Raw genomic sequence first — 107,201 nt, forward strand, 5'->3', positions numbered from 1 at the left:
AAATTTGAAATTATCGAATTTTCTACTACAAAATTTAGAATATTGGGATTTTCCCTAGTATTTATCAATTTATTGAAACAGCTGGATACAATTTTTTTTAAGCAGTTGATATGTTCAGTGTGTTGGCGAAGGCTTTCATGGCCAGAATCACTGGGTTGTTGTGAGTTTTCCGGGCTGTATGGTCATGTTCCAGAAGCATTATCTCCTGACGTTTCACCCACATCTATGGTAGGAGTCCTCAGAGGTTGTGATGTCTGTTGGAAACTAGGCAGGTGGGGTTCTTTCTCCTGGACATTCCACAGATATATAAACCCCAGTTGCCTAGTTTCCAACAGACTCCTCAACCTCTGAGAATGCCTGCCATAGATGTGGGCAAAACATCAGGAGTTAATGCTTCTGGAACATGGTAATAAAGCCCGGACAACTCACATTAACCCAGTTGATATGTTCTTATTACTAGTGAGTATAATAAATACTAGGATGTGAGATCACTAACATTAAATGTTAGTAAAAATAGCAATGTGAGGTTTATTATGAACCCATGAATGCTGGGCTCATTAATGAACTTCAATTAATAATTTCAGGCAAATATTATGGATAGAATACAGTAAAAGTGAGAGGATAATAACTTGATACCAAGACCCTCACTGCTATATAAAATAATGCAATTTACTGCAGTGAAGTGCATTATATGGCAGTGTAAATGGGGCCCAAGATAAAGTTAAGCACAGCTATGGTATTACAACTGACTTATGTCCCATAGATGTTCATATTTGTCAATTATATCTGATTTTTCTCCCTAATTGAGATTAATTGATACCAAATTAATGGACGACCCATTTGAAGTCAGTGAGACTTTTAAAAATGATAATGTTGATTGAATAAGTCCCATTCATTCCAATGGCTTTACCGCAGTTGGGACAGAAGTTGTTTTCCATTTTAAATGTTTGGTCTTTACTTGAGATGTTACTAAAAATTTAAGAAAACACGTTCATAATGTTAATGCCATAACATTCTTGAAACATAATGGGAGTGTTTATTTTTGACTCAGGAAAAAAGTATTGATCTTGAATGATGCTTTATAGATGCCTGCTTGGGCTTTCTGTTTCAGATCCTCCGGTTTTACGACCCATAATAAAATATTTACAGTTTGAACACAGTTGTTTCTTTTGAGCATGTTTATTTTAAAGATCGATGGCTGTTTCATCATTGGGTAATTTTCGGGGCGCTCCCCAGTCTTTCTGTAATGGAATAATTCAAAATATTACTAGGAGCGAAAGGAGCGGCCCATTTGTTGCCATGAAAGCCAGATCTGGTCATTGAAAATTATGCAATGATAATTTCCCTGCGAATGTCCCAGAAATGAAAACCTGGATATGTGTAGCCAAGTAATATCAGAATGTTAGGTCAAGATGTTAGAAGTTATGAGAGTTTGCAGCAGTTTGCTTTTGTCCAAGTTGACTGGGAAGGGCAAGATTCATGCCCTTTCTATACTACCATATAATCCAGATTACCAAAGCAAATAATCCATATTATCTGCTTTGTACTGGATTATATGTGTCTTCACTGCCATATAATCTGGTTCAAACAGATCACCTGGATTTTATATAGCAGTGTAGAAAGGGCCTACTACACTGCCATATACAATCCAGATGATCTACTTTGAACTGGATTATAGGGCAGTGTAGACTCATATAACCCAGTTCAGAGCTGATAAATAGGTCCTATGGGAGTGTATATCCAACCTGAGTAAGGGACCTTCCACATAGCCATATAACTCAGAATATCAAATCAGAAAATCCTACAATATCAGCTTTGAACTGGGTTATCTGAGTCCACACTGCCATATATTTCAGTTCAAAGCAGGAAATGTGGGATTTTATTCATCTGTGTGGAAGGAGCCTTAATTGTAAACTATTTTGTTGCACTTTGGTCTCGGTTTGCAGCAATTAGAGCAAACTAAGGACAAAGGGGGAAAGCGGAAGGAGAGAGAAACCGGGGTATTTGAAAAGCTGGCGAGAAAATGGGAAAACAAGGGGTTGATTAGGACTTTTTCTACCATTTGGGGACAGCTGGATGGTATGCGATCATGGCCTCATCAACCCTGCCATATAGTGCAGTTCAAATCTGCATTATATTATTATTAAGGTAGGTAAAGGTTTCCCCTGACGTTAAGTTCAGTCGTGTCCAACTCTGGGGGCTGGTGCTCATCTCCACTTCCAAGCCAAAGAGCCGGCATTGTCCATAGACAATGGACAAGGTCATGTGGCCGGCATGACTGCATGGAGTGCCATTACCTTCCTGCCAGAGCGGTACCTATTGATCTACTCACATTTACATGTTTTCGAACTGCTAGGTTGGCAGAAGCTGGGGCTAACAGCAGGAGCTCACTCCGCTCCACAGATTCAAACCACCGACTGTTTGGTAAGCAAGTTCTGCAGCTCTGTGGTTTAAGCTACTGCACCACTGGACGCTCCTCTATTCTTATTACTACTACTACTACTACTACTACTACTATTACTGTATATTCAATGTGTTGTCAAAGGCTTTCATGGCCGGAATCATTGGGTTGCTGTGAATTTTCCGGGCTGTCTGGCCATGCTCCTGACGTTTCACTCACATCTCTGGCAGGCATCGTTTGTTGGAAACTAGGTCTGTGGAAACTAGGCAAGTGGGGTTTATATCCCTGTGGAATGATGTCCATGGTAGGAGAAAACTCTTCTCTATTGGAAGTGTGAATGTTGCACTTGGCCACCTTGACTAGAATAGAGTAGCCTTGCAGCATCAAAGCCTATTACAGTAGAGTCTCACTTATCCAAGCTTCACTTATCCAAGGTTCTGTATTATCCAAGGCAGTCGGCCTTTTAGGTCATTATTTTTGTAGTAAATGTTGCAATGTTTTGGTGCTAAATTCGTAAATACAGGAGAGTCTCACTTATCCAAGACTCACTTATCCAAGGTTCTGGATCATCCAAGACATTTTTGTAGTCAATATTTTCAATATATCGTGATATTTTGGTGCTAAATTTGTAAATACAGTAATTACAACATAACATTCCTGCATATTGAACTTATTTTTCTGTCAAATTTGTTGTATAACATGATGTTTTGATGCTTAATTTGTAAAATCATAACCTAATTTGATTAAGGTTTTTCCTTAATCCCTCCTTATTATCCAAGATATTCGCTTATCCAAGGTTCTTCTGGCCCGTTTATCTTGGATAAGTGAGATTCTACTATACAGTAATTACTACATAACATGACTATGTATTGAACTGCTTTTTCTGTCAATTTCTTGTAAAACACAATGTTTTGGTGCTTAATTTGTAAAATCATATTGTAATTTTATGTTTAATAGGCTTTTTTCTTAATCCCTCCTTATTATCCAACATATTCGCTTATCCAACGTTCTGCCAGCCCGTTTATCTTGGATAAGTGAGACTCTACTGTATTTCAGAACACAGAAATGCTGGACCATTCTCACAACTACACAAAGAAGCCATTGAAATCCACAAGCACAATTTCAACAGAAAGGAGGAAACCATGAAATGAACACAACCTAGCTGCCGGTATTAAAAAAAAAACTCCAAAATCAGGGGAGTAAATAAAGAAAAACATTCACAAAACAGTGGAATTCCGGACAAAAAACAATCTGGGCCAGCTAGAAGCCATTGAAATCCACAAGCACAATTTCAAAAGAAAGAAGGAAACCATGAAAATGAACACAACCTGGCTGCAGGTACAGTAGAGTCTCACTTATCCAACACTTGCTTTTCCAATGTTCTGGATTATCCAACGCGTTTTTGTAGTCAATGTTTTCAATACATCGTAATATTTGGTGCTAAATTCATAAATACAGTAATTACTACATAGCAATACTGCGTACTGAGCTACTTTTTCTGTCAAATTTGTTGTATAACATGATGTTTTTGTTTTTATTGTTATTTTAAAGCTAATTGTATTGTTTTAATCTATTTCTGTAAACCGTTCCGAGCCAAACTGGGAGTAGCGGTATACAAGTCTAATAAATAAATAAATTCGTAAATACAGTAATTACTACATAGCATTACTGTGTACTGAACTACTTTTTCTGTCAAATTTGTTGTATAACATGATGTTTTGCTGCTTAATTTGTAAAATCATAACTTAATTTGATGTTTAATAGGCTTTCCTTAATCCCTCCTTATTATCCAACATATTCGCTTATATTCGTAAATACAGTAATTACTACATAGCATTAATGTGTAATGAACTACTTTTTCTGCCAAATATCCCTCCTTAATCCCTCCTTATTATCCAACATATTCGCTTATATTCGTAAATACAGTAATTACTACATAGCATTACTGTGTATTGAACTACTTTTTCTGTCAAATTTGTTGTATAACATGATGTTTTGCTGCTTAATTTGTAAAATCATAACTTAATTTGATGTTTAATAGGCTTTCCTTAATCCCTCCTTATTATCCAACATATTCGCTTATATTCGTAAATACAGTAATTACTACATAGCATTAATGTGTAATGAACTACTTTTTCTGCCAAATATCCCTCCTTAATCCCTCCTTATTATCCAACATATTCGCTTATCTAACGTTCTGCCGGCCCGTTTATGTTGGATAAGCGAGACTCTACTGTATTTATATACTGTAGAGTCTCACTTATCCAACACTCGCTTATCCAACGTTCTGGATTATCCAACGCATTTTTGTAGTCAATGTTTTCAATATATCGTGATATTTTGGTGCTAAATTCATAAATACAGTAATTACTACATAGCATTACTGCGTATTGAACTACTTTTTCTGCCAAATTTGTTGTCTAACATGATGTTTTGGTGCTTAATTTGTGAAATCATAACCTAATTTGATGTTTAATAGGCTTTTCATTAATGCCTCCTTATTATCCAACATATTTGCTTATCCAACATTCTGCCGGCCCGTTTATGTTGGATAAGTGAGACTCTACTGTATTTAAAAAAACTCCTAAATCAGGACAGTAAATAAAGAACAACATTCACAAAACAGTGGAATTCCAGACAAAAAACAGTCTGGGCCAGCTAACAAAGGATTCTCTCAGGCAGGAGGCAGCCGGGCTTTGAAGCTGCAAGGCTTGTCGCTGCTAATCAAGGTGATTAATTGCGTCATTCACAGTTGCCAGCTAAAATCACCTCAGAGGCTTCACAGGCCTCGACGTGTTCTTTTTCCCGGCCAAACAAAATGGAGGCGTGGCAGTCTTTTTAGTCACAAAAGAAGGGGCACAAAATGGCCTTCCCCCCCTTGGCCTGGCTGCCGGCCTTTGGGGTCCCACCGCCTCCCTCGTGCAAAGGGCCGAAACACGAGGACGGTGAGTCGAGTGGCCGACGAGTGTGTTGTTTCTTCCCTCAGGCTTCAACAATCGCCAGCCATTTTGAACCCACACTGGGAGCCCTTCGCGAGATGGACACGAGCTTGTCTTGTTCGTTTCCCTCCATTTTTTCACTCCCTTTCTTGTTCCCAAACCTGAAGAGGACACGACGGACATGAAGTGTTTATTCAGAGCTTGGGTGCTGGTTAGGAATTATTTGGTCAACACCATCTTGGCTGAGGGAGACTTATTCCAGTCAGAATCTCTTCACAAAATGGCTCCCGGCGGGAACGTCTCACTTGAGGGTCTCCAATGATGTAGAAATCCTACATTTTGGGGGTATTTAGAGAATCTATTTAAGGCAGGAATAGGCAAAGTTGGGCCTGGAAGGTGTTTTGGACTGCAACTCCCACCATTCCTCACAGCCTCAGGCCTTTTCCTTTTCCCCCTCAGCCGCTTAAGCGGCTGAGGGGGAAAAGGAAAAGGCCTGAGGCTGTGAGGAATGGTGGGAGTTGCAGTCCAAAACACCTTCCAGGCCCAACTTTGCTCGTGCCTGCTTTATTATAATAATAATTAATTAATTTAGTGGGTTGCTGTGAGTTTTCTAGGCCGTCTGGCCATGTTCCGGAAGCATTCTCTCCTGACGTTTCGCCCACATCTATGGCGGCAATCCTCAGAGGTTGTGAGGTCTGTTGGAAACGAGGCAAGTGGGGTTTATATATCTCGGGGGAAATGTCCAGGGTGGGAGACAAGTGTGAATGTTGCCATTGGCAAGTACAGTAGAGTCTCACTTATCCAACGTTCTGGATTATCCGACGCGTTTTTGTAGTCAATGTTTTCAATACATCGTGATATTTTGGTGCTACATTCACAAATACAGTACAGTTGAGTCTCACTTATCCAACGTTCTGGATTATCCGACGCGTTTTTGTAGTCAATGTTTTCAATACATCGTGATATTTTGGTCCTAAATTCACAAATGCAGTACAGTTGAGTCTCACTTATCCAACGTTCTGGATTATCCAACGCGTTTTTGTAGTCAATGTTTTCAATACATGGTGATATTTTGGTCCTAAATTCACAAATACAGTACAGTTGAGTCTCACTTATCCAACGTTCTGGATTATCCGACGCGTTTTTGTAGTCAATGTTTTCAATACATCGTGATATTTTGGTGCTACATTCACAAATACAGTACAGTTGAGTATCACTTATCCAACGTTCTGGATTATCCAACGCGTTTTTGTAGTCAATGTTTTCAATACATCGTGATATTTTGGTGCTACATTCACAAATACAGTTCAGTAGAGTCTCACTTATCCAACGTTCTGGATTATCCGACGCGTTTTTGTAGTCAATGTTTTCAATACATGGTGATATTTTGGTGCTACATTCACAAATACAGTACAGTTGAGTCTCACTTATCCAACGTTCTGGATTATCCAACGCGTTTTTGTAGTCAATGTTTTCAATACATCGTGATATTTTGGTGCTAAATTCACAAATACAGTACAGTAGAGTCTCACTTATCCAACGTTCTGGATTATCCGACGCGTTTTTGTAGTCAATGTTTTCAATACATCGTGATATTTTGGTGCTACATTCACAAATACAGTACAGTTGAGTCTCACTTATCCAACGTTCTGGATTATCCGACGCATTTTTGTAGTCAATGTTTTCAATACATCGTGATATTTTGGTGCCACATTCACAAATGCAGTACAGTTGAGTCTCACTTATCCAACGTTCTGGATTATCCAACGCGTTTTTGTAGTCAATGTTTTCAATACATGGTGATATTTTGGTCCTAAATTCACAAATACAGTACAGTTGAGTCTCACTTATCCAACGTTCTGGATTATCCAACGCGTTTTTGTAGTCAGTGTTTACAATACATCGTGATATTTTGGTGCTACATTCACAAATGCAGTACAGTTGAGTCTCACTTATCCAACGTTCTGGATTATCCGACGCGTTTTTGTAGTCAATGTTTACAATACATCGTGATATTTTGGTACTAAATTCATAAATACAGTACAGTTGAGTCTCACTTATCCAACGTTCTGGATTATCCAACGCGTTTTTGTAATCAATGTTTTCAATACATCGTGATATTTTGGTGCTAAATTCATAAATACAGTACAGTAGAGTCTCACTTATCCAACATAAATGGGCCGGCAGAACCTTGGATAAGCGAAAATCTTGGATAATAAGGAGGGATTAAGAAAAAAGCCTATTAAACATAATAATAATAATAATAATAATAATAATAATAATAATAATAATAATAATAATAACTTTATTCTTATACCCCGCGCCATCTCCCCGAAGGGACTCAGAGCGGCTCACATAGGGCTATGCCCGGACACAACAGCACAAAATCAAAACAAAAACAATAAACAAATCAACCAACAATAAAACATCAACATGGTTAAAAACATAAAATTACAATATGATTTTACAAATTAATCACCAAAACATGTTTTACAAGAAATTGACAGAAAAAGCAGTTCAATAATGTTATGTAGTAATTACTGTAGAGTCTCACTTATCCAAGATAAACGGGCCAGAAGAACCTTGAATAAGCGAATATTTTGGATAATAAGGAGGGATTAAGGAAAAGCCTATTAAACATCAAATTAGGTTGTGATTTTACAAATTAAGCACCAAAACTTCATGTTATACAACAAATTTGACAGAAAAAGTAGTTCAATACGCAGTAATGTTATGTTGTAATTACTGTATTTACGAATTTAGCACCAAAATATCACGATATATTGAAAACATTGACTACAAAAATGGCTTGGATAATCCAGAAGCTTGGATAAGCGAGGCTTGGATAAGTGAGACTCTACTGTATATATATACCGTATATACTCGAGTATAACCCGACCCGAATATAAGCCGAGGCACCTAATTTTACCACAAAAAAACTGGGAAAACATTGACTCCAGTATAAGCCGAAGGTGGTAAATTTCAGAAATAAATATAGGTACCAATAAAATTACATTAATTGAGGCATCACTAAGTTAAATGTTTTTGAATATTTACATAAAGCTCAAATTTAAGATAAGACTGTCCAACTCTGATCAAATCATTATTCTCATCTTCTTCAATGTCAATGTGCTTATGTGTCTTTTTCATAATAACAGAGTAACATAATACATGTAATAATAGTAATAATAATAAATACAGGGAAATGATACATGTAATAATAAATAGAGGAACATAATAAATGCAATAATAATGATAAGATCAGAGTGAAACAATAAATGTATTAATAGTAATAATAAAAATAGAGTAAAATAAATGTAATACAGTAGAGTCTCACTTATCCAACACTCACTTATCCAACATTCTGGATTATCCAATGTGTTTTTGTAGGCAATGTTTTCAATATATTGTGATATTTTGGTGCTAAATTCATAAATACAGTAATTACTACATAGCATTACTGCGTATTGAACTACTTTTTCTGTCAAATTTGTGGTATAACATGATGTTTTGTTGCTTAATTTGTAAAATCATAACCTAATTTGATGTTTAATAGGCTTTTCCTTAATCCCTCCTTATTATCCAAGATATTCGCTTATCCAAGCTTCTGCCGGCCCGTTTATGTTGGATAAGTGAGACTCTACTGTATATATATCTATATATATAAAATGATAAAGTTGTTTGCGCAGTGACTATAACAACAAAACTAAACATCCCAGAAATACGAAATTTGGCAACACAATGCAAAAGGCTTGCCTCCAGGTTACAACAACACAACCACACCACAAAACCACAATCCAGACCCACAACACTCACAACAACGCATCATGCGATAACAACACAATTAAACGCCCCAGAAATACAAAACTTGGCAACACAATGCAAAAGCCTTGCCTCCCAGTTGTAACAACACAACCACACCACAAAACCACACAGGACCCACAAAACTCACAACAACGCACCGTGACTATAACAACACAACTAAACGCCCCAGAAATACGAAACTTGGCAACACAACGCAAAAGCCTTCCCTCCCGGTTGTAACAACACAACCACACCACAAAACCACAATCCGGACCCACAAAACTCACAACAATGCATCGTGAGTATAACAACACAATTAAACGTCCCAGAAATACAAAACCTGGCACACAACTAAACGCCCCAGAAATATAAAACTTGACAACACAACGCAAAAACCTTGCCTCCCGGTTGTAACAACACAACCACACCACAAAACCACAATCCGGACCCACAAAACTCACACCAATGCATCGTGACTATAACAACACAACTAAACGCCCCAGAAATACAAAACTTGGCACACAATTAAACGCCTCAGAAATACAAAACTTGACAACACAACACAAAAGCCTTTTCTCCCGGTTCTAACAACACAACTACACCACAAAACCACAATCCGGACCCACAAAACTCACAACAACGCATCGTGACTATAACACAACTAAACGCCCCAAAAATACAAAATTTGACAACACAATGCAAAAGCATTCCCTCCCAATTGTAACAACACAACCACACCACAAAACCACAATCCAGACCCACAAAACTCACACCAATGCATCATGACTATAACAACACAACTAAACGCCCCAGAAATACAAAACTTGGCACACAACTAAACGCCCCAGAAATACAAAACTTGGCAACACAACACAATGCCTTGCCCTCAGTTGTAACAACACAACCACACCAGAAAAACAATCCGGACCCACAAAACTCACAACAACGCATTGTGACTATAACAAATACAAAAATTGACAACACAACTCATCCACCTCCCCAATCCCTACATTCACACTTGGCCTCCAAAAAAACAGTTACAATAATAACAATGACAACAACAACAATAAGAATCAACACAATCACAGGCAAGAAACAGCCAGGCACTGAGGCTGAGAGGCCAGTCAGTGCTACACTGGACCTCCAAAAAACAATACAGTAGCATCTAACTTATCCAACCTTCATGACCACTACAACAACAATAATAATAAACAGCTACACAGGCAAAACAAAAAAAGACTATTGTACCACAATAAAAATATAAACCGCACTCAGCAGAATCAGACATTACAATTAACAACAAACCAAAGACAACAGGGATCTCAAGCAATTATTAATCAACACAAAAATTGAAAAAGGTAACAGACTTCAAATACAACTACTAATGTGAGTATAAAGAAGGGTAGAGGTCACAGCATAAATACAACCTAATGTAGACTGACCAACACCACCAGACTAAGTCACAGCAACGCGTGGCCGGGCACAGCTAGTGTATATATGTATACAGCAGAGTCTCACTTATCCAAGACTCGCTTATCCAACGTTCTGGATTATCCAACGCATTTTTGTAGTCAATGTTTTCAATATACAGTAGAGTCTCACTTATCCAACATAAACGGGCTGGCAGAATGTTGGATAAGCGAATATCTTGGATAATAATGAGGCATTAAGGAAAAGCCTATTAAACATCAAATATAATTAAGCACCAAAACATCATGTTTTACAAGAAATTGACTGAAAAAGCAGTTCAGTACAGAGTAATGTTATGTAGTAATTACTGTATTTACGAATTTAGCACCAAAACATTGCAACATTTACTACAAAAACAATGACTACTAAAAGGCATACTGCCTTGGATAATTCAGATAATACAGAACCTTGAATAAGTGAAGCTTGGATAATTAATTTTCCAAAAGACCTCACAACCTCCGAAGATGCCTGCCATAAATGCAGGCAAAACGTCAGGAGAGAATGCTTCTGGAACATGGCCAGACAGCCTAGAAAACCCACATCAACCCAGTGATTCCAAACATGAAAGCCTTCGACAATATATTATTTACAGTTTATATTTTATTTAATTTATAGTTAATTTTATGTTATTTTTAATTGTAAGATATTTATAACATTTTATTTCATTTACAGTTTATTTTTTTTGTTTTATTTTTATTTCTTATTTATTTGATGTAGTTTAATATTTTATTCCATTTATAGTTTGTATTATTGATAGCATATGTTTTCTTTCATTTACAGTTTTATTTTATATTATATATTTGATTTATATTATTTCAATTGAAATTTGTTATTCATGTTTAATATTATATTTCATTTATTTTCATTTATTTATGTTTTATATTATCTTTATGTATAATATTTGTTATATTTATTATAATATATATACATATTATATAATATTTGTTTTATATATAATAAATAAATTTATATAAATGACTGATATATACTGTATATATATAATATATACAGTAGAATCTCACTTATCCAACATAAACGGGCCGGCAGAACGTTAGATAAGCAAATATGTTGGATAATAAGGAGGGATTAAAGTAAAGCCTATTAAACATCAAATTAGGTTATGATTTTACAAATTAAGCACCAAAACATCATGATATATTGAAAACATTGGCTACAAAAATGCGTTGGATAATCCAGAACGTTGGATAAGTGAGACTCTACTGTATATAACAATTTATTATATATAATATTTATTATATTATTATATATAATATAATAATATATATTATATTATATAATATTTATTATTTATATTTCTTATTTTATATTTATTATTATTTATTTATTTTATATTTATTATGATAAATAATATAATATTATTTATTTATAATGTAAATTATAGTTTAAAATTTATTTCATTTATAATTTATTTTATATTATTTTATTACAATTTATTTCATTTATATTTAAGATTGTATTTCATATTACTTATTCCATTTATAGTTTATCGTTTATGTTTATTTATAGTTTACATAGTATATTATTTGCATTTTATATTTTATTTAATGTTATATTATTTAATCCCTCCTTCGACCACCCATTTGTTCCCCAGTCAAGGAAAGGAAACCATTCTCTCGCTCTCCATTGGTCTCCTGGGCTGTCAATCTGACAAGCTCCTCCCCTCCTTTGTAATTGAATTAATTTCTCTCCCCTTTGCAAGGTTGCCTGTTTCAACACAAAGGGGAGGTGAGAGAGGGACAAAAGCCCGCCTCCCTAAGGAGATGATTGGTCCTCTCCCTCAAAGCGGCTCTTCTCATTGGCCTTTTGTGTTCCAAACCAGGGTAGGTTTCCCAGAGACACCAGGAAGCTGATGTGTTAGCAGTGTATTTTCATTTTTTCCCCTCCTCCTTTTTTTTTTTTTGGTAGATGAACCAGGAAGTAAAGTTTCTTCTGGTTTGGTCTCTCCAGCTTCCCTGGTAAGAGAAAAGCAAAGGAGGGATTTGAGCAGCAGAGGGAATTACAGGTGAGTCTGCAAAGGGGATTTTGGTAGCTATGATTATGGCCTGGGTGTAGAAAGAATCTTTAATTTAAAAGATAGGGCATCTTGCTCTTGTTGTTCTTCTCCCTGCTTAGTTTCCTGGCCCAGGAATGCAAAACAATCCGGATTATAACGGTAGGAGGATCAAAAGGGTCAGAAAATGAGTTTTGTGTTTCACACCAAGCTGTTGGTTTAGTTGGCCAGAGTGAGTTTGTTTTGTAAATAAATAAATAAATAATAATAATATAATTATAACAACAACAGTATAAATATTGTGTGTGTGTGTGTGTGTGTGTATGAAAGAGGTTACATCTGCCTTGCCTGTCAGGTCTTAAATTTAGGTTTACCTAAGGAAGTATTGTAATCCAGGAAGGCGTTTGGCAAGGTTCCCCATGACCTTCTGGCAAGGAAACTAGTCCAGTGTGGCTAGGCGAAACTGCGGTTATTGTTTAAGCGAATGAACCCAAAAGGTGCTCACCAAAGCTTCCTCTTCATCCTGGAAAGGATGGAGTGCCATAAGCAGGGTTCCATCCTGGGCCCAGTTCTATTCAACATCTTTATTAATGACTTAGATCAGTGGTTCTCAACCTGTGGGTCCCCCCGATGTTTTGGCCTTCAACTCCCAGAAATCCAAAGGCTGGGATTTCAGGGAGTTATTATTATTATTATTAACTGCATTTCTATACTGCTTTTCTCACCCCTGGGGGGACTCAAAGCGGTTTACAACATAACAAATGGCAAAAATCAATGCCTTACAATTACAGTAGTGTCTCACTAATCCAAGCCTCGCTTATCCAAGCCTCTGGATAATCCAAGACATTTTTGTAGTCAATGTTTCCAATATATCGTGATATTTTGGTGCTAAATTCATAAATACAGTAATTACAACATAACATTACTGCGTATTGAACTACTTTTTCTGTCAAATTTGTTGTATAACATGAAGTTTTGGTGCTTAATTTGTAAAATCATAACCTAATTTGATGTTTAATAGGCTTTTCCTTGATCAGTCCTTATAATCCAACATATTCGCTTATCCAAGCTTCTGCCGGCCCGTTTAGCTTGGATTAGTGAGACTCTACTGTATATAAAAATATATCACATATCTAAATAAAATACATTAAAACCATTAAAACTATAAAAACATCAAACAAAGACATATGCATAAAACATGCTATTACAGCAATTGACACAGATCCCTTCTTTTCCCCCACCACCATCCCCCACCACCATCCATAGTTTCACCCTTTCTTTATATACCACCCCTGCTCCCCCAGAGTTGTAGATCAAAACACCTAGGGACCCACAGGTTAAGAGCCACTGACTTAGATGAAGGGTTAGAAGGTTTTTGGATGGGGCCAAATTAGGATCATCAGGTTTTTGGATGGGACCAAATTAGGAGGGAGAGCTAATACTCCAGAAGACAGGAGCAGAATTCAAAATGATCTTAACAGATTGGAGAGATGATTGGCCAGAATTAACAAAGTGAAGTTCAACAGGGACAAATGGAAATGGAAAAAAGGAAATGCGAAGATACAGAATGAAGGATGCCTGGCTCGACAGCAGTGCTTGTGAAAAAGATCTTGGAGTCCTCATGGGGAGGAAGGTGAACATGAGCCAACAATGTGATGTGGCTGCTAAAAAAGCCAAAGGGATTTTGGCCTGCATCAATAGGTGTCTAGTGTCTAGATCCAGGGAAGTCATGCAAACTCCCTTTTCTGCCTTGGCCAGACCGCTTTACCTGGAATCACACTGTGTCCAATTCTAGGCACCGTAATCGAAGGGAGATGTTGACACGCTGGAATGTGTCCAGAGGAGGGTGACTCAAAGAATCGAGGGACTGAACATGCCCTATGAGGAGCTGCTTAAAGAGCTGGGCATTTTTAGCCTGCAGAAGGGAAGGCTGAGAGGAGACATGATGAGGGCCATGGATCAAGATGTGAGGGGAAGTCATAGGGAGGAGGGAGCAAGCTTGTTTTCTGCTGCCCTGGAGACTAGGACACAATGGGACAATGGCTTCAAACTACAGGAAAGGAGATTCCACCTGGACATTAGGAAGAACTTCCTGACCATGAGAACTGTTCAGCAGTGGAACTCTCTGCCCCGGAGTATGGTGTATGGGAAGACGTTATATCTGCCTTGTCTGTCAGGTCTTAAGTTTAGGTTAAACTTAATACCTGACCTGTCAGGTATTAAGTTTAGGTTAAACTTAATACCTGAGGAAGTATTGTAATCCATTCTTATATATTGTAATGGTTTTTACTGGAAGCTATTTATTTTAAATACTCATATGCTTCATTCTATGTTAATGTTTATATGTTTTTGGTTTTCAGTTGTGTCTTTTTATTTTTAACATTGTTACTCCGAGTCTATTTGACTAGACAAAAAGCAGGATAATAATAATAATAAGTCCTATTTCTTACCCTCCTTTCCCCAAGGCTGGCTGCAACATAGTTAAAACACAATAGATTAAAGCATAAGACCTTTTAAAATACTGAAACATACATCAAAATAAAAAGGCATTTTGAAGAGCCACAAAAAGGTCTATAAAATGCAAGCACATTTATTATTATTTTGGGTTTTTTTGTTTTTGTTTTTTTAAAAAAAGAGGAATCTGTGCAAACGGACCAAGAAAACGTTGGCCACGTTTGCAAGGTCTTGCCCCCTTCCCTCTCTTTCTGACACCTGTTTCTCTTTAACTGTGACTGGCTATTAAAATTCTCTCTGCTCCGCAAGTCACCAGTGTTAGATGTACAACCGAGGGCTTGTGATGCTGGAACAAAATCACTTTAAAAACAACAACAGACAAACTGTGAATGTCAGTGAGAGAAGGCAAGGCTTCTCTTTTTCTCACAGGAAGTGGTTCAGCGATCCGCCCAGTTCCTGCCACGCTGAATTTGCCGGCTCCCTTTTTTATTTTATAGTGGAAAAATAAACAAACCCTGACATGTGAAGGCCTGGCTTTATCCCTGTCTCCTTAGGACTAGGCCCCTACCAAGTTAGTCCCTTGAGAGAAGTAGAGACAGGTTCCCTAAGTTTGCTTTTAAGTTGATTTCTATGCAAGTTAGAACAGGTTTTTAAAGTTGTACCTCTAGTCAAAAATATATATAATTGTAGCTTTGGGTCATAGAGCTTTGGTTAACACCTTCCCTTTGCTATCTGTGCCCCGTTCAGAAAATTTCACTTCACATTCTGTCCCTGTGATAATTGGATTTTAAAAATGTTGGCTTGTTGTGGAAACAAGGGTTGGAGACATGGCTTCAGTGGAGACTCCTTTTCCCCATAATAATAACTCTTCCAGGAGATTTCTCTCACTTCCTGTTGTCTCATCCCCGTTCTTAACTATGACTTGTTTGCAAGTTGGATGTCTGAAACTTAGCGACTATCTGTGTTGGAGTTCAGTATTTTCACTGAATGGTGCCCTGTAGTTTTTACTTGCTTGATTCCCCCTTTACCTTTCTCATTCTAGCATTGTGGTTTCTGTTTTAGAGTCATTTTGGGATGTTGTCTTGATTTTATTTAAAGCAGGAATGGAAACTATGTGGCCACGAAGGTTTTTCCTGTAGAATCACAGGGATTGTAGTATCCTATGGTCGTTTGCTCTCTCTGCCCAAGAGAGTGGGTACCTCCCCCAAACTACAACTCCCAGGATCCCATTACCTGGAGCCATGGCAGTTCCAAGTGGGGTCAAACTGCATTTATTCCACAGTGTAGATGCCCCCTGAATCAAAGTTTCTTCTTTTCAAGTGACAAGTTGAAAAGAGTAGAAATATTGGGTTGCTGTGAGTTTTCTGGGCTGTATGGCCATGTTCCAGGAGCATTTTCTCCTGATCTTTCGCCCACATCTATGGCAAGCATCCTCAGAAGTTGTGAGGCCCGTTGGAAACTAAGTGGGTTTTATATATCTGTGGAATGTCCAGGGTGGGAGAAAGTCTGTTTGAGGCAAGTGTGAATATTGCAATTGGCTACCTTGATCAGCATTGAATGCCTTGCAGCTTCAAAGCCTCAGATTAAGAATTACATAGTTACTGTATCAAATCTGTTTTGTTTTTGAAATAAGGATATTATTATTTATTTAAAGCACTGTAATGCTGCTACTGTGTCAAAAAGTGTTCTTAGAGCAGAAAACCATTAATTTGAGTTTACAAATAAAGCTATATGGAAAAAAGATACAAAATTAAAATGTGGGAGAGGGAAAAGTAACACTTCCTTGCTTGTAATTGTACATTTTTTGTTTATTTGTCATAAAGAAAGCCATTATTTGTGTGTAGCGTTACATTCTATTGTTACCTTTTCTTCGTTTCAGGCCTATCATTTTGACTTCTTTTCTAGTCAAGATTCCAGTTGCAAACGGGATCCTGGGAATTGTAATTTCAGTCAGAGAAGGCAAAGGACTGTGCCAAGATGCAATCCCCAGACTTCCATATCATTGAGCTATGGCAGTCAAAGTGTTTCAGACTGCATTAATTCTGCAGTTTAGATGCACCCTCTAGAAATCTTGACCAGCAGCTATAGATTATTGGGTTCTGCGGACAGTGTTGTAGCCAATCAGGCTAGGAATTAGGCAGGTTTGTCGAAAAACAAGGAGGCCGTAATGAAAATGTGGCATTTGTACCTTGTTTTTCCTTCCCAGGTGCGGCAGGGAGACCATGACCACGTTAATTCACCGGGGACGGCGGGCGGACGTTGGCAGGAATGCTGACAAGCGAGTGGAGGGTGAGGAAGACTCTGTGCTTGACAAGAGCAATGGGGAGGAAGACCCCGGCGACTGCAAAGACATCCGCCTCACCCTCATGGAAGAGGTGCTGCTCCTGGGACTGAAAGACAAGGAGGTATGAAAAGAGTCCTGTGCTTCTTTCTGTCCCATTTTGGGACAAGTTTCAGTCTGTTTCCTCCCCAGAGGTTCTTTACTTTCCTTGGGATGGTAGGTGGTGCTTCTCAAATCCTATGTAAGATAATTTCACAGCTGCGGAATGTTTCTTGGTATTGAGAAGAGGAAAAAGTAAGCGGCTTTGTGTTCCTCCAATATTTTTTTGGACAGTGGCTCCCACCAGTCTCCCACATTTTCTGCTTTGAACTGGAATATATGGAAGTGTGGACTCAGATATCCCAGTTCAAAGCAGATATTGTGGGATTTTTTCCCTTGATATTTTGAGTTATATGGCTGTGTGGATGGGCCCTTCGTTGGGAGGACTGTGACTGGTGAAGACAGAATGCCATAAAGTCACCGTGAGGCCTAAATCAGGCCTCTTCAACTTGCAGCCCTCCAGGTGTTTTGGACTTCAGCACCCAGAATTCCTGACCATTGAACATGCTGGTTAGGGCTTCTGGGATTTGGAGGTCCAAACACCTGGACAACCGTCTTGAAGAAAGTAATTCGCTTATACCCCCAAAATGCTGCAGGGCCCATGCCATTTATATGCTCAGCCTGCACAAAACATTCTGAGCCATGCCTTGAAACACCTTGACAGATTTTGTTGATAAAATCACCAGAATCACCAGAATAAGAGACAAGGAACAGGTATGACGTGCGTGGTTTGAAAATAGTGCTTGCTCCTTATTGCTGAGGTTGTTTGCACAAGTCATAACCTTTTGTGGCTCATTTGCCACTACTGCATGTTCTTGTAAGAGATCCATATAAAGTGTCTTTCATTGTTTGTTTAAAACCCTGTTTACCAATTTGGAATTTGCTCTGTGCTCTGTGCTTAAACTGCCTGAGTTCAATGTACTGTCCGATAGTATTTGGACAGTAGTGTTTTGGGTTGTTGTGTGTTTCTGGGCTGTATGTCCATGTTCCAGAAATATTAATCTCCTGATGTTTCACTCACATCTATGGCAGGCATCCTCTGAGGTTGTTACTTCACAACCTCCGAGGATGCCTGCCATAGATGTGGGTGAAATGTCAGGAGCCAATACTTCTGGAACATGACCATACAGCCCGGAAAACATGAAACAACCCTGTGATTCTGGCCATGAAAGCCTTTGACAACAGTAGGGTTTGGGTTTTTTAAAAATCCCTTTTGTTGGACAAAATAAACTTCAGGGCTAAGTGGAATAATTTGACAGAAAAAATCAGTTTCAGGGATATGACTTCATTAGAAGAACCATTCATATGTGTGATAGATAGATAGATAGATAGATAGATAGATAGATAGATAGATAAATAGATAGATAGACAGACAGACAGACAGATCTTTGCTCCTACTCCTTTCACAAAACTGCTTGAAATATATTCATTTCTCAAAGAAAGGAAGGAACGCTTTTTGGGCACCTTTCCGCACTTGCTGATTTAATGTGGCATTCTTCTTTTGAGGACAAATTAATCTTTCCACTAGGCATATTAGATGTAAGCATAGAGAAAAAGAAAAAGTAGCCAGTGAGGTCAGAAGCCAGCTGAAATACACAAAGTCCACCTGATGATGTTTCTTTTTGAAGCTTAAAGGTATACAGGATAATGAATGGTAATAGTATAGCTCCTTTTAAAACAGTCCAAGAAAGAGAAACAGTCCAAGACAACAAACAATATTTGCAAAAAGCAAAGTAGCCAAATTGAAAGAATAGAATGGGTCACAGCAGGAGGACAGCATAAGAAGTAAAATGTGGGAATTCAGAACAGAAATCGCAAAACGAAAATGTCGGCTCACAAGAGCCCTGCCCAACTTGCCACCACCTTGGCCTTGTCAGATTAAATTAACATTTTTAGGGAGGGAACCTTGCTTTGCATCGAGTCCTTGAGTGACGGAATAAAACCTAATGACAAATGTTAGTTCTGAAATAGATGACTTGGTTGGCCTTTCATCTGTAGATTAATGAAAGAGTGTAGGGTGGGTGAGGTCTGTTTTAAACTGAGCTGATCCAGTTGGTGTTTTTGGCATAGTTTTTCATTTATCCTCCTCTTTTTGCAATAACTTTCATATCCAGCTGCAGGTCAGAAACAGGGAAATGCCTTGTTATTAATTTGGCTTAGCCCTTCGTTGCTAGTCTAATTTGTATGATATTTTCAGAGAACTTGTCCAAGCTTTGGTCCCAGAGTTAGTCACATGCTTCAGAAATTTGTTTATTTATCTTGTCAGAAGCAAATTGAGAATACAGCTATAATGTATAAAAAATTACAAACTTAAAAAATTGGTATTATACTACATTTCTTTTGACAGAAGCTAGCCACTTGGGGTGCCTCTGGTGGTGCTGTAAAGAGGTCCTCAGTTGTGGATGTGGCAGGGCTCAGACTGCATTGTAGTAAGTGGCCTGTGGTTTGCTCTTCTCCACACTTGCATGTTGAAGACTCCACTTTGTAGCCCCATTTCTTAAGATTGGCTCTTCATCTCGTGGTGCCGGAGCACAGTCTGTTCAGCGCCTTCCAAGTTACCCAGTTTTTTGTATGCCCAGGAGAGAGTTTCTTATCTGGTCTCAGCCACTGATTGAGGTTCCGGGTTTTAGCCTGTCACTTTTGGACTCTCACTTGCTGAGGTGTGCCTGCGAGTATCTCTGTAGATCTTAGGAAGCTGTTTTTTTATTTAAGGGATTGTCATGCTGATATAGGCACAAATATTGGACACTACTGGATTACTGAAGTTACAAAAAACACCTATCATAGCATAATAGACTCAAATGGTTAATTGAAACCTATACTGAGAGAGATTATCAGAAGAGTTTGTTAAGGTAAGGTCTATTCCCCTCAATATTCAATGCTCTACTCCAAAGCTTCTCCCTCCTTCCAGAAATATAACTGAACTTTTGTATAAAGAAAAATATGCGTAACATGTAATTACAGTAGAGTCTCACTTATCCAACATAAATGGGCCGGCAGAATGTTGGATAAGCGAATATGTTGGATAATAAGGAGGCATTAAGGAAAAACCTATTAAACATCAAATTAGGTTATGATTTTATAAATGACTAGCTGTGCCTGGCCACGCGTTGCTGTGGCAAAGTGGTGGTGGTATTGGTTAAAAATTGTTGTGTAATTTTTATTTGACTTTATTTGCATTTTTTATTAATTTTATTGTAAGTTATATTTTATTTATTATATTTTATTATTTTCTTGTATTATTTTTAGTTATTTTCTGTTATTATAGTATTTTATTGTATTAATTTTTAAGTGTTTTTTTATTATTTTTTATTGAGTTGCTAGGAGACCAAGTTGGAGGAGCTTAGCCTTCTAACTGGCAGCAATTGGATAAAAGCAATTATTCCTCTCTCTTTCTAATTAGGACTTGATTTTTCTTTTCTTTTTGTTGTATCAACCTAGAGACGTGGATGATGGGTTGTGTTGTCAAATTTCGAGGTTGGAGGGCCTGTAGTTTTGTTGTTTTGTGGGTCACCATGATGCCATCACTCTTTTATATATATAGAAGCTCCAAAACATCATGTTAGACAACAAATTTGGCAGAAAAAGTAGTTCAAAACGCAGTAATGCTATGTAGTAATTACTGTATTTATGAATTTAGCACCAAAATATCACGATATATTGAAATCATTGACTACAAAAATGCGTTGGATAATCCAGAACATTGGATAAGCGAGTGTTGGATAAGTGAGACTCTACTGTATATCCTAATGTGCTTTCCAAGTTATTTTTGATATAATCATTGAGAAAATATGTTATGTCTTGTTTATTTGTGTTGCTTTATAATTTATGGAGTCACTTTTATTTGTCCATTGATTTGTTTATATATTACTGCTGGCATTGAATGTTTGCCATTGTGTATTTTGTTGTAAGCTGCCCTGAGTCCCTCCAGGGAGATAGGGCAGGCTTTAATAAAATTTCATTCATTCATTCATTCACCTGATCCCCAGAGTGTAGCCATCCAATCCAACACCCTTCTACCATCCAGGAAAGCACAATCAAAGTGGTGGGAGGGAAATAAGATTTTGGAAGCAAAGAAAGCCAGATGGGGGGTGTCTGGGCTGTGAGAAAAAGAGTCTGTGCCCTGCGAGGACGCTGCTGCTGCGGTTTCTGGCAACTCAAATCTTTAATTTCCCTGCATTTCTCAGGAGGAGGAAAGAGAAGATGGAAAGCAGCATGGTGCTGCGGAACCCCTCATTATCAATTATGGAGCCCCAAGGGCTCCCTGAAGCACAGTTTGAGAACCTATAGATACCAGAGTTTGCTCTAGATATCAGAGTTTGACTCCCCATTGGGCTACTCTCAGTCTGTGTGAAAGGCAATGGGCAAACTTCTGACTTATGTAATCTTCAGAGTCAGTATGGTAGAATCATGGAGTTGGAAGAGACTACGTGGGCCATCTAGTCCAACCCCCTGCCACACAGGAAAAGCACATTCAAAACACCCCAAAAGATGGCCATCCAGCCTCTGTTTAAAAGCCTCCAAGAAAGTAGCTTCCACCGGACTCGGAGACAGTGAGTTCCACTGTTGAAAACCTCTCAGGGTCAGGAAGTTTTTTCTAATGTTCAGGTGGAATCTCCTTTCCTGTAATTTGAACCTATTAATATAGTGGTTTCAGTGTTTGTCTGGTAGGCCTTTCAAACAGGCCTTATATTCCAGGATTAGATCCCAGGTTTTCTGCTTTAAACTGGATTATATGAGTTGTGGAAGGCTTTCATGGCCAGAATTGTTGGGTTGCTATGAGTTTTCCAGGCTTCCAGAAAGGAGGAAACCATGAAAATGAACAAAATCTGGCTATCAGTATTAAAAAAAACTCTAAAATCAGGACAGTAAATAAAGAACAGCACTCAAAAAACAGGAATTCCAGACAAGAAACAATCAGAGCCAGTTAACACCTCTCAACAAAGGATTCCCCGAGGCAGGAAACAGCTAGGTTTTGAAGCTTCCAGGCAATTCAGTGCTAATCAAGCTGGCCAGTTGCAACATTCGCACCTACCTCAGGCAGATAAGAGTTCTTTCTCCCTCCCTGAATGTTCCACAGATGTATAAACTCCACTTGCTTAATTTTCAACAGATCTCACAACCTCTGAGGATGCCTGCTATAGATGGGGCGAAACGTCAGGAGATAATGCTTCTGGAACATGGCCATACAATCCGGAAAACTCACAGCAACCCACTGGATTGATTATATGAGTCTGCATTGCCAGATAATCTGGGAAAAACAGAAAATCTGAGATCAGATCCTGGGATATAGGGCCTTTGGAACTTTGGAAGGATCCTACTCTCTTATCCTCAAGGGAAAGCAGTGGCAGAATGTCTTTAGATTGTGATAAGACAGAATCGACTCGAAGAAACATATTTTCCATGTTTTCTTCATTTTCAGCCTTGTGGTAGAGGTAGAATATATTGGATTTAGTTTTAGAGATCCCCATCTGAAAACTCTCAGGGAGCAAACTGTAGTTGAGGAAACTGTTCGAGGTTCAGGAGCGTCTTTGCTTTTGAAAGCTCTTTTCCTATGCAGGCGGAGAGTGCTGCTTTAGATAGAGTGTTAGCCTGGTATATTACGTAAGTAACTCTGTGTCCTTTGGGGAAACCTTTTAAATTAAGTTGTGGCAGCGTAACGCCGGCTGCACCTGCTCCCTGACTCTCTCTCCTCCCTCGGGGGCATTCATTTCCGACTTGGCGGTAACTGGAGCCGCTGCTTTGTGCAATCGCACCAAACAAGCCTGTCCTGTGGATAGGCTGCTGACTTTTCTCGGGGGAAACAAGTGCTGGAGGCAAATTCTTTTGGGGTGGATTGCCGTCCAGGGGATGATTTTTCCTTCCCTCAGAGGTTATCCTTCACACTGTAAATCTACAGAGATCTAGTCTAAAGAAGGGAACTCACTTGATGCACAAGAGAGATGGAATTTGAGAAGAAACCGAGCCCCAACGGTCTCTTTGAGGAATTGTAGCTGGTGATTTTTGACCCCCAAATCATACAGGAACCATCATCTTAGTTTGTTTTTCCTGTTCAGCTGTTTGTCTCAAGACAGGTTTGTCAACTGGGCTTTCTTTGTCGGTGTGACGGATTCGTCGTTTGCTTATTAACTTTACAGGGAAAGAAGCAATAGTCAAAGAAGTTGCAATACTTGTTGGACTTCTTCTAAAAGAAAAATCCAGCAAATTTATCCCTGATCTTTTTTACTTTTTATTAAACAATTTGTGTCTTTATGTAACTTGAGCCAGCATGAGCCCTGAGCATTGAACTGCAGTCCTGGAGATCATGGTTTGGACATAGATGCTCGCTGGATGGCCTTGGACAAGTCACACTCTCTCAGCCTCATAGGCAAGCATCTTCTGAGCAAATTCCCCAGAAAGTTTTCCTTTGTTATGAAACAAATATACCATAAATTCTCTAGTTCTATTTACCCTCAGAAGTTTCTTGGAGATCCATAAGATTCAGGCTAAGTCAAAAGAAACCAAGGAGTTCTTTAGTTACAGTAAATACCTATTCATTATCTTTCAGGAAGAAAGGAGGGTTCACTGTTGCTGCAAGTTTTCCGGGCTGTCTGACCATGTTCCAGAAGCATTCTTTCCTGACATTTCACCCACATCTGTGGCAGGCATTTTCGTAGGTTGTGAGGTCTGTTGGAAACTCGGCAAGTTGGGTTTATGTATCTGTGGAAAGTCCAGGTTGGGAGAAAGAACTCATGTCTGTTTGAGGCAAGTGTGAATGTTTCAATTGGCCAGCTTGACTGGCATTTAATGCTCTCGTAGATTCAAAGTCTGACTGCTTCTTGCCTGAGGGAATTCTTTGTGGAGGGGTGTTAGCTGGTCCTGCTGAACCAACCTGGACACAGCATATAATTTGAGAACACAGAAATGCTGGAGCACTAACAACCACCATGTCATACTACACCGAGAAACCATTGAAACCCACAAGCATATGGACAATTTCAACAGAAAGTAGGAAACCATGAAAATGAAAAAAAATCTGGCTACTAGTATTAAAAAAAACTAGAATCAGAACAGTAAATAAAGAGCAACATTCAGAGAACAGTAATTCCAGACACAAAACAATCAGGGCCAGCTAACACCTCCCAACAAAGGATTCCTCCAGGCAGGAATCTGCAAGGCCATTCAATTCTAATTTAGCTCGCCAATTGCAACATTCACACTTGCCTCAGGCAGACAAGTTCTTTCTACGAACCAGGATAGAGCTCACAACTTCTGAGGATGCCCGCCATAGATGTGAGTGAAACGTCAGGAGAGAATGCTTCTGGAACATAGCTAGACAGCCTGGAAAACTCACAGCAACCCAGTGATGTCAACCATGAAAGCCTTTATCAACACATTAAAGGAGAGTCGGTTTGTTTTCTGTTTTTAAAAATAAAATCTTTTCCTTTTAGATTTTTCCAAAAAGGGAAGCTTTCCTTGACAGTCCACCTTTCCTTGACAATAGTGTTTCATGAGGAAGTGAAAGTGTGTTTGTTTTTTAAGGTAAAAAAAAGATAAATGCTAGTTGTGAAATATTTGCCAAGGCTCAACCATATCAAGACAAACAGGCATCTAGCCCTTTCCTGTCCTTGGGTGAAACAAGGGATGGCATATGCCAAGAAAGCATATAAAATGTGGGCTTGGTGTTTGACCAGGAAATACAGTTTGCCTATAGCAGGCTCAAGTTCCTGTTGACTCCCCCTCCTTTGTTTGTGAAGGAATCTGGATTGTTCGCCAACTTGGAGCAGCTTTATCAGAAGTTAATCCCTAACAGGGAAGAATTCGAAAAGCAGCACTGTGGTTTTCCTCCCTGTTGCATCCACTGGCAAATGTAGTTTGGATTACACACCTTCCCGTCTTAAGCAGCCTTGCTAGAACCAGTACTCAATTGGATCATGAAAGGAGCCTTGCTAGATTGGCAAAAGGCTTGCTTGTCCCAAATTTAATTTCTCACAGTGGCCAACTGATTGTCACAAGTACTGTAGTTGTCTTTTGTTCCCCTATACTTCTGATTCTGGAAGCCATATATAGGCAGTTCCCTGGTTACAAACATCCGTCTTACAAACAACTAGTTAAGAATGGGGCTGAGACAACAGGAAGGGAGATAATCTACCCCTTGGAAGGGAAATCCTCTCCTGAAAGAGTTGTTATTATGCAGAAAAGTGGGTCTCCACTAAAGCTCTGTCACCAATCCTTATTTCCATAACAAATTAATTTTTTCAGAATCCAAGTTTCTCAGAGACAGAAAATGAGATGAAATCTTCTGAACAGGGAGCACAGACAGCAAAACAAGCTCTACAGAGGTGCTAACCCTACTGTATGAGATCTAAATTCGACTGTCTCAATAGATAGAGGGAGAGATTGGATGGATGGATGGACAGATAGATGATAATGATGACAGTATGATGATGATAACAAAAAGACAGATAGTAGCTGTCTGGCTCAATAGATAGGTGGATGATATGGATGGATGGATGGATGGATGTTGGACAGACAGACAGATAGTAGCTGACCGGTTCAATAGATAGAGGGATGATAGCGATAGATAGGTGGATGGATGGATGGATGGATGGATGGATAGATAAGTTGGATGGATGTATAGACAGACAGATTATGGACAGAGAGAAACACATACAGATAGTAGCTGACTGGAGCTTCCGGTGGCCTAGGGGATAAAAGCCTTGTGACTTGAAGGTTGGGCTGCTGACCTGAAGGCTGCCAGGTTCGAATCCCACCCGAGGAGAGTGCGGATGAGCTCCCTCTATCAGCTCCAGCTCCATGCGGGGACATGAGAGAAGCCTCCCACAAGGATGGTAAAACATCAAAACATCTGGGCGTCCCCTGGGCAACGTCCTTGTAGACGGCCAATTCTCTCACTCCAGAAGCAACTCCAGTTGCTCCTGACACAGAAAAAAAGGAGCTGACTGGCTGAATAGATAGGTGGATTATAGAGATAGATACATCAGTGGTTCCCAACCTTTGGGCCTCCAAGTGTCTTGGATTTCAACTCCTAGAAATCCCAGCCAGCTTACCAGCTGTTAGGAACTGTGGGAGCTAAAGTCAAAAACACCTGGAAGCCTAAATGTTGGGAACCACTGATATGGATACATACATACATACATAATTTACAACACCATAAAACTGCCAGCAAAACATGAGGAAAGGAATGAGTAAGTACAGTCACTACTGGACGATGAAGCAACAGCTCCCCCTGTGGCCGGAATCGTGAAGCTGGAAAAATGTTAAAAATGCCTCTGAGTCTGTCTAATGTATGTTGTTTGTCTGTTGGCATTGAATGTTTGCCATATATGTGTTCATTGTAATCCGCCCTGAGTCCCCTTCGGGGTGAGAAGGGCGGAATATAAATACTGCAAATAAATAAATAAATAAATATGTCTACAGAACCTATCTTGTTCGTAACTTGGGGACTGCCTGTATAGGCTTCATGGTTTTGAATAATTTGTTTCATTATCTGAGCCCATTGCCAAATCTTGTGGCAAACAGTTCCACAGGTTAGTACCCTCTCCTTAAGGTAAAGGTTTTCCCCTGACGTTAAGCCCAGTCGTGACCGACTCTGGGGGTTGGTGCTCATCTCCATCTGGCATTGTCATCTGGCATTGTCCATAGACATCTCCAGGTCATGTGGCCGGCATGACTGCATAGAGCGCCATTACCTTCCCGCCGGAGCAGTACCTATTGATCTACTCACATTTGCATGTTTTCGAACTGCTGGGTTGGCAGGAGCTGGGGCTAACAGCGGGCGCTCATTCCGCTCCTGGGATTTGAACCTGGGACCTTTTGGTCCACAAGTTCAGCAGCTCAGTGCTTTAACATCTTCTATAACCTGCTTCTCCTTTCTCCACCATTCCTGAATTATAAGATGAAGATGCCATATCATGTCTGGAGTAAAGTTGGCTTCAGGGAAAACCAGTTGCTGTAGGCTACATTTTATCTGAAGTGCCCTGTGAAGTTCATGGAGTTGCCATAACGTGATAAGCAACATGGTGCCATAGGAGAACACACCCAAACAGGAAATGGTGTCTTTATTATAATTTTGTGCACTTTTGATGTGTGAGTTAAACAAAGCCAGGAAAATTATGGATGTTTCAGACAGTCAGAACTCTCCGTCTCCTCTTTTTGAGGTCAGTAGGAACAGGATAAGAAAAGGGAGACATCATGGAATATAAGTATTGTAGTTGTCTAATACTGATACCTGTCTCTTCTCTTCTCAGGGATACACATCTTTCTGGAATGACTGCATCTCCTCAGGCCTGCGTGGTGGCATTCTCATTGAGCTGGCCATGCGAGGGAGAATACAGCTGGAGCCTCAGACCATGAGGAAAAAACGGCTGCTGGATCGAAAGGTGAGGTTCTCTGCCTCCTGGTCTCTTTACAACATCTCTGCTTGGGACTGGTGAAAGGGAGCATCTTTGGCATCTTTTCTTCTTTCTTTGCCTTCCAGGTGCTTCTAAAGTCAGATGCTCCAACTGGAGATGTGCTTCTGGATGAGACGCTCCGCCACCTCAAAGCCACGGAGCCTGCGGAGACGGTGCAGACGTGGATTGAGCTGCTCACAGGTGAGGCAGGAAACACCTGCCATTATTCTCCTGGCTCCATAATGAGATTCCTGTAACTGGGACATTACAGAACTGTCCTTAAAAAAGTGATTGGAAGTTTATACCAGGGCCAAAATTCCATAGAATTTACAGAAGTGGGTGTTTAAGATCAAGCCAGTGCATGTTGTGGTTTTAGTTATGAGTAGGTTTTTAATAGCTTTTAACTGTTTATTTTAATACCGTTAATATTTAATTCTATTTTAATGTTTGAATGTCACACACACACACACATGTTATTGGCATACAACAACAAAATCACAACAAGAGGAAGTCACAGATAAAAAGGAAAGCACAATTAAGAGTTACTAATCTCAAGCGTACAATGTTTGAACTTTTTGGGGGTTTTTAATTGTGTTGTATCACTCCAGGGAGCGGAGTGAGCGCCCGCTGTTAGCTCCAGCTTCTGCCAACCTAGCAGTTCGAAAACATGCAAATGTGAGTCGATCAATAGGTACAGCTCTGGTGGGAAGGTAACGGTGCTCCATGCAGTCATGCCAGTGGCCACATGACCTTGGAGGTGTCTACGGACAACGCTGGCTCTTCGGCTTAGAAATGGAGATGAGTACCAACCCCCAGAGTCGGACATGACTGGACTTAACATCAGGGGAAACCTTTACCGCCCTGAGTCCCCTGTTGGGTGAGAAGGGCGGGATATAAATGTTGTAATAAATAAATAAATTTACCTTTATCTTTTATCCATTTTACTGTAAGCTGCTTTGAGGTTTTTTTATGGAGAGAAAAAGCAGGGTATAAATAAATATAATAAATAATAACAGGGCTTTTGTGGAGAGTCTCATTTCTGGACCCACTTGTGGTTGCCATGCAGTGATAAGGCATCAGCTGATAATTTCTGTATCATGTATAATTGGTTTGGCGTTTCCCCTGTGCAAGTACACCTCAGTTAATACATTTAGTGAATTCCAGGCATGACAGACTAGCCAGGGAGCTTATTTTCTTCCTGAGTCGGGGATTAATCTTTTGACCACCGTTTTCTCCCACAGGCGAGACCTGGAACCCCTTCAAGCTTCAGTACCAGCTCCGCAATGTCCGTGAGAGGATCGCCAAGAACTTAGTGGAGAAGGGCATCCTGACCACTGAGAAGCAGAACTTCCTCCTCTTCGACATGACCACCCACCCAGTCACCAACACCACGGAGAAGCAGCGCCTGGTGAAGAAGCTGCAGGAGAGCGTACTGGACCGGTGGGTCAATGACCCCCATCGCATGGACAGGAGGACCTTAGCACTGCTGGTGCTGGCCCATGCCTCCGACGTCCTGGAGAATATCTTTGCCAGCCTGGTTGATGAGCAGTACGACGTGGCGATCAACCGGTCCAAGGACCTGCTGGAGAGGGACCCTGAGGTAGAAGCGGCCAAGGCGGGCTGCGCCGAGATGGTCTGGGCCGTCCTGGCAGCTTTCAACAAGTCTTAAATCTTCCTCTCTAGCGGAGAGAGTTTGTTCCGAGTGGGTTTTGCCCCTTCCTCTCTAGGACTGAACCTTTCACTCTGTGGATTCTTCCTGCGCCCTTTGACAGCAGGCCTTGGTGACTTCCTGGTGTCACACCCACCCGGAGTGAAGGGACACAGCGGGTAGCATTCTGTTATAGGAAAACTTATACATTCACCACCTCCTCCTCCTCTTCCTCCTCCTCTCCGTTGGATTTGGGGATTTGATAGGTTGCAAGAATGAGTAAAGAAGTTCTGTGCGTCTCCTTTTCCTTTCTGTGATACCCTTCTTTTTTGTTACACCCCCCGAGTTAAAATGAAGGTTTGCATCTGTTAGAAAATGAACGTTATCTCTCCCTTTTTAAATTTCAAACTCTCTTTCTTGTTTTTTTTTTCTTTTTGTATGTTTTGGGAAGGAATGAATTGCAGTGTGTATTCTGTTGGTTTATTATTATTTTTTATCTGAACTCTGACCTCAGTTTGTGCTCTGTCTTGTTTCTCGATCCAGATTCCTCTGGATGGTTTTTCTTCTTCTGTGCTGTTCTCCTTGTGTTTGTTTGAAAATACCATTACAGCACAAATCTCTATGCAATCTCCCGTGTATTTTTCCTTTCAGAAGGTTCCCCTCTCTACCTGATTTACAGATAATTTGTGGTGAATAGAGAATATGCTATTATAGTACTATATACTAAAATATAAAGCATGGGTCATATACTGAAAAAAGGGGAATTAATTCCAGATTTATCTGGGTTTAATTTCCTTTGATTGTGGTGAGGTTTAGATGTTTACATTCTCTTTGATGGAATCTAAGTCCAGTTGGCAAATTTCCGACGCCAAACCCAGCTGACTGCACTGATAGTAGCTACATACTGAGAACTTCATGAATTGCTTGGAGTTGTGTTATTTCCAGGTTTATATAAGTGTTTTCTGGTTTTGCTTTTCATGGAAGGTTCATCTAGTTCGTTTTTGGCTTCTGGAGGCATTGTCCAAAACCCTTTACCATCAAGATCTCAGCTGCAAAGTATAGAAATGTTGTGTATTGGGAGAAGACTGCAGTTATATGGAAGTTGAGATTCTATTGATGGATTCCCCATTTGTGAACAATCACAAAACAATGTAGGTTGTGTTGCTTATAATGTTCTGCCCTTCTCTTTAGGCAAAGCATTGTTGTTGTTATTTACTTGCAACTATGACTTTATTCATTCATTCAAGACAGCTAGAAACAATACAGATTGAAATCTGTATAGAAACTTTGATAAGGAAACACATATCTTTATAAATGACAAAAGCATTAAAATTAATGTCAACACTATACAAACTGTAAAACGGCACATCAGTAAACCATGGCGAAACTCAGGTTCGGAGATGAAAAGTGCCCCCCGAAGTTCCCATTCTGGTCCTCTTAAGACTCTCCAGATTGCTATTGTCCTTTCCCCCAAGTTGCTATGGCTTCCCCACTTTTGCAGAGTTATTTTCCACCATTAAGAGGCTATTAATTTATCATGTCAGAAGCAAATTGAAAATACAGCTATAATGTATAAAAAAACCCACAAAGAGTTAAAAACTTGGCATTATGCTAAATTTCCTTTGACCAGAAGCTGGCCACTCGGGGTGCCTCTGGTGTCGCTGTAAGGAGATCCTCCATTGTGCATGTGACAGGGCTCAGGCCACATTGTAGTAAGTGGTCAGTGGTTTACTCTTCTCCACAGTAGCATGTCATTGGCTGCACTTTATAGCCCATTTCTTAAAATTGGCTCTGCATCTCATGGTGCCAGAGCACAGTCTGTTCAGCACTTTACAAGTCGCCAAATCTTCTGTGTGCCCAGGAGGGAGTTTCTCAACCGTTATCAGCCAGGGAGCAGTGGTGCTGCAATGAATTAAAGCCTTGTGCCAGCTGAACTGCTGACTTGACTGTTGGGTTGCTGACCTGAAGGTTGCTGGTTCGAATCCGCAAGACTGGATGAGCTCTCATCTGTCAGCTCTAGCTTATGGGGATATGAAAGAAGCCTCCCAGTAACACATCTGGGCATCCGCTGTGCAAATTTTCTGTAGACAGCCAATTTTGTCATACCCGAGGTGACTTGCAGTATGTTCTCAAGTCGCTTCTGACCCAATTTTTAAGAAGCCACTGATTGAGGTTCTGGGTTTTAACCTGCCACTTTCGGATTCTCGTTTTCTGAGGTGTTCCTGCAAGTATCTCTGTAGATCTTATGAAGCTATTTCTTGATTTAAGGCATTGGCATGCTGGCTGATATCTGAACAGAGGACGGTCCGGAGATGTCAATGCCTTGGTCCTTTCATTACAGGCTGCTACTTCCCAGCAGATATCAGGTGGTGCAATACCAGCTAAACAGTATAATTTCTCCAGTGGTGTGGGGCATAGACATCCTGTGATAATGCGTCATGTCTCATTAAGAGCCACATCCACTGTTTTAACGTAGTGAGGTGTATTCTATACTGGACATGACTATTCAGAATTAGAATAGCAAAGCAGAAGGGCAGATGTCTCCACTGTGTCTGGTTGTGCCAGTCAGCTTTCATATGATATTAATTCTAGCACCCACTTTTTACTTGATATCCAAGCAGTTCTTCTTGTAAATCAGAGCACAGTCCAGAGTGACTCCCAGGTATTTTGGTATACTGCAATGCTCCAGTGGAATTTCTTTCCAGGTAATCCTCAGAGCTCAAGATGTTCTTGTGATGAAAAGCACACATTTGTGTTTTAGATGGATTAGGAATATGCTGGTTTTCCCTGTAAATAGGCAGTAAGAGCACCTAAGGCTTCTCAGAGCTTTTGTTCAACCATTATGAGAGGCAGATATGCCCTTTTTGGAATCATATAGTTAATCAAAAGTACCAGCCTTTTGTCATACCAGAGTATGCAACTGAGCACTCCTGAAAGATGCCCATCCAGTTTCTATTTAAAGGCCTCTGAAGGAGGAGACTTCACCAACCTTTGAGGTGATCCATTGCACTATTCAACATTTTGTCCTAATATTTAAGTGGAATCTTTTCTTGTTCAGTTGGTCCTCAGCATTCGCAAGGATTCGAGCTCAAGGTCTCCATAAAAATAGAAAAAAAATGCAAACCAGCTTTTTCTTTTACCTTAGAGAACACCTCTCAAGTTCCACAGTGCACTTCTGTGGCCAACGTCTGCCAGAAGCTGACCATAGAAGACCATAGAATCATACTGGAAAACCTAAACATGCTTAGAGATAACACTTTTTTCCAGTTGTGCATAGGGCAGCAGCTGCAGCAAATACAGTAATCTGCTAATAACACGGGAATGCTTTAACCAGCAAATGTGGAGGGATGGCTGTGACATGAATCCAACCCACTGTTCAGCAGTTTACTCTTTTTAAATTCAGAAGCCAGTAAAAGGTAAGCGAAAACATTTACAATTGGAGCATGTTATGATTTCCAAATGATTTTTGACAAATCCAAAAAAAGAGTGGCAATGGGACAGCTAAGGCTGGAACAGGTGACACATCTTGATTCTTACGCACCTTGATTCTTAAACCGGTTGTCTGCTTTTCTTTAGGGATATGACATCCTTCAAAGACCAATCTGATGTTTTACCAAGTGTTCCTTTTTACCAACCAAAGTGGCACCCCAACCCAAGCAATCCCTCCCCATCAAATAGAAAGAACTCTGTTGCGTTTCGATTAAGGACGTTTACTTTTTTGTGAATAACATTTCACCACAAACAGGTACAGGATGAGGTATCCGAGAAGGAAAAAGGGGGGAAAAACCCTTTGGTATAAAATGTACAGCTTTTTTTTTTTCATTTTCTTTACAGGCAAAAAAAAAAGGACTTTGGTTTTCTTTTTTTTAAGTTATAGCACAATTGACAAACAAAGAAGAAACATTCAATTTATTAATATATAGTAATGCACTGCTTTGATTAAAAACATGACCACACTACTCAGCTTACACCGGTCAGAAGGGAAGAGAAAAAGGACAGAGGGAAGAAGGAACGATGGGAGAGGCAGTTGTGGTTAAAGTTTGATTTTTGTGCCTCTTAAGGGCCAACCTGATGCTGAGATTTCTTTAGGTAAAGCTTTATTTTGCCTGGAAAGAGTTGCCTTTTTCTTTCTGCCCTTCAAACTATTCTGCCCTTCAAGTCCCTTTGGTGAGATGGTGGTGGGATAGAAATAAAGCATTATTATTATTATTATTATTATTATTATTATTATTATTATTATTGTTGAAAGCCAAAGGAGCAATTTTCCATTTTAAAAGAGACACATCGTGCTTATATTAAAGCAACAATTTTCCCCATTTGAACGGAGGCAATTGTTGGAGTTTTTTGGAAGATGCTACTCTTATGATTTTTTATATGGGAGACTGCAATGTTAGCTTTGAAACCCTCAGATCCTCAGCTTTGAGAAAGGCATTTCCAAAGGCCTGTATTTAAGATATTGATTGATGAAGAGAGAGTTTGGCAAAGAAAACGCAAAAAAGAAATGCGTCTGTAGAATAAATGGGTTAGGAGGGAATAGACTGACTTATTCCCAGAAATATCAGAGCAGCCACTACTTGCTCTACATGGTTTCACCCAATAAGCATAGAATAAGTGGCAGTCAAACATCAGTTGGGTTGCTGTGAGTTTTCCGGGCTGTATGGCCATGTTCCAGGGATCCCCAATGGCGCAGTGGGTTAAACTGCTGAGCTGCTGAACTTGCTGTCCGAAAGGTCGGAGGTTCAAATCCAGTGAGCGGGGTGAGCACCCGCTGTTAGCCCCAGTTTCTGCCAACCTAGTAGTTAGAAAACATGTAAATGTGAGTAGATCAATAGGTACTGCTCTGGCAGGAAGGTAACGGCGCTTCATGCAGTCATGCCAGCCACATGACCTTGGAGGTGTCTACGGACAACGCCGGCTCTTTGGCTTAGAAATGGAGATGAGCACCAACCCCCAGAGTCGGACACAACTAGACTTAATGTCAGGGGAAAACTTTTATCTTTACTATGGCCTTGTTCCAGAAGCATTCTCTCCTGATATTTTACCGACATGAATGGGAAGTGTTAGCTGGACCTTTTATTGGGAATCCAACTAAGGATTTCCCCAGGCAGGAAGCAGCCAGGCTTTGAAGCTGCAAGACTATTCAATGCCAATCAAGCTGGCCAATGGCAACATTCACACTTGCCTCCAACAGACAAGAGATCTTTCTTTCTCCCACCCTGGACATCATTCCACATATATTAAACCCCACTTGCCTAGTTTCCAACAGACCTCCCAACCTTTGAGAATGCCTGCCGTAGATGTGGGCGAAACGTCAGGAGAGAATGCTTCTGGAACATGGCCATACAGCCCGGAAAACTCACAGCAACCCAGTGATTCCATCCAACAAGTCAAACATCAATTCTTGGAACACACCAGCCGGAACCCTATTGTTAATCTGCAACTAACAATAAATTGATTTATATAGGGCATTTTTACACAGTTCAGTTGTTGGTTCCATGGATCTACTTTTAATTGTAAGCCGCTTTGAGTTTCCTTCAGGAGAGATGAAGCGTGGTACTGAGTATAAATAATAATAATAATAATAATAATAATAATAATAATAATAATAATTCTACTGAAATTGGACTGGGTACAAACTAAAGCTTTTGGAGCTGCCTTGAGTCCCTATATTGGGGGAAAGGCAGGACAAAAAATAAAATTAACAATAAGTCATGGTAAATGTTTTGCACAGATCCTTTCCCATGTTTTCTGTACAAAGCTACAAATCCCTGGATTCTATGGCAGAGGTATATGGCAGGGATTGTAGTGCTATAACTGTGCAATGTATCAGAACTGATACTGGCATCTTGTTCCACTGAAGCTAACTGTTCTCTGTCTCTCTTTGCCGCACCTTAAATGCAGTTTGTATGGCCTGTCGTGCCAGAATATGGGCCTTGTCTATCGAATCCCATAAGAAACGCCAGGAAGGAGGAGGTTGTCTGGTGAGGAAAGGTCCTGGCCAGACATTTGCACAACGGTGAGATAACAGGGATCCCCTATTGATCGGAAAGGATCACCAGCATCATAAGATCAACTTTAAAAAGTCGTTTTGAAGGACTTGGAGTTACGAAAAGCACGTGAGCTTTGCCCTTATAAAATTGGGCTTTCTCAACACATCTATGACTAGAAATCTAAGTTGAGATCCCAGGTAGCACATTTCAGGCAATTGCCAATTTTGGGTTCAACTCAATTGTTCATCAGGAGGGAAGGAGAAGATTTTTTATATCTGGCAGCACAAAACCATGTTTTAGCATATAATGAGGGGCTGAAACATCAGTTCAGCCACTGGAGGCTGTGTTCATTTTAAAAATAGCAAACATCCTCATAAGCAAGGAGTAAGTTGATTGGGTTGCTGTGAGTTTTCCGGGATGTCTGCCCATGTTCCAGAAGCACTGTCTCCTGATGTTTTGCCCACATCTATGGCAGGAATCCTCAAAGGTTGGGAGGTGTTGGAATCTAGACAAGTGGGGTTATTATATCTGTGGAATGTCCAGGGTGGGAGAAAGTACTCTTGACCTTTTTTGTACTTGGCTCATTTCACTGTAATTTGACTCTCTCATTTTATGCTTTTAATGAGTTTTTATGATCTATGTAATGTATTGTTTTTATAATGCTGATTTTACCGTGTTTTATTTATTGTAATATGTCTTAAATTGTTGTACAGTAGAGTCTCACTTATCCAAGCCTCTGGATAATCCAAGCCATTTTTGTAGTCAATGTTTTCAATAGTGATATTTTGGTGCTAAATTCATAAATACAGTAATCACAACATAACATTACTGCGTATTGAACTACCTTTTCTCTCAAATTTGTTGTATAACATGAGGTTTTGGTGTTTAATTTATAAAATCATAACCTAATTTGATGTTTAATAGGCTTTTTCTTAATCCCTCCTTATTATCCAAGATATTCGCTTATCCAAGCTTCTGCCGGCCCATTTAGCTTGGATAAGTGAGACTCTACTGTATTTGTTTTCTTTTCGGGGTTTTGTCCTGTGTTAACCACCCCGAGTCCCTGTCAGGAGATGGTGGCAGGGTAGAAAAATAAAGTTACTTAGTTACGACTTCCTTGTCTGATGGAGGCAAGTGTGAATGTTGATTAGCATTGAATTAGCATTGCAGCTTCAAAGTCTTGTTGGGAGTAAAAAAAACAAAAAACTGGAATTCCATACAGGAAACAATCATGGCGAGCTAACACCTCCCAACAAAGGATTCCCCTGTGCAGGAAGCAGTCAGGCCTTGAAGCTGCAAGGCCATTCAATGCTAATCAAGCTGGCTGATTGCAACATTCACACTTGCCTCAAACAGACAAGAGTTATTTCTCCCACCCTGGACCTTCCACACTTGCCTGGATTCCAACAGATTTCACAACCTCTGAGGATGCCTGCCACAGACATGGCCGAAACATCTGGAGAGAATGCTTCTGGAACATGGCCAGACAGCCTGGAAAACTCACAGCAATCCAAGAAGAAAGCTGCCAAATTGATTTGATGCTTCTGTTGAGAAGAAAAACAGTGAGGAATTGTATTCTTGCTTCTAACCCTGTGCCATAATCACTAAAGTGCATATTATTAGGAACCTGATGGTAGGAAAGACCAAGGAGAAAAGGGTCAGGAGTGGTTTTTGTTGTGGCAAATTAGACGTGGGGCCTTCCGCCAGAGCGAGGCAGCCCTGTCTCTCTCTTTCTCTCTGCCCAGAGCAAGCTGAGGGTTCGGACACAAAACAGAGTACTTTTTGAGAAGCCATGCAAAAAATATATAGAAATATAGATATATTACGACGGGACACATCCACCCACCCACGCATCCTGGCCCACATGCCCACCCACACGGACGCACAAAAAGACTTCCTGGGCGAAACGGAACGAAAGAATCATCTTTGGTATCTTTTTTTTTCTTTTTCTTTTGGTGCAAGAGACAAAGTGAGGTAGAAGTTTCTTTTTTTCTTTTTTTTTTCCGGCGATTGCAACAAATTTGGTTTAGCAGGAACACCCAACGGGGACAGAGGGGAAAGAGGAGGCAGCGGTTACGGCAGGAGAGGGAAGCGGGTTCAAATCGGGCTGCTTTGGTGCCCTCGGCAAGCCATGGCAAAGAAGCAGTTTTTTTTTTCAAAATACCCAACCATTGTCATTTTTTCAAGCCTTCGGAGGGTTGAAAGAACTCCTCGTCCTATCCTGTACTATTGAATTAACAATGCAAATTATTTTTATCATTTTGAACCCCGTTTACAGCAATGGAAGGAAGCTGAGGACAAAGATGGAGGAACAAAGAGAAACTGGGATATTCCAAAAAGCTTGAAAATGTGGGAAAGGAGGGCATGAAAGAACCAATTTTAAAGGCAATATCTTTGGTCTCCGTTTGACATCCTGGTTTGTCATTTTTTATAGTCTAACCCTTGACCTTAAAGAGGCAGCTAAGAAAGGGCCTAAAGCACAAAAAAGAAAAGTATAAATAACAACAGAACAGAACCAGATATTCTGGTTTGGAGGCAGAGGGATTGAAGCTACATTTTGAACCGTGGACAACAACAACTTGGCCGTGAAACGAATTAGGTGACCTTGCGCAAGGCACACTCTCTCAGCCTCAAGGGCTGAATAAATTTAGCCATAAAATCTCCAAAGGTTCTCTCTCTAGACATGGTTTGAAGTTAAGATCTTCACAGCCTTTAGATAGCCCTTATCTCCTTGTTAGAAGGAGATAAAGAATCCAGTAGAGCAGTGGTTCCCAACCTTTTTTTGACCAGGACCACTCTCCAACATTAGTTAGGAACCACTACAGTAGGGAAAAATAAAATCCTACTACAAATGTTGTGGACTTCAGTCCCTGCCACCAGGTAAAGTCCAGGAAAACTTAAATTAGGAATATCTATTTCTCATTTACTTTCAAAGTTGCTACTGGAGTCCTTTATCTTAAAAGCCTCGCTTCTTTCTGCTCATCAAGCCGTCACATTTTTCAGGGATAAAAGCTCTTATATAACCCCTTTTTCCTGGCCAAGGGATGGTCTTAAACACAAGAAACAATTGAATTCCTACAACTTTGAATTTTTGTAAGAGCAAGGCCAGGAAAAAAGAGATCACAGACAGAGATAACAAAAGGCAAAGTTGGCTATTGCTAGTCCACTCTGTGGTTGGGAAAGATTCACCCTTTGGATTTCTACCTGTTCCACAATACAGGAGAGTCTCACTTATCCAACATTCTGGATTATCCAACGCATTTTTGTAGTCAATGTTTTCAATATATCATGATATTTTGGTGCTAAATTCGTAAATACAGTAATTACTACATAGCATTAATGTGTAATGAACTACTTTTTCTGTCAAATTTGTTGTATAACATGATGTTTTGGAGCTTCATTTGTAAAATCATAACCTATTTTGAAGTGTAATAGGCTTTTCCTTAATCTCTCCTTATTATCCAACATATTCGCTTATCCAACGTTCTGCCGGCCCGTTTATGTTGGATAAGTGAGACTCTACTGTATTGTATTACTCTTTCATTGTTGTTGTTGGGGTTTTCTTGCACTATAAATACAGTAGAGTCTCACTTATCCAAGCCTCGCTTATCCAAGCCTCTGGATAATCCAAGCCATTTTTGTAGTCAATGTTTTCAATATATCATGATATTTTGGTGCTAAATTCGTAAATACAGTAATTACAACATAATATTACTGCGTATTGAACTACATTTTCTGTCAAATTTGTTGTATAACATGATGTTTTGGTGCTTAATTTATAAAATCATAACCTAATTTGATGTTTAATAGGCTTTTCCTTAATCCCTCCTTATTATCCAACATATTCTCTTATCCAACGTTGTGCCGGCCCGTTTAGCTTGGATAAGTGAGACTCTACTGTATATAGATAACCTAATTTGATGTGTAATAGGCTTTTCCTTAATCCCTCCTTATTATCCAACATATTCGCTTATCCAACGTTCTGCCGGCCCGTTTAGCTTGGATAAGTGAGACTCTACTGTATATAGATAACCTAATTTGATGTTTAATAGGCTTTTCCTTAATCCCTCCTTATTATCCAACATATTCTCTTATCCAACGTTCTGCCGGCCCGTTTAGCTTGGATAAGTGAGACTCTACTGTATATAGATAACCTAATTTGATGTGTAATAAGCTTTTCCTTAATCTCTCCTTATTATCCAACATATTCGTTTATCCAACGTTCTGCCGGCCCGTTTATGTTGGATAAGTGAGACTCTACTGTATTGTATTGTTCCTTCATTGTTGTTGTTGGCGTTTTCTTGCACTAAAAATAAGTCTTGTGCAGTGTGCATAGGAATTGGTTTGTAGTCTTTTTTCAAATGAGTATTCGGCCCCTCAACAGTCTGAAGGATTGTGGTTAAAAAGTTTGACCCTTGGTGCAAAGCCTGGCCTATTTCACAGCACTGGAAAATAATGGAAAGCAGGTGGGATATAAATGTAATAATGAGGGAGGTTTTGATCATTCCGGTACCACGGAGAAGGAATGCATTTCAACCCATCTTCTTGGCCTTGTTATTTTTTGGCATGTAGCTCTTTGGATACAGAATCTTGATTGTCCTTTCCAGGGCGGAAAGGAAGACACTTCACTCCTTTCCCCCCTTTTCCTCGACCCCATAAGCAGAAGGAAAGCATCCCTTCTGACCCTTTGCTCGGTTTCTTTCCCGCTCCCTGTGCCTGCCTGGAACCGCTAGATGGCATTGCCTCCCCGAAAGGAACAAAACACAGAAGGGGTGGCAAAGGGGAACAAAGAAGCAAACCAAGTTCTTGACTCTGGACAGCCATTCCTCTTCTTCCAAGAGGAGAGGTGACCCCTTTCCTCCCCTCTTTCCCCTCCATTCTTTCAGCGTAGCCCTCCTCAAAGTCTTGGCAGTGGGTTTGGGGTTCAATCCAAAGGGAAACAAAACCTCCCTCACCCTTGGACCAAGGTTTTGGTTTTGGCCACGTTTGGTCTATGGCTGTTTGGCCAAGTGATGTGTCCCGTCCTCGTCCTTATGGCTACTCAGCCAAAGCTCCTTGGCCTTTTGTTTAGAGCCATTTCACCATCTTGGTTGCTTGGCCAAGCAACGCAGTTGGCCGTCTCTGGCCAAGTTGGCCAAGCGGCCTCGTGATGGAACGTCCCGCCATCTTTGGTATCGAAGGAGAGCCAGAGGGAAAGGGTTGCGGCACCGCCGGTTATGCTTTGGGACAGGAGACGGCCGAGGAGGCGTTGGCGCCGTGCCCCGTTGATGGAGAGCGCCCTTCCTCCATCCATTTGTCCAGGCTCCGTCGCCGAGCGTTCATGAAGAAGTTGCTCACGGTGGAGAGCTCCAAGCCCAGCTGCTGGGCGATGGTGATTTGAAGGTCTTTGGAAGGCCGCTGGTTTTCGTGGAAGATGGCATGGAGGGTGCGGCGCTGGATGTCGGTGAAGACCAGCCGGTGGCGCTTAGGGACGTGGTTTCTGTCGGCCTTGCTTTGATCTTGCTCTTTCCTTTTGCAGGCTGGCGAGGGGCGAGAAGAAGAGGGGGGAAAAGACACAAGTCAGCCAGGCACATCACACAGAATCATAGAATCACAGAGTTGGAAGAGACCTCACGGGCCATTCAGTCCAACCCCATTCTGCCAAGAAGCAGGAAATCGCATTCAAAGCACCCCTGACAGATGGCCATCCAGCCTCTGCTTCAAAGCCTCTAAAGAAGGAGCCTCCACCACAGTCCAGGGCAGAGAGTTCCACTGCTGAACAGCTCTCACAACGAGGAAGTTCTTCCTAACGTTCAGGTGAAATCTCCTTTCCTGTAGTTTAAAGCCATCGTTCCGTGTCCTAGTCTCCAAGGCAGCAGAAAACAAGCTTGTTCCCTCCTCCCTATGACTTCACCTCATATTTATACATCATGTCTGCTCTAAGCCTTCTCTTCTACAGGCTAAACATGCCCAGCTCTTTAAGCCGCTCCTCATAGAACTTGTTCTCCAGGCCCTTGATCATTTTAGTCGCTCTCCTCTGGACATTTTCCATCTTGTCAACATTTATTTATTTATTTATTTACAGCATTTATATTCCGCCCTTCTCACCCCGAAGGGGACTCAGGGCGGATCACATTACACATATAGGCAAACATTCAATGCCTTTTAACATAGAACAAAGACAAACAAACATAGGCTCTGAGCGGGGCTCAAACTCATGACCTCCTGGTCAGAGTGATTCATTGCAGTTAATTGCACTGGCTTGCTCTCCCGCCTGTGCCACAGCCCGGGCCTCCCTTAAGTTGCAGTGCCCAGAATTGGACACTGCGATTCCAGGTGAGGCCTGACCAAGGCGGAATAGAGGGGCAGCATGATTTCCCTGGATCTAGACACTAGACTCCTATTGATTCAGGCCAAAATTCCATTGGCTTTTTTAGCAGCCGCATCACATTGTTGGCTCATGTTTAACTTGTTGTCCGTGAGGACTCCAAGATCCTTTTCACACGTACTACTGTCGAGCCAGGCATCGTCCCCCATTCTGTATCTTTGCATTCCATTTTTCTGCGTAAGTGGCAGAAAAAAATGAAATGTCCCATACATACCCCAAAGGAAAGGAAACCATAAAAAAAAACCTAAAACGGTTGGTAAACTCTCATCTTGGTCAAAAATCTGGGCACCAAGGAGAAATAAAATCCATACTGTGGATCAGGGATGCCTTCAAAGGGCTGTTGAATCCATGGAGATAAAAGACCAACTATTTTTTTAAGAGGGTTGTTGTGTGTTTCCCGGCCTGTCTGTCCATGTTTCAGAAGTATTCTCTCCTGGCGTTTCACCCACATCTATGGCAGGCATCTTCAGAGGTTGTGAGGTATATGTAGGAGAAACATCAGGAGATAATACTCCTGGAACATGGCCATACAGCCCGGGAAACACACAACAACCCTGTGATCCCGGCCATGAAAGCCTTCGACAGCATATTTTTTTAACTTAGGGGTCGGTACTCTTTAGTTTTTACCCAGTTTGGGTCCCCAAATGTTATTGAATGACAATTCCCCACCTTTTTGATTAGTTGCCATGTGGACTGGGGATAATGGGATCTGTAACCCAATGGCACTTGTGTCTCTGAGGTTGAGGAAAGGGGAAAGGACATTTTTAAGTCAGGCATCATATCCACAAGCCTTGGATCTAAATTCAAACCCCACTCTCCTGACTAAACCGAACAAACTTCAGGCTTGCAGATTATGCTGTATCACAACTCCCATCAACTCTAGTCATGATGCCTAATGTGAGCTGCAGTGGCGCAATGGGTTAATAATAATAATAATAATAATAATAATAATAATAATAATAATAATACATGACACAGTCCTAGACACTTGGGAAGTGTTCAACTTGTGATTTTGTGATACGAAATCCAGCATGTCTATCTTGTTTGCTGTGTCATATAATAAATAATAATAATAATAATAATAATAATAATAATAATAATTTTATTTTGTACCCCGCCTCCATCTCCCCAAAGGGACTCAGGGTGGCTCACATGGGGCCAAGCCCAGTTAATTACAACAAACTGAAATAAAATACATACGTAATACACATCATCAGCAGATAAAATAGGTCAAGGTAAAAACACAATTATACACAGTAATATAATAAAATACTAAAATAGTAGCAAAACATAGTAAAACATAATTTAAAACCAAACATGAATTAGCAAACTCTTGTGCTGGCTGAAATGCTAACCTAAAGGTTGGTGGTTCGAATCCGCGAAATGGGGTGAGCTCCTGTCTGGTCTACGCTGCCATATTATCCAGTTCAAAGTAGATAATCTGGATTTTATATGGCAGTGTAGATGGGGCCTATATCTCCTGGGTTTCCATACGATTGAGCTGGGTTATATTATATTAATTGAACTGTCTTATATTAGTCTACACTGCTATATAATCCAGTTCAAAGCAGATATTCTGGATTTTATATGGCAGTGTAGATGGGGCCTATATCTCCTGGGTTTCCATGGAATTGAGCTGGATTATATTAGTCTACACTGCCATATTATCCAGTTCAAAGCAGATAATCTGGATTTTATATGGCAGTGTAGATGGGGCCTATATCCCCTGGGTTTCCATATGATTGAGCTGGATTATATTATATTAATTGAACTGTTTTATATTAGTCTACACTGCCATATTATCCAGTTCAAAACAGATAATTTGGATTTTACATGACAGTGTTGATGGGGCTTTAGATGTAGTAATTGGAGCAAAAGTCAACAACAAGGTGTCCAGCGACTCTGTGAGTGGGATTACACTGGATTTGTTTCAATCTGGACTTTATATGGCAGTGTAGACGAGGCCATCGTTTTACAAGGAACACTGGTGCATCACCAAATGACAACACTGTGTCAAAATTGCATTAATTCTACGGTGTAAACGCATAACGTGCTCGGTTTCTATTTGTTTTAATTTGCCTTCTCTGGTTTAACTTTTATTGCTTTTGATTGTTTTTGCTCATTTGGAACTTGTCCATGTGTGTTGTTGTAAACTGGAAATAAGGAAAGAAAGAAAGAAAGAGAGCGAGAGCAGGGGGGGAAGAAAGGAGAGAAGGAAAGAGGTTTGCTATTTTAGCCTGGGGATGACTTTAGAGCCCAGGTCTGCCTGGCACTTTTGCTTTTATGCATTTAACTTCACGGCCAGGAGAGTGAAGGGGAGAGTTTGTGGGGCTGGAAGAAAGGAAATTTAATGCCAAATCAATAGCTCTGGTGACTGAGATCTTCTGTCTCCTTCCTTGCCTTCCAGACGTTGCCCTCGCCTGTCCCGTATTCTACCTTTCCCCAGCAAAGAAACCCTCTTCTGTGTCCCGAGTGAGCCATACACAGCTTCCTGGTTGCTTCTCCGCACACTTACTGGCATCCTCCAAGAACCACTGGCACCGGGGATTTGCCCTTCACTCGCCCTGGCGTCCAAAGGAAAGAAAAGGTGCCTGTACTTGGGATATTTATCTATATATATAAAAGGGTAATGAAATTTCGACCTAGTACAAAACAACAAAACTACACATCCCAGAAACACTAAACTTGGTAGCACAACCCCTCATCCATGCCTCTACGTTCATTCAACAAAAAGAAAAGAAAAATTAAGTCCTAATTAGAGGGAGAGGAATAATTGTTTTTATCCAATTGCTGCCAGTTAGAAGGCTAAGCTCCGCCCACTGGGTCTCCTAGCAACCCACTCAGCCCAGGGGACAGGCAGAGTTAGGCCTCACTTAGGCCTCTTCTACACTGCCTATAAGATACAGATTATCTGATTTTAACTGGATTATATGGCAGTGTAGACTCAAGGCCCTTCCACACAGCTATATAACCCATTTATAATGGACTTAATATAAGGGGAAAACCTTGACCCTTTACCTTAACTACCACCAGTTCCTCAATACTTTATTTCCCATACCACCAGACTTCGCCACAGCAACGCGTGGTCGGGCACAGCTAGTATTCTTCCATTTCTAAAAAAGGTATCACATTGGGAGCCTATTGCCAACTTCTCCACTTGGCAAGGTGTTCCTTGCAGCCTTTTAAGAAGCCATTTGGGAGAGACTCATGGGGACGGGACCAGGGTTCAAATCCTCACTCCACTATAGGTAAAGGTTAAGGCAGTGATGGCGAACCTATGACACGCGTGTCAGCACTGACACGTCTAGCCAATTTTGTTGAAACGCGGTGGTCACCTCTTGGGTTGTTAAGTGTTTTGTAGCCAAACTTGGTGTCATTTCATCCAGTTGCTTTTTTGTTTACTCCGTCCTACAAATAAACAGTACATTTATATCTATATAGATTATTATTATATCCTATTATTATATTATCCTATTAATATATTTTATATCATTACAGTAGAGTCTCACTTATCCAACATAAACGGGCCGGCAGAACGTTAGATAAGTGAATATGTTGGATAATAAGGAGAGATTAAGGAAAAGCCTATTAAACATCAAATTAGGTTATGATTTTACAAATTAAGCACCAAAACATCATGTTGTACAACAAATTTGACAGAAAAAGTAATTCAATACGCAGTAATGCTATGTAGTAATTACTGTATTTACAAATTTAACACCAAAATATCACGATATATTGAAAACATTGATGACAAAAATGGCTTGGATTATCCAGAGGCTTGGATAAGCGAGGCTTGGATAAGTGAGATTCTACTGTACTGGTAGCCAGATTTTGTTCATTTTCATGAATAGCCTTGCGGCTTCAAAGCTTGGCTGCTTCCTACCTGAGAGGAATCCTCTGTTATGAGATATTAGCTGGCACTAATTGTTTCCTGTCTGGAATTCCCCTGTTTTCTGAGTGTTGTTCTTTATTTACTATCCTGATTTTAGAGTTTTTTAAATACTGGTAGCCAGATTTTGTTCATTTTCATGAATAGCCTTGCAGCTTCAAAGCCTGGCTGCTTCCTGCCTGTGTGAATCCTTAGAGTTTAACTCTAAAACCTTTAGATTTTAACTCTAAAATCAGGACAGTAAATAAAGAACAACACTCAGAAGACAGGGGAATTCCAGACAGGAAACCATCGGGGCCAGTGAATATCTTCCCACAAGCAGGAAGCAGCCAGGCTTTGAAGCTGCGAGGCTATTCAATGCCAATCAAGGTTGTCAACTGCAACATTGACACTTGCCTCCAACAGACAAGAGTTCTTTCTCCCACCCTGGACATTATTCCAGAAATATATAAACTCTACTTGCCTAGTTTCCAACCGACCTCACAACCTCTGAGGATGCCTGCCATAGATGTAGGGGAAACATCAGGAGAGAATGCTTCTAGAACATGGCCAGACAGCCTAGAAAAGTCTCATCCACCCATTGATTCTGGCCATAAAAGCCTTCGACAACACATCAGTCAGGATTGTCCCTAACAAAGATTTCCTTTGTTGTAATATTTGTGTGAATATGGTTGCCAAATTTTTCAGTCTCTCCATCTCCTTTGCATTTATCTCAGTTGTACATACCAGCAAATGATAATGTTCTCCAGGGTTTAAATGTGGGAGGAAATGGAACTATAACCCAATTTGCAACCCCAGCCATTCCACTGACTTATTCCTTCTAATTTAAGTCAAATCCAGGTCATATAAAACATTCCCAAACTGTCAGATGCGTAGCATTAAACTGAGGTCCACCATAACCTGAATCTGCTCCTCTCTATTTAAAAACAGATGAGCATACAGATTGGTGTTTCTTTTCAATCAGTTGGCAACCTTTTCTGTACATTTCCCCAGCTCTTCGTCTTGGCAGCTGCAATGAGCGGGCACGAAACCAGATTTGATGTCAGGAAAGGGAAAAAGCCAAGGTAAGAAGGAAAACAACAGCCGCGGCCACTGAGGTCCAATTCATAATATTAGAACAAGATGTAATTTTGCAACGCTCAGATGTTATTAAGCAACCTGGCGGCAGGTCTCCATTAACATTTAATGGGCTCAGATTTTATTGGCCCATGTTAAAACCATGCACGCGCTCGTCTTCCTAAACGACTTTTATTTTAATTAGCAGTTTGGTGGCGGAAACTTTTGGAGGCGGCTCAGAGAAAGGGGGGAAATATCCAGGAAAGTTTGGGCCCTTCCACATGGCACAGCTATGATGTTCTCATATCATTTCAACCAGAATACTCCCATGTTACACAGTGCCCGGATTTACAGTTTAGACAAAGAGATCCAGGACTGCTGTGAGTTTTCCGGCCTGTATGGCCATGTTCCAGAAGCATTCTCTCCTGACATTTTGCCCACATCTATGGCAGCCATCCTCGGAGATTGTGAAGTCTGTTGGAAACTCAAAAACCATACATTTAAACCCCACTTTCTTAGTTTCCAACAGACATCACAACCTCTGAGGATGTCTGCCATAGGTGTGGGCAAAATGTCAGGAGATAATGCTTCTGAAACATGGCCATACAACCCAGAAAACTCACAGGAACTCAGTGATTCTGGGGTTTATATATCTGTGGAATAATGTTCAGGGTGAGAGAAAGAACTCTTGTCTGAGACAAGTGTGAATGTTGCAGCTTGATTATTTATTTATTTTATTTATTTATTTATTAGACTTGTATACCGCTACTCCCAGTTTGGCTCAGAGCGGTTTACAGAAATAGATTAAAACAATACATTGAATAGCCTTGCAGCTTCAAGGCCTGGCTGCTTCCTGCCTGGGGGAATCCTTTGTTGGCTCTGATTGTTTCCTGTCTAGAATTCCCCTGTTTTCAGAGTGTTGCTCTTTGTTTACTATCCTGAATTTAGAGGGTTTTTTTAAAATACTGGTAGCCAGATTTTGTTCATTTGCATGCTTTCCTCCTTTCTGCTTGCCCACACACTTCTTGTGGATTTCAGTGGCTTCTCTGTGTTGTCTGACATGGTGGTTGTGAGAGTGGTCCACCATTTCTGTGTTCTCAAATAATATGCTGTGTCCAGGTTGCTTCTTCAAGTGCTCTGCTATGGCTGACTTCAATGGAAAATAAACAAAATCTGGCTACAGTAAATAAAAAAACAACAGTAAAAAAAACAGGGGAATTCCAGAAAGGAAACAATCAGGGCCAGCTCACACCTCCTAACAAAGGATTCCCCCAGGCAGGAAGCAGCCAGGCTTTGAAGTTGCAAGGCTATTCAATGCTAATCAAGGTAGCCAATTGCAACATTCACACTCTCCTCAAACAGACAAGAGTTCTTTCTCTCACCCTGGACCTTCCACAGATATATCGACCCCACTTGCCTAGTTTCCAACAAACCTCACAACCGCTGAGGATGCCTGCCACAGATGTGGGCGAAACGTCAGGAAAGAATTCTACTGGAACGTGGCAATACAGCCCGGAAAACTCACGCTAACCCATTAATTCCGGCCATGAAAGCTTTCAACAACACATTGCCCTATTATTATTATTATTATTATTATTATTATTATTATTATTATTATTATGACACAGCAAACAAGATAGATATGCTGGATTTCGTATCACAAAATCACAAGTCGGACACTTTCCAAGTGTCTAGGACTGTGTGATGTATTTTCGGATGATGCGCGCAGATCCCAGCAGGGTGGCCTTTTGCAGTTGGCAGATCGTAATTTTGTCAATGTCTATTGTTTCCAAATGCCGGCTGAGATCTTTTGGCACGGCACCCAATGTGCCCATCACCACCGCGACCACCTGCACTGGTTGTTGTTGTTGTTGTTGTTATTATTAATATTATTATTATTATTATTTATACCTTGATTTTTTTCTCCACAAGGAGGCTCAAAGTGGGTTTTAAAATCAAGAATAAGTGTTTGGTCTGGTTGTTGTGGACGGGGAGACAGTTTGGCGACTCTGTATTTTGTCTAGCGTTTTATATATTGGGTTACTTGCAGGGTTGTTGGTCTGTTTTTTGTTCTGTAATCATAATTTTTAAAAAGGAGAGAATGTCCATCCTGCCTTTTCCAGTCAACTCTGGCAAAAGCAAACTGATGCAGCCTTTCCTTTCTTGAGCATTCTTCCCTTTTACTAGCACCAACTTTTACTAGCACACAGTTGCACACAACTCCAATGTTGTGTCAAGATCAACATTCCCACTCCGAATGCAGCTTATTTCTCTTAAAACCAGCCTGGAAAACAACATCTATGGGCACCACAAGGGTACATATCTCTCCCTCCTTATGCAGGAAGAATCCTAGAGTTGGAAGGGACCACAAAGGCCATCCAATGCAACCTCTTTTGCCACCCAGAAAGACACAAAACAAAGGTTGCCTTTCGTTTCAGGCTTTTGTTGGACGGAAAAGACTTTTAAAAACTTCTGCTGGCTTTTAATGAGTGACCTGCTGGGTGTGGATTGTTAGCATCGGTTTCTGTGGTTGCAGCCTTTTGAGATGCAAACAGTTGGTGGTAGCGATTGTTTTTCTAGAGCTTGGGGAAGATTTATTCATTTCCAGACTTGGCTGGAGTATATGCATGTGTGTGTTTCCCAGGAGGCTTGGTTTTCACCTAAATTTTTTAAGAACCATTTTTATTGTTACTCGTACATGTTACATTTTCTATTTTAACCCTCTTCAGTGATTTTATTTGATGTGCAAGTATCACAGCGCATCCCTTATCCGGAAATATACATCTAAAATGCTCCAAAATTGCTCACATGGATGGCTGAGAGAGTGACACCTTTCCCTTCCGATGGTTCAGTTTACGCTAGGGTTGTGCATTCATGGTAAACCTTGACCTGTTTCGTGTCCCGGCTTTCGGTGAGGCCCCCAATTTGTTTTTTGGGAGCCTCTCGATATTGGGAGGGCAGATATCTGTTTTCAGTTTGGGGCCCTGAAAGATCCGTTTGTTATCAGACCATTATGGGGGTGGCTACCCGCCCAGGATCCTTTTCCCGGCATGCGCTTTAATCTGCTTCTTATCTGCTGTTTCTACTCTAGAGGAGGCACTCGGCTGCAGGCACTGGCAGGTTCATGTGCTTTCCATGCCTGCCTGCATGCCACACTACACACGCACTCTTCTTGGAAAGAGAATGTGTGTGTGACGTGGTATGCAGGCCCAGAAAGTGTGCGTGTCTGCCAGTGCCTGCAGCCGAATGCCTCTTACTCCAGAGTAAGAGGCACTTGGTTGCAGGCACGAACGCTTTTCAGGCCTGCACACCATGTCACACACAAACTCTCCTTGGAAGGAAAGTGCGTGTGTGGCATGGAGGCCCGGAAAGAACATGCGCCTGCCAGTGCCTGCAGCCGAACACCACTTACTCTAAAGTAAGAGGCGTTCAGCTGCAGGCACTGGCACTCGGCTGTGTGTGAACATTTTCCAGGCCTGCAGACCACATCACATACAAACTCTCCTTGGAAGGAAAGTGCGTGTGTGGCATGCAGGCCCAGAAAGGACATGCGCCTGCCAGTGCCTGCAGCCGAGCACCTCTTACTCTAAAGTAAGAGGCGCTCGACTGCAGGCACTGGCACTCGGCTGTGTGTGAACACTTTCCAGGCCTGCAGACCACATCACACACAAACTCTCCTTGGAAGGAAAGTGCGTGTGTGGCATGGAGGCCCGGAAAGGACATGCGCCTGCCAGTGCCTGCAACCGAGCGCCTCTTTCTCTAGAGTAAGAGGTGCTCAGCTGCACGTACTGGCAGGTTCACATGCTTTCTGGGCCTGCACGCCACGCATGCACTTTCTTTCCAAGGCAAGGAGGCAAGTTCTGGGAGGCGCTCAGCTGCAGACGAAAGCAGGCTCCAGCTTGCTTTTGTGTCGATCTGATTTTCATGCGGGGAAGGGACTTCCCGTTTCGTACTCCCGAAGAAATGAAAGAAACGGTAGAAACTAATTCCGCACACAACTCTAGTGTATGCACAAAATTATTTTAAAATACTGTATGAAATCACCATCAGGTTATATATACAGTATAAGGTACATATTGAATAGCAATGAATTTTGCCTTTCGACTTGGGTCCAATTTCCAAGGTATATGATTATGTACATATATGCAAAATGTATATATATCCCAAAATGTGAATGAATCCAAATCCAAAACACTTCTGGTCCAAAGTCTTTTGGATAAAGGATACTGAACACATTGAAAAAAATTAGACGCAATGCTGTCATAATGGATTTTTTTATCATGTCAGAAGCAACTTGAGAACATACTGCAAGTCGCTTCTGGTGTGAGGGAATTGGCCGTCTACAGAGATATTGCCCAAGGGACGCCCGGATATGTTACCATCCTGCTGGGAGGTTTCTCTCATGACCCCGCAAGCTAGAGCTGACAGATGGGAGCTCACCTTTCTTAACAACATACTGCAAGTTGCTTCAGGTGTGAGGGAATTGGCCGTCTACAGAGACATTGCCGAAGGGACACCCTGATGTGTTACCATCTTACTGGGAGGCTTCTCTTATGTCCCTGCAAGCTAGAGCTGACAGATGGGAGCTCACCCTTCTTGAGAACATACTGCAAGTCGCTTCTGGTGTGAGGGAATTGGCCGTCTACAGAGATATTGCCCAAGGGACGCCCGGATATGTTACCATCCTGCTGGGAGGTTTCTCTCATGTCCCCGCAAGCTAGAGCTGACAGATGGGAGCTCACCTTTCTTAACAACATACTGCAAGTTGCTTCAGGTGTGAGGGAATTGGCCGTCTACAGAGACATTGCCCAAGGGACGCCCTGATGTGTTACCATCCTACTGGGAGGCTTCTCTCATGTCCCCGCAAGCTAGAGCTGACAGATGGGAGCTCACCCTTCTTGAGAACATACTGCAAGTTGCTTCTGGTGTGAGGGAATTGGCCGTCTACAGAGACATTGCCCAAGGGACGCCCTGATGTGTTACCATCCTACTGGGAGGCTTCTCTCATGTCCCTGCAAGCTAGAGCTGACAGATGGGAGCTCACCCTGTCTCATGGATTTGAACCAGCAACCTTCAGGTTGGCAACCCAAACTTCAGGTCTGGTTTAACCCACGGCTCCTTGTCATAATGAATTGTATACAAAAACACACAACCCCATTCTCCATTGGTCGACAATATTGATTGCAGAAAAAAATGATAATGGCACTTGCTTAGAAAACCAGTGAGAAAATTTTTAAAATCCATATTTCGTAGGAGAGAAATTAAAAAAGGTTGGGTTAAATAATACTATTGATAAGAATACTACAGTAGAGTCTCACTTGTCCAACGTTCTGGATTATCCAATGCATTTTTGTAGTCAATGTTTTCAATACATCATGATATTTTGGTGCTAAATTCGTAATTACTACATAGCATTACTGTGTATTGAACTACAGTAGAGTCTCACTTATCCAAGCTAAACGGGCCGGCAGAAGCTTGGATAAGCGAATATCTTGGATAATAAGGAGAGATTAAGGAAAAGCCTATTAAGCATCAAATTAGGTTATGATTTTACTAATTAAGCACCAAAACATCATTTTATACAACAAATTTGACAGAAAAAATAGTTCAATACGCAGTAATGTTATGTTGTAATTACTGTATTTACGAATTTAGCACCAAAATATCACGATGTATTGAAAACATTGACTACAAAAATGGCTTGGATCATCCAGAGGCTTGGATAAGCGAGGCTTGGATAAGTGTGACTCTACTCTTTTTTCCCCCCCCCTTCTTCTGTGATTCATATGTTATTTGAGTGATTATACTGCTTCTGTTTATGTGATTGTCTTAGTCAATTGTTATGGCTTTTTTTTTTTTGGTATTTTTATAGCGTTTAATAGTGTTCTCGGTGTTTTTTTGTACCATGTTTTATGCTGATTTTATATTGGAAACCGCCCTGTGTCCCTTTTGGGAGAGAGGGCGGTATACAAATAAACTTTTACTTACTTACTTACTGTACTGATAAGAATACTACAGTAGAGTCTCACTTATCCAACATAAATGGGCCGGCAGAACGTTGGATAAGCGAATATGTTGGATAATAAGGAGAGATTAAGGAAAAGCCTATTAAACACCAAATTAAGTTATGATTTTACAAATTAAGCACCAAAACATCATGTTATACAACAAATTTGACAGAAAAAGTAGTTCATTACACATTAATGCTATGTAGTAATTACTGCATTTGCGAATTTAGCACCAAAATATCACGATGTATTGAAAACATTGACTACAAAAATGCGTTGGCTAATCCAGAACGTTGGATAAGCGAGTGTTGGATAAGTGAGACTCTACTGTACTTACTTACTGTACTGATAAGAATACTACAGTAGAGTCTCACTTATCCAAGCCTCGCTTATCCAAGCCTCTGGATAATCCAAGCCATTTTTGTTGTCAAGGTTTTCAATATATCGTGATATTTTGGTGCTAAATTCGTAAATACAGTAATTACAACATAACATTACTGCGTATTGAACTACTTTTTCTGTCAAATTTGTTGTATAACATGAAGTTTGGGTGCTTAATTTGTAAAATCATAACCTAATTTGATGTTTAATAGGCTTTTTCTTAATCCCTCCTTATTATCCAAGATATTCGCTTATCCAGGCTTCTGCCGGCCCGTTTAGCTTGGATAAGTGAGACTCTACTGTATTTGTAATAATAACTGAAGGAAATGCAAAACAGTCATGCCGTTGGTATCTGCTGAGATTTGCTTCCCGGACCCTAAACCCACGGATGCTCAGGTCCCATTATATACAACGGCGTTCCTTATATAAAAGGAAAAGCAAACAATTGAGGTTTGCTTTTTTGCAATTTTACAAATATCTCCAAGCCGTGGATGGGGGATTTGTGGACATGGCATCTGTGGCTATAGAGGGCTGGTTGAACATCTACTCATAATGATGGTGAATATGATAGTAAGGGTTATTTTTCCCCCCTTTTTGGAAAGGCTTTGGTCTTGTGGCCCAGGAACGTGACAGGCGGCCTTTCTGCTCCCATCTGCCTCCTTCCCTCCCCAGCTCTTCCCCGACCGACCGAGTTGATCATGTCCCCCCCTCTTTCCCTGCCTTTGCTCCCTCCAGTTTGGCCGCACGCTGATAGAAAATATTGATCAGATCCAAGCTACGCTCTCTGCAAAGAACAGCCAGTTTCGTGTTAACCCTTGCCGGCCGGGATCCGGGCCGAGGAGATGGAACAAAAAGGGGAGTCCCGTTTCTGGATACGGGGAAACCCGGTTCTATTTAGGGCAGGGGTGCCTTATTATTTACATTCATCCTTCGCTGAACAGTTTCACTTTAAAACCCAGTTTCAAAGACTGCAAGGTTGGAGGTCATTCATATGTGAGCCTCAAGATAGAAGAATAAACCCTACATAATTTTGTGATGCATGCTATCTATTGACCTTTTGGCAGCATCTTGTCAAATATATGCACACATGTTGCCCATCACCGTCTGCTTTTCTTAATCAAGGAAGACTCAGAGGTGCACGGAAATTCAGATTAGTACTGTATATACTTGAGTATAAGTCTAGTTTTTCAGCCCTTTTTTTAAGACTGAAAAAGCCCCCTTCGGCTTATACTCGGGTGAGGGTCCTGGTTGGCTTATATTTGGGTCAGCTTATACTCGAGAATATATGGTACATTTAATATTTTTCTCTATTATTATTGGTATTATTACATTTATTATTTTTTCTATTATTCTTGCTACTATTACATTTATTTTACTCTATTTTTATTATTATTAATAATACATTTATTCTTTCACTCTGATCTTATTATTACAGTAGAGTCTCGCTTATCCAACGTAAACGGGCCGACAGAACGTTGGATAAGCGAATATGTTGGATAGCAAGGAGAGATTGGGGAGAAGCCTATTAAACACCAAATTAGGTTATGATTTTACAAATTAAGCACCAAAACATCATGGTATACAACAAATTTGACAGAAAAAGTAGTTCAATACGCAGCAATGCCATGTAGTAATTACTGTATTTACGAATTTAGCACCAAAATATCACAATGTTTTGAAAACATTGACTATAAAAATGCGTTGGATAATCCAGAACGTTGGATAAGCAAGTGTTGGATAAGTGAGACTCTACTGTACATGGAAATATTGGTAGTAATAAGAAATTCTGGATAGGATTCACAGTTTGTCTGGTTATGCTGGTTTATGATGACAACTACTGTGCAGTATATAATAAATCTTCGGGTTTTTTTGGTCAACAATAAATGTGAATTCTTCTTCATGGAAAAATAAGACATCCCCTGAAAATAAGACCTAGCACATCTTTGGGAGCAAAAATTAATACAGTATTTACGAATTTAGCACCAAAATATCATGATATATTGAAAATATTGACTACAAAAATGTGTTGGATAATCCAGAACGTTGGATAAGCGAGTGCCGGATAAGTGAGACTCTACTGTACATGGAAATATTGGTGGTAAGAAGAAATTATTGATAGGATTCAGTTTGTCTGGTTATGCTAGTTTATGATGACAACTACTGTACAGTATATAATAAATATTGTTGTGAGTGTTCCAGGCTGTATGACCATGTTCCAGAAGCATGTTCTCCTGATATTTTGCCCTCATTTATGGCAAGCATTCTCAGAGGTTGTGAAGTCTGTTGGAAACTAGAAAAACAGATATATAAACCCAATTTTCATAGTTTCCAACAGACCTGACCACCTTTGAGAATGCCTGCCATAGATGTGGGTGAAACGTCAGGAGAGAATGCTTCTGGAACATGGCCAGACGGCATGAAAAATTCACAGCAAAAAAGATTCTTCTGGTTTTTAATTACCGTGGAACAGGTAGAAATCCAAAGGGTGAAGCTTTCCCAACCATAGAGTGGACTAGCAATAGCCAACTTTGCCTTTTGTTATCTCTGTCTGTGATCTCCTTTTTCCTGGCCTTGCTCTTACAAAAATGCAAAGTTGTAGGAATTCAATTGTTTCTTGTGTTTAAGACCATCCCTTGGCCAGGAAAAAAGGGTTATATAAGAGCTTTTATCCCTGAAAAATGTGACGGCTTGATGAGCAGAAAGAAGCGAGGGTGAAATGTCAGGAGAGAATGCTTCTTGAATGTGGCCATACAGCCCGGAAAACTCAGAGCAACCCAGTGATTCTGGCCATGAAAGCCTTTGATATCACACTGTATTTCATCCTTTTTGGGCACTAAATTTTGCAGCAATCAGAAACTGATAATGCATAGCTCCCAGATGTTTCTGGGCCAAGATTAGGGATTTGTTGGTCTTGTTTTTCTAAATGTGGCTTGGCTTGCTTACTCTGGGTTTCTCCAGAAGAAGAGGATCCCCATTGTCTGAACGAAGGAACTGTGCACTTGTGGGAATACTGGAAAGGTTTGCACAAAGAATTGGGTCACCCCATCCAGAAATGCGCAACCCGCCCCCCATCCTCGCCCATTTTCTCTCTGTCGCTCCCTCCGCCCCACATCATGGAAAAAGACATGCACCGGGAGGGGGGTTAAGAGAGAGAAAGGGGCAATTTTGGGCCAATCAAAACAGGGGGGAGGGGGGGAAAATCAATTTTTTGCTTTGCAGAACAAAACACCCTGGGGACCGGAGCGGAGGGAATTCTGGGGGACTGTACCGCCAGCTCGCTTGCAACCGCCTCTGCCTCAGAAAATAAAAATCAATGGCTTCTCTCATATGAAGTCCCTCAGTAGGTCGAGGGCTGGGGGGGTTACAATACAGCACAATACGGTTTTCCACCCACCCCGCTCCCAGCGATGCCACATCGCTGCCAGACTAGGGCAGGGTTGGGCTGAGCGAAGAAGGGAAATGCCCTGCGCCTTCAATATGGAAATATGCATCCCCGATCGATGCTCGTGCTCCATTATAACAAGCATCCATTTGGGTTTGGCCGAAATGTCTCGAAACAAGCCGAGATTTTTTTTTTTTGACCATCACAAATGCTGGTCCTAGTGTCTGAAATTCTGCAAAATAACTAGTCCGATCCAAGCTCATTTAAATCCCCCTCCGACCCATATGTCTTATCATGAAATGATCAAACCTGTTGTTACTGGATTGGTTGTGTTGTTATCCCTGGGGCCAGCAATTATTTGGATTCTATCTAATAATAATAATAATAATAATAATAATAATAATAACAACAACAACTTTATTTTTATACCCCGCCCCATCTCCCCAAAGGGACTCGGGGCGACTTACATGGGGCCTTGCCCGACACAACAATATAATAACAGCAACAAGACAATAAAACAAATATCCCAACAATAAAACATCAGCATCAATAAAACAGTCATGAAAATCAACATACAGCATAAAATGTTAAAAAACAGGAGACTAATACACGGATCTGGGCCAAAGTGCAGAAAATTTCAAAATGGGGAGAGGTAGTTTCACAGCTAAAATAGTCAATAAAGTGCAATGTAATAATGGCAAAGCATCAACAATGATCAACAATGATTATCTACCATGTTTCCCCGAAAATAAGACAGTGTCTTATATTAATTTTTGCTCCCAAAGATGCGCTAGGTCTTATTTTCAGGGGATGTCTTATTTTTCCATGAAGAAGAATTCACATTTATTGTTGAACAAAAAAACAAACATTTATTATATACTGTACAGTAGTTGTCATCATAAACCAGCATAACCAGACAAACTGTGAATCCTATCAAGAATTTCTTGTTACTACCAATATTTCCATGTACAGTAGAGTCTCACTTATCCAGCACTCGCTTATCCAACGTTTTGGATTAATCAACGCATTTTTGTAGTCAATGTTTTCAATATATCATGATATGTTGGTGCTAAATTCGTAAATACAGTAGAATCTCACTTATCCAACACTCGCTTATCCAACGTTCTGGATTATCCAACACATTTTTGTAGTCAATGTTTTCAATACATCGTGATATTTTGGTGCTAAATTCGTAAATACAGTAATTACTACATAGCATTAATGTGTAATGAACTACTTTTTCTGTCAAATTTGTTGTATAACATGATGTTTTGGTGCTTCATTTGTAAAATTATAACCTAATTTGATGTTTAATAGGCTTTTCCTTAATGTCTCCTTATTATCCAACATATTTGCTTATCCAACATTCTGCCGGCCCGTTTACATTGGATAAGCAAGACTCTACTGTACAACACTCTATGGTATGTACATTTACCAATCCTGCATTCTCTGGTGTTCTGTTTGGCGGGCATGCTTCCAAACAAAAACTTTGCTAGGTCTTACTTTCGGGGGAGGCCTTACATTTAGCAATTCAGCAAAACCTCTACTAGGTCTTATTTTCTGGGGATGTCTTATTTCAGGGGAAACATTGAGAGTGAAGCTGCACTATGGAATGAATGCGGTTTGGCTTCACTTTAAGGAGGTGGTTCCCAACCTGTAGTCTGTGGACCACCAATGGTCTGCAAGAACCAAAATATGGTCTGTGGCCTCACCATTACTACACCGTTGCCTTGAAAACACATGGCAATGAGAGTGACTGTTCTCACGAACCCCAAGACAACGGGGATGTCAGAAAGAGAGGGGTTAACTACCCACAAAAGATTACTACTACCACATCATCTCTAGATTATTAAATACAGTAGAGTCTCACTTATCCAAGCTGAACGGGCCAGCAGAAGCTTGGATAAGCGAATATGTTGGATAAGAAGGAGGGATTAAGGAAAAGCCTATTAAACATCAAATTAGGTTATGATTTTACAAATTAAGCACCAAAACATCATGTTATACAACAAATTTGACAGAATAAGTAGTTCAATACGTAGTAATGCTATGTAGTAATTATTGTGTTTAGCACCAAAATATCATGATGTTTTGAAAACATTGACTACAAAAATGCGTTGGATAATCCAGAATGTTGGATAAGTGAGTGTTGGATAAGTAAGAGTCTACTGTAACAACTATAGAGTAAAATAATAAATGTATTAATAATAATAGAGTAAAATAATAAATGTAACAATATCAATAATAATAGAGAAAAATAATACATATACCATATATACTTGAGTATAAGCCGACCTGAATATAAGCCCATCAGGACCCTCACCTGAGTATAAGACGAGGAGGTTTTTTTTCAGTCCTAAAAAAGGGCTGAAAAACTAGGCTTATACTCGAGTATATACAGTAACTCTTCCTAACATTGACTACAAAAATGTGTTGGATAATCCAGAATATTGAATAAGCGAATGTTGGATAAGTGAGACTCTACTGTATTATTTTTCTCTATTATTATTGCTATTTTTACATTTATTATTTTACTCTATTTATTATTATTATTACATTTACAGTTGCGTTGGATAATCCAGAACGTTGGTTAAGTGAGTGTACTCCTGTACTCCTAAAATTGTGTAGCTGAGAAAGTGACACTTTTGCTTACTGGTGGTTTAAAGTACACCAACATTGTTCCGTTGCGCCACTTTGCGCCTATATATGGATAACTGTTACTGTTCCCCCACTGATTAAACCATCCATGGCTTGAAAATATTCCAACAGACCTCCCAACCTCTGAGGATGCCTGCCATAGATGTGGGTGAAACGTCAGGAGCGAATGCTTCTGGAACATGACCATACAACCCAGAAAACTCACAGCAACCCAATTCCAAAAACACTCTCTGAAAAGCAACACGGTTCTTGCCTGTCCAATATCGGAAGGTATGGAATTCTGTTAAATTTGACTGCGAGAGAGAGCTTGGTGTGACTGGGGACGATGGGAGCTGAAGTCCAGTTTTGCTTTGAGCAAAACAAAACGGCGAAACAAAGCAGGTCAAAATGGCATTTGATGAATTTTTGATTATAGATCCCCAGTGTCGGTCCAGCCCGTCAGAGACTCCTGACACTTGGCAAAGAGGAGAGAGGCAAAACGCAGTGCTGATGCCTCCCCCGGCTTGCCTTTGTGACCATGTTAATGATTGCTCTCTTGCCGCCAAAGACACACACATGCACACGCACACACACGGGGACAACTTCATTAGCGACTAATAAGCCAGCGGTCACTCCCGGCACAAGTGGCGCGGCCCCATGCGATGCAGGAACAAGACTAGCGATGGGGTTGAAGAAAACCAACGTGATGCTGGGGATTTTAAACATCCCCAAAGACTTGGGTTCGGATTCCTGCTTGGCTATGGAAACTCTGGATGAGCTTGAGCCAGTCACAGGGTGCATCTATACCAGTGATGGGCAACCTTTTGCGCTTGGTGTGTCAAAATTCATCAAAAAACCTAGCATAACTTGGGTGGTGTGTCACTTTGAGAAAAAAACCATAATTTCACAATATGTATAGTTTAAATAACCAAAATGTATAATCTATATATATAAAAGGAGAATGGCATCCATCCACCGAGCAAAACAACAAAACTAAAGGCCCCCCAAACTAGAAAATTGACAACACAACCCCTCATCCATGTCTCTACGTTCTTACAAACAAACTACACATCCCTAACCTCCATGGGGCCAAAAAACCCCCCAAAACCGGAATGCACCCCTTTGTGACCCACCTTGATTGACACTAAACAGCCTTGCAGCTTCAAAGCTAGGCTGCCTCCTCGGCCACAGCAAAAAAACAAACAAAAAAAAAACACCACTTCGGTGTGAATTTTAAACCATTGTGTAGAAGGGGCCTCGTATAATCCTGTTGCAGGCAAATCATATAACATTATCAATATAATGTAGTAATAATTACTGTGCTCTAATAACAATACACAACAATATAATCTCTAAAATCAGGACACTAAATAAACAACAACACTCAGAACACAGGGGAATTCCACACAGGAAACAACCAGGCCCAGCTAACACCTCCCAACAAAGGATTCCCTCACGCAGGAAGCAGCCAGGCTTGGAAGCTACAAGACCATTCAATGCTAAACAACTTAAATAATCACACCCAGCTAACACGTCCCAGTAAAGGATTCTTCCAAGTACTAACCAGGCAGACCTTGAAGCTGCAGGCCTATTCAATGCTAATCAAGGAGATCCATGGCAACACCTGCCTCAACCAGACAACAGTTCTTTCTACCACACTGCACGTTATTCCACACATATATCAACCCCTTTGTGGCCCACCTTGATTAACACTGAACAGCCTTGCAGCTTCAAAGCCAGGCTTTGGAAACCACGAGGCTACTCCATCTCATTCAACCTGGCCTAGCATGGATACCCTATGTAGAAAACGGCCAGGCTTTCAAGCAGCAAGGCTATTCACTGCAATTCCAATTGGCCACAGCAACGCGTGGCAGGGCACAGCTAGTTGTAATATATAACTGTATTTAATAAATCAAAAACTATTTACTACCATTATTTCCATGTACAACAATCTATGGTACCTCTTGCAGTTTCCACGCTGATTTCTCTCTATTCTAGTTTCAATGTAGTCATGAATAATGAATAATATAATAATATAATAGTAGTAATATACTGCAATAATAATAGAATGATATAATAATAATAATCTATATCTATATCTATATATATATAGTGTTCATAATTCCCATGGAGTAAACAACAAAACTACTGGACCAAATCACACCAAATTTGGCCACAAAAGACATTAGTCATCCAATCAATCTGCACTCAGCCGTGTGTCAGCAAAAATGGCTAGGCGTGTCAGTGCTGACACGCGTGTCATAGGTTGGCCATCACTGATCTATACTGTGGAATTCATGCAGTTTGATAACACTTTAGTTAGAGTCAGTGTTATGGGATCTGGGAGTTGTATTTTGATAGCACTCTTCAGAAGAAAAAGCTCAAGGCTTCTGGAACATGGCCATACAGCCCAGAAAACTCAAAGCAACCCAGTGATTCTGGCCATGAAAGCCTTCGACAACACAAAGGCTCAGGATCTTGGAAGACTACAATTCCCATGACCCCATGGCATTGAGCTGTGATGTCAAACTGCATTTATTCTACAGTGCAGATGCACCTACACTCTCTCAACCACCAAAGAGGACAAAGTAAACTCTATGATAGAGTTGCCATGAGTTGGGAAAGGAGCACAATACAACAATATAAGAAGCTACTAGCTGTGCCCGCCCACGCGTTGCTGTGGCAAAGTATGGAGGTATAATTACAACATAGCATTACTGCGCATTGAACTACCTTTTCTGTCAAATTTGTTGTATCACATGATGTTTTAGTGCTTAATTTGTAAAATCACCTAATTTGATGCTTAATAGGCTTTTCCTGAATCCCTTCTTATTATCCAACATATTCACTTATCCAACGTTCTGCCGGCCCGTTTATGTTGGATAAGTGAGACTGTACTGTATATTGATAATCTATATTATCTGCTTAGAACTGGATTATATGAGGCCTCTTCTACACAGCTGTATAAAATGCACACTGAAGTGGATTATATGGCAGTGCGGACTCAAGATAATCCAGTTCAAAGCAGATAATATGAGATTATAAATGGGTTATATAGCTGTGTGGAAGGGCCTTGAGTCTACACTGCCATATAATCCAGTGCAAATTAGATAATCTGTGGAAGAGGCCGAGGCCTAAGTCTGCCTGTCCCCTGGGCTGAGTGGGTTGCTAGGAGACCAAGTGGGCAGAGATTAGTCCTCTAACTGGCAGCAATTGGATAAAAACAATTATTCCTTTCCCTCTAATTAGGACTTTTTCTTTTCTTTTTGTTGTATCAACCTAGAGGCGTGGATGATAGGATGTGTTGTCAAATTTTGAGGTTGGGGGGCCTGTAGTTTTGTTGTTCGCCGTGATGCCATCACTCATTTATATATATAGATTTCTTTTTGTTGTATCAACCTAGAGGCATGGATGATGGGTTGTGTTGTCAAATTTTGAGGTTGGGGGGCCTGTAGTTTTGTTGTTCTCCGTGATGCCATCACTCATTTATATATATAGATTTCTTTTTGTTGTATCAACCTAGAGGCATGGATGATGGGTTGTGTTGTCAAATTTTGAGGTTGGGGGGCCTGTAGTTTTGTTGTTCGCCGTGATGCCATCACTCATTTATATATATAGATTTCTTTTTGTTGTATCAACCTAGAGGCATGGATGATGGGTTGTGTTGTCAAATTTTGAGGTTGGGGGGCCTGTAGTTTTGTTGTTTTGTTGGTCGCCGTGATGCCATCACTCATTTATATATATAGAAGATTGTGGAGATGTGACTCAAATATTGAGTCTCTTCTATCCAAAATGCTTGGGACCAGACATATCCCCCCACCCCCAGATTTTAGCACCCCTGCATATGTACATATGTACATCACGAGATATCTTGGAGATGGGACGTAAATCTGAGCACGGAGAAAATATTATGATCCCTTAAAGACAACCTGGCTTATTTTAGCGAGTGTGTTCATGGATTTGCCTCCACTTCTCCCAATACTGTCTTTGAGTGAATTGGTTAAAAGTGACTGAGCGAAATAGAGAGAGAGAGAGCATGCTCTAAGTGATCTTTCTTTTTAAAGAAAATCTTTTAATTTCCCATCAAGGCAGGCTCGGCCATTACCCATCATTTGCGACGGTCAGCAGAGTAAAGCTCGTGTTTATGGCCGTCGTCTGACAGGGCTCGCCACCACGCTGGAAATATTATTAGAAGAAGGACGGCTCAGCATATCTAAGTATAGAGGCATCGATTCCTCGGGGTATGTTCTTTCCCTGCCTCCTTCCTTTCTTGGCGTGGGTTTCTCCGGCGTATTCGGTGGGCAGAGCAGTCGGGCGATGATGGGTTGGCAGAGATGCCTTAAGGTTTGGGGAGGTTGCAATAATCTAGAGCGTGCCCACATCATAATGGGGGCATTAAACCGTGGTTTAAGCTAACCTGGTTTCCATCATGATGGACACATTAAACCATGATGATTTATATCATGATGAGCACATTAAAACATAATTTCAACCACTGGAGTTCATACCAGCCAGTCCTAGTTTCCATCATGGTGGGTCCATTAAACCCTGATTTCCATCATGGTGGGTCCATTAAACCCTGGTTTCCATCATGGTGGGTCAATTAAACCCTGGTTTCCATCATGGTGGGTCCATTAAACCCTGGTTTCCATCATAGTGGGCCTATTAAACCTTGGTTTCCATCATGGTGGATCCATTAAACCCTGGTTTTCATCATGGTGGATCCATTAAACCCTGGTTTTCATCATGGTGGGTCCATTAAACCCTGGTTTCCATCATGGTGGGTCCCTTAAACCCTGATTTCCATCATGGTGGGTCCATTAAACCTGGTTTCCATCATGGTGGGCTCATTGAACCCTGGTTTCCATCATGGTCGGCCTATTAAAGCCTGGTTTCCATCATGGTGGGTCCATTAAACCCTGGTTTCCATCATGGTGGGTCCATTAAACCCTGGTTTCCATCATGGTGGGTCCATTAAACCCTGGTTTCCATCATGGTGGGTTTATTAAACCCTAATTTCAATCATGGTGGGCCTATTAAACCCTGGTTTCCATCATGGTCGGCCTATTAAACCCTTGTTTCCATCATGGTGGGCCTATTAAACCCTGGTTTCCATCATGGAGGGTCCATTAAACCCTGGTTTCCATCATGGAGAGCCTATTAAATCATAGTTTAAACAAACCCTTTTTCAAACCTACCAACCCTGGTTTATATTATGGTGGGCACATTGAACCATGATTTACATCATGATGGGCACATTGAACTATGGTTTACATCATAGTGGACATGTTGAACCATGGTTTACATCATGGTAGGCACATTGAACCATTGTTTCATCATGCTGGACACATTAAACCATGGTTTACATCATAGTGGGCATATTGAACCATGGTTTACATCATGGTGTGCACATTAAACAGTGGTTTAAACCAAACTGGTTAAAGCATCCAGCCCTGGTTTCCATCATGGTGGTCATATTACATTGTGGTTGAATCCAGCCAACTTTGGTTTACATCATGGTTGACACATTAAACCACAATTTAAAACAATGTGTTTTAAGACAGCCAACTCGGGTTTATATCATGGTTGGCAAATTAAGCCATGATTTCAACGAAGCTAGTTTAAACCAGCCAACGCTGTTTTTATCACGGTAGCCAAATTAAAATCCTGCTTTCAACCAACCTTTTTTCACCCCAGACAATCTTGGTTAACATAACATTGGAGCAAGATTTGAACCTTGCTTTCCAAAGTTGCCTTTGTCTCCTCTACGGCGGGGAAAACACATCACATTCATTACATTCAGTGAAGCTTTTTCCGGTCATTGGATGAAACACAGGCTAAATCGAAGCATTTAAGTCTCTGTCTATTTGCGGCCATCACGCTTTTGTTTCGATTTCCAAATGCACCATCCTGATGGTAGGATCTGAATTCGGAGCAGGGGAATATTCATTCCTCATTTGGAGGAATATAAACAAGGATGTGAAGCAAAAGGGAGGGAACCTGTGCCTTCGAGGATGCCGAAGGGCTTTTGGAAAAACATGTGAGAAAGGGGGGGAAAAAGACAATTTGAAGGAGGTTTGGAACAATACAAGGAAAGATGGAGCAGACCGATCTATAAATAATCCGTCAAAAGATTGCCTTGTCTTTTTGCCCGCGCTCCCGCCTCTCCTATATAGATATTGGACCCTTCTCTATTGCAAAAAGCCTAATCAATAGCGATTCATATTACCGGGGAATAATGGATCCAAGAGGGTGATTATTCATTCAGCGTCCCAATATTCAAGACTTAACAGTTTGCAAGGAGTCGCCACAATGGTGACCTCTCGCCTCTCTCGGGCTCTTTCCTCTCTCCTTTTAAAACAACGAAATAGAATTAACCCGGCCAGGCTGGAGGTTTTTTCCCCCTTTGCAGGCGTCTCCATCACTCTGTGGTTGCGTGTGCGAAAGACGGCGGGGCCCAATTTCAGTGGGAAGAGACCCCCAGAGAGCGGTGGGGTTGAGTGCTCCAGCCCAGCAAAGACATTTCTCTCTTTCTCCGTCCGTATTGCACGTCTGTTGCAGCCTCCTTGGAATCACTGGGCAACCAGTTTGCCTCCCAGTTTCATCCAGGGGTCCTTTCCCATAACTCCCATCAGCTCCACTCCTGACATAGCCAGTGACTGGGGATGATGGGAGTTGTTGTTATTGAGCAACACCTGGGACCACAATGGCTCGTCATGCCTGCTAGGATGGCTGGCCGCTTCGGAGTCAATGTGGCTGAGCATGACTGCTCTGGGTTTTAGTCCAAACTTCAAAGGACTGAACAATTTTTGCAGAGGGTTTTTGTTCCCAATTCCAACTACAGTAGAGTCTCACTTATCCAACATTCACTTATCCAACATGTTCTGGATGATCAGGGCCGGTCCAACAATGAGGCGAATTAAGCGGTCGCTTCGGGCGCAAAACATACGCAGACTGCTTTTTCCGTTGATTTCTTGTAAAACATGATGTTTTGGTGCTTAATTTATCAAATCTTATTTATTTATTTATTTACAGCATTTATATTCCGCCCTTCTTTCTCACCCCGAAGGGGACTCAGGGCGGATCACATTACACATATAGGCAAACATTCAATGCCTTTTAACATAGAACAAAGACAAGACAAAAACAGGCTCAGAGCGGGCCTCGAACTCATGACCTCCTGGTCAGAGTGAGTCATTGCAGTTAATTGCAGCTGGCTTGCTCTCCCGCCTGCGGGCCCAATCTTAATGTAATTTGATGTTTAATAGGCTTTTCCTTAATCCCTCCTTATTATCCAACCTTTTCGCTTATCTAACGCTTTTATTTTTCAGTGATTGGTTTGGGGGGGGTGTGTGCTAAAATTCTTTTTCGCCTACACTTGAAAAATACCTAGGGCCGGCTCTGACTATCCAATGCATTTTTGTAGTCAATGTTTTCAATATACAGTAGAGTCTCACTTATCCAACATTCGCTTATCCAGTGTTCTGGATTAATAATCCAGGGCCGGTCCAACAATGAGGCGAATTAAGCGGTCGCTTCGGGTGCAAAACATACGCAGACTGCTTTTTCCGTTGATTTCTTGTAAAACATGATGTTTTGGTGCTTAATTTATAAAATCTTAATGCAATTTGATGTTTAATAGGCTTTTCCTTAATCCCTCCTTACTATCCAAGATATTCGCTTATCCAAGCTTCTGCCAGATAAGCTTGGATAAGTGAGACTCTACTGTAGTAATAATAATAATAATAATAATAATAATAATAATAATAATAATAATAATACAATATAATTCATAATAATATATATTATAATATATTATATATGCATATAATATTTCAGTGATTGGCTTGGGGGGGGGGGGCGCCAAAATTCTGTTCGCCTACACTTGAAAATTACCTAGGGCCGGCTCTGTTGATTATCCAATGCATTTTTGTAGTCAATGTTTTCAATATATCGTGATTTTTGGGTGCTAAATTCATAAATACAGTCATTCTTACGTAGCATCATTTATTTATTTACAGCAGGGGTCCTCAAACTTTTAAAGCAGAGTGCCGGTCCACAATCCTTCAGACTGTTGAGGGGCCGAATTATCATTTGGAAAAAAAAAAGCCGAACAAATTCCTATGCACACTGCACATATCTTATTTGTAGTGCAAAACAACAACAATAACAATGAAAGACCAATACAATATTTAAAAATGAAAACAATTTTAACCAACATAAACCTATCAGGATTTCAATAGGCAGTGTGGGCCATGAAATAGTCAGGTTAATTAGGATTGTTGTTGTTGTGTGCCTTCAAGTCATTTCAGACTTTGGGTGAGCCTAAGTCCAAAATTATTTATTTATTCATTTACTACATTTATTTATTACATTTATATCCCACCCTTCTCACCCCGAAGGGAATTCAGAGCAGCATACAATATATTATATTATTAGCATAGCACAACATTAGCATTATATATTACTATACTGAACTATACCACTATACTACAATATTATATGTAATATATAACATATAATTAATATTATTATATGGTATTATTATTAGTATTCTATTGTATAAAATGATAATATTATTATCAGTATCATATGTATATACAATATATTATATTATTAAAACGGATATAAAAATATTATATTATAAATGAGGGCGGGGGCCAGGTAAATGACCTTGGAGGGCTGCATCCGGCCCCCGGGTCTTAGTTTGGGGACCCCTGAGTTACAGCATTTATATTCCGCCCTTCTCACCCCGAAGGGGACTCAGGGTGGATCACATTGCACACATAAAGGCAAACATTCAATGCCATAAGATAGAACAGAGACAGAGACAAGACGCAGGCATGGGCTGGCCTCGAACTCATCACCTCTTGGTCAGAGTGATTTGTTGCAGCTGGCTTGCTATCCAGCCTGCGCCACAGCCCGGCTCTTTAAAATAGAATGCACATCAAACTACAGGAAAGGAGATTCCACCTGAACATCAGGAAGAACTTCCTCACTGTGAGAAGGGCTGTTCGACAGTGGAACTCTCTCCCCGGGGCCGTGGTGGAGGCTCCTTCTTTGGAGGCTTTTAAGCAGAGGCTGGATGGCCATCTGTCGGGGGTGCTTTGAATGCGATTTCCTGCTTCTTAGCAGGGGGTTGGACTGGATGGCCCATGTGGTCTCTTCCAACTCTACTATTCTATGATTCTATGATTCTATGAAATTACTTTTTCTGTCAAATTTGTTGTATAACATGATGTTTTGGTGCTTAATTTGTAAAATCATAACCTAATTTGATGTTTAATAGGCTTTTCCTTAATGCCTCCTTATTATCCAAGATATTCACTTATCCAAGGTTCTTCTGGCCCATTTATCTTGAATAAGTGAGATTCTACTGTACAGTAATTAATACATAACATGACTATGTATTGAACTGCTTTTTCTGACAATTTCTTGTAAAACATGGTGTTTTGGTGCTTAATTTGTAAAATCATATTGTAATTTTATGTTTAATAGGCTTTTTTCTGCCGGCCCGTTTATGTTGGATAAGCGAGACTCTACTATACATTCCAAATTGGGTTGCGTAATCAGGAGAAATTGCCTCTGGAATGTGGCCATACAAACCGGAAAACATACAACAACCCTGAGAGGATTTTTCTGAATGTTCAGAGGACGATGGGTTTCAAAGTGAAGTGTCTGTAAGTGATCGAAGGGAATTGCAGGCAGATGAGGCTGATGTATTGCCCGTTCCCAGGCAACAAAGGAAAATGAAATTACCAGTTGCCTGGAGGAATCGTCTTGGGCCGATGGGGAGGTTTCAAGGGAACTTAGATTAGACCTGAGAAGTCAAGGTGTTGAAAGTCAGCCAATGAAATTTTCTCAGAGGCACAGAGATAAGGCTAAGAGGAGATCCAGGTGTGTGGGGCATGATGTCACGGGTAGTTTGGAGGGCTTAAATTAGTGGGTTGTTTTTAGGCCTTTCAGAGGAGACAACCTTGCTATAGGAGATTGTTCTCCTGTGTCCGCTCTCGAGTTCTTGGTTCAAGTATCCTGTTCTTATCTATGCCTTTGTTTTCTTGAAGACTTTACCTTGGAAAAAAATCCTGTTTTCATGGTCATGGATTTATGTTTGGAGTATAGTGGATTTTGGTTTCTTTGGCTTTATGTTCCTTGTCATTTTTGGATTGCTTCTATTTTGTATTTTCTGTTCTGCTGACCCTAATGCCCTTTCCCCTTTTCTATATACCGTATATACTCGAGTATAAGACGACCCGAATATAAGCCAAGTCGTAATGAACCATATTTTAGTTCTTGCAGACCACTGGTGGTCCACGGACCACAAGTTGGGAACCACTCATCTAAGAAAAACCAGACACCAGCTTTGTAGCCCGAAAAACTAAAATATTTTGGATCAGGTGCCATTAATAGTTAGTATCATTTTGAAGGATGGAAATTCACCCCAAGACACTATTGATTGTCTATTGATTGGGTTGTTTTATGTTTTCTGGGCTGTTTGGCCATGTTCCACAAGTATTCTCTCCTGACGTTTCGCCCACATCTATGGCAGGCATCCTCAGAGGTTGTGAGGTATGTCCAGAGCAGGTCCAACAATGAGGCAAATTAAGCGGTCGCTTGGGGCGCAAAACATACAGGGGCGCAGTTGAGACTGCTATTTCTGTTGATTTCTTGTAAAACATGATGTTTTGGTGCTTAATTTGTAAAATCTTAATGTAATTTGATGTTTAATAGGCTTTTCCAAATTGGGTTGCGTAAACACTTTTATTTTTCAGTGATTGGTTTTGGGGGGGGGGGGCAGTATTACAAAACTCTAAAATCAAAACAGTAGATGGGAACCAACACTCTGAGGGCAGAGGACAGCTAATGACTGAACAGGATGCCCCCAGGCAAGAGACAAAAACCTTTCCAATGCTAATTAGGGTGATTAACTGAAACATTAATGCTGGCTTCCCAGTGACAAAGGACTCTTGCCACACCCTGGACTCTACACAGATATATATTCTTTCCTTTCCTTAGTTTCTCCATACCTCACAACCTCTGAGGATGCCTGCGAAACGTCAGGAGAGAATACTTCTGGAACATGACCACACAGCCCGAAAGACATACAACAACCAAAATTCTGTTCGCCTACACTTGAAAGATACCTAGGGTCGGCTCTGGGTATGTCTATTGATTGAGCGAAGATAACAAGCAGGCCTGTAGTGAGGGTTTTTTTTTAGGGGTTCAACCCCCCCCCCCCCCGAAATTTTTCAGGTTAAAAAAAAACCTGGTTTACTCATGAATTTTAACTGGTTAACCAAATCCCCATTCTAAGTCTATGAGACGTAAAACATTAAGAGTCCCTCCAGGCACTATCTCAAGCAGATATTGACAGGTCTGAACCCGGATGGCGGGTGGGTCAGGGGTTCAACCCCCCCCCCCCAATTTTCAAAACCCCTCCCGAAATTTTTTTCTGGCTACGGCCCTGATAACAAAGGCAATCAAGTCGAAACAATCAGGGGAGACATAACGGGTATCCACCATTGATGAAAAGCATGGGCGGTGTGTTGTTTGGTTTGGAAATCGGCCCACATCGCCTGACTCTTGACCCAAGCAGGAACAGAATCACATAATGATAGAGCTGGATGATACCACATGGACCGTCTAGTCTTGGACCCGGAGGCCCGATTCCTTGTATTGTTCCAGCCGCCCTCCCCAATTCCTGGCCGTGTCTAAAAATTATCTTACCTTCTAACCTTAAAGCTGCCATCCGCTGGAACTCGGGCTCCTGCAGCCAGCGCCACATCCTCTTGAAGGTCTCCCGCCCGGACTTGAGCTTGCTCCAGGGCTTGGGGTTCCTCAGCAGGTCCGAGAGGGTCCCCTGCGAGCGGCAGAGCACCCTCTCGGCGAAGATGGCTTGCGGGATGCTGTAGCGCTTCAGCTCCGCGATGATGCGCTGGGCCACCTCCTTGGTGTTGATCTCCTCCAGCTGGCTGGAGAGCACCGTGGTCTGGCTGGCGATGGGCTGGCTGGGCCGGGCGCCCATCTCGGAGCGTGGGTGGCCGTAGGGGGTCTGGCTCATGGCGTTGGGAGAGGCCATGGTGGAGCTCTGGGAGGGGGACATCTCCCGGGGGAAGTGCTGCTCCATCCGGCCGAACATGGCAGTCGAGTGGGCCTCGAAGCCGTTGCCCAGCATCATCTTCTCGTTCCCCAAGGTCCCGGCGGCCGAGTGTCCGGTGTAGTTGTGCATCGGCGCCAGCTGTGGGCTGGGCAGCGAGGAGAGGCTCTGTCCCATGCCAATCTCCTTGTGGTAGGGGCTGTAAAAGTTCCCTCCGCCGCCCAGGCTCCGGTCCTCCCGCATGAGGGTGAAGCTCCCAATGACGTTGCCCATGGGCAAGCACTGGTGGTGGTGGTGATGGTGGTGGTGGTGGAACTTCTCGTGCAAGGGCTGGAGCGGGGTCAGGGTGGTGTAGCTGTTGCCGGCCCCCGAGGTGGGAGAGTCGCCCCCGAAGCCCAGCCCCGGGTGCAAGGAGGTGGCCAAGGCATGCTCGGCCCGGTGGTAGTCGCTCCCGTCCAGGACGGAGGCCACCAAGGAGGGCCGCTGCAGGGCCGAGTGCAGGGCCCGGCTGTCGCTGTGCATCAGCTCCTGCTCCTGCGCCGACATCTCCCCGTTCCCACCGTTCTCCAAACCCAGCTGGACGTTCATGGCGCTGACCCACTAGGCCACCATCTTGGCCTCCCGAACCTCGGTCACTCGAGCCGTTTGGGATGGTCACCTCTGGACGATGGTTTGGATCTAGGCTGGGCTCCTAGGACGGAAATAGAGGAGGAAAAGGAAGAAAAATATCCCTGTGTGGGATTCAAGGCAGTTTGGAAAACAGCAAAACACACTAAACAAAGACCTATCAATACTGAAGTTAGAAACTGTTCTACCCACTTAAACACACTTAAAACACAGTGAAATTAGATGGCAAAACCCACTTATGACATGCCGTATATAGACTAAAAGTGAATCCCGCAAAAACTGAGATACTCTAGCCTGGCCAGCCACCAGAGTTAATCCAGTCACTGCCTGACTTTGATGGGGAAGTTCTGGTTCCGTCTGCGACTGTTAAAAGCCTTGGGGTTGTGTTGGACTCATTGCTGACAATGGAGGCCCAGATCACTGCCATGAGTAAGCAGGCCTTTTTTCATAGAAATTGGCATCCTACCTCTCGACAGAAGCATTGGCAACGGTAATCCATGCAACAGTCACCACTAGGCTGGATTATTGTAACGCCTTATATGCCGGCCTTCCGAAGACAAAAACCCAGAAGATCCGAATGGTCTAAAATGCGGCGGCCAGGCTGCTAGCGGGATCATCTATAAGATCCCATATTACACCGATTCTGAAACAACTGCATTGGCTATCAATAGAACATCGGATCTCTTACAAGATACTGGTCCTGACATTTAGAGCTCGAAATGGCCAAGGACCATTATATCTCAGGGACTGCCTCATTCTTTTTTCCATCAGTGGAAAATCTCCTACACGTACCGGGCCCTAGGGAGGTACAAGGCGTAGAGCCTTTTCGGTCTATGCTCCAAATCTGTGGAACTCATTGCTTCCATATCTTAGAGCAATGTCGGAATTGCGACCTTTTGGAAAAGCGCTCAAGACTTGGCTGTTTGGTTGTGCATTTAAGTAAATCAGATCTAATTTGCCAAATAGTCACTGTTGAATGTTTTTATGTCAAATGTTTTTATATTGTGGAATGATATTTTAAATTGTAAGTCGCTCGGAGCACTCTGGTGGAGAGCGACTAATCAAGAAATAAAGTGAAGTGAAGTATATACTCGGGTATAAGCCAACCCGAATACAAGCCGAGGCACCTAATTTTGCCACAAAAAAACTGGGAAAACTTATTGACTCAAGTACAAGCCAAAGATGGGAAATGCAGCATCTACTAGTAAAAATAGATTTAGAACAAAATTACATTAATTGAGGCATCAGTAGGTTAAAGGTTTTTGAATATTTACATGAAACTGTAATTTAAGATAAGACGGTCCAACTCTAATGAAATCATTATTCTCGACTTCTTCAATGTAAATTTGCTTACGTTTCCTTCCAGTAATAATAGAGTAAAATAATAATAGTGTAAAATATTAAATGTAATAATAATAGAGAATAATAATAAATGTAATAATAGAGAAAAATAATAAATGTAATCATAACAGAGTAAACTAATAATGTGATAATAATAATAGAATAAACTCCAAAATGTAATAATAATATCAAAGTAAACTAATAAATGTAATAATACTATCAGAGTAAAGTAATAAGTATAATAATAATAGAAAAAAATAATAAATGTAATAATAATAAATAAACTAATAAATGTAATAATAATACAGTAGAGTCTCACTTATCCAAGAATCGCTTTCCCAAGGTTCTGGATTATCTAAGGCATTTTTGTAGTCAATGTTTTCAATATATCATGGTATTTTGGTGCTAAATTCGTAAATACAGTAATTACAACATAACATTACTGTGTATTGAACTACTTTTGCTGTCAAATTTGTTGTATAACATGATGTTTTGGTGCTTGATTTGTAAAATCATAACCTAGTTTGGTGTTTAATAGGCTTCTCCTTAATCTCTCCTTGTTATCCAATGTATTCGCTTATCCAGCATTCTGCCGGCCCGTTTATATTGGATAAGTGTGACTCTATTGTAAATGTAATAATAATAATAAATAGAGTAAAATAATAAATGTAATAATAGCAATTTTTTTTCGTGTCAGGAGCAACCGGAGTTGCTTCTTGGAGTGAGAGAATTGGCCATCTGCAAGGACGTTGTCCAGGGGACGCCCAGATGTTTTTGATGTTTTACCATCCTTGTGGGAGGCTTCTCTCATGACCCCGCATGGAGCTGGAGCTGACAGAGGGAGCTCATTCGCGCTCTCCCCGGGTGGGATTCGAACCTGGCAGCCTTCAGGTCAGCAACCCAACCTTCAAGTCAGATCTAATTAGCCAAATAGTCACTGCTGAATTTTTTTATGTTAAATGTTTTTATGTTGAATGTATTTATATTGTGGAATGATATTTTAAATTGTAAGTTGCTTGGAGCACTCTGGTGGAGAGTGACTAATTAAGAAATAAAGTGAAGTGAAGTGAAGAAGTGAAGTCACAAGGCTTTTATCCCCTAGGCCACCGGAGGCTCCAATAATAGCAATAATAATAGAGAAAAATAATAAATGTACGTAATAGAATAGGAGCACAACACTATCTCCATCTGCTGCAACATGGCTTTTGTGGGGTTTCTTGGCACGATCGGTTCAGAAATGTTTGCTGTTGCCTCCGTCTGAGGCTGAGAGACGGTGACCTGCCAAAGTTCGCCTACTGTGGCTAACCAAGGATTCCAACCCTGGTCTCCAGAGTCATAATTTGACTCTGAAAGCCATGATAATTTTATTTATTATTTTATTTTATTTACTTCATTTCTACCCCGCCTTTCTCAACCTCGAAGGGGACTCAAGGCGGCTTACAAATCCAGCAAAAATTCAACGCCGCACAGGTAAACAATAAAATACATCTGATCAAAATATAAACAATCTAAACATATCAGCAATAAAATACATAAGAGGTAAGGTACATTACCCAATGAATAAGTGTACCCAGGATTTGAGGGTTGAATTTGAAATTGCGTATAATTGTGTTTACTCTTTGGCATGTCTAAAAGCAAATGTGTATCCAAAAGGCAAAGCAAAGAAGGGACCAAGAGGGAAGGGAGTTCCACAGATTGGGAGCTCACATTGAAAAGGCCCCACGATGGCGATGGGACTGAATAATAATAATAATAATAATAATAATAATAATAATAATAATAATAATAATAATAATTTAATTTTTATACCCCACCCCATCTCCCCGAAGGGACTCGGGGCGGCTTACATGGGGCCTGGCCCAATAAAACAAACAAATAACAGTAACAAAGCAATAAAACAATTATCCCAGTAAAAAAGGAAGCTTTCCCCTGTAGCTCTTAAAGCTCAGGCAGAGGGATGTGGTCTTTCAGTCCTATATGATGGACAGAAAATGTACCAAAATGCCATCTCGCCTTTCGCACCCTCAAAACAAACCGCTCCGAGATGGAGACGGCTACAAGGTTGTTCCAAACTGACCCGGCGGAGGATGCATATTTGAAGTGAAATCCCTTGAATGCAAGGCATTTGGGAGGCAGCGGATTTCTTCCTCTGAGTGCAAACCTCTCCCTCCCAGCCCTCTGAGCATGCACAAATAAAATGGGACTTACCTAGCATCGGATGGTGTATTTCCCGGGCATTTTGGAGCCGTGTCGGACTGCAGGAATGGAGAGAGAGAGAGAGGAGGAGACAACAATTCAGACCTTTGCATCAAACAGATCTTTCAGTCCTAGCATCCAACAATTGGTTAGACCTCCGCATCACAATTTTGTCATCCTAGCCTCAACTAGCCTCGGCATCCAATAACTATTTGGCATCACTTTCTTAGACTTTAATATCATTTGAGTATCGGAAGCATCACACTTCTGCCCAAAATGAGCCCTTTGCTTCGTTCTTGAGGAGCGTACAAACCTTTTTGCGGAAGACAGACTCCGATTCAAACTCCGACGGATAGACATTTAGATAGATAAACCATCTAGATATGATTCTATAATATCCATCAAAGCCACAAAACAAAGTCTCTCTGCCTTGGGAATCTTCCAACTGGATGGAATGAGTAGCCGTCCAGACAAATGCATCAATATGCGATTGCTCTCTTTCTTTCGCTCTCTAGCTTTTCAAGGCAGCAATTTAATTTAGTCTTGTCTAAGGAGGCTCAGCTTTGACTAACCTTCTCTTTGTGTGTGTGTCTCTTTCTCTCCTCTGGCTTTCTGATGCCTTCCTTCTTCCCCCCACTCTCTCTCTCTCTCTCTCTTTCTCTCTCTCTCTAGAGAGCTTTCCCCAGCTTGCTTCTTTTCAGCCCAAAGCCACTGGTATCGATTCCACAGCCCAAACCCTTTCGCGCCGACTGCCTTTCCCACGTCACCAGCCGAAAAAACCTGACAGATCGCAATCAGGAGCCAACCTGATTTAACCCAGTCGGCCCTGGATCAGCGGAAAAGGCTGGCAAGGAAGAAAGAGGGAAGAATATATAGGAAAATCTTTGCGGGTGTGCCTTGGTGGACAAGTGCGGTCCGCTTGGTACACTCTTGGATTGGAAAATCCAATGCGCAACATCCAAACATTGGCACCATTTCAATGCACCCTGACTGTGACCTTGTTCCACTTGGGATGAACTTTGGGGAAATAGGTATTGACACTCCTGTCTCCAAAGTTGGGTACCTGGGATACACCTTCTTCTTCCAAAAGGACTATCTGGCATCTTACAGTCCAACAAACAGGAATACGGATACCATAGACATCTTTGTGGATGCTTTCCCCAAGTCTTTGCCTTTTCTAAGATAGACTACTACTCAACATGGAGGCTCCATTGGGCAATGACCAACCCTTCATGCATTTGTTTCCTCTCTGAAACTATCTGAGTATGCAAACTCTACATTTAGGCCTTTCTCCTTCTCCATCCTCAATTTGTTGGAAAGGGAAAGGGTCACAGATGAGACATATCTGCAAACAATCCCTTAGCGACCTGGGTTGCTGTGAGTTTAGTGGGCTGTCTGGTAATAATAATAATAATAATAATAATAATAATAATTGATTGAATAATTAATTGAAATAATATTTGATTGAAGTAAAAAATCAGAAACTCCTCAAAGCACAGCAGACAAAGAATCAGTACAAGAAAACCGCACTACAAACTAGAGCTGACAGCTGGCACAACAAAACATTGCTTGGAAAGATATGGGTTCCATCTCCAAGATATCTCTATTTTTGGTCATTAATATTGTGAGCTGCTTTGCATCCCACTCAAGAGATGATGATGATGATGATGATTATTATTATGATTATTATGGACAATTTGGACAGAAAAACAAGAAAACTCATGCCCATCCATCATTCACTGCACCCTCGCAGTGATGTTGACCCGCTATATCTTCCTAGAAGATCAGGGGGCAGAGGACTCTTACAAGTAAAACAAACAGTCAAAGAAGAAGAACATGCCCTGGCAGAATATGTAAAGCAAAGTGAAGAACCTGCTTTGATTGAAGTCAAAAATCAGAAACTCCTCAAAACACAGCAGATAAAAAACCAGTACAAGAAAACCGCACTACAAACTAGAGCTGACAGCTGGCACAACAAAACATTGCATGGAAAGTTCCTTGACAAAATTGAAGGAAAAGCTGATAAGGAGAAGACCTGTCTCTGGCTCACAAATGGGACCCTGAAGAAGGAGACAGAAGGCCTGATCCTTGCAGCCCAGGAGCAAGACATCAGGACAAAGGCAATTCAGGCCAAGATCGAAAAATCAGCTGATGACCCTAAATGCAGACTGTGCAAGGAAACCGACGAAACCATGGATCATATCCTCAGCTGCTGTAAGAAAATCGCACAGACAGACTACAAACAGAGACACAACTATGTGGCCCAAATGATTCATTGGAACTTATGCCTCAAATGCTACCTGCCAGCAGTAAAGAACTGGTGGGATCACAAATCTGCAAAGGTTGTGGAAGATGAACACGCAAAGATACTGTGGGACTTCCGAATCCAGACTGACAAAGTTCTGGAACACAACACACCAGACATCACAGTTGTGGAAAAGAAAAATGTTTGGATCATTGATGTCGCCATCCTAGGTGACAGTCGCATTGACAGAAAACAACAGGAAAAACTCAGCCGCTCTCAGGACCTCAAGATGGAACTTCAAAGACTCTGGCAGAAACCAGTGCAGGTGGTCCCGGTGGTGATGGGCACACTGGGTGCTGTGCCAAAAGATCTCAGCCGGCATTTGGAAACAATAGACGTTGACAAAATCACGATCTGTCAAGTACAAAAGGCCACCCGACTGGGATCTGCGCGCATCATCCGAAAATACATCACACAGTCCTAAATGCTTGGGAAGTGTTCGACTTGTGATTTTGTGATACGAAATCCAGCATATCTATCTTGTTTGCTGTGTCATAATAATCATAATAATAAATCTTTATTTATATCCTGCTTTTCTCAGTTACTGGACCCAGAGCAGCTTACAATATATTAAAATCACAAAACATAAGAGTACATCAATAATAGAAGTATATTAGGATAAACAGATTAAGAAAAACAATTATTATATGCATTCAAGTTCATGAGGCTTCATAGACACATATATGTTACAGAAACATTCTCTCCTGATGTTTCGTCCACATCTATGGCAGGCATCCTCAGAGGTTGTGAGGTCTGTTGGAAAATAGTCAAGTGGGGTTTATATTTCTGTGGAATAATGTCCAGGGTGGGAGAAAGAATCCTTGTTTGTTTGAGGTAAGTGTGAATGTTGCAATTGGTCAGTTTGATTAGCAGGCTATTCAATAGCCAGGCTTTGAAGCTGCAAGGCTATTCAGGGTTAATCAAGCTGGCCAATGGCAACATGCCTCAAAGAGACGAGTTATTTCTCCCACCCTAGACATTATTCCACAGATATATAAACCCCTCTTGCCTAGTTTCCAACAGACCTCACAACCTCTGAGGATGCCTGCCATAGATGCGGGTGAAACGTCAGGAGAGAATGCTTCTGGAACATGGCCAGACATCCTGGAAATCTCACAGCAACTCAGTGATTCTGGCCATGAAAGTCACCGACAACAGATCCTTTCTTTTTGTAAAACTATGGATTTTCCTCTTTTGATAGTCTAGCCTCGGAGCCATCTTCTTATATAGGCCGGTTATAAATCAAAATTGGTCGTCTTGCTGCTCCTTTTTGGAGTGTTATAAAAATATTTTCAGGGTCTACAGCTATATATAATATATACTCCCAACAACCTTTTGTTTCTGTGGATATTGTTCTTACAACAACCAGGAACAGCATTTCCAAATGGAATGGATACGTTAGCTCTCTGTATCCGAGTCACAGAAACAAAATGCATCAAGGTTTTGGTTGCATTTGAAGACATTTTGCATATATAATTTATTTTATTTTTTGGAGGAGGTTAGATTTTTAAATTAAATCGCCTAACAGATGGATATTTAAATGATTTATGTCGACCCGATGAAATCAATGAGACGGCGGAGCAAAATTGCAGGGGTTTTGAATCCAAACCAGAAAGAACAAAACATATACTCCTAAGATATTTACGAGTATATTTAAAGCTTGCAAATATTCAGAAATGTATTGTGCTCCAAGGCAACACAGCAATGTCACAGATCCAAATCCCAGGGAATGGCAGCAAAATGAAGAAATCCCAAAACAAACAAATAATAATAAGATAATATGACACAGCTATGGAAAATGCCAGACACGGATAAGATCTTGTGTCCGTTCAAAGCTCTGACAGAGGCACAATTTATTGAGCATTTTATAGAGAAACTAGCTATGCCCAGCCACGTGTTGCTGTGGCAAAGTATGGTGGTATGGGAAATATAGTATTGAGGAATTGGTGGTAGTTGAATCCCTTCTTATTATCCAACATATTCACTTATCCAACCTTCTGCCAGCCTGTTTATGTTGGCTAAATGAGACTCTACTGTATATTTATAATCTTATATTTTCTGCTTAGAACTGGATTATATGAGGCCCCTTCTACACAGCTGTATAAAATGCACACTGAAGTGGATTATATGGCAGTGTGGAGTCAAGATAATCCAGTTCAAAGCAAATAATATAAGATTATAAATGGGTAATATAGCTGTGTGGAAGAGCCTTGAGTCTAGACTGCCATATAATCCAGTTAAAATCGGATAATCTGTATTTGATAGGCAGTGTGGAAGAGGCCTAAGTGAGGCCTAACTCTGCCTGTCCCCTAGGCTGAGTGGGTTGCTAGGAGACGAATTGGGCGGAGCTTAGCCTCCTAACTGGCAGCAATTGGATAAAAACAATTATTCTTCTCCCTCTAATTAGGACTTTATTTTTCTTTTCTTTTTGTTGTATGAACGTAGAGGCATGGATGAGGGGTTGTGCTGCCAAGTTTAGTGTTTCTGGGATGTGTAGTTTTGTTGTTTTGTCCTAGGCCGAAATTTCATTACCCTTTTATATATATAGATATAACAAGCACGGTAATCCACAGCTGGGATTTTGGGGTGTCATTCTCAATCGCCTTGAGTTCCAGATCATAGAGTCATAGAGTTAGAAGAGACCTCATGGGCCATCCAGTCCAACCCCATTCTGCCAAGAAGCAGGAAATCACATTCAAAGCACCCCCGACAGATGGCCATCCAGCCTCTGCTCAAAAGCTTCCAAAGAAGGAGCCTCCACCACACTCTGTGGCAGAGAGTTCCACCGCTGAACAGCTCTCTCTCAGTCAGGAAATTCTTCCTGATGTTCAGGTGGAGTCTCCTTTCCTGTAGTTTGAAGCCATTGTTCCACATCCAGGCAGGAAGCAGCCAGGCTTTGAAGCTGCAAGGCCATTCAGTGCTAATCAAGCTGGCCAAGTGCAACATTTCCACTTGCCTCCAACAGGCAAGAGTTCTTTCTCCCACCCTGAACATCATTCCACAAATCTATAAACCCCACTTGCCTCATTTCCAACAGACCTTACAACCTCTGAGGATGCCTGCCATAGGTATGGGCAAAACATCAGTAGAGAATGCTTCTGGAACATGGCCAGTCAGTCTGGAAAACTCACAGCAACCCAGATAGATAGGCAGATAAATAGATTGATAATTATAGATTTGATAGATATATAGATAATAAATGGATAGATGATAGATAGATGATAGACACATAGATAGATGGATGGATAGATGATAAATAGATAGATAGATAGATAGATAGATAGATAGATAGATAGATAGATAGATACAGATAGATCGATGATAGATAGAAGATAGATACATAGATAGACAGATGATAGATAGATGATAGATAGATACAGATAGATCAATGATAGATAGAAGATGATAGATTGGTAATAGCTGATAGAAAATAGAGATATATGATAGAAAAATAGATACATGGATGATAGATTGATAAATAGACAGATGACAGATTTGATAGATAGATAGATGGATAGATGATTGATAGGAGATAGATTGATAGATAATAGATAGATGAGAGATAGATGGCTAGATAGCTAACAAATAGATTGATAAATGATAGATAGATAGATAGATAGATAGATAGATAGATAGATAGATAGATCGATGATAGATAGAAGATTATTGATGGGTGATAGATAGCTGACAGAAAATAGAGATAGATAGAAAGATAACTAGATAAACAAAGGAGATCAATAAATAATATATATATATATATATTTATCTATCTGGAGCCCTTGGTGGCACAGTGTGTTAAAGCACTGAGCTGCTGAACTTGTGGACCGAAAGGTCGCAGGTTCGAATCTGGGGAGCAGAGTGAGTGCCCACCGTTAGCTCCAGCTTCTGCCAACCTAGCACTGTGAAAACATGCAAATGTGAGTAGATCAATAGGTACCGCTCCGGCGAGAAGGTAACAGCGCTCCTTGCAGTCATGCCAGTGGCCACATGACCTTGGAGGTGTCTGCGGACAACGCCGGCTCTTCGGCTTAGAAATGGAGACACGACTGGACTTAATGTCAGGGGAAAACCTTTACCTTTACTATCTATCTATCTATTTGTATATATAGAGAGAGATCCTGGAACTGGAGTAAATTAAGAGCAGAAGGCAGATTCCTAAATCCTGAGGACACTTCAGTCCTTAAAATGATTATACATAAACAAAGGAAGAGAACCCCTTCAAATGTTCCCATAGAAAAGGGAAGAACAAGCTCCTTTCCCTTTAAATTCAGGAGGAGCTGTCCATCTTCTTGGGTCCTGAAAGAAGGGGAGTTTGGGAGCCTTGTTGCAAACCTTTTCCTCAAACCGACTGCTTTGGGAGCCAGGAGGTCGATTATCTATTATTATTATTATTATTATTATTATTATTATTATTATTATTATTTTATTGTATGACACAGCAAACAAGATAGATATGCTGGATTTTGTTTCACAAAATCATAAGTCGAACACTTCCCAAGTGTCTAGGACTGTGTGGTGTATTTTCGGAAGATGCGCGCAGATCCCAGTAGGGTGGCCTTTTGCAGTTGGCAGATTGTAATTTGGTCAATGCCTATTGTTTTCAAATGCCGGCTGAGATCTTTATTATTATTATTATTATTGTTATTATTATTTCAAAATCACAGTGACACTGTCAAGATATGAAACCCAGTTAGACCCTGAATTTCTTGTGCATTATACAAGTTCATGTATCTATATGCATATGTTTGTGTGTGTGTCTACATCTACATCTCCATATATATGTGTGTGTGTTTGTGCATATAGTTAGACAAGGATCCATGGGATGGATAGATAAGTAAATAGATAGATAAATAGATAGATAGATAGATAGATAGATAGATAGATAGATAGATAGATAGATGGATAGACAGGCAGACAGACAGACAGACAGACAGATATCCATAGATAGATATACTGTACAGGTGTGTGTGTGTGTGTGTTTGTGCATATAGTTAGACAAGTATCCATAGGATGGATGGATGGATGGATAGATAGATAGATAGATAGATAGATAGATAGATAGATAGACAGACAGACAGACAGATATCCATAGATAGATAGGTATATGTGTGTGCGCATATATCTCTGTGTGTGTGTGTATGTTTGTGCATACAGTTAGACAAGTATCCAAAGGGTGGATAGATAAATAGATAGATAGATAGATAGATAGACAGATAGACAGACAGACAAACAAATATCCATAGATAGATATACTGTACAGGTGTGTGTGTGTGTGTGTGTGTGTGTTTGTGCATATAGTTAGAGAAGTATCCATAGGATGGATGGATGGACAGATAAATAGATAGATAGATAGATAGATAGACAGACAGACAGACAGACAAATATCCATAGATAGATAGGTATATGTGTATGTGTGTGTGCATATATGTGTGTGTGTGTGTGTGTATGTTTGTGCATACAGTTAGACAAGTATCCATAGGGTGGATAGATAGATAGACAGATAGATATCTATACAGGTATATGTGTGTAGTCGAGGCCTTGGATCAGAATTATTTTCTTTTTTCCGATTGAACCCAATTTGGAAACACTAGGCAATGAGAGGCGGCTCCTTCATGACTCTTTGTATGCACTTGTCACATCAATTGGGAATATATATATGTGTGTGTGTGTGTGTGTAATGTGCATAATTCCCATGGAGTAAACAACAAAACCACTGGACCAAATCACACCAAATTTGGCCACAAAAGACATAGTCATCCAATCGATGTCTTTCCATAAAAAACCCCTATAAAATTAGGTCTAAATTACAGAAAAACCCCAAAATCAAACATTACAAACCACGCATGCACAGAGGCCCCCTGGGAAATTTGGTGACATTAGCCAGGTGGGTGGGGCTTCAACGCGTGTCTGAGCACAGCTAGACATATTCCAGACAGGAAACAACCAGAGCCAGCTAACAACTCCCAACAAAGGAGTCTTGTTGTTGTTGTTGTTGGGTTCCTGAGACCCATCAAAATGAATAAAATCTGATAGCCAGCATTAAAAAAACTCTACAATCTGGACAGTAAATAAAGAGCAACACTCTGAAAATAAGGGTATTCCAAACAGGAAACAACCAGAGCCAGGTAACACCTCCCAACAAAGGATTCCCCCAGAAAGGAAACAACCATGCTTTGAAGCTACAAGCTCATTCAATGCTAATCAAGGTGACTAATTACAACATTCATACTTGCCTCCACAAACAAAACCCACTTAGGACGACGCCACAGCAACACGTGGCCGGGCACAGCTAGTGTGTGTGTGTGTGTGTGTGTGTGTATATATATACACACACACACACACACACACACACACACACACACTAGCTGTGCCCGGCCACGCATTGCTGTGGCTAGGACTTAATTTTTTTTTTCTTTTTGTTATATGAACGTAGAGGCGTGGATGAGAGGTTGTGCTGTCAATTTTCAAGGTTGTGGGGTGTTTAGTTTAGTTGTTTTGTCCGGTGCCGTGATCCCATTACCCTTTTATATATATAGATATACTAGCTGTGCCTGGCCACACGTTGCTGTAGCGAAGTATGGTGGTATGGGAAATAAAGTATTGAGGAATTGGTGGTAGTTAAGGTAAAAGGTAAAGGTTTTCCCCTGACATTAAGTCCATTATAAATGGGTTATATAGCTGTGTGGAAGGGCCTTGAGTCTACACTGCCATATAATCCAGTGCAAATTAGATAATCTGTGGAAGAGGCCTAAGTGAGGCCTAACTCGGCCTGTCCCCTGGGCTGAGTGGGTTGCTAGGAGACCAAGTGGGCAGAGACTAGTCCTCTAACTGGCAGCAACTGGATAAAAACAATTATTCCTTTCCCTCTAATTAGGACTTTACTTTTCTTTTCTTTTTGTTGTATCAACCTAGAGGCGTGGATGATGGGTTGTGTTGTCAAATTTCGAGGTTGGGGGGCCTGTAGTTTTGTTGTTTTGTTGGTTGCCGTGATGCCATCACTCATTTATATATATAGACTAGCTGTGCCCGGCCACGCGTTGCTGTGGCGAAGTATGGTGGTATGGGAAATCAGATAATCTGTATTTTATAGGTAGTGTGGAAGAGGCCTAAGTGAGGCCTAACTCTGCCTGTCCCCTGGGGTGAGTGGGTTGCTAAGAGACCAAGTGGGCGGAGCTTAGCCTTCTAACTGGCAGCAATTGGATGAAAGCAATTCTTCCTCTCCCTCTAATTAGGACTTCATTTTTCTTTTCTTTTTGTTGTATGAGGCATGGATGAGGGGTTGTGCTGCCAAGTTTAGTATTTCTGGGATGTGTAGTTTTGTTGTTTTGTCCTAGGCTGAAATTTCATTATCCTTTTATATATATAGATATAGATTGGATGACTATGTCTTTTGTGGCCAAATTTGATGTGATTTGGTCCAGTGGTTTTGTTGTTTACTCCGTGGGAATTACACACATTACATTTATATATATACACATACACACACATACACATACACACACACACATATTTCTGTCCTTAACCTCCCTTGGATAGAGTTTAAAACACCATTGGGTTGATTAATTGTCGTGTATTGATCAATCTCCGATTTGGCACAGGCGCTGGGCCTACCAGCTGCATACATTTCCCAACCATTAAGAGACACACAAGGCTCTTGGGAGGGAAAAATAATAATAAATGCATACATATGAAATAGAGGAAGTTTCCTGTTTTTTACCCCCGGCCTCGTCCTTTATGCTTTCTGTCTGTGGACAGGAACAAAAACTGGGCAAGAAAGATGGCCAGCCCCCATCGTTCACCCCGCGAGGAAATGAACACGCCTTTAATGCAATCAAAGGCCCTTTTAACAGCATGGAAATTGCATTATGGACATTTAATCTTTTTCTTGGGGAAGAAGGAGGGGAAAGGCAAGGACCAGGAAAAAAGAGGAGGGGAAAAAATATAACATAGTCGCCAGCTGAGGATAATGAAATGCCAGCCAAACAAATGGGCCAAAGAGAAGCAAACAAACTTGCTCCCCGTTTCTTTATGATACAGTCAAAAATGACCATCTATTATTTATTACTTTGATTATAATTTATTCTGGAGGATCAAAGGCTACCTGCTTGCTTCCTTTTTCCCAGGAATAAAAAGGAAAGATAGAGATATAGATAGATAGATAGAGAGAGAGAGAGTTGATAGAGAGATAGATAGATAGAGAGAGATAAAGAGATAGAGAGCCACAGAGAGATATAGATAGATAGAGAGAGAGAGACAGACAGACAGACAGACAGACAGACAGACAGACAGATATGCTGTAGATAGATAGATAGATAGATAAGAGAGATAAAGAGAGTTATATAGAGAGATATAGAGAGAGATGGAGGGATGGAGAGACTGAGCGATAGAGTGATAGAGAGCCAGAGAGAGATATAGATAGATAGATAGATAGATAGATAGATAGATAGATAGATAGATAGAGAGATAAAGAGAGATATAGAGAGAGATATGGATAGATAGATAGATATTGTAGATAGATAGATAGATAGAGAGATAGAGAGATAGAGAGAGAGAGATATTGTAGATAGATAGATAGATAGATAGATAGATAGATAGATAGATAGAGAGAGAGATAAAGAGAGATATAGAGAGAGATATAGATAGAGAGATGGAGAGAGGGAGCGAAAGAGAGATAGATAGAGAGCCAGAGAGATATAGATAGATAGATAGATAGATAGATAGATAGATAGATAGATAGATAGATAGAGATACAGAGAGATAAATAGATAAAGATAGATAAAGAGAGATAAATAGAGCGATAGACAGAGAGAGATATAGATAGATAGATAGATAGATAGATAGATAGATAGATAGACAGAAATATACTGTAGATAGATAGATAGATAGATAGAGAGAGAGAGAGAGAATTGTAGATAGATAGATAGAGAGAGAGATAAAGATATAGAGAGAGATATAGATAGAGAGATGGAGAGAGAGCCAGAGAGATATAGATAGATAGATAGATAGATAGATAGATAGATATTGTAGATAGATAGATAGATATTATAGATAGATAGATAGATAGATAGATAGATAGATAGATAAAGAGAGATATAGAGAGATAAATAGAGTGATAGACAGAGAGATATAGATAGATAGATAGATAGATAGATAGATAGATAGATAGATAGATAGATAGATAGACAGACAGACAGATAGAGGGATATAGATAGAGAGACAGAGAAATAGAGAGATAAATAGAGCGATAGAGACACACAGAGAGATAGATAGATAGATAGAGAGAGAGAGAGAGAGAGAGAGAATTGTAGATAGAGAGAGAGAGAGAGATAGAGAGATAGAGAGATAAAGAGAGATATAGAGATATAGATAGAGAGATGGAGAGAGAGCCAGAGAGATATAAATAGATAGATAGATGTTGTAGATAGATAGATAGATAGATAGATAGATAGATAGATAGATAGATAGATAGATAAAGAGAGATATAGAGAGATAAATGGAGCGATAGAGATATAGATAGGTAGATAGACACAGACAGACAGACAGACAGATAGATAGATAGATAGACAGATAGATATAGATAGAGAGATAGAGAAATAGAGAGATAAATAGAGCGATAGAGACACACAGAGAGAGATAGATAGAGAGACAGAAAGACAGAGAGACAGAAATATACTGGAGAGAGAGAGAGAGATAAATAGAGCGATAGAGAGCCAGAGAGAGTTATACTGTAGATAGATAGATAGATAGATAGATAGATAGATAGATAGATAGATATAGAGATAAATAGAGCGATAGAGAGACAGAGAGATAGATAGATAGAGAGACAGAGAGACAGACAGAAATATACTGTAGATAGATAGATAGAGAGAGAGAGAGAGAGAGATAAATAGAGCGATAGAGAGACACACAGAGAGATAGATAGATAGATAAAGAGAGAGAGAGATAAATAGAGCGATAGAGAGCCAGAGAGATATATACTGTAGATAGATAGATAGATAGATAGATAGATTTGGCGTACACTTCAAGGCTGCTTTGTCAAGGCTGGTTTCTCTCTCCTCTCTAATAATTCCATATCCTTCTATTTTTCTCTTCATATTTTGTGTGGTTCTGCACTCATCCAAACTATTTATTTTGTATTAATATAATTTTTGTTTGCATATATTAACAGCCTAGAGTGTAAACAGAACACAAAACAATGCACATTTTGCAAACATATAACCCCACCATCCAGGCCTGAACAGGGATCATTTCCTTTGCCATGATGAATATATGATTCAACCAGTATTTTATTTGCATATATTAACAGCTTACAGTGTAAACAGAACACAAAACAATGCACATTTGGCAAACAAATAACCTCACCACCAGGCCTGAACAAGGATCATATTTCCTTTGCCATAAATGTATGAGTAAACAAAAGTCATATCCGAACATTCCTGACCAACAAGGCTGTATTGTTTTCCCTTTTCACTCTCTAAAACATATTTAATAAAAACCAACCAATATGAATCAAAATCTGGACCCCACTTGCCTAGTTTCCAACAGACCTCACAACCTCTGAGGATGCCTGCCATAGATGCAGGCGAAACATCAGGAGAGAATGCTTCTGGAACCTGGCCATACAACCCAGATAGAGATAGATAGATAGATAGATAGATAGATAGATAGATAGATAGATAGATAGATAGATAGATAGATAGATAGATAGATAGATAGATGTGGGTTAAACTTCAGGGATGCTTTGTCAAAGCTGGTTTCTCTCTAATAATTCCATATTCTTACATTTTTCTCTTTATAATAGAATATATAATAATAAAACTTTATTTATATAGTGCTCTATCTCCTTCAACATGTGTACAAAACAGTCAATTGTCAGAGACATCATACAACAATTTGAACACAGCAAACAGTATATAATATATATTACTATTTGTTATCTGCACACACACATATATACCCAAAAAGTAACACACATATATATTATCTGTTGTCTGCATATATATATACCCAAAAATTAACACATATATTATCTGTTTTATATATATGTGTGTGTGTTACTTTTTGGGTATATATATGTGTGTGTGCAGAAAACAAATAGTATTTATATGTTACTTTTTGGGTATATATATATATGCAAACAACAGATAATATATATGTGTGTGTTACTTGTTGGGTATATATATATATGCAGACAACAGATAATATATATATGTTACTTTTTGGGTATATATATGTGTGTGTGTGTGCAGATAACAAATAGTATTATACACACACGCACACACACACACATATAAACTTTTGGGTATATATGTGTGTGTGCAAACAACAAATAATATATATATGTTACTTTTTGGGTATATATTATTATTATTATTATTATTATTATTATGGGTATATATATGTTGTCTGAACACACATACATACATATATATATATATATACCCAAAAAGTAACATATATATGTTTTCTGTTGTCTGCATATATATATGTGTGTGTGTGTCAGTGTGTATATATATGTCCAAAAAGTAACATATATATATTATCTGTTGTCTGCACACACACACCCATATATATACCCAAAAAATAACATATATATATTATCTGTTTAATCTGTGTGTGTGTATATATATACCTAAATATATACATTATATTTCCTTATCACCCCTACAATTTACCCCCATCAGCCCCACTTATATGGTTCTCAATAGTATTGTTTTGCTTAAATACAGAGCTCTTTTATATGTGACTTTTTGGTCTTGGCCACACATCAAATCTGTTGTTCTGATGTGAGATTCTCAATACATTGTCCATTTGATATATGGACCAAGGCACAAGTCTCTCACCTTCGGGTACAATTTACAATCAAATCATTTGTGTGCTATATATATATATATCCACAATTTCAGGATACAAATCCGTTCATTATAAGGGATGCTGTTAAATCTCCCATAGCTGACCATTGTCTCCAGCTGATCAAATCTAGCTCCAGTGAATACATCCCTTAAATGTTTGGCCATTTGCATTTTAGATAGTTGGCAATTTGAAAAGCATATTTATCATATCTATTTACTGTATTATTATAAGTGTTTTATTTTAACTTACTGCATAGGGTGTAATCAAGTGTTATCAAGCTTTGTTGTTTGGTTTGGTATTGTGATATGGCCTAAGGGCTAATCAATAAAATGTATAATATAAATATAAATGTATAATATATATGTGTGTGTGTATATCTATAATATTTTAAAATAATACGTTATTTTTAAAAATAAGCCTGGCACCTCAAAGAGAAAGAGTTTAGCACATCCATTTCCTAGCTCTGTTTCTAAGCACAATTTCATCCAAATGCCATTTCTCAAAAAAAAAAAAATCTGCCCCAAACTAAAGATTATTATGCAAAGGTCATTGGAAAGCAAGAATATAATTTTTCTCTCTTTGTAGATGTAAAAGGAGTATTCCTTCGCCAAACCGATGGCGAAGCGATTTGCTTTTCTCCTTCAAGAACAAAAAAAAAATTGCAGGCAATTGCAAACAAGATTATTTTCCCTTCCTTGGCTTCACTCGGTGTTTTTTATTTTCTTTTTTAAAATTCTATTTTCGGAGCTTAAATATAAAGGGAAATGTGGTCTCTTGGAGACTCCCCTCCTCCGTTCAAAGATAAGGGAGAAGAGCACTGCTTTGAGGTTTAAAAGGGCCCCAAAATAGGCGCCTTTGGGGGAATTTACTCTAGAGGAGACTCGATCTAAACCCTGAATATAAAGAGGAAGGTTAGGAAAGGAGTTTGGAACCAATCCGACCTCGCTTTGGCCTCGTTTCCAAGGCGCAAAGTCTTTTGGAAAGAAGCCTTTCTTTTGCTCGTGTGCGTAAAAGTCCTTTAGAAAGCTTTGTTTTGCTCGTGCGTAAAAACTGGCTTAGAATGCGGCTCCTTATGGATCCCATTTCTTACGACAAGGAAAAGGGTGAGAAAGAGAAACAGAGGCCTGTCCCCATCTAGAAGGTTGGGGAACGGGTTTGAAACCGATCCGACCCCCTTGTGCCAAATTTCCAGAGCGTTTAGTCCTTTGGAAAGCCTTGCAAAGTCATCTTGAAAAGCCACGCAAAGTCCCCTGGAAAGCCTCCTTTTGCTCGTGCGTAAAAACTGGCTCCTTTTGGATCCCATTTCTTACGACAAGGAAAAGGGGGAGAAAGAGAAACAAAGGCCTGTCTCCATCTAGAAGGTTGAGGAAAGGGTTTGAAACCGATCCGACCCCGACCCCCTTTTGTCCCATTTTCAGAGCGTTTAGTCCCTTGGAAAGCTTTGCAAAGTCTCATGGAAAGCCTTGCAGAATCCCCTGGAAGCCCCTGTTTTGCTCGTGCGTAAAAGCTAGTTTAGGTTCCGGCTCCTTTTGGATCCCATTTCTTACGACAAGGAAAAGGAGGAGAAAGCGAAATAAAGGCCTGTCTCCATCTAGAAGGTTGAGGAAAGGGTTTGAAATCGATCCGACCCCCTTTTGTCCCATTTTCAGAGCGTCAAGTCCCTTGGAAAGCCTTGCTAAGTCTCTTGGAAAGCCTTGCAGAATCTTTTGCTCGTGCGTAAAAGCTATCTTAGGATGCGGCTCCTTTTGGATCCCATTTCTTACGATAAAGAAAAGGGTGAGAAATTAAAACAAAAGCCTGTCTCCATGTAAAAGGTTGGGGAAAGGGTTTCAAACCGATCCGATCCCCTTTTGTCCTATTTCTATGGTTAAAAAACAACCCTTAGAAATCCACCCTTTCCTCGTGCGTAAAAGCTGACTCGGGAACCGCGCGCTGGATGCGGTCCCCTCTGGATCCCATTTCTTACGACAAGGAAAAGGGGGAGAAATTAAAATAAATATCTGTCTCTCTCTAGAAGGTTGGGGGAAAAAGTTTGAAACCGATCCGACCCCGTTTTTGCCTCATTTCCAAGGCACAAAGTCCCTTGGAAAGCCTTGCAAATCCCCTGGGAAAGCTTTGTTTTGCTCGTGCGTAAAAGCTGTCTCAGGGTGCGGCTCCCTTTGGATCCCATTTCTTACGACAAGGAAAAGGGGGAGAACGGGAAACAAAAGCCAGTCCCCATCCAGACGGTTGAAGAAAGGGTTTGAAACCGATCCGACCCCCTTTTGCCCCATCTCCAGAGCGTTTAGCCCCTTGGAAAGCCTTGCAAAGTCCCCTAGAAAACCTCCTTTTGCTCGTGCGTAAAAGCTGTCTCAGGGTGCGGCTCCTTTTGGATCCCATTTCTTACGACAAGGAAAAAGGGGAGAAACTAAAACAAAGGCCTGTCTCCACCTAGAAGGTCGGGGAAAGGGTTTGAAACCGATCTGACCCCGCTTTGGCCTCGTTTCCAAGGCGCAAAGTCTCCTGGAAAGAAACCTTTCTTTTGCTCGTGTGCGTAAAAACTCCTCTTAGAAGGCGGCTCTTGGATTGCATCCTTTTTGGGGCCGAGAAGCAAACGGAGAGAGAGAAATAAAGGTCTGTCCCCCACCGATTTTTTTTTATTAATTCATTCACAAACAACCTTTTAAAAATATTATTTAAAAATATTATTTTTAAAATCACCATAATCGATAAATCTCGATTTTTTTTCCACTCCGGCCTCCACAGAAAACCTCGCGTGGAGATGGCGCATGAAGGGAGAGATGGGTAGATATTATAGCCTAGATATAGTAACAACAACAACAACAACAATAGTATTTTATAGGCTGTACACTATTATCTCCCTATTTATCTAAGCCTTAAAAACGACCATTAAATCTGATTTAATTGCATAAAAGAAAGCCACAGCTTGCTCTCTGAAAATTGTAATTTCCTCTGGCTTTTCTTTGAGGCAAAACTCTCTCTCTGGGAAACCTGTGGCTTGCCCGCCTCGCCAAATACAGAGTATTTTACTTTAATGTGTTGTCGAAGGCTTTCATGGCTGGAATCACAGGGTTGCTGTGTGTTTTCCGGGCTGCATGGCCATGTTCCAGAAGCAGTCAGGAGAGACTGGAAAACACACAACAACCCTATTTTACTTTACCTTTTCCCAACCTTCTCTTTATCGGGGTCTTCAGAAAAGCATCTCCAAATAATTTCCTATTGCTGTGAGTTTTCTGGGCTGTCTGGCCATGCTCCAGAGGCATTCTCTCCTGACGTTTCGCCCCCATCTATGGCAGGCATCCTCAGAGGTTGTGAAGTCTGTTGGAAACTAGGCAAGTGGGGTTTATATATATCTGTGGAATGATGTCCAGGGTGGGAGAAAGAAAGAATTATTGTCTGTTGGAGGCAGGTGTGAATGATTCAATTGTAATAATAATTTTCTTCAATTGGCCACCTTGATTAGAATGTTGCCATTGGCCAGTCGTTGGAATATTTATTTATTTTTGGAAGATGCTACTCTATGATTTTTTTTATATGGGAGATTGCAATGTTATCTTCTAAACCTTCAGATCTTCAGCTTTGGGGAAGGCATTTCCAAAAGCCTGTATTTAAGATATTGAAAAGGGATGGATGAAGAGTGTTTGGCAAAGAAAAGGCAAAAAGGGAATTTTTCTGTAGAATAAATGGGTTTGGAGGGAATGGAATGACTTATTCCCTGAAATCTCAGAACGGTCACTACTTGCTTCGAAGCCTGGCTGCTTCCTGTGTCATAATGTAATAACATATAAATATTATTATAATATAATATAAATATTATACATATACATAATATAAAATGTGGGGTTTAATATATCTCTGGAATGATGCCCAGGGTGGGAGAGAGAAAGAACTCTTGTCTGTTGGAGGAAGGTGTGAATGATTCAATTGTAATAATAATTTTATTCAATTGGCCACCTTGATTAGCATTGAATGGCCTTGCAGCTTCAAAGCCTGGCTGCTCCCTGTGTTATAATGTAATAACATATGTAAATATTATTATATTATAACATAATCATATATAAATATTATACATGTAAGTAATATAACAAGTGGGGTTTAATATCCCTGTGGAATTATGTCCAGGGTGGGAGAGAGAAAGAACTTTTGTTTGTTGGAGGCAGATGTGAATGATTCAATTGTAATAATAATTTTATTCACTTGGCCACCTTGATTAGCATTGAATGGCCTTGCAGCTTCAAAGCCTGGCTGCTTCCTGTGTTATAATAATATGCAAATATTATTATATTATAATATAATAAACCCCACTTGTTATATTATATGTATTATATTTATATATTATTATATTATAATATAATAATATATAATATATAAATATGATACATATAAGTAATATAACAAGTGGGGTTTATATCCCTGTGGAATGATGCCCAGGGTGGGAGAGAGAAAGAACTCTTGTCTGTTAGAGGCAGATGTGAATTATTCAATTGTAATAATATTTTTATTCACTTGGCCACCTTGATTAGCATTGAATGGCCTTGCAGCTTCAAAGCCTGGCTGCTCCCTGTATTATAATAATATGCAAATATTATTATATTATAATATAATAAACCCCACTTGTTATATTACTTATATGTATCATATTTATACATATTATATACAGTAGAGTCTCACTTATCCAAGCTAAACGGGCGGCAAAAGCTTGGATAAGCGAATATCTTGGATAATAAGGAGGGATTACAGGAAAAGCCTATTGAACATCAAATTAGGTTATGATTTTACAAATTAAGCACCAAAACATCATGTTATACAACACATTTGACAGAAAAAGTAGTTCAATACGCCGTAATGTTATGTTGTAATTACTGTATTTACGAATTTAGCACCAAAATATCATGATATATTGAAAACATTGACTACAAAAATGGCTTGAATTATCCAGAAGCTTGGATAAGCGAGTCTTGGATAAGTGAGACTCTACTGTATTATTATAATATAATATAATATAATATAATATAATAATATAATAATATATAATATATAAATATGATACATATAAGTAATATAATAAGTGGGATTTATATCCCTGTGGAAGAGAGGGATATTACTTATATGTATAATATTTATATATTATTATAATATAATATTTATATGTAATAATATTTTTATTCAATTGGCCACCTTGATTAGCATTGAATGGCCTTGCAGCTTCAAAGCCTGGCAGCTCCCTGTGTTATAATGTAATAACATATAAATATTGTTATAATCATATAATCATATATAAATATTATACATGTAAGTAATATAACAAGTGGGGTTTAATATATCTGTGGAATGATGTCCAAGGTGGGAGAGAGGAAGAACTCTTGTCTGTTGGAGGCAGGTGTGGATGTTGACATTGGCCACCTGTGATTAGCATTGAATAGCCTTTCAGTTTCAAAGCCTGCCTGCTGCCTGCCTGGGGGAATCCTTTGTTGGGAGGTGTTAGCTCCTAATTGTTTCCTGTCTGAAATTCCCCTGTTTTCAGAGTGTTGTTTTTTATTTACTGTTCTGATTTTAGAATGTTTTAAATGCTGGGAACCAGATTGTGCTCGTTTTTATGGTTTCCCCCTTTCTGTTGAAATTGTGCTTGTGGATTTCAGTGCTTCTGTTCAGTCTGACGTGGTTATCAGAGTGGTCCAGCATTTATGTATTTATCTCTATCCTCTTTTTCTTCCTCCTCCTGTCCCTCACTCTTCTCTCTCTTTCTCTTCTTCCACTTCTTCCTCCTCCTTCTTCCTCTTCTTTTTCTCTTCCTCCTTCTCTTCTCTTCTCTTCTTCCCCTCTTCTCCTTTTCTCTTCTCTCTTCCTCTCCCCTTCTTTGTTTTCTTCTTCTCCTCCATCTTTTTCTTCCTCCTCCTGTCCCTCACTCTTCTCTCTCTTTTTCTTCTTCCACCTCTTTCTTACTCCTCTTCTTTTTCCTTCCTTTTCTCCCTTCTCCCTCCTCTTTTCCTACTACTCTGTTCAGATGGATGTTTCAATTTTTATGTTGTCAAAGGCTTTCATGACCCAAAACCACTAGGTTGCTGTGAGTTTTGCGCTCTGTCTGGGCATGTTCCAGAAGCATTCTCTCCTGACGTTTTGCCCACATCTATGGCAGGCATCCTCAGAGGCTGTGAGGTCTGTTAGAAACTAAACAAGTGGGGTTTATAATCTGTGAAATAATGTTCAAGGTGGGAGAAAGAAGTCTTGTCTGTTGGAGGCAAGTGTGTGAATATTGCAATTGGCCATCTTGATTAGTATTGAAAAGCCTGGCTGCTCCCTGTGTTATAATGTATTCATATATAAATATTATTATATTATAATATCATAGATTATAATATAATAATACTATATAATATATAAATATTACTAGCGTTGCTGTGGCAAAGTGGTGGTGGTATTGGTTAAAAATTGTTGTGTAATTTTTATTTGACTTTATTTGCATTTTTTATTAATTTTATTGTAAGTTATATTTTTATTTATTATATTTTATTATTTTCTTGTATTATTTTTAGTTATTTTCTGTTATTATAGTATTTTATTGTATTAATTTTAGTGTTTTTTTATTATTTTTTATTGGGTTGCTAGGAGACCAAGTTGGAGGAGCTTAGCCTTCTAACTGGCAGCAATTGGATAAAAGCAATTATTCCTCTCTCTCTAATTAGGACTTTATTTTTCTTTTCTTTTTGTTGTATCAACCTAGTGGCGTGGATGATGGGTTGTGTTGTCAAATTTCAAGGTTTGGGGGCCTGTAGTTTTGTTGTTTTGTGGGTCGCCGTGATGCCATCACTCTTTTATATATATAGATTCATATAAGTAATACAACAAGTGAGGTTTATATACCTGTGGAATAATGTTCAGGGTGGGAGAAAGAACTCTTGTCTGCCTGAGGCAAGTGTGAATGTTGCTGTTGGCCACCTTGATTAGCATTGAATAGCCTTGCAGCTTCAAAGCCTGGCTGCTTTCTGTGTTATAATGTAATATATAAATATTATTATACTATAATATTATAATAATATATAAATATTATACATAGAACAAGTGCGGTTTATATATCTGTGAAATGATGTCCAGGGTGGGAGAAAGAACTCTTGTCTGTTGGAGGCAAGTGTGAGTGGTGCCATTGGTCAGCTTGCAACTTCAACCTGAACATGTTACTTGAGAACACAGAAATGCTGGACCACTCTCACAACCACCATATCAGACTACACAGGGAAGCCATTGAAATCCACAAGCACATGAACAATGTCAACAGAAAGGAGGAAACCATGAAAATGAAAACAATCTTGGTCCCAATATTATTTTAAAACAACCTTTAAAATCAGGACATTAAATATAGAACAACATTAAAAAAAAACAGGGGAATTCCAGACAGGAAACAGTCAGGACCAGTTAATATCTCCCAACAAAGGATTCCCCCTGCAGTAACAGCCAGGCTTTGAAGCTACCAGGCCATTCATTGCTAATCAAGCTGGCCAATTGCAACATTCACATATGTCTGAGACAGAGAAAGAGTACTTTTTCTCACCCTGGACATCATTCCACAGGTATATAAACCTCGCTTGTTATATTACTTATATGGATATTTATATATTATTATATTATTATATTATATAATAATATATTATTATTATATATTATTATTATATTGTATTATAATATAATAATATTGATATATTATTACATTATAACTCAGGAAGCAGCCAGGCTTTGAAGCTGCAAGGCTATTCAATGCTAATCAAGGCGACCAGTTGCAACATCACACTTTCGTCAAACAGAGAAGAGTTCTTTCTCTTTCCCTTGACATCATTCCACACATATATATCTAAACCCCACTTGCCTAGTTTCCAACAGACCTCACAACCTCTGAGGATGCCTACCATAGATGTGGGCGAAACATCAGGAGAAAATGCTTCTGGAACATGGCCATACTGCCCGGAAAACATACAACAACCCTGTGATCCTGACCATGAAAGCCTTTGACAACCCACTTGCCTAGTTTCCAACAGACCTCACAACCTCTGAGGATGCCTGCCATAGATGTGGGCGAAACGTCAGGAGGGAATGCTTCTGGAACATGACCAGACAGCCTGGAAAACGCACAGCAACTCAGTTTCAATCTCTTATTTCCTGACATATTTGGGGATGGATTTCCTTTCCTTATGCACCTTTTGGAGAGGAAGCTTCCAATGTCTCAAACCCAGGAAGGCTTGGCCTTGGGAGAGACCTTGCCTTGGAGTAGACTTAGAAAATAAGTACATGGTAACGTCTACTTGGAATATTTAACTCATTTTAATAACTGGATAAAGTTGGAGGAGGACTCAGAGCTCTCCGGTGTCCTCTCTTCATCTCAAGACTTGAATTCTGATAATCTGTTTTTTATAGGCAGTGTGGAAGAGGCCCAAGTGAGGCCTAACTCTGCCTGTCCCCTGGGTGAGTGGGTTGCTAGGAGACCAAGTGGGCGGAGCTTAGCCTTCTAACTGGCAGTAATTGGATAAAAACAATTATTCCTCTCCCTCTAATTAGGACTTTATTTTTCTTTTCTTTTTGTTGTATCAACCTAGAGGCATGGATGATGGGTTGTGTTGTCAATTTTTGAGGTTGTGGGGTGTTTAGTTTTGTTGTTTTGGCGGTCGCCAGGATTCCATCACTCTTTTATATATATAGATGTAATGTGCATAATTCCCATGGAGAAAACAACAAAACCACTGGACCAAATCACACCAAATTTGGCCACAAAAGACATAGTCATCCAATCAATCTGCATGTGGCAGCGTGGCAGCAAAAATGGCTAGGCGTGTCAGTGCTGACACACGTGTCATAGGTTGGCCATCACTGATCCAGCACTCAAGACCTAGCTCTTTACTAGAGCTTTTAATCTATGTTAATTTTATCAATATTTGTATGTATGTATTTTTATCCTTTACAGTTTAATCTTGGAAATCGCCTAGAGCATTGTGGATGGAGGGCGATTAATAAGTAATTAAATGATGATGATGATGATGATCTAGACCAAACTCAGCATGCATACCCGAGATGCCCATATTTGAATACTGGTGGGATTTGAGGGAAATATATATAAAGTAGCCACTTATTTTAACCTCTTGTAGAAAGAGGGTATGCAGAGGTGATAAACTACATCTCTCAAGGTAATTCCCATTCAGAAACAAGGCCTTGCGGGGAAGAAGAATAGCATTATTTTCTTCTCCTCCTCTCTTCCTTAATATTTTTTTCCTCCTTTATGAAAAAAGGAGTGTGAATTATCACCCACTTTTAATTTTGTTTCGTTCCAGCCGAAGATCCGACTGGAAGATGGGTCTCTTGAAGAAGGCGAAGCGGAGAGAGGAATTAACTCGATTAAGCCTAATGAACATTATTTAAAGGATTCCCAGAGGTCTGTCCCCAATGAGGTTTCCCTGGCGGAGAAAAGGAAGCGGAAGGAGGCCCAATCGAATTACATCCCGGGATTTGACAGGAGGAGAAGAAAAGGTAGATGGAGAGAAAGAAAGCCAGGGATGTTGCTCTCCAGGGTCCTGGTTCCATCCACACCTTAGAATTAATTCTGCATGTAGTGTAATCGCTGTTATTATTGTTATTAGCCATGCTAATATCCCCTCCCATCAGCTCCCATTTATGATTAGCCATACAACACCCCCTCCCATTAACTCTTATTTTACCATGAGTTGTTCATGTTGTTAGCCATACAAATACCCCTACTACTAATTTCCATTTTATAGTGGATTATTATTACTACTATTATTAGCTATACAAACACCCTCCCATTAGCTCTCATTTTACAATGTATTATTATTATTACTACCACTGCTACTATTATTATCCACACACACTCCCATTAGCTCCAATTTTACAATGGTCTATTATTATTATTATTATTATTATTATTACTACTACTACTACTACTACTACTATCCATATACTCCTATTAGCTCCCATTTTACAATGGTTTATTTTTACTACTACTACTACTACTATTACTAATATCCATACAAACACACTCCTATTAGCTCCCATTTTACAATGGTTTATTTTTACTACTACTACTACTACTACAGTAGAGTCTCACTTATCCAACATAAACCAGCCGGCAGATCGTTGGATAAGCGAATATGTTGGATAATAAGGAGAGATTAAGGAGAAGCCTATTAAACACCAAATTAGGTTATGATTTTACAAATTAAGCACCAAAACATCATGTTATACAACAAATTTGACAGAAAAAGTAGTTCAATAGGCAGTAATGCTACGTAGTAATTACTGTATTTACAAATTTAGCACCAAAATATCACGATGTATTAAAAACATTGACTACAAAAATGTGTTGGATAATCCAGAATGTTGGATAAGCGAGTGTTGGATAAGTGAGACTCTACTGTACTAATATCCATACAAACACACTCCCATTAGCTCCCATTTTACAGTGGTTCATTATTGTTATTATTATTGCTATTACTATTACTAGCCATACAAACACACTCTCATTAGCTCCCATTTTACAATAGATTCTTATTATTGTTACTACTACTACTACTACTACTCATTCAAACACACTCCCATTAGCTCCCATTTTACAATGGATTACTGCTACTATTACTATCCATACTATACTATCCATACAAACACCTTCCCATTAGTAGTATTATCATCTCCCAATGTCTACTAAATTGTTTTCTGATTTGGTTTGCAAAATAAAAAAACCTTAAGTTTGCAACCTAAAATAATAATAATAATAATAATAATAATAATAATAATAATAATAATAATAGTAGTAGTAGTATTATCTTTCCCCAATGTCTACTAAATTGTTTTCTGATTCGGTTTGCAAAATAAAAAAATGTAAGTTTGCAAGATAAATTAATAATAATAATAATAATAATAATAATAATAACAGCATTAGTATTATCATTCCCCAATGTCTATTAAATTGTTTTCTGATTTGGTTTGCAAAATAAAAAAATGTAAGTTTGCAAGATAAATTAATAATAATAATAATAATAATAATAATAATAATAATAACAGCATTAGTATTATCATTCCCCAATGTCTATTAAATTGTTTTCTGATTTGGTTTGCAAAATAAAAAAAATTTAAGTTTGCAAGATAAATTAATAATAATAATAATAATAATAATAATAATAATATTAGTATTAACATCCCCCAATGTCTACTAAATTATTTTCTGATTTGGTTTGCAAAATAAAAAAACCTTAAGTTTGCAACCTAAAATAATAATAATAATAATAATAATAATAATAATAATAATAATAATAATAATAATATTAGTAGTAGTAGTAGTATTATCATCCCCCACTGTCTACTAAATTGTTTTCTGATTTGGTTTGCAAAATAAAAAAATGTAAGTTTGCAAGATAAATTAATAATAATAATAATAATAATAATAATAGTATTAGTATTAACATCCCCCAATGTCTACTAAATTATTTTCTGATTTGGTTTGCAAAATAAAAAACCTTAAGTTTGCAACCTAAAATAATAATAATAATAATAATAATAATAATAATAATAATTATTATATTAGTATTAGTATTAGTAGTAGTATTATCATTCCCCAATGTCTACTAAATTATTTTCTGATTTGGTTTTCAAAATAAAAAAACGTAAGTTTGCAAGATAAATTAATAATAATAATAATAATATTAGTATTAGTATTATCATCCCCCAATGTCTACTACATTGTTTTCTGATTTGGTTTGCAAAATAAAAAAACCTTAAGTTTGCAACCTAAAATAATAATAATAATAATAATAATATTAGTATTAGTATTATCATCCCCCAATGTCTACTACATTGTTTTCTGATTTGGTTTGCAAAATAAAAAAACCTTAAGTTTGCAACCTAAAATAATAATAATAATAATAATAATAATAATAATAATAATAATAGTATTAGTAGTAGTAGTAGTAGTAGTATTATCATCCCCCAATGTCTACTAAATTGTTTTCTAATTTGGTTTGCAAAATAAAAAAGAAACCTTAAGTTTGCAAGATAAATTATTACCAATAATAATAATAATAATAATAATAATAATAATAATAGTATTATCATCCCTCAATGTCTACTAAATTGTTTTCTGATTTGGTTTGCAAAATAAAGAAAAACTTAAGTTTGCAACCTAAAATTACTCTCCGGCATGTTTTGCTGGAGGCTTACTTCACAATAGATAGAATGGAGATTTGTTGTTGTTGTTGTTGTTGTTTTGTTGATGATGATGCAAGGAGGGGATTCTAAAATGTCCTTTCAGCCAAGATGTTCATTTTTTTAAATCACAAAAAACCTCTTTCTTTAGTATGTAAAAGGGCCGATCAATATCTTTTGTTCCCCTCTATCGATCCTCCTTGCTTTGCTTATTGATCCCCATATTTTAAAAAATCCCCCCCTCAATGCTCCAATGCGAGACCCCTTTCATTTGGGGGGCAGGGGACATCTGTAATGTTGTTAAATTACGGGATCTCTCCACGATATAGATAATTTCTCCCTTATTTTATTTGCAGCAATCTATAATAGAAAAAGGAGCTCAATGCAGGGATCTGAATCCACTCACTCGCCCGGATTGACATTCAAGCAACATTTGGAAAATGCCAGGTCGGTCTCTTTGTTTGGCCTTGGAAGGGCCCTTAAGACCCGTGTTTTGCCTCTGCTTTGGATCATTAATTCCTTCCTTTTCTTTTCCAAATGCAAACATATCTGGCCCCGTTATATATATTTGAGAGAAGCGAATGCAGGACGATGGGGTTCATGCACACAAATAAATGGGCTTGGATGCTTGTGTGCATGCACAAATATATCCCTCTCTATATATAGGGCTTGCAGAGATCGATAGGTGGAGGTTTTCAATGTGTGTGTTTGCAAGATCAGGTATCCATCTATCTATCGAGAGAGTTTGAATATCTATGTGTGCATATCTATATCTATACCTATACACATATATGCATAAGCTTTGAATGTTTATGTAAACATATCTTCTATCTATATATATAAAAGAGTGATGGCATCAGGGCAGCGGACAAAACAACAAAACTACAGGCCCCCCAACCTCGAAATTTGACAACACAACCCATCATCCATGCCTCTAGGTTGATACAACAAAAAAGAAAAGAAAAATAAAGTCCTAATTACAGGGAGAGGAATACAGTAGAATCTCACTTATCCAACGTTCTGAATTATCCAACGCATTTTTGTAGTCAATGTTTTCAATACATCGTGATATTTTGGTGCTAAATTCGTAAATACAGTAATTACAGCATAACATTACTGTGTATTGAACTACTTTTTCTGTCAAATTTGTTGTATAACATGATGTTTTGGTGCTTAATTTGTAAAATCATAACCTATTTTGATGTTTAATAGGCTTTTCCTTAATCCCTCCTTATTATCCAACACATTTGCTTATCCAACATTCTGACGGCCCATTTATGTTGGATAAGTGAGACTCTACTGTAATAGTTTTTATCCAATTGCTCCAGTTTGAAGGCTAAGCTCCGCCCACTTGGTCTCCTAGCAACCTCCTCAGCCCAGGGGACAGGCACAGTTAGGCCTCACTTAGGCCTCTTCCACAGATTATCAGATTTTAACTGGATTATATGGCTGTGTAGACTCAAGGCCCTTCCACACAGCTATATAACCCATTTAGAATCTTATATTATCTGCTTTGAACTGGATTATCTTGAGTCCACACTGCCATATAATCCACTTCAGCGTGCATACTAAACATAAAGACAGCCATACAACAGACATTCAATACCACCACTACCTCAACAATTTCTCATCAACACCACCAGACAACGCCACAGCAACGCGTGGCCGGGCACAGCTAGTATACATACATACATATAAAAATGTAATGTGCATAATTCCCATGGAGTAAACAACAAAACCACTGAACCAAATCACACCAAATTTGGCCACAAAAGACATAGTCATCCAATCTGTGTTTTTTCATCAGATTTATCTATCTATATAAAAGGGTAATGAAATTTCGGCCTAGGACAAAACAACAAAACTACACATCCCAGAAATACTAAACTTGGCAGCACAACCCCTCATCCATGCCTCTACGTTCATACAACAAAAAGAAAAGAAAAACAAAGTCCTAATTAGAGGGAGAGGAATCATTGTTTTTATCCAATTGCTGCCAGTTAGAAGGCTAAGACCGCCCACTTGGTCTCCTAGCAACCCACTCAGCCCAGGAGACAGGCAGAGTTAGGCCTCACTTAGGCCTCTTCCACATTGCTTATAAAATACAGATTATCTTATTTGAACTGGATTATATGGCAGTGTAGACTCAAGGCCCTTCCACACAGCTATATAACCCATTTATAATGGACTTAACGTCAGGGGAAAACCTTTACCCTTTACCTTAACTACCACCAATTCCTCAATACTTTATTTCCCATACCACCATACTTTGCCACAGCAACGCGTGGCCGGGCACAACTAGTAATATATAAAAATGTAATGTGCATAATTCCCATGGAGTAAACAACAAAACCACTGAACCAAATCACACCACATTTGGCCACAAAAGACATAGTTATCCAATCTGTGTTTTTCCATCAGATCTATAGATATAAAAATGTAATGTACATTTGTAGGGCTGAGTAAACAACAAAACCACTGGACCAAATCACACCAAATTTGGCCACAAAAGACATAGTCATCCAATCTATGTCTTTCAAACAAAAAACCTGGAAAATAAAGTCCAAATTAGAGAACGAGGAAGAGCCGTTTTCAACCCTGGTTGCTGGTCAGAAGGGTAGGCCCTGCCCCCTTTAGGTCCCGCCCACCTTGTCTCCTAGCAACCCCCTTGGTCTCAATGGCACCAGGTTACAGCCAGGGTTCAGGCTTTTGAGGTTGCAAGGCTATTCACTGCTATTCCACCTAGCCAACAAAGCATTCCCATAAACCACAGCAACACATGGCCGGGCATAGGTAATAACCCTATAAAATTAGGTCTAAATTACAGAAAAAAACCCAAAATCAAAAATTACTAACCACGCATGTGCAGAGGCCCCCCGGGAAACTTGGTGACGTTAGCCATGTGGGCGGGGCTTCAACTGCCACTGCGCGGCAACAGCAAGTCATTATTATTATTATTATTATTATTATTATTATTATTATTATTATTATTAGGTTCCTGGGAACCATCAAAATGAACAAAACCTGGCAGTCAGCATTTAAAAAAAAACTCTACAATCTGGACAGTAAATAAAGAACAACAGTCTCAAAATAAGGGTATTCCAGACAGGAAGCAACCAGGGTCAGCTAACACCTCCCAACAAAGGATTCCCCCAGGGAGGAAGCAGCCAGGCTTTGAAGCTGCAAGCCCATTTATTGCTAATCAAGGTGACTTACAACATTCATACTTGTTTCCACAAACAAAAACCCTCTTAGGACAACACCACAGCAACGCTTGGCCGGGCACAGCTAATATCTATATAGCTATAGATAGGGTTTGAAGTGCATGTGTGCCTGTACAGAGTGAGTGTATAAAATAATAATTTTTTTTACGTGTCAGGAAAGACTTGAGAAACTGCAAGTTCCTCCTGGTGTGAGAGAATTGGCAGTCTGCAAGGACGTTGCCAAGGGGCAATAGTGGGAATTGTAGTTCACCCTACAGCCAAAGAGTACACTGAACTCCACTCATGATGCATCTAGAACAAACATGCCCAACATAACAAACTTTAAGTACTGATGGAGTTTCTGACGGTTAACCTGACATAATGTGAGTTGTAGTTCACCCACAATCTTATGCATTTGGTACAATTAAAAACTGACTTTTGCAAATCACCCGAGCATCACTGGATACACAAGCTAGTACATTATAAATATATATTATAGGTATAATTGCAATATAAACACGATATGAAATATGGCCATTGCTTCCCAGGGCTTTGGATCTGAGTAAACACCGAAAGAGAATTCCGGGAGGAATTGCTTTCTTCCCCGAAGTCAATCCATTCGTCTATCAATTATCCTCCTTATGAATGCATAAGTGGCGCAGGAAGCTAATTCGATTTTAAGGGAATGCAGTAGGACTCCATGTAACCTGAACTCTCGTTGGAGGCAGAAATTTCATTTGTCGCACAGATAATTGTCAGTCGGTGGAGGAAATCCGTGTCATGGGTTTCCCCAGGTTGGAGACCCAAGAACAAATTATTTTTATTATTATTATTCTTATTATTATTATTGTTGTTGTTGTTGTTTTGTTGCAAAATGCATTCATTCCACAGTGCAGATCAGGAAACAATCAAGACCAACCAACACCTCCCAACAAAGGATCCCCTCAGGCAGGAAAGCAGGCAGGCTTTGAAGCTACAAGGCTATTCAATGCTAACCAAGCTGGCCAATGGCAACATTCACACTTGCCTCCAAGAGACAAGGGTTCTTTCTTCCCACCCCTCCCACCCCCCGGACATTTTTCAACAGAGATATAAATCCTACTTGCCAATAATAATAATAATAATAATAATAATAATAATAATAATAATAATAATATTACCCTCACGATCTGCCAACTGCAAAAGGCCACCCTGCTGGGATCTGCGCGCATCATCCGAAAATACTTCACACAGTCCTAGACACTTGGGAAGTGTTCGACTTGTGATTTTGTGATACGAAATCCAGCATGTCTATCTTGTTTGCTGTGTCATACAACGTAGTTGTGTCAATAATAATAATAATATTACAGTATAATGATATAGTACAACATAGTACTTTAATGCTTATATTGTGCTATGCTAACAATATATTGTATGTACATTTGATTTGTAAGCCGCGCTGAGTCCCCTTCGGGGTGAGAAGAGCGGGATATAAATGTAGTAAATAAATAAATAATAATATAATATTTTGGTTAGATATGGGTTCCATCTCCAAGGTGGAACCCGTATTTTTGGTAATTAATATTGTGAGCTGCTTTGCATCCCACTAAAGAGATGATAATAGTAATAACAGCCGACAAAAAACCAGTACAAGAAAAACTAGAGCTGACAGCTGGCACAACAAAACACTGCATGGAAAGTTCCTTGACAAAATTGAAGGAAAAGCTGATAAGGAGAAGACCTGGCTCTGGCTCATGAATGGGAGCCTGAAGAAGGAGACAGAAGGCCTGATCCTTGCAGCCCAGGAGCAAGACATCAGGACAAAGGCCATTAAGGCCAAGATCGAAAAATCAGCTGATGACCCAAAATGCAGACTGTGCAAGGAAACCGATGAAACCATGCATCATATCCTCAGCTGCTGTAAGAAAATCGCACAGATAGACTACAAACAGAGGCACAACTATGTGGCCCAAATGATTCATTGGAACTTATGCCACAAGTACCACCTCCCAGCAGTGAAGAACTGGTGGGATCACAAACCTGCAAAAGTATTGGGAAATGAGCACGCAAAGATACTGTGGGACTTCCGAATCCAGACTGACAAAGTTCTGGAACACAACACACCAGACATCACAGTTGTGGAAAAGAAAAAGGTTTGGATCATTGATGTCGCCATCCCAGGTGACAGTCGCAT

The 107,201-nt window shown here is 40.0% G+C and overlaps 2 protein-coding genes across 4 annotated transcripts; one reads left to right on the top strand and one right to left on the bottom strand.

Moving 5' to 3' along the window:
* Window positions 1-5,174: 5,174 nt before the first annotated feature.
* On the top strand, window positions 5,175-30,123 carry golph3l (golgi phosphoprotein 3 like). 3 transcript variants are annotated; one of them, XM_062964772.1, is made up of 6 exons: window positions 5,175-5,346; window positions 12,541-12,637; window positions 17,286-17,484; window positions 27,710-27,841; window positions 27,940-28,054; window positions 29,095-30,123. In XM_062964772.1, exons 1-6 carry the CDS (start codon window positions 5,265-5,267, stop codon window positions 29,520-29,522), a joined length of 1,053 nt encoding a protein of 350 aa, XP_062820842.1. In that variant the 5' UTR covers window positions 5,175-5,264; the 3' UTR covers window positions 29,523-30,123. The 3 variants fall into 3 exon arrangements, with proteins under 3 accessions (XP_062820842.1, XP_062820844.1, XP_062820843.1); XM_062964774.1 differs by lacking the exon at window positions 5,175-5,346 and adding an exon at window positions 5,667-5,685; XM_062964773.1 differs by lacking the exon at window positions 5,175-5,346 and adding an exon at window positions 12,367-12,455.
* Window positions 30,124-33,190: 3,067 nt separating this feature from the next.
* Window positions 33,191-71,899, bottom strand: LOC100561530 (hepatocyte nuclear factor 6). The gene is made up of 2 exons (XM_016998508.2): window positions 70,942-71,899; window positions 33,191-41,010 (listed from the first exon to the last, which is right to left on the bottom strand). The coding sequence occupies exons 1-2, from the start codon at window positions 71,897-71,899 to the stop codon at window positions 40,706-40,708; spliced, it is 1,263 nt and encodes a 420-aa protein (XP_016853997.2). The 3' UTR covers window positions 33,191-40,705.
* Window positions 71,900-107,201: the final 35,302 nt, after the last annotated feature.

This window comes from Anolis carolinensis, unplaced genomic scaffold, assembly GCF_035594765.1.
Source record: "Anolis carolinensis isolate JA03-04 unplaced genomic scaffold, rAnoCar3.1.pri scaffold_14, whole genome shotgun sequence".
Lineage (NCBI taxonomy): Eukaryota > Metazoa > Chordata > Lepidosauria > Squamata > Dactyloidae > Anolis > Anolis carolinensis.

Coding starts and splice junctions, on each gene's coding strand:
- golph3l (XM_062964772.1), top strand. CDS start 5,265: ATGGCCTTCCCCCCCTTGGCCTGGCTGCCGGCCTTTGGGGTCCCACCG. Junction 5,347..12,540: donor AGGGCCGAAACACGAGGACG/GTGAGTCGAGTG, acceptor TTTTTTTGGTAG/ATGAACCAGGAAGTAAAGTT. Junction 12,638..17,285: donor AGCAGCAGAGGGAATTACAG/GTGAGTCTGCAA, acceptor TTTCCTTCCCAG/GTGCGGCAGGGAGACCATGA.
- LOC100561530 (XM_016998508.2), bottom strand. CDS start 71,899: ATGAACGTCCAGCTGGGTTTGGAGAACGGTGGGAACGGGGAGATGTCG. Junction 41,011..70,941: donor GGCAGCTTTAAGGTTAGAAG/GTAAGATAATTT, acceptor GCCCCTCGCCAG/CCTGCAAAAGGAAAGAGCAA.